The 139,130-nt window shown below is 53.6% G+C and overlaps 4 protein-coding genes across 7 annotated transcripts in view; 3 read left to right on the top strand and 1 right to left on the bottom strand.

Annotated features, from left to right (window-relative positions):
- Positions 1–49,286, top strand: part of Capn5 (calpain 5) — a 54,256-nt gene extending 4,970 nt beyond the window's left edge. For 2 of the 3 annotated variants that reach the window (XM_005379845.2, XM_005379844.2), the window contains exons 2-13: positions 12,831–13,031; positions 20,273–20,404; positions 35,579–35,787; positions 38,528–38,720; positions 39,475–39,668; positions 40,216–40,293; positions 41,794–41,989; positions 42,605–42,727; positions 44,413–44,609; positions 45,177–45,292; positions 45,785–45,921; positions 46,834–49,286. In XM_005379845.2, coding sequence (XP_005379902.1) covers positions 12,867–13,031; positions 20,273–20,404; positions 35,579–35,787; positions 38,528–38,720; positions 39,475–39,668; positions 40,216–40,293; positions 41,794–41,989; positions 42,605–42,727; positions 44,413–44,609; positions 45,177–45,292; positions 45,785–45,921; positions 46,834–47,016 — 1,923 coding nt within the window. In that variant the 5' untranslated portion in view covers positions 12,831–12,866 and the 3' untranslated portion in view covers positions 47,017–49,286. Of the gene's footprint in view, positions 1–12,564; positions 12,675–12,830; positions 13,032–20,272; positions 20,405–35,578; positions 35,788–38,527; positions 38,721–39,474; positions 39,669–40,215; positions 40,294–41,793; positions 41,990–42,604; positions 42,728–44,412; positions 44,610–45,176; positions 45,293–45,784; positions 45,922–46,833 lie in introns of those variants that run through there. The other variant, XM_005379843.2, reaches the window with a different exon arrangement.
- Omp (olfactory marker protein) lies at positions 24,723–28,415 on the top strand. Its single transcript, XM_005379842.2, has one exon. The coding sequence runs from the start codon at positions 26,088–26,090 to the stop codon at positions 26,571–26,573; it is 486 nt and encodes a 161-aa protein (XP_005379899.1). The 5' UTR covers positions 24,723–26,087; the 3' UTR covers positions 26,574–28,415.
- Positions 49,287–54,363: 5,077 nt separating the features above from the next.
- On the top strand, positions 54,364–125,508 carry Myo7a (myosin VIIA). The gene is made up of 48 exons (XM_013512088.1): positions 54,364–54,413; positions 65,616–65,729; positions 69,712–69,864; positions 77,259–77,443; positions 78,449–78,570; positions 78,648–78,790; positions 78,993–79,106; positions 80,123–80,276; positions 81,220–81,296; positions 81,888–82,007; positions 82,520–82,659; positions 83,586–83,796; positions 84,274–84,409; positions 86,315–86,421; positions 91,629–91,766; positions 93,338–93,496; positions 93,816–93,908; positions 95,827–95,921; positions 96,581–96,665; positions 97,187–97,405; positions 97,742–97,849; positions 98,731–98,940; positions 99,444–99,647; positions 99,822–99,998; positions 100,452–100,541; positions 101,767–101,894; positions 103,226–103,352; positions 103,923–104,042; positions 104,552–104,725; positions 105,548–105,775; positions 106,846–107,016; positions 109,557–109,674; positions 110,339–110,465; positions 111,056–111,339; positions 112,098–112,288; positions 112,845–112,969; positions 113,412–113,569; positions 114,351–114,504; positions 115,550–115,705; positions 116,043–116,148; positions 116,838–116,951; positions 118,316–118,403; positions 118,575–118,681; positions 119,454–119,639; positions 120,058–120,174; positions 121,118–121,201; positions 122,086–122,205; positions 122,756–125,508. The coding sequence occupies exons 1-48, from the start codon at positions 54,396–54,398 to the stop codon at positions 122,843–122,845; spliced, it is 6,645 nt and encodes a 2,214-aa protein (XP_013367542.1). The 5' UTR covers positions 54,364–54,395; the 3' UTR covers positions 122,846–125,508.
- Positions 125,509–137,774: 12,266 nt separating this feature from the next.
- Gdpd4 (glycerophosphodiester phosphodiesterase domain containing 4) overlaps positions 137,775–139,130 on the bottom strand; it is a 92,770-nt gene continuing 91,414 nt past the window's right edge. For both annotated transcript variants that reach the window (XM_005379839.2, XM_005379840.2), the window contains one exon: positions 137,775–138,507. In XM_005379839.2, coding sequence (XP_005379896.1) covers positions 138,284–138,507 — 224 coding nt within the window. In that variant the 3' untranslated portion in view covers positions 137,775–138,283. The remainder of the gene's footprint in view (positions 138,508–139,130) is intronic.

Here is a 139,130-nt window from a genome sequence, read left to right as displayed (position 1 = left end):
GAGACCTGCATGCGATGGGCCCACCCTGTGTGGGTCTCTGTTGGGCCCTGCTTCTCTCAGCTTTTTCTGCAGCCTGGTCTCACTTCCTGTATCAGCTTGGGCCCTGGGCCTCCCTTCCTTTCAGGCTTCTTATGAATTGTCGCACACAGTCACACCCCCAAGTTCTTAGCCTGGCTTACAGGGGCCACCACTCGCCTGTGGCAGTTCTGTGCACGTCCCTCCTTCCTCTTCTTTCTCCCCTGTACCCTGTCCTCCAGCCTGGCCTAAATGGCATCTTTCCCCAAAAGTCTTCCACATTGATCTCTCAAATTGCAGTCCACCCTGTGAAGGCCTGCTCAGATGCCGCCTCCTCCATGCAGTCTTCCTGTCTGTCTTCCTGTCTGAGTGACTCCCTCTTCCTCTGCCTTCCTGGGGTCTAGGGCAGAGCCTGCCTGGCTCCTCGCTCTCCCTTAGCCAGGGACAGAGCAGGACCAGGTGCGAGGCATGGGCGGAGGGACACTGGTAGGACTCATAGGGGCTGGTGAGAGTGTCTCTGTCTTGGCGTAAGGAAGGGGTGGTGAGCCAAGTGGAGGGGGAGCTTTGATGTGGCAGGCTTCTGCCTTTGCCCTAAATGTTCCTCTTGCCCCTCTGAGCCTCTGTCCACCATCTATGCAGTGAGAACAGCACAGCTCATTTCTAAGGTCTGGAGGAGCTCAAGCTGAGGGTAGAGATCTCAGTTTTCCTGTCTGAGGAATGGGCACCATGGCTCATCAGGTTTCACGCCTTGAGTCTTGGAGGCAGGTGTGCTAGGGGCATAGACTGCCCATGTAGAAAGAGGAGTGTCTCCTTCACCACTATTTCACAGTGAGAGCTTGCAGACCAGAGAGGGCAGGGGCTTCCCTGGGGTCACACAACACAGTGGGACAGAGAAGTGGCTTCTGTGACTATCAGAGCAAGTCTTTCTGTCAGGTTGTGTCCCCTGCAAGGGAGTGAGTGGCGCCTGTGCGGGGGGCTCCAGCCATCACACCCCCGCCCACCCTGGCAGAAGGAAGAACGCCCCCTCTGCGGTGCTCAACTGCATCTTCCCCCGACCCTGCGCCTTCTTTGCAGGACATGGCCTGGGCTGGGAGCCACTGTCCTGGGTTTTCAGTGACTGAGGGCTTCCCTGAGATGTGAATCTTCGAGTGCCAAGGCCATGCAAGCTGATCACCCAGGCTAAGCCTAGGCAGAAAGCTCCTGGCTTTTTCCTGTCCCTGCCCGAGTCCCACTGGAACCCGTGAGCCGGGATCCCCCTTTCAGAGGTTCCTCTCCCCTGTTTGTCCTGCTAACAGATGCTTTCCAGCTCCCTGCTCCGCATGACATCCCGGGCAGGACCCAGTTCCAAGCCCCAAACGAGGAACAGCTGTGGAGTCAGGCCTCATGACTCAGTCAGGGCCACACAGAGCCAGGCCCAGAGCCCAGCTCCTTGCTCCTGCTGTGGGGGCCATCAGTGCTCCAGGGCCGCCACCACCTCCACAGGACCAGCTGGAGACCTGTGGCCCACGTGTGTGCTCTGTCCCGGGCCCTCAGCGTGGGCTAGCAGGGAGCCACCTGGTTGGATTTGTGTGTTAGAAAAATCACTCCGCAGCTGAGTGGAGAACAGATTGGACACAGACAGAAATGATAAGGAGAGGGGAGGGAGGAGAAAGACAGGATTTCCCAGCGCTGGTGCCAGCCTGCCTGGCGTTGGCTGGAGTGATTCATGGAGCCTGGCTGCCTGGGCTCTGGAGCCGGAATTGGGGAGCTTGGAACCCTGAGTGGCCAAGGAGCCAAAGGACAGAGGTGGCCCTGGCCCAAGCCCAGCTCTCCTTCCCCTTCCTGCCTTCAGTTTCTCAGTACAGACACGTGGGGTATGGGGGCCTAGGAGGTCAGAATACACCCTCCACAGGACAAAGGGACACATTAAGAGCATTATTAAAATGGCCGCTCATGGGGCAGATGGAGAATGACAGTAGGGTACGGGGTGACAGGCAATACATACCTTCACAAAAACAAAAGCACAAATGACCTGTCAGCTACCACACTTGGAGCCCTGGCCTTCGTAGGTCCCCCTTCCCTGGCATCTGGCTTTCCCTGGCTTGGGTCACCTCATTAGCCTCTGACCCCCACTCATGCCCCTGACTCAGTATCCAGTAGGCACCTCCACCCCCAGCCTGGCTTCCTCAGCCCCACCCATCCTCCCACTGCTCGGGTGCTCCCCACCTCCCCTCCGCCTGCTGCCCCTCCTGGTCTGTCTGTGGCATTGGCATTCTCCCTATCCAGATCCCTCCTTCACAAGCTGCCTCACTCCTGGAAGCACTGACTGCAGTGTGTTCACCTGAGGTAGCCTTGAAACCACCCCGCTACTTCAGATGCTCAGTGTTAGCCCAGAACAGGTGTCAGCAAAGATGTGCAAGTGAGAATGACAGTGTCTGCTAGGTGCTGAAAGCAGCATAAAGGTGCAGCCCTTCCTTGTTTGTAGGGCAAAGGGTGATTGTGTGTGTGTGTGTGTGTGTGTGTGTGTGTGTTGCTGGGAGGGGGAGCAGTTGGAGTTTCAAATGGGGGCCTTGATCACCAGCTTGTGGGTGTGGGGCAGTGTTGGCTCCTTCAGCTAGCACTGGATGCTGCCCTCCTGCCAGGCTTGTGGCATGATGGACTGTAGGGAGTGGGCATTGCTGCACCCTCCCTTTTACGCCACCACCTGAGGGCTTGTAGCCCTGGGTTTGCCTCCCCCGTAGCCCTGTTGCCCTCCATCAGGGTGTGAGCTACTGGTTCAAGCTCTGTGGCCTTCCTTCTGGCCAAGTCTTGTCCTTCTCTCCCTCCCCTCCATGTGGCAGGATTCTGGTCTGGTTTATGCTGCTATAACAGAACATCTGAGACTGGGTGATTTGTAGAGGAGCGCAGGTTTATTTTGGCTCATGGTTCTGGAGACCAGAAAGTCCAAAATTGGGCGGCCACAATGGGTGTGATCCTCGTGCAGCTTCAACTGACAGCCAAGAACAGAAGAGGAGACAGACATGTATGAAAGCAAGAAAAGGGGCCATCCCCCAGCCCTGGTAGCTCATCTTCCCCATCAAGGCGCTCACTCATTCATTCACTTCCATCACACCTCCCACTAGATTCCAACCCCCCACTGTGCCCATGTGGCGAAAGAAGCCTCAACCTAAGAGTTTTTTTGGAGGGTGGTGGGGAGCAAAGCATATTCAGGTGGTAATAGAAAGCCAGATGAGTCTTCCGAAGACAGCTGTGGCCAAGCCCCTCTGCTCAGTGCCTTCCTCAGCATTCCACCACCTCAGGACAAAGCCTGATCCTTGTGCTGGCATACCAGGACCTCCAGCTCATCCAGGACCCTTTCCCTACCCCTCACCTCTCTCTGAGTCCTCTCAGCTCCTTCCTATGAGCACTGGGCCTGCTCTTCTCAGGGCCAAGAACCTGTGGAGGCAGCCTGAGCCTGGCTGGCACCCCCTCCCCAGCTGCAGAAGAAACTTCGAGATCTATGCTCTGTTGGGCCGGGCAGAAGAACACCATTCATGCTGGACTTTGTCTTGCTCTTGAGAGCTCTGAATGCCACAGGTGTCCAAGGGATGGAGGTGGAGATGGGTAGAGAGTCACACAGTCTGTGCATGATCAGGCTGGGCCAGGGACAGTGCTCTGACCAGTCTGGCACTCTCTTGCTCTGCCTCCCCAATTTGTTCCACCCAGGCAGGCAGTGTCCAACATGCCAAGGCCACAGCTGTGAAGAGCCCAGATCTGGGGATGCCTGGGTCAGGGGAGTCAGCCTCCCTTCTTCCCAGGATATCTGCTGGCTTTTTGTTGTCTTTGAAGTTTTTGTTGAAGCATGAGTGATCTACAGCAAAGTGCATACATCTTAAGTGCAGAGATCAGTGGATTTTCAAAGGGACCAAGCCCATAGAACCACCACCCAGATGGAGGAAGAGTTTTACTAGAGCTCTCAAGGCCCCCTCATGCCCCTTCTGGTCACTCCCCAGAAGCAGTGCTTCAGTTTGGGTCTGGAAGCTCCCAGAAAGGCCGATGCGTTAAATGCTTAGTTCCAGGGAGGTTCTCTGGGGAGGTGGTGGTACCTTTAGGAGTGGGGCCTGGTGGGAAGGCTTTGGGTCATTGATAAGTGGCTCTCAGAGGGGAGTTTGGGGCCCCATCTCTTCCTATTGGCCAGGACAAGGCTGGTGGTTTTGGTGTAGCATGTGCTTCCCACCGCTGTCATCCACCAGCCCCACTTGAGGCTTTGAAGCAAGTTATCAACCCTGTCAGGCACTGGAAACTTCAAACTGTGAGTGAAGTAAACCTTTTTAGAAGTTGATTATCTTGGGTATGGGGTACAGTAACAGAAAGCTGGTTAATACACTTCCCATCATCCTGTTTTCTATTCACTGTAGTGGGTTATGTCTGCTTTTCCTTTTGTAAACATTAATTCTTTAAAATGACAAATAGAAGTTGTATCTATGCATCGTGTGCAATGTGCTATTTTGAAATAAGTGTACAATACAAAACAGTCAAATCAAGCTAAAATATTCACATTTCTTCACATATTGACCTTTTTTTTTTAATTAAAAAATTCCTTTGGTGGTGCTAGGGATCTAAATTAGGGCCTTGCACATTTTAAGCAAGGGCTGTACCACTGAGCTTCATCCTAAGTCTTGATTTTTTTTTCCCCTTTTCTTAGCAATCTTCAAGAATACAATGCAAGCCAGGTATTGTGGTACATACCTTTAATCGTAGCTATGCAGAAGGCTGAGGCAGGGGGATTGTAAGTTAAAGGATAGCAAAAAAAAAATAAATAAATAAAGTGGTGCACCAAACTATAAAAAAAAAGGATAGCCTGGGCAACTAGTGAGATATGTCTCAACATGAAAAAAATAAAATAGGGATGAGATGAAGCTCAGTGGTAGAGTGCCTCTGCATTCAATTCCCTGTGCCACAAAAACAAAACAAACAAAAAAAGTTATTATTAATTGTGGTCACCATGTTCTATAACAGATCTCTTGAAATTATGCTTTGTACTGATGTACCAGCTCTGGCAACCATTATTCTACCCTTCCCCATGAGGTCGACTGTTTTACACTCCACGTACAAGTGAGATCATGCCTTATTTGTCTTTTTGTGTCTGGCTTACTTTACCTAAAATATAACGTCTTCCAGGATCATTCATGCTGTTGATCATGTTCTATTTTTAATTTTTTTGTGGAGCCTTCCTACTGCTTTCCATCCTTGCTGTACTGCTACTCTTTTCTTTCTTTCTTCCTTCCTTTCTTTCTTTCTTTCTTTCTTTCTTTTTTTTGGTGGTGGTGGTGGTGGTACTCTTACTTGAACCCAGGGTCTTTTCACTGAGCTTCATCCCCAGGCCTCTGCCCCCTTTGTATTTTTATTTACAGGATCTTGCTAAATCACTAAGTTGCTTCAGCCTGCCAGAGTGCTTTATTAGAAGCGTGCACCACCGCACTTGGCTCTGACTGTACTAGTTTGTATGCTCACCAACAGGGTACAAGCCCCCTTTTCTCCACATCCTTACCAGATTTGTTATTTTTCATCTTGATAACAGCCATTCTTTTTCTTTTTCTTTTTTTTTTTTTTTTTTTTTTTTTTTTTTTTTTTTTTTTTGAGCCAGAGTCTCACTATCCATTTTAGGCTGGCCTTAAACTTACTATGTCAGACAGGCTGGCTTTGAACTCATAACAGTCCTCCTGCTTCTGCCTCCCAAGTGCTGGGATTACAGGTGTGTACCACCATGCCTAGCATGGTGATAATAGCCATTCTAACAGGTGTGAGTTGGTTTTTGTGTATGTTGTGAAATAAGGGTCTAATTTCATTCTTCTTCATGTAACTATCTGGCTTTCTTACACACTTTATTGAACAGACTGTCCTTTCCCTATTGTGTGCTGTTGACACCTTTGTTAAAAATCAATTGGCCGTAAGTGTGTGGATTTATTACTAGTCTCTCTATTCTGTTCCATTGGTCTATGTTTTCCTTTCCTTTCTTTCTCTTTTCTTTTGTTTTCCTTTCTTCTCTTTTCATACTGGTGATGGAACCAAGGGGTGTTCTACCACTGAGCTACATTGTCAGCCATTTTTTAAATTGCTCAGCCTGGCTTCAAACTTAGGATCCTCCTTTCTCAGTCTCCCAAATAGCTAGGCTTACAGGCATTGCACCACTATACCCAGTTTATGTGTCTTTTTTTTTGCCATATCATGCTGTTTTGATTGCTGCAGCTTTCTAGTATATTTTGAAATCAGGTATTGTGATGTCTGCAGCTTTGTTATTTTTGCTCAGTATTGCTTTGTGTATTTGAGATTTTTTGTGGTTTCTTATAAATTTTGGAGTTCCTTTTTCTATCTCTGAGAAGTATGTGGAACTTTGATAGGGACTGCACTGAACCTGATCAATTTGAGCAACATGGACATTGTAATGATATTAATTCTTCTACTCCATAAACATAGTATACCTTTCCAGCTGCTTATGGCCTCAATTTCTTTCCTCAGTGTTTATAGTTTTCAATGTATAGGTCTTTCATGTCCTTGGTTAAATTTATTCCTAAGTATTTCATTTTATTTTTTGAGCTGTTATAAATGAGATTGTTTACTTGACTTCTTTTTCAGATGGTTTGTGGTTAACATAGAAACACTGCTGATTTCTTTTTGTACTGATATATTGAGGATTGACAGAGGGCCCCACACATGCTAGGCAAGTGCTTCATCACAGAGCTACATCTCCAGCACATTTTTTTTTGAGACAGGGTCTCACTAAATTGTCCAGGCTGGGCTTGCACTTTCCATCCTCCTACCTGAGCTTCTCAAATAGCTGGGATTACAGACATGTGCCGCTATGCCTGGCTCCATTCTCATTATTGTTTGGTATTACAGTATATGAATGTATAACATATTTATCTATTGGTTATCTATTTGTTGATGAACACTTGAGTTGTCCCCAATTTCAGACAAATACCACTGTGAAAACATTATCAAATATGTTTTTTGGTAAATGTGTGCATGCATTTATGTTGGACATATTCTTAGGAGTGGAATTACTGTGTAATAGGTTGCATTTGTTCAACTTTAGTAGATCTAATCAAATAGCTCTGTAAAGTTACTGTACCAATTTATATTCCAACCACCAGTATATAAGAGTTTCACTTGGGTCATTTTGGTTTGTTTGTGTATTTTTGCTGTGCTGGGGATGGAAACCAGAGCCTTTTCCATGCTAGGTAAGCGCTCCATCCTGAGCTACACTGGCACACTCCTGGTGAGATTTTTGTGTGTGACCGTGGTGTTTTTACTTTAGTCTCTCTAGTGGGGGTATACTGGTACCTCATTGTGGTTTTAATTTATGTTTCCTTAATGACTAATGTAATTGAGCACTTTTCCTTGACTTCTTTTTCAGATGGTTTGTGGTTAACATAGAAACACTGCTGATTTCTTTTTCTACTGATATATTGAGGATTGACAGAGGGCCATGTCCATGTCTATTTATTGGCTATTTGGATGTGCTCTTTTTATTATATCTTCTTATAGAAGCATTATTGTTTTACCTTTCAGTTAGATTTGCAATCCTTCTGAAACTTGTTTTTGTGTATGGTGTGAGGTAGGGGTCAAGATGAGTCTTTTCCCACCTGCACAGCCAATTGACTTAGCACCGTATATTAGAATGGTCCCTTCTCCGGTGCCCTGTGGTTTTAGATCAGACATCCCCATTCTTGTGGCCTCTCTCTGCTGTTCTGTTTGTCTAGCCTTATGTTGTCTCAGTGACTAGTGCTTTACGATAGGGCTGAGTTAACTGGTAGGTGATTCTTCTAGCTGTTGTTTGCAGCTAACCTTGGCTGTTTCTGGCCCTTTGTATGCTAATTTAAGGCCCTCTTGCTGCTGGACTTGAGCTCAGCAGTATTCTTTGGCTCTTATGATGCCTCTGACACTGGCTACCATCCTTCCAGAGGCTCAAGGAGGCTCATTATTTCCTCTTTTAGAAGCTTCTCCTTCTAGACAAGGTCCAGCAGACCAGAGAGGCCATGTCCAGAGCCTCACATCTTAGGCAGGCCCTAGGGAATAATGCCAAGGCCCAGTCAGGAACAGGAGAAGGGCTGGGTCACAGCTGAGAGCACCAGGGCGTCAGCCACCTCTGCATGGGCAGTGGGTGTGGGCACCACCTGGCACCCAGCCATCAGGAAGAGGAGGAAGGGAAAAGGAGGCCCTCGGGCACAGCTCTGGAATCCAGTCCCGGCAGCCACACTGCCCACCATCTCCGGGTGTAATGTTGAGGGTCCCACTTGCACCACTGGCAACTTAGTATTTTATTTTTCTTTAACTTAGCTCCCTTTTCCCTTAATCAGCCCCCCTCCCATCTGCCTGCCTTCCTTCCTTCCTTCCTTCCTTTCTACCTTCCTTCCTTCCTTCTTTCTTTTCTTCCTGTATGTGCACACACATGCTAGGGACTGACCCAGGTCCTTAAATATAATAGGCAAGTGCTCTACCACTAAGCACTGTATCCTCCATAATCTATCTATCTGTCTGTCTATCTATCTATCTATCTATCTATATCTGTCTACCTTTCTTTCTTCTTTTTTCTGCCTTTCCTTTTGAGGCTGGGGAAATCATGTGTTTACTATAGATACGAAGTTAATGTTACTGTCCAGAAAAAAAGGCAACTGGAAGAATTTTTAAAATACAGTACAAGTGGGGACTGGGGTACAAGTACAAGTGGGACTCAGTGGTAGAACATTCGCTTACTATGGCTGGGGTCCTGGGTTTAATCCACAGTACCACAAAAAATAAAAATAAATAAAATGAAAAAAAAATCATTCAATTCCAGCCAGATGCCATTACTTGTGGAAGGCCCTCACCCTGGGCCCACTTGTCCTTTATTGTAGTATGTAGGGGATGGGCACAGGCTATGAAGGGTAAAGACATCTAGACCACACTGAGTGATCCTTGAGAGAGAATTGGGGGGAGACCAGTGCTCCAAGTCTTTATTGCGGTCTTTATTGCTGTGTCAGGTTCCCCTAAAATATCACAACATCAGCCTAGGCCCTGCCTGGGAAGCCCTAACTGGATCCAGCCAGTGGGGCAAGGACTTAGAAGTTTCTCTGTACTTCTGTGTACAAAATGGCTTTGGTAGTTGTCACGCCCAGGGAAGGCTCCTCAGGGTGTCAGCCTCCCCCTGCAGCCAGGCACCATAGGTTGCCAGAAGATGAGTCCTGACTGAAGCCCAGGCACCGCTGGGCTCTCCCCACCACTTCTGGCAGGCCCAAGGAGAAGCAGACCAGGCCACATGCTGCTAGAACAGGGTACACACTGCTCCTCAGGCAGGACAGACTGAGTTGCCCTAGAGCCCAGATGCTACTCTCTTCCTGTCCTCTGTACAGTAGAGGCTGGAACCAGGTAAGGCCAGGGTGGCTTGCTGATTGACAGCAGCTCACAGGGCTCATGACTTGTCCCAGGCCAAGCAGCAGCTCATCGTGGGACCCAGTGACTTGTCTGCAGGCTTCCTGGCAGCGGGTCTAGCGCCCTTGTTCTGACCAAACTCAGCACCCCCTCCCCTATCTGCACGGCCTCACTAGGCCAGGCCAGGTCCTAATCACACTGAACCTCTGGGCCTCCCAGCCTCTGCTTGAGCAGACCTCTCACCTACAGAGCAGCCGAGCCCCGAGACTGACCTCCCTGTCGTGCCTCTGTACAACGCCTGTTCTACTCTGCCTGTGCCTGCTGGGGCACTAGGCCTCGAAGCTCTTTGGAGACAGAACCCTCTGTGTTGGAACCTCCTGTACGTGACAGGGTCTAGAAACCTCATCAGGGGTTGACTGCTGGTATTGACAGCCCTCGGGCACAGTGGATCAGAGTGTCTGGCACGCTGCTGTGTGGGCAGTACCGCTTTAGATTCTCACAGAGGCACAGGGGCCCAGGCACTTTACCTGTTACTTCCAGACAAGGACCATGCGGACCAGAGGCCATGCAGTCTGTCTGGAGCCTCACAACTTAGGTGGGCCCAGGTAAACTAAAGCGGAAGTTCGGTGAGGAGCAGGAAGAGGGCTGGGCTACAGCAGAGAGCACCAGGGCTGCAGCCACCTCAGCCTGGACAGGAGTGGGGGATGGGGTGCTCTCGCTCAGCCATCAGGAAGAGGAGGAAGGGAAAGGCAGTGGTGTGGCGGGAAGTGGGGCGTCTCCAGCAGACCTGAGGGCCTGAGCTGTGATGGGGCGCTGCCCCCTTGAGCCCTCAGAGAAGCTTCTGGTCAGGACTGTTCATTCCCAAATCCCCAGCCCCATCCTGAAGCTGGGGATACAGAGGTGGGCAGGAAGTGCACAGAGGAACACAGTGATGAGCACTGTCCTCTGAGAGACTCCCAGACGGCCGAGGCAGGGCGGCACTGGGGGAGCAATGGCACGTGAACAGGCCCTGTGTTAACAGTTTCGAGGGAACTGCATGGAGCTCGTAGCATCTGCACTCAGGAGGTGAGATGCAGGGGTGAGATTGGCAGAGGACAGGAAGTGGCAGCGGGGAGGCTCAGACTGGACACTTTGTAGGATGTCCCAGGGCCACGCTCGAATCTCCAGTCCTGAGAGGAGAGGCTGGAGTGGGGGGTTCCTGCCTCCGTGCCTGAAGCTACCAGGAGGGGCTGCACACCCTGCGGCCCTAGGGGACACTGGCCAGTAGATGCCATGGACGATCACCTTGAGGGTGCAGGAGGGCTGTCTGGGCAAAGGTCAGGGCCCAGAAGAGCCCAGCACAGGGAGGCCAGTGTCACCCTGGCTGGGAGCGTGAGGCAGAGCAATGACTGAATTCGCATCCTCCACCCGCTGCCCCAGTTCGGGGGCCCTCCTATCCGAGCTTTCCCGTCAGCCCACTCTCTCCTCCCCGGAGCAGAGCCTCGCAGTGGTGTGTGCTGGAGGGCAGCCGGAGCTGTCGTTCTCCACCAGCCTGGCTGTGTGACCTCAGCCAGCCACTTCCCCTCTCTGGGCCCTCTGGGCTCTGAAACACAGGAATAGCAAGAGTTGGCTTCTGGGCTCCTGTTTTCAGCTTCTCTAATCTAATTCTTGCACTTAAATTGCTTCCTGAGCTCCCAGCTGCTGGAAACCCATGTTGCAACGGCTCTGCGTGGTACCTGCGGGCCAGAAGGCTCTCCAGGCTTCCCCCTCTCCACCCCGCAGGCCTCCAAGGTCTGGCGAGGCGGAGGGAGGGTGGCAGAGGAGAGGCCAGAGAGGTTAAGTTGTTGACCTGAGGTCAGGCAGCGGCCCTGTATGGCTGAGAGAGCCAGAGATGAAGCAGCTGCGGCACAGTGCAGGGGACAAGCCAGCTGTCACCCCGTCAGCAGACAGGATGAAGGGCGGGCCCTGCTGTCTGTCTGTGTCCACACTCTGGCCCGTCTCACTTTCTTTCGCTGTTTCTGCTCTTCCTGGAGAATGTTCTCTTCTTCCCTCCTGCAAGGCCGCAGCGCAGTGGGCTGTTGGGGGCGCCCCACCGGCCAGCACTCAGTTCTTCATCCCGAGTGGCAGGCTGGAGAAGCCAGGGTAGGGGCATCAGGGTTGGAAGACCTGGGTTCCAGTCCCGACCTTGCCCTGGGAGCTTGGGCAGGCCACTTCCACTCTCTTTCTGGACAACGTGCCCAACTAGCAGGGTTTGCAAATGATAGACACAAACTTCTAGCCAAGTGGCTTACACACGGGAGGTGCCAGCGGAGTGGGAGGGGCTTGGTCAGGTCTTCCTTCCCTGCTGGCCTCTTAACCGTCTCCCAGCCTTTGGGTGATTATAATGGCTCTCCGGTTTTTCAGGCAGCATCGTTCCCATTGTAGACATAAGCAGAGTGGCAGTTCCATCGTGTAATGGTTAGCACTCTGGACTCTGAGATAAGCAGGGGCTCAGAGAGGTGGAATGGCTTGGCATCCTTAGCAGGCTTGCTCGCAAACCATATCAGGAGTGAACCTCCTGCGCCGCAGTTTCCCTCAGAGTGGGTCTGGGAAACTCAGTGGGATTGCAGCATTGCCCTGGACAAGCCCCAGGATGAACAGGTCCAGGAGGAGTTGAGTTCTTGCAGCCTGGATGGAGAGTGAGGGACAGCCTGGCATAAAAGGGACAGTCCTTCCGGTATCTGACCGCCCAAGCTCCTGTCAGCACCCGCAGTGTGCCTCGCCCTGCCCTTGCCTCCTCTCTCTTCCCTGAGTTCTTCTCTTTCTCTCCATGTTGGTCCTGTCTGTGTCCCTTGAGTTTGGTCAGCAGGTGGGTGTGAGGGGCAGGGTGCTAGCTGGACCCCTGTGGCCCCTGGAGAGTGAAGGGGGACTCAGGAGCCTGAACCTGCTTTCTAGAGGGTCAGAGACCTTGGTTCCAGGGTGGATGTGGAAACAGGTGGACAGGGTGTGAGTGATGGCTCGGGTGCCTCAAACAGGGCTTCTCACAGGGCAGAAGTGGGCCCTGCAGGATGAGGATTGTAGGACCTGGGCAGCTGCTTCCCTGTGGGTGTGACAGCGGCCACAGAGCTGCTGGGGTTGGCCCTGTCTGATTCAGTCTGGGGAAGTCTGGGGAAGGCTAATTAAACAAAGGGAGGGAAGGGAGTGGGTGTGGCCTAGGCCTAATGCCCGGAGCTCTCAGTGGCCTGCGGCCTGGAATCACCTTGAGGCATCAGAAAGGAGAGAATCCTAGTGGCCTGCCTCTGCTCTGCCTGGTACCAGCTGTGTGGCCTTGGGTGAGCCTCCAACCCTCTCTGAGCCTCCTCTCCGTGCCTGTATGATGGGGATGGGGGTGCCCACTTCCCTGGGCTGTCAGGGGTCACATGGGATAGGTGCACAGCAGGAATCCCGGTATCCCTGGGTGACGGACATCTTGCCTTCCTGTCCTCCAGGTGCTCCTGCCTCCCGTCTCTGGGGCAGCTGCCGCCATGTTCTCCTGTGTGAAAGCCTATGAGAACCAGAACTACTCTTCCCTGAAGCGGGCCTGTCTGCGCAGGAAGGTGCTCTTCGAGGACCCCCACTTCCCTGCCACGGATGACTCGCTCTACTACAAGGGTGCCCCAGGCCCCGCCGTTAGGTGGAAGCGACCCAAGGTCAGTGTGTGGTGTCCTCTGGGGGTGGAGCGACTCCCCGTGGGCTGAGTACAGGGATGTGGGGTGCCCTGCCAGGCCCCTTCCGTGGCAGCTGACCTGAAAAGGGAGCTATGAGAATGGGCCAAATCCCAGGGCTCCCTTATCCCTGCCACCCTCCGTCCTGAGGTCACTTTAGGGTTAAAAATAAGAAGATGTGGAGGTAACCTTTGTTTAGCAAAATGTGGAGTGATATTCGAGTATAAGGAATCTGCTTTCATGATTAGTATAAAGATTTTGAAGTCACTTCCTGCATTCATGAAACACAGGGAGATAATTAATCAGTAATCCTAACGGTGGTCAGAAGTAATAGTGTCCACGTCACAAGCTTGAAACACAGCCTGGCACCCAGCACGGGGAGCAGCTGCCAGGCCTATTGATCGCGATGGACTAGGGGTCCTCTCTTCACTGTTCCTGCTCCGGGATCCTGGCCCCTGGCTTCAGGCCCTGAGGTCAGTCATGCTAAACAGAGGGGTGTGGCCTCAGTGACTTCCTCCTGTTGAACTCAGTTCCTGGGTGGCAGGGAGGGTTGGGGGAGGGTCCTGCTGAGTGGGTGACCCTGTGGGCCTGGGTGAACGGGAGGCCACTGGACGTGGTGGGCTCAGGCCCCTCCTTAGGCTCCACAGCCTTGCTGGTGACCCTGTGAGAGCTGCACTGCAGGGACTTTAGTGAGGGAGACCGTTCTCTGCCAGGTTACCCAGGCTGGGAGGGAGCTGAGGCTGGCTGTGTGGTCCTCAGGTAGATGTCTCAGAGGCAAGGTCAGGAGGCGTATGTGGGAAGTGCTGGGGAGAGTTCCTTAGCAAATGGGGCCCACAGGCCTGGCTCATTCGACCACAGCAGGGAGCCGGGGCACAGGCCATGGAGAAGTGAGGGGGACAGACTAGGTGTGGGGGGCGGGGGATCTTGGCACTAGCCCTGAGGGTGTGGGAGCCTTTGAAGACAGCTTCACGGGCGATCACAAGGTGAGACGTGTGCTTTACAGAAACCCTCTGGCCCCCTTGACCTTTTGGGAAAATAAAATTCAGATTTCGAGTTCCTCTCCTAGAGTAGGTCTCTAGTCCCTTCTAACTCACAAATCCTGTGCTTTTCTTAGACTGGGACTCTGGAGAGGGAGGGAGGCTGAGGCCGGGAGGAGAAGGAACACACCAAGATTGCCTGGGGAGCCCCTGACAGGTAGGCCGCACTCAAGGCCCTGGGGCTTGGGCCAGTGAGCTCGATGGAACCTCTGACCTTGGCCTTGGTCCTCTCGAGCTCCTTGGGACCTCTTGGCCTGGATGCGAGATTTCCACTTCTTGAGTCCATGCTTTCCTCCCTCTCCTCAGTCCAGTGGGTGAGGAAGGAGGGCAGCCTCCAAGGGTCTTTGTGAGTCCCCCGAGCACCGAGGAGCCTGGACACTTGAGCTCTTTTCCCAGCTCGTGCTCTGCCCCTTGCTGCCCCAGTCCTGCCCTCTTTCATGCTCCTGGCTGTCTCCAGACCTAAAGGTAAAGGCATTTATAGTCCATGGCTCTGCAAGGAGCCCCGGGAGGCCTGGCTGGGGCAGGTTGGGCAGGCTGGTGGCTCTGGGTGCCCCTGGTGGAGACGCTGCCCTCTCCGAGTCCCTTGCTGCACAGGCTCAAGTCCTGCCGTGTCTCCTCCCTCCTGGCACCTGCCAGGTGCCACCTTACTAGTCTGGGCTGGGGAAGAACAGAGCTGTGCTGCCCTGCTGGGGCTCATGACAGCATGTAGTGGGTAGTGATGAGGGAGACACCTGAGTGAGGCCTAAGGGGAATCAGTTCTCAGCTGGGAGGCTGTTCAAGGTCTAAACCCGTGGGTGAACTATGTGAGACCAGGATGTGAGACCATGTGGGTGTATGGTCATGACTGTGTGGGTTTAAAATTTGTGTGTGTTTGCCAGATGTGGTGGTGCACTCCTCTAATCCCTGTGTTCTGGAAGGCTGAGGCAGGAGGATTGTAAATTCAAGCCCAGCCTAGACAGTTTAGTGACTTAGTAAGAATCTGGGCATAATGTCCCATGTCTGTAATCCCAGTACTCTGGAGGCGGAGGCAGGAAAATTACCACTAATTGGAAGCCAGTCTGGGCTACATAGTGAGACCTTATCTCAAAAGACTGAATATCAGAAAGAAAAGAAAGAGAGAAAAGAAAGAAAGAAAGAGAGAGAGAGAAAAAGAGAGAGAGAAAGAGGAAGAAAAAAGAAAAAGCAAGCTGGGAATATAGGACCATGGGAAGGCCCTGATTCAATCCCCAGCACCTCATGTATGTGCCTCAGAAAACAGACAGACAAACAGACAAGCTGCTGTGCAGGCGCTGCAGTACTGCCTTAGCTGGGACAGGGCCCAGGACATGCCCCCTCCCCACCATCCCCCCACTAGGAGGTTGTGGAGCAGGAAGTGGAAATCAAATCTTCAAGGGTGGGGCTGGTCCAGCTGCAACTATTAACTCCCAGCTGCTTGACCTTTGGCCAGTGAAACTGTCTCTATGAAGTCCTACTTCCTGGGTCTTGCGACCAACTGTTTACAAACAGAGCAGCAAGCCAGCTTTTCCTACAGCCCAGGGAAGCCCTTCTTCACTACCCTACTCCAGCTGCCCTGAGCTTGTGGGGTGTGGGATGTTTTGGAGGCTTCTCTGTTCTGGGAGGTGCTTCTTAGCGGGCCTCCCACTGTTCTGCTGGCCCTTCTCCCAAAACGGAAGGGGGAGCCTGGCCGGAGCCATACAGACTTGGGTCCAGCCTCGACCCTATCTTGCTGGAGGCCGGATGTGACCTTGAACAAGTCACTGTGCTCCGCTCCGATGCCTCAGGTTCCTCCTCCGCGAGTGGGGGGGAGTTTTTCTTGCTGATTAAGGTTTCTGAAGGTTGGAGTGGGTGGGTTCTCGAGGTGCCAGACACATGGGGGACAGTGAAAAGCCTCCCTTCCCCTCCTGCCCACCTCCTCTTTGGCAACACAGGACCCAGCGCCGCTCATTCTCATACTGATTCATACTGACTCATACTGACCCTCACTGACCCCCGCATAGGACCAGGCCTTGTCCTCTCTAGTCTCCACCCGGGGCACCCGCTGCAGGCCCAGCCGCTACAGGCCTATTGGTTTTTGTTGTTCCTTTTAGGACTTTTGACTGTCTCCTGCTTCCCGCACAGTCTGGTCAGGGAGATAAGAGGCAAATGGGGACTGTCAGCAAACCCTGGGGGGAGCCCCTTTTCTCCTCTTGGATCTGGGCTGTAGCACGGTGCAGAGTGCCCTTCCCCCAGCACTGCCTTGGGACATCGGTCCGGGGGGGCCTTTGGTGGACTGCGGAGAGGATGAGCAGGAGTCTCGGGAGCAGCTGTCAGTGTAGGACTGTCCTTGGATTTCCCAGCACAGTGGCCCCGCCTGCCCTCTGGGGCTCCCGCTCCTTTACCAGGAAAGCCTGTGCCCCTGGGCTGTACTGGACTGGAGGCCCCTAGCGGGAGCACAGCTGGTGGTTTGCACTGGCTGGGCAGCTCTCCTGCCTGGGAACCACCAGCTGCAGGCAAGGCTTGTGAGAGGAGGGGTCCTGGAAGGACGGGGACTCCTGGGAAGAGATGGGGCAGGGATGAGGGAAGGGTAGCCCACAGGCTGTGATTCTTGAAAGTGTTGTTCCTGTCCCAGGCAGAGGCCCAGTGTCCTCAGTTGTCGATTCCTCCTGTGACCTTAGATTGCAGGAGAGTTGACAGTGAGGGTGGGTGGCTGAGGAGGTGGGGGGATGGGATGGTCCCTGGTGCAGTGTGTGTGTGTGTGTGTGTGTGTGTGTGTGTGTGTGACATTCCTGTTGTTTGTGCCCTTGGACCTGAAACCTGAATTTCCTGCTGTGCCAGGAGGGAGATGGCTGGGGCTGCCTCCTGAACCTTGTCGAGCTGGCCTAGCAGGCTGGGTAAGAGTTTCCTGCAGGCGCAAGAGGCTGTGCCCTGGAGGCAAGCTGAGCAGAGGAGTGGTCACCCCAGCACTCGGATGGCTTTGCCCAGGCCTCATGGTGGCCCTACCCAGGCCTTTGTGTCATTTTGTCCTCCCTTCCTCTCAGGGACCTTCTTTGCAGCCCCCATGGAACCTTCAGGGCCCTGCTCATCCTAGAGATGGGCAGAGCCCGGCGAGTGGCTGGCTATAGGCCCCATGGTAAGCAGTGTCTGTTTCCGGTGGCAGGGGGGGTAGCTGGGCTCTGTCTCAGGGGGAATCCTCATCCCACCTGGGCCTCCCTGCCCACCACGCCTCTCCCCACCTGATGTGGAGGTGCCAGTGCCCCTCCCCCCGGCAGCCTCTCTGGTCTCCCTGGGCTCCTGCCATCCCAGCTCTGCTCACACAGAAGGGCGGAGACCAACCCTGACCCACTCAGTGGCTTATGTCCAGGAAGAAAAGGACAAGTGCTGGTCTTGAGAAGCCTGGCCCCCAAGGTGGAGGGTGAAGGCCTGGACTTCATCTCACTGCTGTGTAGTGAGGCACCCCCCTGCTAGGATAGATACAGGAGACAGTATAGAAAGGGTGACTTTGTCATCATACAAGCTAGCCTACTGAGAGGTTCTCGAGCCAGGCTGCCTGAGCTGGAGTCTCCGTTCATAGCTTCGCGTGCGGCCCTGGGCCAGTCTGTCTAGCAGAGTTGCTTTGCACAGCGTCCAGCTCACAGCAGGTGCCTGCTCCTCAGGAGCCGTTCCTGTGACTGTTCTTTTACAGGTGCCCCACGGTGGCCTCTGGATTCCGGGTGCCACTGACCTCACCCGGTTTCTCCGGGTCAGACTGGTAACCCCAAGCCTCTCCTGGCAGGGGTGACGTGGCCCAGGCCTCCTTTCTCTGCTGTTTCCCAGGCTGCTGATCACCCTAGGTCCTTGCTGTGCCCCAGCTGGAACCTGAGATCCCTGAAGCCCAAGCCCAGGCACTCTTGGTTTCGCTTTGTAGGGCTGGAGAGGTGTCTGGGCCAGAGCCCTGTTCTGGGCTGTGCCTGCCTCCAGGTCGACCTCAGCAGTGCCACACAGTGGGGAGGAGAGCCCTGGTCAGGAGCCCTGCAGACCAGTATTGCCCATTTGTCCAGTCCCTCGCCTCCAGACGTTGGACGTCACTGTCCCCTCTTGGGCCCAGGCTCCTCTGCTGTGGGATGGGGCAATGGTCCGTGTCACAGAGCACTGGCCGCGGGCTCTAAAGTAGAGGGTCACCTCAACACCAGCCCAGACACGGGCCTGGTGTCTCTCTGTGTTACACGTGGCCAGGTTCTCCAGATATGACCCCCACCCCACCTCCCAGCCTCAGAACAGCAGATGCGAGGTCATAGCTCCAGGGGCTCCGGAGCTGGGCTGGCTGTGGTGAGGCTGGGAGATAAAATGAGAGGCAGCAGGAGATAGGCCTGGGCTTTTTCCTCTGCTTCCCCAGAGATAGAGCACGGCCTTGGGTACAAGATGAGGGCCACCGTGTCCATGGCTTCCCCACGACCTGGGGTGACAGGACCCAGACCCTTGCTCTGGGCAGACTGCCCTAACATGCTGCCCTGAGCCATCCTGTAGTACCACCTGCACGGAGGGGTCAGGTCCCTCCCCATGTGCCCTCTGGGAAGTCACAGCCCTTTCCTTGGTCCTAAACACTTGTTTTTTGGGGGAAGGAGGTCCCAGTACTTTGTGGGACCTGAATAGCCTAAGCCCCATTTTCCCTGTTGAGCGCTCCACCACCGAGACTGGAAGCCTCCCACAGCCCTGCAGGGATAAGTTTGTCCCCTTTGCACAGAGGTGGAAGTGGAAGTGAGGGGAGCTTGGGCTCAAGTTGCACTGCAAGTAAGTGCCAAGCAGAAATGGAGTTCTGTGTTAGAAGCTCTGCTGCCCTCTGCCGGCTGCCTGCAGTAAGGCCTCAACCTGCTCAGAGCAAAGCTTGCAGAAGTGAAGCCTGGCACTGTGGCCCTGCCGCCCTGTTCAGCTCTCATCTGTAAGATGGGTGTCCTGCCCAACTCTCAGGGCTGTGATGAGAGTTGATTGTGGTGCCAGCAGGACACCTGGTGCCTGGAGATGACTTAGTGCCCCCCGCCCCATCTTCACTCCCCATCGGCTCCGTGGAGGGAGGTGCTAGTGAAGTAGAGGGGCCTCGGGTGGGGCTGCTGAACACAGGTGGCACTTGCAGCCACGGACGCATCCTGGCCTTCCCAGGGCAAGGGAAGCCCCACACCCAGCCCTGCCACTGGGGGCCTGTCAGGCCCACATGGGGCACAGGCGGGCCCTCCAGGAGCTGTGGTGCATCAGTTCACCTCTGCTCCGCAGGCTGGGGTCAGGGCTGTACGGGCCCCTTCTGCTGCCCTGCTCTGACCTAATCAGCGCCCAGCTCAGGCTGGATGGCATGATGGCCCCGAGGATGCCAGGAGCCAACCCTTCCACAATGTATCTCTTTGTGCTCAGGCCAAAGCCAGTGTTTTCCCTCCTGCCGAGCACTGCCCCAGGGGACCCTAGGGAAAACCCTGGTGATGTGGGAAGCCCAGGCCAGGGTAAGAACCTGTGCAGAGAGAAGCTGGTTCTGGAGCCGTCCTGCTGGCCCTTTCCAGCAGACAGCAGTAGGAAGGGCTGGGCCCCGGGGCCAGCAGGAGAGCATGAGTCATTTCCCTGCCCGATGGCTACACCGGCCTGGCTCCCCGCATGTCCTGTGGCGCAGCCCCTCTGGCTATGCCTGCCAGTCTCTGGAAAATCAGAATGGCTTTCTGCCCAGTTGGGTATTTGTGTGCTGTGTACCTTTGACAAATCTCTGCCTCTCGGGACTCCCATTATTCATCCGTAAAATGGACCAGCAGCCTAACTCCATACTCCTCAGGCAGAGGAGGATCAGACTAGTGCACAAGGGCATGCCACAGGGGCCCTGGCCCATACACTCTCCAGCTCCCCTCTCTGTGCTCTGTAAGCTCTTCGTTCTCACCCCCACTACCCGCTTTGTTGTGACCATGGGCCTCTCAGCATGGGCTGGGACAGGGAGGGCCACAGAGGGAAGAAGGAGGTGGCCCAGGGTCCAGCTCCTTCCACAGTCATTCATCGTCTCTCCTTTGGCAGAAGAGTACTTCAGCCAGGGAAGAATAGGGTGTCTCAGGCAGGACCTGGGGGGACCTGGGTTTGGGGAGCAGACAGGCCATGTGAACCCCGGTCTGCAGCAGACTGGGCAACCTCCCTGCATACTCTGAGGTCCTTTTCCTGCAGCAGGGGGCCCTCATGCTCCTCGGCTCACGTTCCCCTCCCTTCTTGCAGGACATCTGCGAGGACCCCCGCCTCTTTGTGGACGGCATCAGCTCCCACGACCTGCACCAGGGCCAGGTGGGCAACTGCTGGTTTGTGGCTGCCTGCTCATCACTGGCCTCCCGGGAGTCTCTGTGGCAAAAGGTAAGGCCTGGGGCAGCTGGGGTGGGCTGGGGTTACTGCAGTGTGTTTTCTCGCCTTCATGTGGCAGATGAGACTTCCTGAAAGCCAGCACCAGGGCAGGGATGGCGTGACACTGGGCCCATCAGGATGGCCGAGCATCAGATTTGCCTTCCTGACCCATCAGCTAGGGATCCCCAGGGGCAGCGGCTGGAATCTCTTCTGATGTGTCCCCTCCCCTCCTCTGAGGGCCTGCTGTTCCTGGAGTAAAACATATACCTGTGAAACGGGGAAGCCTCCTGCTTCACTTTTGGTGTGGAGACACCATTAACGGGGTCAGGGACCCCTGCCAGTAACCTGCTGTGTGCTTCGGCCAGCTGCTGTCCTTCTCTGGGCCTTGCTTTTCCCAGTTCAGTGGGGCTGGTCCAGATGATCCTCAGGGTCACGATTCCTGGTCTCATTACTGGTGTTCTGGACCATAGCCAAAGGTCTGCAGCTGGAAAGAATGAGCCCTGCTTCAGCCACCTGGTCTTTTGTGGCAGCATTTGGCACTGGGGCCTTAAACCCAGAGCTTGGAGTTTCTTTCCTGGGGAGGCAGGGAGGCTGGAAGGGTGGCCAGACCTGGGTTCTCCTCCTGGCAAATATAAGTCATTGTCCCATCCTCGCCTCTGCCTTTCCTGCTCTCCCTCCTGAAGGGATGCGAGGGGACATAAGAGCCCAGGGTGCCTGAGTCTCCCAGTCTTGGGTTTGATGCCCAGTCTTAGAAATTGGAAGCTTTGAACCTGGCCTCAGGTTACTCATCTGCAAAATCACAGGAGCTGTGTCTCAGCAGGTGCGTGGTTAGAATGAGATGCTGTGCTTGCAGTGTCTTGCACGGCACAGTCCTCAGGGAAGGGTGGCTGTGATGACTAGCTTTAGGCCAATTAGCACTGCTAGAACATAGGTGCGCTCTCATGGAGCACAGGGAGTCTCTCCTCTTCCTCCATGGTGTCCCTCAGCCATCAGAGGGAGCTGTGTCCTCAGCCAAGGCTGAGGCAGGTTCCCTGCCCTCTTGTCTTCTTAGCAGGGTGGGCATCCCTGGGGCCTGACCCCTGATGGTCCTGTAGGGGTCAGGCAGCTGCATGCTGTAGGTCTTTAGGGCCCTGGCAGAGGCCACTACTGCATCTTGTGGACATGGGTATTCATGGCACATCCAAGCTGGCGGGTCTCAGAGTGGGATCTTGTCACTTGTGGGCCTCAAGCGGACCTGCATCTGGAGTAGTTCTTTGTGTAAATACCTTGCAGCTTGTAGCCTCAGCCCCCTTCTCTGAGCTCAGAACCAGGCCCTTACCTCTGAGCCCTACTGGTACCTTGGTGCGGACTGGCCTAGGGATGGAGGTGGCACATGGGAGCCCTGGAGGGCTGGCTCCCCACCTCTGCCTGCCAGGTAATTGCCTGTTTATCTGCCATCTCCCCTCGAGGTGAGTTCCCAGAGGGCAGAGCAGGACCAGCTCGTCCCTTCCCACTGAGCCTAGTGGTGGCATGCACAAAGAGGGCTCCAGAGAGGTTTGGAAGGAGCGGTCTGTCTCAGATTGTTGGATCTAGTTACTGACCTGACCAGCTGCCTGCTTCTCCCCAGTGGTCAGTGGACTAGAGCTCCCTGGAGCTGTCTGCACATGCGCAGGGAGGAGTCTCAGAGCTGTGCCTCTGGCTGAGCCTGGCTTGCAGTCCCCTTTGGCAGCCTCCCACCCCTGGTGGAGGAAGGGCCGACAGCTCAGTCAGGGGGCCCATCCTTGATGCTGTGCCATCTTCAGCAGGCTCATTTTTATCCCAAGACAGAAGGTTCCTCCTGCAAAGGGTGGGACCCCAGCCCAGGGATCTCAAGGTTGCCAGGGCCAGGAGGCTGACCTGCAGTAGCTTGTGTGGTGCTTGGGAAGGCTGGGGTGGGCTGGGTGCTCTTGGCTAATTGCTCTCTACCTCTGGGTGCTGCTGTGGTGACAGTCTCTGTGGAGCTCATTATTGTGCTTACGTCCCCTCCTGTCCCCACTGACAGGGCTCTGTTTGTTGTTACCCCTCACTTTCAGGGCCTGTAACTCTGCAGGGCCTCCTCGCCCCACCCCTTGCTCTCCCTGAAAGAGCAGTGGAGGTGGGAGATGGTCAGCTTGAGCTGCACCTTTGCCTCCACCCTCCAGACTTTACCTGAGCCTCAGGTAAAGGCATGTCACATCTGGGATACCCGTGTCCCTCCTCCCAGAAGTCATCCCTAACTCCTCCTCATCCTTAAGGGCCTGGGACCCATAGGCACAGGATTCAAAGACAACCAGACCTGGGTGTGATTCTGGCTGGGTCCCTTGATAGTTACTGACCTACCTTGGGCCAGTCATACCCTTCTCTGGCCTCACTGCAACCAGCACCCTTGGGTAGTGAGAAGAGGTCAAGCCCTTGGCGTGTAGCAGTGGTTCTTGGCACACTTAGATCCCTTCCCAGCCAGGTGCTTCTGGGTAGTGGGTTCCCCCACCCAGGGATCCCTGGTCATTATGGCCTCCCCGTCTTGCCTATAGTTTCGTAAGGGCAGGGCAGTAGACTTCAGGGATCAAGCTCTATGAACCTAAAATCAGGATATGATAGTTTGGATGGGCATTTCCATCAGGCCGGGCTTAGGCCAGACCCAAGGTCTACAATGAGCTTGTCTTCCCAGTGCCTAGGGTAGCCCAGGCATGCTGCCTGCTGTCCAGCCTGGGCCCTGGGTCCATGGGGAGAGCCTAGATGTATGCAGGGCAAGAGGTGGGGGTGAGCAGTGCTTGAGCAGTGCCTGAACAGGATGGGGGGCAGGTTAGTTCTGTTTAAATGTTTCCCACTCTGTCCCTGCCCTGTTATGAAAACAATCCATGTTCACAGTTACAAAGCAGTTAATTCAGTGCTCATCAGTCTCCACTGTGCACAACTAGGTACCAGGGACAGAAGATGTAAAATGTATAAAGTCAAGGTCAAAAGTCATGTGACTGTTATTGCCTCAAAAAATCATAGTTGAGGATTTTCTATATTTCCTTCCAGTCTTTTTTCCATCTAAAGTTAAGCAGGATTTTGCTTGTTTGCTTGGCTTTTATGCACGTCTTTTGCAGTTGTGTATGCAAGTTTGGAGCTTGCTTTCTTGAACATGTTCCTATGCCCGGCCTTTGTTGGGTCTTCCCAAGATTCTGGCAGCTGAACAGAGGTCTGTGGACATCAGTGGTCTTGGACAGCACCTGCACCTTCTGACTTCTTCCTGCCCCTGGGCCATAAGACTCTGCACACACCTTCTTCCTGCCCCCTCTCCCCAAGGACCTTCCCTGGGCCCTTGCTGCCCTCTCCCTCCTGTGCTGTGAAGCCTGGTCATAACATCCTTCACCTTCAGCCTCCTGCAGGTCATACTCCTCTGTCCAGGCTGAGACAAGGCCTCCCCAGGAATCCTTACGCCCTTAGATCCTCATCAGCAGAAGCTGAACCTCCCTGTCCCCTAGGATCCAGAAATAAGAGATCCTCTTTCCTCTAGGACAACTTCCTCACATGAGTCCAGGCTGCCTACATGCTTTTAGCTCCCTACTCTCCACTCACTGTTTTACTCTCCTTTGCCCCCCAGCTACTCTGGCCTGTTGTTCTGGAACAAAAGGGCCGGCACCTATGATTTCTCAGACCTTCGTACCCCAAGAACTGCCATATTCTGGGGATTGCTGTGTCCGTGTGGCTAATGCCTACGCTCTGTCTCCACCCATTTCCCTGGACCTAGTTCTTGATTTCTTCTCTATCCACCTTCACCTTCTGCCACCTTGGTCACTTGCTCCGACAGCCACAGTCTGGCCTGGAACTTCTCTCTGTGGAGGGCTTTAGTCAGAGGCCCAGCCCCTACCCCCTGGCCTCTTACTCCCTCCCCAGCCCAGCGCACACCTGGTTCTGATCTCATTTCGCCAGTGTCCAGTGTCCCATGCTCTCTCCTCACCGGTGCTCCTTCCTCTGGCTGTCCTTGGTCTGGGGCCCCATGGTACATCATTTCAGCTGTTCTCTCATCAGTGTCATTCATTCATTCACTCACTCACTCACTCACCATTCAACAAGGATTTCTGTGAACCTCCTATGTCGCAGGTCTTATTCTGGGTGCTGACTTAAGGTGATGAGCAAGACAGGCAGTCCCTGCCCTCTTCAGGACTGTGGTCCAGTGTGGGGACATCATAGACAAAAACTACGCACACAGGGGCTGGGGTGTAGCTCATTGGGAGAGCGCTTGCCTGGCATAGGCAAAGGCCCTGAGTTTAAGTGCCAGCCCTGCAAACCAAAACAAGAAACACAAAACCAACCTAAGCAAACATACAAATAAAATGTGAAATTAGTGCTGGGAAGAATAGAATCTCTCCTTCCTCATGGAGAAAACAGAAGCCCCCAATAATAGCTTCTAATTGAATTGTTCTCCTCTTCCCTGCCCTTCTGGCTCCAAAGTAAAAGGTTTTGAGAACGGGCAGCTTGACCTCTTCCACAGTGTGGTCCTCTCCAGTTCCTGCTGAGGGCCTCTAGAATTGACCCCAGGGCTTCCGGATGTGTATGTATTCATGTGTTCATTTTTTGTGGTGCTGGTAATGGAGCCCCCACATGCTGAGTACTCTACCACTGAACTATACCCTCGCCTGAGGACCTGGTGCTCTTTCTTCCTCCGGGCCCCCATGCTGTTCACATAGCCCAGGATACTGCTGACTTACGTAGCCTCTGTCTAGCAGTGAATTATGCTTGTGGTCCACCGCACCCTTCAGATTATTTTCAGCTGTTACACCTTGGGCTGTGCCTCTGTCCTGTGTTCTGGGTGTGGCGCATCATGGCAGCGGCCCTTCCACCCTTCCCTCTACCCTCATATAGCTGAGCTCCTGCCTCCTTTTAGGCACTGGGAATGTAAATGTTTGCCAGATTCTTCCTTGGCCTCCAGTCTCCTGGGAGGAGGATCCTTGTGGGAGGAGATGGAATAGGTGGTAGGGTTTTGGTAAAAGTAAAACCTGCTCATGTGGCTGCCGTAGGACAAGGCTGAGTCTGAGACCATGAGGTTAGAAGGAGCTGGGTGAGTGAGTCTCAGGGTAGTCTCTGCACCAGCAGCCTGCGAAGAGGTAGTTAAAAATGCAAATTCTCAGCAATGTTTCTATGCCTCTCAGGGGTTCTGGTGCAACCTAAGGTCTGAGAAGCTTGGGTCTAGGTCAGAAATGATGGTGGCGGGACTGTCCTGGCAGTGGGACTAGAAGGGCATGTGGTAAATGAGTTTCTGGCATCCGCTCTGGTCCTGGCTGAGCCCCCGGGGTCTTCCTGTCTGTCCTCACTGCCTGTGGCAGGTGTGTGGTTCCCCTTCCCTCCCTGGCTGCTCCATGCAGTGCCTTCTTCACAAACAAGCAGCTCCCAGCCCAGCCATGGTCGTCAAGGTGGTTGCCACAGCTGCTGACATCAGCACTCTGGTCTCTGAGGAGCCTGTCACCTTCCTGCCTGCCCGAAGTGCTGCATTACTGCTGCCGTGAGGAGTAGAGAGGAGGCCTTTGGAGCCTCCCACCCTCACACACGCCCCGTGTGAAGAACTGGGTGGGGCTGAGAGTGGTGACAGGGGGACAGAGGGTGGGGACTGGGGAGGCGGAGCCCTCTGGGGTGGCCTCTTCTCTTGGCATCCGAGGCCCCAGCCCACTTGGCTTCTTGACCTTGGCGGGAGCAGCGGAACGGTGCTTGGGCCATGGCAGAGGATGGGCCGAAGCAGCTGGAGATGCCTCTGGTCCTGGACCAGGACCTGACCAAGCAGATGCGGCTGCGCGTGGAGAGCCTGAAGCAGCGTGGGGAGAAGCGCCAGGATGGCGAGAAGCTGCTGAGGCCAGCTGAGTCCGTGTACCGAATTGACTTTATCCAGCAGCAGAAACTGCAGTTTGAACGCTGGAATGTTGTGCTGGACAAGCCAGGCAAGGTCACCATCACGGGCACCTCTCAGAACTGGACACCTGACCTCACCAACCTCATGACACGCCAGCTGCTGGACCCCGCTGCCATCTTCTGGCGCAAGGAGGACTCGGACGCCATGGATTGGAATGAGGCTGATGCCCTGGAGTTTGGGGAGCGCCTGTCGGATTTGGCCAAGATCCGCAAGGTCATGTACTTCCTCATTACCTTTGGTGAGGGGGTTGAGCCTGCCAACCTCAAGGCCTCTGTGGTGTTTAACCAGCTCTGATGGTGGCCACTCCCTGCTGCCCTTCCTCTGGCCCACCAGCCTCCCCCTGCCCAGACCTCCTCCCGTGTATATTTCTGGGGACATTCTTCTAGCTGCTCAGCCTGTCCTGGGGTTGGCCAGAGGCCCCCTGAGTCCCATGTCCTTCCTCTCCGTGGTGCCAGTGCTCTGGCTCATCGGAAGATCCCACAGCTCTGTAGTCTAGAAGCTGGACCATTCATTGCCACCACTGCTGTAGATGCCTGGCTGGTGCTACCATGGGCTGATGGAAAGACCACAGGACTGCAGTCCCTGCTTCATTATGGTAGAAATAGACTGAAAGAGAGAGAAAGAGTGACCCAAACCGTCCGTCATTGGGCTTCCTCCAGAGACAGGGAGACTGAGAAGCAGGAGCAGCCTCCTCCTCGGGGAACTCAGCAGGCAGGCGTTTGCTGCCCGCTCACCCGTAGCACCTTTGCTGAATCCTGCCTCAAGATTTGAACACCCAGCCTGAAGACCACCCCCAGCATTGGGCTGATGTGATCCCGCGACAGCTCAAATCCCTCAGGATATGGGGCAGGGCTGCTGTGGGTTGGTTTGGGTGGTAGAGATTGGTGCTGCCTTTGCAAAACTAGCTCGGGTTCCTGTGGGAGTGACTGCAGGCATGGGGGAGTGAAGGGAAGTATGTCAAGTCATGCAGAGATCTAGCCACCAATACATAGAGGTATACTGAGAGACAGTGTGTGTGTACTATTGTTCTATATCTTCCCTGCACACAAGGCAACTTTAGATTATCTCTTGAAGAATAGTTGTTCAAGTGTGGTTCTCAGCAGGGACCTGGCTGACATGACAGTGGTTGACTCCCCCTTGGTGTGGGAATTCCCACAGGAGACCTTGTGGTTCACACAGGGAGGGGAAATGGTTTTGTAGAGAGGGGTCCAGGATCTGGAACTGGAGATGGTGATGTCCCCTGCTGTGAAGTCAGGCTCTGTCAGCTCACTGGGGGTGAGGGGTGGGGGCACACTCAGGTGTTTCATCCTCCTATTGCCTCTCTTGGCATTTCCCAGGCTGCTTCGGTGCAGCTTGGGTGGGTGGAGAAGGCCTGAGGGACTTGCCCTGCACATCCTTTTCGTGGGTGACATTCTGAAGTGGGCCGGAGACAGCAGCGGTGTGTCTTGCTGGCCTCTGAGGTCCTCGGGGGCAACCACTCACCAAACAAACAGAGAAACGGGCCCAGTTATCAGCAGACTCAGTTCCAGCCCCAAGCTTCATTCTCCTTCACCCCGCATAGGGCCAGAGCCCCTTTTGCGGAGGGACCTGGTCTGCCGCTGGCTTCTGCTACTGCCTCTCAACAAGTGCCCACAACACCCTGTGTTGCCCCTGGCCAGTTGTGTCCAAGACATTTTCCCTCCTGAAACAGCCATGGCTGCGCTTGGCCCTGGGAACAGGTATGCTGAGAACTGGGAGGTAACTGGTGGGGTGGAACTGGCCCTGGTGTGTGGGGCTGCTGGAGGGCGAGCCCCAGGGTGTTGGTGTAGGATGTTGTGGGGCAGGGGTTGGCTGGTGGGTGAATTCTGGTCCTTTGAAATTCACACCTCTGGGTCTGTTGAGGCCCTGCTTAGAGAGGGCCTTGCCTGCAGCCTTTGCTACCTTATTCTCCACCGAGGACTGGGAAAGACCAGACTCCTGGTAGGGACCCCGCCCTTCTGCCTCTTTGCTTGGCTTCCCCCTGCAGCTCTGGGGACACTCTCGGTCAGGATTGCCCGTCCCCTACCCTGATCCACCCCATCTGCCCTGTGGCGTCCGCAGTGCTCTTGCTGTTGCTGTGCCTGCTGCGTGTCCCCAATAAATGCTGTATGCCCGCGCCGTGGTGGCGTGTCTCTCACTGTGAGTGCTGTCCCCCCTCAGGAGCTGTGTCCTCTCTGGGCTCCCACATGCCCTGCCCCCTCCTGCTGCCAGGTTTCAGGGATGAGACCAGAGCAGTCAAGGGACTGCAGACCCTACATCAGGATTCAGGGTTGGGTTTCACAGGTCTCCTGGCTCTGACAATAGCCCCAGACTAGCCTCTAGGGGGCGGGTGGAGGGAGCCAAGGGCGGCCAGGGGTGCCTGAGCAGGGGCACGTGGAACCTAAGAGTGGCCAAGGGTGTAGTAGGTCAGGCCCGGGCCTGCGTTTAGCCTGGCCTCCCCCGGCCTGGTCACCGATTGGCTGTGTCCTCTGATAGCCCTTGACCCACCCCCAGCCCCAGCCCTTCCAGAGGGAGCAGCCTGGTCCTGTGAAGCCCCTTCCTGTCCTGCTGTCCTGGCCGTGTTAAACCCATAACCCAATGACACTGATACCAGCACCTTCGGTCACAAGCCAAGCCACGTTAGTGCCCCACCGGTCCTTCACCTCTCTCTCCCCTCAGCATCTCTCAAATGTGTTGCTTTGAGGGCAGAGACAGCCAGGGCCCAGAGGAGGCCTCCTGCCCCGGTCCCTGAGGAAATGGAGAAGGAGAGACCACACTCTGGGCTCATCGACCTCTGATCGCACAATGCTGGCCCCTAGGATGTGTCCCTTCCGCCGCCGGCTCAGGCTCAGCCAGGTGACTTCCTTTGCAGGGACATGTCAGAGTTCTGCCCAGGAATAACCCTGCTTCAGAACCCTGCGGCTGCGTCTCACTGCCCCTCTCCTCCTTTACCCCGGGGCCTCCCTCGCCTCCCACTTCATCGCACCCAAAGACCCCTCCCAGCCCAGCAGCCCCATTTCTCAGGAGTCTCTGCTTCCTTGACGCACCCCTCCCCAAGCCTGTCTCCCAGCCCTCCTAGAGGTGCCTCAGGAAGAGGGGAGGTCCCATTGGACAAGGAGTCCAGCACTTCTGGGACAGCAGAAGTGGCCTGGCTCTGTCTCCGGAGCGCACCATAGGGAAATCGCCCACTTTCCACAGAAACCACAAGAAACGATAGACCAAAGAGCCTTGCCGCTTCCTGAATCTCTGCCACCCAGAGGCAGGGTATCACAGCGGTGCGGGCCCCAGGCCTGTGCAGCCGCTGACCAGCCGTGTGATCACAGGCAGCCTCCCTGAGCCTCCTTCAGCGGGAAGTTGGAAAGGATGACTGAGTTAACGTGCGAAGCACTTGAGCTCCACCGAGCTGGGGCGACACCCTCTCTGTTGTGCCCGTTGTTGCTGCCCCAGTGCTTACTCTTCAAATTCTTCTTTTTTAAAATTTATTGTTTATTTTGTTAGTACACATTTGCAGTTCCTGCAGTGTAAGGAGAGGTTAAGAGAACCTATAAAGTGAGCAGGAACTGAAGGTTGTGAGATGTAAAGGGAACTGCCCCAGAGAACCCAGCCGGCCAGTGCCTATGGCAGCAGGCAGTGTCGGGTGGAGAGAGGGCAGGTACCAGGCCTGGCCTTGTTGTCCCAGAGAGCATTCAAGGGATGCATCCTCCTGCCACAGCCAGGGAAATGGACACTGACCTTGTGGGAAGGAGGGTGACCTGGCGTCTCCACCCCTTCCCTGCCCTGCGTTTTACTGCTTGCTGTGCAACTGCCCAGCTCAAATGGTCAGCTGAGAGGATGCTTAGCCCTCACATTGTAGCTGGGGAGCAGAGGCCCAGGGGAAGGGTCTGCCCAAGGCTGAGGATCTGCCCAGGTCTTGGCCTCAGCCGGCATAAGAATCCTTATAGCCTCTTGTAACATTAGCTGCCCAATCCCTAGGGAGCAGATGGCGATGGCACCAGCTCTTCCTGGACTCTTTCAGTCCCAGCATCTGAACCCTGGGAAATGTGAGACTCTTGGAATCAGAAGCTGAGACCCAAGGAACCTCAGAGGCTCCAACTAGGAGCCTACTGAGTCTGAGGACTCAGACAGGCCGTGGCCCACCTGCCCCAACCTGGGCGACATGGGGACACCCTTACCGCCCCGCATCTCACAGCCCTGCCCGTGTTGCTAGGATTGCTGTGAGCTGGCCCTTGAGGTCCCAGGCAGAAATTTGGAAAGCCCCGTCTGTGTGTCCCCATGTCTGCACACAGTTTCACAGGTGTGTGTTCTCACACAGGTCCTGAGCAGCTGTCCTCCCTGGGCTCCTGACCCCAGCCCTCTCCTCTCTGTCACATGGCCTGGGCAATGTCTGCGTCTGCTGCTGCTGCCCCAGGGTGCTGAAGTCCAGCCCCTGGGATGTGAGTAGGAGCTCCCAAGAAAACCCAGGACCAGAGAAACGGGACACTGTCCTCTTGGGAAGGAGGATGACCTGGCATCTCTACCCCTGCCTGCCTTGAGTTCTTCTGCTTATTGGGCAAGTGCCCACATGGGTACTCCATACACCAAAGGGACAACTTCCTATGGGAGAGCCCTCTACAGTGTAGCAAGTACCTCTGAGGCTATCTACTTTAGCGCTCATGGCAGCAGGGTAGGTAAATGAGGAAACTGAGGCTTGGAGAGGTGGCCCAGTTCAAACTTAAGTCCCTCTCATGCAGGAGGTTGATAATGTGGTATTAAGTAGTGTCAAGGTTACCAGCTGGTTGGGAGCTTCACCGTCATCAGCATTGGGGATTTTCCTCTCAGCAAGACTCCAGTCAGCTTCGGAGCTGAGCCAGGCCCTGGGCGGTGTGCTGGGGACTGGAGAGAACTCCAGCTTGGCCCCTGCCCCTATGGAGCTCCTCCCTGTCATGGAGGAAAGGGACCAGGCTGGTGAGCCAAGAGGGGGCTCCCCAGCTGTGCCTGAGACTAACCCTTATGGGACAGGTGAAGGGGACGTGAAGGCAGATGGACGCACACATAGAGGGGTGAGGTGGCACAAGGCATCCTGGAGTGCCTGGCAGGCATGGTCGATTTCTGCAGGGCCCACAGGAGGTGTGCTGAGGCATGAGGTGAGGACCAGCAGGGCCCGCACACAGAGCTTTCGCTGCCAGCCTGTGTGGTGTCTGTGGTGATGGAGAATTTCAATTATACACACCTCAAGAGTAGAGAGCACCGCCTACTCGGCTCCTTGTATCCATCCCTTCACAACAAGGGTTGTCAGCTACCCCCACCCCAGCAGCGTATCAGTTCATCTGTAAATGTTTCTGGATACAGCTGTGAGAGAGAGGGTCATGAGATAATAACCACAATCCAGCTGAGATGTTTTAGAATCATTCCTTGATACAGGTGGAGTATCTCTTCTCCACAATCCTTGGGTCCAGAAGTGTTTCAGACTTCAGAGATTTTCCAGATTTTAGAATATTTGCTGTACTTTAGTAGTTTGTCTTAGTTACTTTTCTCATTGCTGAGACAAAATACCCAATGCCCAAAGTTAAGGGAGGAAAGGTTTATTTAGCTCACAGTTCACAGAGGTTTCAGTCCATATCGGCTAACTCCAAGACAGGGTGGCACGTGGCAGAGGGGCAACAGTTCATGGTGGAGGAAAACAGCAAAAGCAGCAAGAGAGAGAAGGGGCAAGCCTCTTTGTCTCTTATACTGTATGCAGGCTGCCTGCCCTAGGTCAGGTGTAGCACTCACATCCTCAATCGCAACATTTTACCAGGAATCAATCACAAACTCTAGATTCAGCCACCTCTGAAAATCTTGCCCCTGCTGACTTCATGAGGCTTCGGGAGAACATCTAGACACAAATTGTAAAGGTGTTGAACATCCCCCCCTCTTCTGAAAGTCCAAAATCTGAAATGCTCCAAAATAAAAAATTTTTCTGAGTGTGATGTCCACAGTCAAAAAGTTTCGCATTTCCGATTTTTGGATTAGGGGTGATCAAATTGTATCATCAAATGCCCAACAAGTGTTCTAGTTTTCAGTTTGTGCCACAAGTATGCGCACACATTATAGTTTGTTTGAATGGGATGCCAGAGATCCTTAATTGCAGTTGGTTGATTGCCCTTTCTTTTTATTTTTCCTTAAGGTTTATTTATGAAGAAACTGGGCACTGGTCCAATTGGGATTTTCCACTGTCTGAGTCTTTTTGACTGCACCCTTGCAGTATTAACAGGTTCTCCGTTCTCTGCATTTCCTGTAAACTAGGACTTGGCCCTAGAGGCTTTATCAGGTCCAGGGACAGTTGCTTTTTGCATGGTGCTTCACAGATGTCACATTCTTCATTCTGAAGATGCAGAATATCTGCCTGTCTCTTTCTTCATGGTCAGACAACCCATCAGGGATCTTTGGCTAAATTTATTAATTCTTCAGTGGTTGCAAGATGGTCCAATATTATCATTTCTTCCTTGTTTCTTAGCTGGAATTCTTACCCAGGTAGAGACCTCACGTCACCCACTTTTTGGTTACCTTGTGGTACAGTGTGTGGAACAAAGGCAGGATCAGTGCTAAATTCTTTCATCTAATTTCCTAGTTTCAAAAAGATGCGTTGGGGCCAGGGATATAGCTTAGTGCCATAAGCGTCTGCTCAGCAAGCGTAAGGTCCTGAGTTCGATTCCTGGTACCAAAAAAAAAAAGTTGCTTCAAAAAGATGAGTTGATTTCTTGCATTCCTCCAACAATGACTGTTTGTCCCATGTCATCAAGACCTTGTAAACATGATCCTATATACTGTGTTTTAATCTATTTCATTTATCCTTACTGACTCTCAGAATGGCCTTGGAAGCTGATGAGAACCTCTTCGGGTACCTCCTGACTCCTTTGACATGACCCCAGGAGGCTTGGTGGCTCCCTGACTTCCAACACGGCCAGATGTGTGCTGGGAGGGTGTTGGTGTATGTACACATGGGAGCACGCTTGCTGGATAGTCTCCTCCCGCCAGCTCAGTACCCCGCCGGCGGCAGAGGGGCTGAGCAATGAGAAGGCTGTGGAACCCAGCCGTGTCAGGTCCACTGGCTGGGATGCAGGAGGGGAAATTGGGGCCCCTGGGATCCTTGACTCTGGGTCTCCAGGCTCTGGAGCCTCATTAGCTGCTTCTTGAGCTGCAGACAGCTCAGGGCCAAGCCCTGAGTTGGTCTAATGATCTTTCTGAGGTCCCAGAGTACCTCCTGCACCCTGCAACAGCTGCCCGCCTCCCTCCTCCCTATGCAATCCAGAACACTCAGAACGGACCACAGGAGAGGAGGGTGCAGGGGAGCCATGGGCCTAGCCCTTGCTCCCAGCTTAGCTGAGCCCTTGGGCAGCTTCCAGCTTCTCTCTGGAACTCAGCCTGCCCACCTGTGCAGTGGGGGTGATCATTCCCGGCCTGCAAGGGGCTCATTTTTGATACAGTTTTCTCTCTTGACAGCAAAGTGGGGAGAGAGCACACAAAGCTGGGGTAGGGGCCAGCCGGGGAGTTCCTTACTTAAACAGGACACAGAGTTGGCAGAAAGTAGGGGAGGAGGTGGAGGGCAGGAAGCAACGAGTCTTGAGCCTTGCTGGGTTCCAGACACAGGATCACAGGCTCTGAAGCCCAGGTTTGGATCCTGTCTCTTTCACCCGTCCCCAGGGCTGCCTCTGCTGGCCACTCTCCCAGCCTCATCCCCAAAGCTGCTTGTGAGCGGAGGGGTGATATTGTAAACAGCCCGGCCCCTTGTCTGGCACAGAGCAAGGCTACAGTAGTGGTGGTAATGCCTCTCCCTGGATTAGCATTTTTATTTTCTTGGTCTTGAACGTCCCACTAGGGAGCGTTCGCTTTGCCAAACGTCACTGTTGAGGGTTGGGCCTAGCCCTTGCCCTTTTTGTTTACGCAAAAAACAAAAGCGTAAACAAAAGCATCCTTGGTGAGCAAGGGGGTGGGGAGTGAGGCTCAGGCTGGCTTAGGCTCCGACTTGAAGAACTGGAAGCCTGAAGAACTGGAAGCTTGAAGAACTGGAAGCTCCTGTGCTATGCCTGGCTCGGCCTTTGTGCCTAGGGCCCGGCTCTGCTCTGTGCACCGGGGTGGTTTTCTTCTAGAAGGAGCTGCTCAGCTGCTCTTGGTGCTGTGCTCTGCAGTTACCCTGCCCTGGGGAGGGCGGTGTTGCTCTTCCCTGCCCACCTCCTTTGGCCCAGATTGCCTATGTGTCCTCTTATGCTTGGGTCACACCCCGTGCCAGCTGTCAGGACACCTGCTCAGAGCTGCTGCTGGCCTTTAGGGTAACCCCGCCCCCCCACCATTCTCTCCATGCCTCTGCATGCCCCCTGTGTTAGCCTGAGCTCTTTACCCTGTGCCTGCCTCTCCCACCAACCTGGGGTCCTCCTGAGGGCAGGGGCCAGGTCTTGTACATCTTGGGTGCTCAGTGTCCAGCATGGGTTTGAATCCTGGCTTCAGACTCAGATCTGTGTGCTCCATGAGGAATGTGTATATTTTCTGCAGAGTGACCTTAGACAAGTTACCTGGCCTCTCTGAGGCTCCGTTTCCTCGTCTGTCAGGTCGGGCTGGATAGTACTGATCCACCCTCATGGGGTTATTGTGAGAACTGATGTTCCAGGCATAGTTTCAGACACTGAACAGTGTCTCGTGGGTATTTAATGTAATTTCAAGTATCGGAATAAAAGTGCCAGGGGCTGAGTCTGGTGGATAGGGCCTGGCCTGCAGTCAGGGAGAGCATCGTGGAGGGGGACAATAGGCACTGAAGTGGGTGAGGAGATGGGTGGGGAGCTCATGGAGCAGGGAGCGGGGCGGGGCTGCCCCTGGGAGTACAGAAGCGAGGCTGTGGAGGGGCGACACGGTCGTGTCGGTCTGCTGCTATGTGGGGCAAGGGCAGCTGCGACTGCAGATGCTGTCACAGAGGTGACAGGAACTTCGGCCAGTGTGATGGCAGCAGGATGGAGAGGGAGACGGGTTTCAGGAAAATGCTGGGACTGGAGCAGCCTGCCAGAGGGCACAGGGAGCGCAAGGAGGCTTCAGGGGGAGCTCCAGGGAGGTCTTAGGGAAGCACAGCTGGAGAGGCACAGCTGGAGAGTAGCTCCTAATCCCAGCAGACTTGGGGAACCTGGTGCCAGGAGGTGAGATAGGCTGAGTCCCACCTCCTTCCTGCGTGGGCCAGACGGGGCACAAGCTAATACTCCTTTCCATTCTAGTTCCTCAAAGGCATGCCTCCCCATTTCCTCAGGAGCCAGACATACCACTCGGTATGTCCACATCCTGTCCCGGCTCTCCTCACCCAGGTCATCCCAGACTGGAAGGAGCAGGAGTGGGACCCCGAGAAGCCTGACGCCTATGCCGGCATCTTCCACTTCCACTTCTGGCGCTTTGGGGAGTGGGTGGATGTGGTCATTGATGACCGGCTGCCCACAGTGAACAACCAGCTCATCTACTGCCACTCCAACTCCCGCAACGAGTTCTGGTGCGCCCTGGTGGAGAAGGCCTACGCCAAGTAGGTGACACCACACGCAGGAGGTGACCAAGCTGGGTGGTGCTACCGAGAGCTCCAGGGGGTGTTTCTTCAGCTGCGCCCGCGTTGGGTGGGGTGGGAGCCTGGACCCCACGAGGGAGGAACAGTGAACTCTTACTAGAGAGCAACCTGAGGCCCGGGCATGGTTCCTGCAGGTAGTTGAGACCATAAGGCGCATGCGTATCCATGCGCCTTGCCTGGAGGTGCATGCTGCCTGCTGGGCCTTCTGTGCTGAAGGTGTGGGCACTGAGCTTGGCCTGGGTTTTGAGGGGCCAACCAGATATTTGGCTTGTGTCCCTCATTCATCTAGCTGTCTGTCTGACTCTCCGTCCTTACTGACCCTCCTCCTGTAGTGAGTATTCCCCACACTCAGTAGAGGGCCTGACACAGAGTAGGCAGAGCAAAGGTTTACTGAGCCATGGAGGATTTGGGGGCAGAGTGACCTGCCCAGGCCCTTGCACATCTGGGGTCACAGGAGTATCAGTGGGTGCTGGAGACCAACCCAGACAGAGCCTCTTCCGGGCTCCTCCTCCCAGGCCCACTTGTCAGTCTCCTTGGATGGGGGCACACAGAAAGGAGGAAAGAGAGAATCAAAAACTCCTAACAGCAAAAACAAACCCAAGAAAATACACTAGCTGTACCATTTTTAATCCTAAAAAAGCAAACCCTGCCCCCTGGTGGCCACTGAGAGTGTAGCCACTCTCTAGCAAGCTGACTGGCTGGGCCCGCTCTTGTTTGGTTGGTTTGCTTTGTTTTTGAGACTGGGTCTGTCTGTGTCCAGGCTGGGCTCAAACTCTTGTGCTCAAGCCGCCCTCCTGCTTCAGCCTGTGTGGTCTCTAGGACTGTGTATAGGCACGTGCCACTTGCTGTGCCCTCCTCATTTTTGCTTTTTAAAAAAAATTTTATTATGGTAAAACATAAGTAACACAGTATTTTTCATCTTAACCGTGCACAAACCTGTAACTTAGTGGCAGGTCATTAACACAATTCTGTGTACCGCCACCACCCTCTGCATCCAAAACTTTGTCATAATCCCCCGGGGAAACTTGCTCTTTACACGTAACTTCCTCACCCGTCCCTGCCAACCCCCCTAGTCCAGACACCCTCTCTTCTGCTTTCCGTGAATCTGCCTATTTCTGAGTCCTCCTGTAAGTGAAACCTACAGTATTTGTCCAGCTGTGTCCAGCTTCTTATACTTAGCATGATGCCTTCAAGGTCCGCCTATGTTTTGGGACCTATCAAGATTTCTCTTCTCTTCTATGATTGAGTACCCTTCCGCGGCATGTGTACATTACATTTTTTGTCTCTGCTCATCAGCAGATGGACACTTCGGCCATGTGAATAATGCTCCCGTGAACATGGGTGTGCAAATGTCTGTTTGAGCCTCTGCTTTCACTTTTAAAAATTTGTACCTGGGAGTGCGTTGCTTGCTCAAAGGTGGTTCTGTTTAGCTTCTTAAGGAACTGCCAAACTGTTTGCCATGATGGCTGCACCATTTTATACTTGTTTGTTTTTATGTTTATTTACTTCTTTTTTTTTTTTTTTTTTTTGGTTTTTGGTTTTTCTTCAGGACTGGGAACCGAACTCATGACCTTGTGCTTGCCAGGCAGGCGCTTTGCCCCTGAGCTAAATCCCCAGCCCCTACTTCTTAAATTATAGAAAGGAAAGCATGTCTGCAAGAGTCAATCCAGGAAGTACAGGAAAGCAAGAGGATCAGTGTCCCCCTCCCCCTGCCGCCTCCTCCCTCCCTGTTCTGGGGGGTCTTGAATTAACTAGCAGCATTGCTGTTTAAAGCACCCTGCCCTGTGCCTCCACTTACCCTCTTCCCTTTCTGTTCTCCTTCCCCTCTGCTCTCCTACCAATGAGAGCTCTTTCAACATCTTTGATGCTTTTTTTTTTTTTTTTGGTATGGAGAATCGAACTCAGGACCTTGCACTGAGCTATATCCCCGGCTCTGCATTTTTGTTTGTAGATCACTTTACCCAAATTTTGTTGCTGTTTTGTGAGCATATATTTTCAACTTGTGTGAGTAGTATTGTTATATTTTTTTCCACTTCTCAGATCTTTGATTCTCTACTATGTAATTACATAGTAATGCACAATAAATTTTTTTTAAAGTTCGTCCCTATCCCACCCCAGGAACACAGATCTCTCTGATTTCATATGATTGGTTCCTTTAGGCCAATAAATATTTTTAAAATAAATTACTGTATACCTTTGAAGCATAATAGGAATCCAGGTCTTTTGCTCTTTCAAACGTAACGAGCAAACACTAGTGTTTTCCCTACTACAGGAATTCTTTTCCAGGTACTTTTATGAAGGTCTAATATTCCAGGGTATATTTACAGCATTAGTTTTAAAAGTCATTCCCTGTTGTTAGGCATTTAGGTTATTTCTGGATTTACATCATTAGAAATCACCATCCAGACTTGGTGTGTCCAACGATGTCAGAGCTTTGAAAAGATTTGCTAGATTTTTTGGGGAAGATTGCTAGATTACTTTGTGAAGATAGAGCTGCTGAGGCCTAGAGAAATTTGAGCCATGAAATGGTATGCATCACTGGGGCAAATGTTGGCCTGGGAGTCAGCAGCCAGGCTCTAGTGTTGGCTATGTTGTGGCCTTCTGTGTGACCTTGGCAGTTCGCTTGACCTCTCTGAGTCTTGAAAGTCTCTCTTCTGGCTGGGGAGCATGAGCCCGGAATTCTTTCCACATTGTTTCCCAGGCTGGCGGGCTGCTATCAGGCCCTGGATGGAGGCAACACAGCAGATGCGCTGGTGGACTTCACAGGTGGCGTTTCTGAGCCCATCGACCTGACCGAGGGTGACTTTGCCAATGACGAGGCCAAGAGGAACCAGCTGTTTGAGCGAGTGTTAAAGGTGCACAGCCGGGGAGGCCTCATCAGCGCCTCCATCAAGGTGAGAACTCAGCAGGCCTGAGGCAGCCTCTGTGCTCTCCAACCCTGAGTGGGAGACTCAGGAGGTGGCTGTGAAGTCAGCTTGTAATCTGGACTACCAGTCGGGGGGACGGGAGCCATGCTGTGCCCCCAACACTGTGCATCCAACATCCTCTCTTCTGACCCTCTCAGGCCCCCGGCCACCTCATCTGAGGTCCCTCAGTCAAGCTGTGAGGCATCAAGCTAGGGGGCAGCTAGAGCCCCTGTGGCAGGCGGGCCCTGGGTCAGTGCCACAAGAGGTTCATCTGAATTCATTAACATTAATTGCTTGGGTTCTAATGAGAATCCAAGTAGTGTAGATAGGATTTGAACCCAGGTAGAGCCGGTCCTATGGTGCTTGATAAACTGGTTCTCCAGAAAAAGAAAAGGCCTGATTTCAGTGGTGTGAACATTCCTATCACAGTCACTTTCCAGGTACCAATGCCTTAATAGCCAGTTCTTAGAATTCCTGAATATTTAGCAGTCACCTGAGCCCGGGCAAGTTGGCCCTGACACACTGTGGAGCTGTCCCCAGGGTGGGCGCTTCCCTTCCCACACACTGCTGGTGGCAGGGGTTTGTAAAATCTGTGAATACAGCACTGTCCTCAATCACAGCCCGCAAGGTCTACCCTGGTGGGCGGATGCAGTTCCCTTTCCTCCCTGTAGGGGGCAATGCCTATAGGACTTTAGGGTTCCAGGCTGTCCCTGCTTCTCTGAGCACCTGGTTCCTCCCACAGGCAGTGACAGCAGCTGACATGGAGGCACGCCTGGCATGTGGCCTGGTGAAGGGCCATGCATATGCCGTCACCGACGTGCGCAAGGTGCGCCTGGGCCATGGCCTGCTGGCCTTCTTCAAGTCGGAGAAGTTGGACATGATCCGCCTGCGCAACCCCTGGGGCGAGCGGGAGTGGAATGGGCCCTGGAGTGACACGTGAGGCCCAGGGATAGGAAAGGATGGGCGGGCTTCCTGGAAGAGGTGGTACTGGGGCGGGTTCTGAAGGATGCGGGGAGGATGGCATCAGGAAGAGGAGGGAGACTGAGTTTGGAGTGGGGTGGGGAGTGGAGTTTCTGGCAAAGGCAGAGGCCTGGAGGCGATAGGGACCTCGCTGAAGGGAACAGGCACAGCGGGCAGGGATGTGCAGGCTGCCAGCCTCCGGCCGTGAGTGTGTGGGGCTGATGCTGTGAGCCCTGCAGGAGGAGGCCCGGAGTGGGGCAGTGCTCACCCCTAGCAAAGGTGTCCCGTCTGGGGGGTCAGGCTCTCCCCCTCCATTCCTGGTCTGCCGCTTCGCTTCCAGACCTCCTGGCCTGGACCAGGACAGCCCACAGTTCCCTGTGGGAGGGGCACAGCAGGCTGGGTGTGGCCCCCGTGTCCCTAACCCCCAGGGTGGCCTGGGTCTGGCTGTCCGCCAGCCTCCTTACCCTGCTGGAAAGTGCTGGTGGGGCCTGCGCCTCTTACGCTGCTTCCTCCCCTCTCCCAGCTCAGAGGAGTGGCAGAAGGTGAGCAAGAGTGAGCGGGAAAAGATGGGGGTGACTGTGCAGGACGACGGCGAGTTCTGGTGAGTGCTCTGGCAGTGCCTGCGGGGAGCACTGGCAGGGGCGCAGGGAGCTTGGGAGGCAGGGCTCCAGCACAGCCCCATCACCAGCCTGCTGTGTGGCCTTGGGTGAGTCACACCATCTCTGAGCCTCAGTTTCTGTAAAATGAGCTGGGCAGTAATGGGCCCTTTCCTGAGGGCACCCCCGGCTGCTCTGCACTTGATCTTAGCCAAAAGGCTGAGAAGCAATTGCCCCCCCCCCCCCGCCTGGCTGCTCTGGCCCCAGACCGAGCTCTTGGCAAGAAGCCCAGGATGCCAGCAAGTGGGGGCTGACCTGAGGGCAGGGGCAGCTGGCAGTGTGATGCCAGGAGGAGGCAGTGGCGAAGAGAGGCCCCATACAGGAACTCGTTCCAAAGCTGAGACGGGTTGCAGGGACCTGGCTGGGTGCGGGAGTGCCCCTCTCGCAGTCTGGGAAGAGGGAGTTCAGAAAAGCAGGGAACTGGGGGTGTGGGGAGGGAGAGGGGAGAGGGCAGCAGCTGAGATTAAGGAGCCCAGGGGCTGCTCTGGGACAGCCTGCCTGCGCTCGTTCACTGTGCTCTGTACCATCTCTGTGCCATGCTCGGTGTCACCTTCAGCAGAACACTTGGTTGGGAGACTGGTCACCCTGGCAGGTAAGGGGTACCCTGTGTGAGGCAGATGCTGTAGGCCCCAGAGAACAGGGCAGATGGCAGTGATCCTGGCACCCCATCGAGGACCCCTCCTGCAGGCACCAGGAAGCTGCTGCGGGCCACCCAGGTCCCCTGGCCTCTGCCCCTGTGGGCAAGATTCACCTTGTCCAATCTGGCTTAGGGGTCAGTTGAATTAAAACATAGCCAAACCCCTCCTCCATGGAAAGGGTTGCCTCCTGCGGCCCTTCACGCACGGGATCCTGGAGGCATGCATAGCGTCTGCTGACCCTGCGCCCAGGCCACGGCCACAGCCTTACCATGGGGTGCGCACCGTGTTTAAATCGAGGCCTCAGACCAGATGCGAAAGCCTGTGGGTAGAAACAGGCTTTATATGCTGTAGAGGGCTGTACGCATTCGTTCTTGATACTTTTAACACTGGCTGCGGCAGCCAGAGCCAACCCCCACCAGTGTCTGCCGAAAGGAAAGTCGCGCTGTGTTTATTGGCCCGCTTAACCCCTCAACGCCTAGTGTTCCCTCTTTGGAACACCCGTAACAAGGGAATATAATACAATTTTTTCTCTTCAAATTCTTGTTCCTTGAGTTTTTCTAGGTAACGTACATGAATTTCATGCAAACATTCAAAACACTGCCATCTTTGGCGTAGACGGGTTAATTCCTATGCTAGCGCTGTGAGACAGGCACTGTTGGCAGATTCATTGCCATTTTACACATGAGGAAGTTGAGGCCGAAAGGGGTTCAGGGTCTGTGTGGTGCCACGTGGCTGGGGTTCAGAGCGCGTGGCGTAGGCGGGCAGGCGGGCCTGGGAGCCGCCTCACGTGGCCTGCCCCGTGCCCAGGATGACCTTCGAGGACATGTGCCAGTACTTCACGGACATCATCAAGTGCCGCCTCCTCAACACGTCCTACCTGAGCATCCACAAGACATGGGAGGAGGCCCGGCTGCGAGGGGCCTGGACACAGCACGAGGACCCGTGGCGGAACCGCAGCGGGGGCTGCATCAACCACAAAGACACATTCTTCCAGAACCCACAGGTGGGCGTGCTCGGGGACCCCCACCCTTCCCCTGCACACGTGTGGGGGCCCCCACCGGTGTCCGACCGTAGGCTCCCGGCATGGCCTTGCATGCCTCCCTGTTTGTCCTTGGGCCTCCGCATACCCATCTGTACAGTGGGGCGGACACACTGGCCTCTCTGGGGGTGATGAAGCCCAGCTTTACAATTGGACCTGTAGATGGTGAAAAATAAGGAAACTGGCTCTCAGGAAACTTGAGCATCTTGCCCAGAGTCTCAGAGGCCAGGCTGGGAATCATACCCTTTGTTTCTACAACAGCGTGATTCTGCTGGTTCCTGAGGATCTTGGCCACAGTCCATGTCCCAACCCATGGCAACTGCTTGATGTGCCTTTATTGAGCACCAGCTGTGTGCCAGGCTGTGGGCTGAGCATCCATTATTTCCCGAGTTCTCCCAGTCTTCGTACAGCGTAGCTGTCGTAGGCATTAGCGGCCCCATGTCACAGAGGAGAGGTGAGGCTCAGAGAGCTGATGGGACTGGCCAAGCTCAGGCAGCGCATGGCGGCTGGGGCCAGGCTGCTGAGTTCATCTGTGACGTGGTCTCATGGCAGTGTCTGTCTCTTTGGCCAAACCTACAGTACATCTTTGAGGTCAAGAAGCCAGAAGATGAAGTGCTGATCTGCATCCAGCAGCGGCCCAAAAGATCTACCCGCAGGGAGGGCAAAGGCGAGAACCTGGCCATTGGCTTTGACATCTACAAGGTGAGGCCAGCGGGGACCCCTGCTGTGGGTGAGGAGTGTAGGGAGCTGGAGTTTGGGCTCCCGGCCTGGGGAGGGCACTCGAGAACACCTTGGTCACCATCCTTACTGCAGCTGTCCTGGCTGCGTTGGATAACATCGTGGAGATGCATCATGTGCCCACAGAGCACCCAGCCTGCTGGGCCTGACTGATTTCTTCCTGCCTGAGACCCACAGCATAGACTGTCGGGTGGGTTAGGAAGAGGGTTGCTATTGCTGGGGCTGAGCTCTGGGATCCCCTGAGTGCCGCGTGGCTCCCCCACGTCCCTCCCTCAGGGCTCAGGGCCTCTCTCATCTCCTGCAGCCCCTGTGTTGTGGCCTCCTGTGCACGGGTGAGCATCCTTGGGCAGAGCCAGGCAGCCACATTGTTGGCCCCGCCCTGTGACCTAAAAATGGGACTTCCATGTGTGACACCCAGCGTGTAGTGACATTTGGCCCAGCAGGACCCCACATATTTGTCATACCACCCCCCTGCAGAACTGGAGGGAAGCACATGGACATGTGAAATGCTCGGTCCATGCCGGGTCCTGGCATTTGATGTCCTGGGTCACGTCAAGGCAGTTTATGCTCATCACTGTGATGGTGCACGCTTGTGTGCTAATGTGACACTTCGTTTTGACTTTGGTATGTCATGGCCTTCACTATTGTGACTATGGCATTCTATGGCTCTTGTTTTGAGAACTTTGTAGCATATCTTGGCAGCTGGTGATGCCATTTCATGGATTTGTGCTGTGACGTAGCCAGGTCATGATGCGGTAGGTTCCCCCCTTATGGGGGGGGTGTTCCAAGACCCCCAGTGGATGCCTGAGCTAAGGAAAATACCAGACCCTATTCACTGTACTGATCACAGCACAGCTGCTTAGTGAGAATGGGCAGGTCGTGTATATGGGCGGCATGGATATGCTGGACAAAAAGGTGATTCACACCCTGAGTGGGGTGAAACAGGATGGTATAAGATTTCATCACAGTATTCAAGAACATTGTGAAATGTAAAATGTATGAATTGTTTACTGCTGGAATTTTTAAATTAATTTTTTCAGTGCAGAGTTGACTCCAGGTAACTGAAACCATCAAAAGCAGAACTGCAGAAAAAAGAGGAACTTACTAGGGTCCTTTGGACATTTCTTTTGTGGGGGGTGTTGGGGGTTGAACCTAAGGCCTTTGCCTTGAGCTGCATCCCTAGCTCTTTTAAACTGTTTTTTTTTGAGAAAGGGTTTTACCAAGTCCCTTTGTTGCCCAGGCTGGTCTTGAGCTTGCGATCTGCCTGCCTCAGCCCCCAGAGTACTGGGGTTACAGCTGTGTGCCACCACTGCCAGCTTTGCTGTCCTTCTTTAATAGCTTTCTTTGAGGTATAATTCGTAGATTGCCCAACTCACCCATTTAAAGTATATAACCTCGTGCCTTTAGTGTCGTCAGAGTTGCACAACCATTACCACATACAATTTTGGAAATTTTTTATCGCCCTCCTGCTGCCGTAGGCCATCATCGCCCAATTCCGTGACCCTCCTCCCCTTCAGCCCAGCCCGCAGCTAACGCTAATCTCTTTGCGTGTTCTGGATAGCTCACTTGCATGGATTCCGGCAAGGGGCAGATGGGTGGGCTGGATGCAGTGGGGGCTGCACGTGGCCCAGCCCCTGTGTTTCCTGCAGGTGGAAGAGAATCGCCAGTACCGCATGCACAGCCTGCAGCACAAGGCCGCCAGCTCCATCTACATCAATTCCCGCAGCGTCTTCCTACGCACGGACCAGCCTGAGGGCCGCTACGTCATCATCCCCACCACCTTCGAGCCAGGCCACACTGGCGAGTTCCTGCTCCGCGTCTTCACAGATGTGCCCTCCCACTGCCGGTGTGTGGGGCTGTGTGGGGCCAGGGTTGGTGGCGCACAGTTCACACTGGGCCCCAAAGGGCTCAGCCAAGTGGTGCTGAATGTCTACCTGAGGCATGGAGCCCAGCCCTCCCGGCCTGACCCTGTGTCCCTCTCCTTCCTCTCCCCTCCCCTGCGCTCCTATCCCAGCCCTTAGGAGTAGTGGGTCAGGTATACTGCACTTCCCCATTTACAAAAAAGCTTTACTCACCTCGTTTCATTGTTCCCTGCCCCTGAGCAGGAGGCCTGACTGCTCCCTTTTCATATGAAAATGAAGATCAAAGCTAGAAGGGTTGTCTGAGGCCAGTGGTCGTGGTGACCACCCACCATCTGCCTGGCCTCATTCCAGGGTTGGGGTCTTGCTGCCATTATGCCCTATCCCATGGGGTGGGAACTGGCTCTGGGGACCCAGGCGCTGCTGAAACCATCCCCATCCCTGCTGGGTGTCCCATACTGCCCTCCCCACCTTGGTGTGGGACCCATACTTGATGTCACTATTAGAACCCGTCTTCACCTGTCTTCTTGGCACCCGTCACCCCTCCCCATCAGAGAGCTGCGCCTGGATGAGCCCCCCCGCACCTGCTGGAGCTCCCTGTGTGGCTACCCCCAGCGAGTGACCCAAGTCCATGTCCTGGGAGCTGCAGGCCTGAAGGACTCCACGACAGGTGAGCTTACCAGGAAAGGCCCTGGTTCTGTGGGTAGCTGCCCCGGGCCCCTCATTCCAGAGCAGCCTCAGCCTCCAGAGCTCTCCTGCTCACCTAGTGGTCAGCAAAACTTTTCTGGCATCCAGTGGGGGGACATGGGCACAAAGACAGGAGTAGGTCTACTGCCTGCCCTGGTAGCGTCCTGCATGTGGGGAGGTCAGATCATGGAACAGACACGTGGCACGAGTGCTCAGGGAGGGCTTCTGCAGGCTGAAAAGATATCAGGGTATGAAGCCTGGTGAAGAGGTGCTCTGGACAGCGGTAAAGGCCTGGAAGCCAGAGATTACTAGCCCGCCTGTCTGTTTAAGTTCAGGGGCCATGTGGTAGGTGGGGCTCCAACCTTTGCTTTCCCTTGCATGACTGAGGCCAGGTAGGTGTCTCACCTCCCAGACATCCGTAGCCCCCAGGCCATCCTTCAGCCCACCCTCACCCTAGCTCTCACTGCGTCTCTAGGGGCCAACTCTTACGTGATCATCAAGTGTGAGGGGGAAAAAGTTCACTCGCTTGTGCAGAAAGGGACCTCAACGCCCGAGTACAATGTGAAAGGCATCTTCTACCGCAAGAAGCCGGGCCAGCCCATCACTGTCCAGGTGCGTCCACAGGAGCAGGGAAGAAGAGCCTTTGACAGGGACCCAGGGGTGCTAGGCTCTGGTTGTTGGTCTGTCCCTCACTCCCAGCATGGCTTTGGTATTCTCTTGCATACATTTCCTGCTGCACCAGCATCAGGGTTGTGCATGGGGCTGGAGTAGCCAGTGTGATTCAGAGACCCAGCAGGGTCAGTCTCCTGGCTGGGTACGTTGGTCACCTCCGATGGCCTTGCCCAAAGCCTTGGGAGCTGTTCCTTAGAGTCCTCTGTGGACGGATCATGTGGACAGGGCTGCTGAGATGGTATGGGCTGTGGTTGTTTCCTAAGAGCCTGGAGCAGGGGCTAGAAAGCCACTGTCCTTGGACACAGCCTTCCTTCTCCTCTCAGGCCAAGGTGGCTGGTGCACGATGACTCTGAGCTCATTAGCAGGAAGCTCTCTGTCCCCCAGGCCCAGAGCAGCATCTCTCTGGGTGAGAAACCATCTGTAAACAAACACTTGGGGACCCCAGGGGAGCCACTGTAGATTTTCCAAGTTTTCTTAACTCTGGGTCCCACTGGGTCAAATCACAGACCCATAGCTATTGGGGCTAGAAGGACCCAGGGGGCAAATCCAACCCTCATATTAGTGATGGGGAACCTAGGGCGGGTGGGGAAGGTCACTTGTCCAAGTTCACCCAAGGTCAACAGCAGAGCTAATAATCTTTATGAATGGAAGAGCACTTTGACAGATGGGGAGCCCAAGGCTCTGGAAGGGGCACATCCTTGGCCAAGGCTCATAGAGAGGAAGACAACCCAGGCTCTTGTCCCTGCCAGGCCCACACTCTGGGGGTGATTCTGGAACCACCACCAGCATCCACCAAAGTTGTATTCCTGGTCTCAGGGATGGTCGCTCCCACGGTCCTCTGTCTCCTCCCAGATCTGGAACCACCGTATCCTGAAGGATGAGTTCCTGGGCCAAGTACAGCTGAAGGCTGAACCTGATGACCTGCAGGCCCTGCATACCCTCCACCTGCGAGACCGCAGTCGTCGGCAGCCCAGCGACTTGCCGGGCACCGTTGCTGTGCACATCGTCAGCAGTGCCTCCCTCACCGCTATCTGACACTTGCCTGTCTACCTGGCCCCCAAAATTCTGACTACCACCTGCATGTCCACACCAGGAGACCTGGGACCAGCACGGGAGCCAAGACACTGGGGTCCTTTTCCCATTCTCCCTCTGACTTGCTGTGTGACCTTGGGAGATCTCTGCACCCCTCAGAGCCTCAGTATCCTGAGGACCCCAAAGCATTCCCTTCTTATGAGGGCGTCTTCCTGCCTGAGATTTAAAATAGCCCTCCCCACCCCAGCTGTCACCGCTCTTAAGGGACTCTATCCGTTGAAAATATTTCCCCAAGGCTCTGCTGTCTGCCGAGGAGTGCCAAGAAGATGTCACTTGTTTACACACAAACTGCCATGTCCCCAAGCCCCATTCCAGCCCTTCGTTTCCCCGGTCCACTCTAGTTTCCCAGACCGCCCTTCCTGTGGGACCTACACCTGGTTTTCAAGCCACCTTGAAAGGACTTGCCAGGCACCTGCTGGGTTCCTGCTCAGGCTAGAATTTGGGAAATGTGTGGGTGGTATTTGTTCATTCTCTAATCCTGTCCACTCACCCATCCATGTATTCATTCTGTAGAGATTTGGCAAATGAGTAAGCAACGTCCAAGAGGCTCCAGAGGAGTGGAGCTCGTCTCCGCCTTGGGCCCGGCCTCTGCCCTCGAGTCTTCTCAGAGAGAAGCTGCAGCTGCCAGCTTACTCCAAGCTCTGGTGTCACCCACAGTCCCTGGTCTGAGGTCTCTGGAAAGAGCGCAGCCATGGGTGAGGAGGGGGCACTGCCTGCCTCCACTACCTGATGTGGAAAGGAATGTGCCCAGCTAGGGTGTCAGGTGGGCAGAGGGGCGAGGGGGACCCATGGGGGAGCAGTGCTCCCCTCTGCCGCAAGGCTCCTAGGAGAAAGGACTCTGGAGTGGGTGGTGCCAGCCCTGGGATCATGTCACCTGGTGGGCATGGCAGGAGACAGGCAGCTTCATTGCCTGACCAGAGGCCCCTCTGCCAACATTCCCCCAAAGAGCTGAGGAGGCCAGTGCTCTTGCTGCCTGGACCAAAATGTTCTTTTTAGTCCTCACTGTTTTCTATTCTTTCTGCTTTAGAAATCAATTTTAAGCAGGGTTTTTTAAAGGAAACCCTGAACCCTCTTCTTCTTCCTTGAACTCTAGCGTTGCTGGTCTTCTGATTTTATTTTGACCTCACCTGGGGAGAGATGTGGACGAAACCAAACCTTCTCCCAGGTGGTCTGCAGGAAGGTGATGATAAACGTATGTGTATCTGGACATCTGTTGGCTAGTGCCAACTGTGTCCCTGGAGAACTGTTGCCTGCTGGTGCCCTGATCCACTTAGGGTCTTCTCAGTGCCCGCCTTGGTCTTCCAGACCCAACACAGCAAGCAAATGAGAAGTGCATTTGGTTCAAGAGCAGGAATTCCTTTTGGGAACCTGAACTTTGACTCCAGACCTTGAAGTGTGGGCCGGTGACCTGGCTGGAAGTGCTGGATCCTGATTTTGCCTCCTTGTTCCATGGCTGGTTGTGTTCCTGGATCCTGGCCCTGGGCCACAGCAGGGGCCAGGACCCGAAGGAAAGGAGCACAAGAGGATTCCTTTTCATGAGCCACAGCTTTCCTCGAGAACCTGGGACTGGAACTCTGCACATGACCAAGAACAAGTCACTTAAACCTCCTGTGCCTCTATTTCTCCCTCTGCAAAGTTGGTTCCTATTTGTCAGCACTCTCGCTAGCAAGTGCTGTGTAAGGGCAGGGGATACCCCATCTCCGTGTATATCTCTGAATGCTTACACACTATGTACACATTCACGTAATCACCACTTTTCAATATCTACTCGAAATCAGGACTCCTGAGTCAGGGCTGGAGAGGTGAGCACTAGGTAAGCCAGCCTGGGCCTCTGGGGCTGTTACGGTCTTTTGTTCAGCCATATCTCCCTGGGATACAGGGGCAAATCAGGACCAGGTGGCAAGCTAGTGTGGGCTTCAGCCTGGGGGCCAGGTGTGCCTCCCACCCCCAGCAGAACTGTACAACAGCCCTCTAGGTAGGCCAGGCTGGCTCCTGGCTGGGCTGGGATTTCTGTCCCCAGGAGTCCTTGGGGACTGGGTAGGTGAGGATGGAGGGTGGGTCAAGGAGAGCAATTATTTTGTTCACCTTATCACCCAGGGAACCTGCAGCCCGCACCACTCGGACCTAGGCACCACTCTCAGGGGCCCCCATGGGGTTAGGGGGAGAGGAAGCCAGCTTGCTTCTCAGAATAAATGTTACTACAATTCCAGTAAGACTTTCTTGTGTCTGTCTGTCCCGGGGCGGGGGCAGGATAGATGACTGTCTTTTGGTCTGAGGGACCAGCAAGTTCCTATAGGCTGAGATCAGTGGGCTCCTCAGTCACTCTTTCATGCAGCCAATTGGCACAGGACTCTGAGCTCTAGGGAGACAGGAAACAGTCCCTGCCCTGAACCAGTCCATGGGCTACTGGGAAAAACTAACACAGATGCTCTGACCCAGCCGAGCCCTGCACAGCGTTCCTGAGGGCAGTAGAGGACTTGCTGGGGGTCTTTTAGTCTGCGAGGTCAAGGGAGGCCTAAGCCCTGCCCCAGTGAAATAGGCAGCCACATAGAGAGCCACAGGAAGAGGAGATGGGCTTGAGGGGCACAGGGAGACCAGAGCAGAGCTGTGAGGAGGGATGAGGCCGGGACTTGGAAGGCAGAGTCGGCAGACCTCAGTGATAGGCTGGGGGTGGGGGGAGAGCATGCGTGAGGGAAGAGGGCAAAGTGAACCCAGACTGGTTCTTGGTTCGGATGTGGTGTCCTGCAAGGCGATTGTGCTGGAAGCCTGGTCCCCAATGGGACAGCAGTGAAGGATGCGAGAACCTTAAGTAGAGGCGCCTAGCGAGAGGTGATTGGGAAGGAATAAATGGCCTTTTGTGAGGCTGGATTGGTGCCCAGGAGAACAGGTTGCTGGGAAGCGAGGCAGCCACACCTGTCTGAGCTCACTCCATGCACAGTTCATGGCTCCACGCCATCTTTTGCCAAACCATGACACGGCGTGAGGCCACTGCCTGAAGTGGCCCCCAGGCTTGGACTTTTCAGCCTCCAAAACAGCCATGCTTAGCCTCTAAGGAATTACCCTGTCTCACGTGTTCTGTTATCACAAAACAGCATGGACAGATTTCTAGCTTTCTTCTTGGGAGTGTGAGAAGTGAACTATCTGGCCTGTTTAGCAGACTGCCTGGGTCATGGCGGGTGTCCAGGAAGTGCAGTAGTTATCATGGGATCTGAGACCAACTTCACAGCCTTCCCACCCCACCAACCTCTGGCCGAACAGCTCCCTCTGGTGGTCTACCCAGTTATTACCGTAGGCTGTGGGCACCTGTGCTCCAATCAGAGCCTCATTTTCCCCATCTGTGTGGGTCCAGGCCACTTGTGCTGCCCAGCCTGAAGCCTTTGAGAAAAGTGGTTTTGAGGAGCTCTACTGCTAAGTAATCAGCTGAAAGTGAGGTCCAGAGGTGGAGACTGTTTTGGAGTGACTCCTGCCAAGGTCCCTGGGCTAATGTGTATTGGGTTAAGTAACCCCTAGTTATTGCGGGCTGATGAGGCCCTCAATCTCCCAAGTGAGAGGATGGTGAAGGCTTAAATAAATGAGATGATTGAAATGATTTCAGGGCTCCAGGAGGGTCTCACTCTCTTACAGATGATATTCTCGGAGTTTAGACGAAGACTTGTCTGGGCAGCCTGTATTTATTTGATTTTCAAAGGAGGAAGATACTCAAGAAAACACTGGAATCTGGGCTGGGCTTTTCCAAGTAATACATTATGTTAATTTAGGAGAACTATGTTATCTCCAGGAAGGCCTTCACAGCAGGAGTGAGATGCCTGCAGCTGCAGTCTCCTTTAAGTTCATTGGGGTTGGAGCCAGACATCCTCAGCTGTGGCCTTGTCTTGTCCTTTGAGGTTCCACAGCTTCAGAGGCCAATACAGGCCTCAGGGGTGGCCAGTGACTCATAGAGGTTTACTTACTATGAGTCCACTGCCCATCGATAGACAAGGTGTCTAAGCTTCAGACAACTCAGAAGTAAACATGGAAAGCCAATTGGTTAATATTAAATCCAAAGTAGCTCAGAGCTACTTTGTAACAGTCTCCAACAAATGTGCACCGGGGCATTGCGAATCTGAGGGAGCCAGGCCCAGCAGAGAATGCCTCCCAAAATGATCCGTCACACTGAGCCTAGCTCCCTGTGGAGCCTCTGCCCAGCAGGGGGCGCTGCTGGCCCTCTCCACCCCTTGTCTGCCAGCGTAATAAAGATTTGTGCACCCCTTCCAATTACACATTTCACTTTGTCCCATTGTATGTGAGGCTGCCTCCGCAGTGGTACCTTGGTTCTGAGAAAACCGCAGTGGTACCATTAATTGGTTCTGAGAGGTGTGATGATTGCCAAACAGTGGCCGAAACGGTAGCGAGTCCGACAAATTCTAGCTTGTCCATCCAGCGCCAGATAAACAACAAGTACTGGGACACAATTTTCACATCAAAATGTGTCAAGTGCCAAACTCGACAAGTTTCAAAGCAGTGGAGCATGGCTATATGTGCTCAACTGCTCACTGTGCGAATGTAGTTAGCTGGTTGGGCAAGGTTTCTAGATGATAAAGGAACAAGTCACGGGGTCAACACTGAGTTGATGAGCTTCAGGGGGACACCTGGAGGGACGTGGTCTGGGGCACGGGAGGGGGTGTGCAGGAAGGGGAGAGGGTGCCAGGACACTGCTCACTCAGCATTGCCCTGCTGGCCTGGCCAGGCCTTGTCGGAGTTTGAAACAGTGTCATGGGGGACAGTGGCTGGGAGGAGACTCCAGCAAATCAGTGACCAAGTTAGGTTAGAATGAGGTTTCCTGCTAGGTGCTGAGGCAGCAGGTAGTGGTACAGCAAATGACAGGAGACACCTGAGGCCTCTGTGTGTGGCCCTGGGCCCCACACGTGTCTGCAGCACAGCCAGAGACTGCAATGTCCCTGCCTCCCTGTTGGCTGGTGGCGCTCTGTGCAGAGCCGGGAGCAGCCTCTGGACAGTAGTCCCAGCACAGCCCGCCCCCCAGGTTGATGTCACCACACCCAGACCTTGGAGGCCCCCTTGGACTCCGCCTCCTGGGAGAAGACGCTGGAGTGAAAGGGGAGGGTGGAAGTGCTGGCTGGACAGCCGCCTGGGCAGAAAAAAACAGGAGAAAAAGAGAGAGGGAGAGAGAGGGAGAGAGAGAGAGATCCAGGGCAAGCTGTCGGGTAAGACCCAGCAGGGGCAGCATATCTGCAGACTGTGCCAGACCCGTGACCCCAGCTTTCTGAGTTCTCCGTGCAGGAGCAGCTGCAGCCAGGCTGGTGGGACACTGAGAGTGTGCAGCTGGGACTCAGGTAAGGATGGGCTGCCCTTGTCCTGGCACTGGGATAGGGTCTTTTGGATTTGGGAGGAGGCCCTGCCCTACAGCCACTTGCTCGTGCATTTCCTGCCACTCCCGGGGGCTCCACCACAGCGGCCATTCAGTGAAATTGTCCTGAGCTCGGGAAGATGGAGATTTGTACCTTGGAGAAGGAAAGGACCAGGGAGAACTATATCCGTCGAACTGTCTCTGAGCTGGGGCTGGGGCTGGGGAGCATCCTAGGACCAGGCGTGCTAGGGTGGCAGAGAGAGTGCAGAAGTCCTGTTCCAGTCTCTCGGCCTCCTTTGGTCTCTCTCTGACACTCCTATCTCTCTCCTCAGAGAAGTCACTTCCCTTCTGTATGCCCAAGTTTCTCATCTGTGACCCGGGAGTACGACACCCCACCAGACAGGATTGTTGTGGGGACAGGATGGAATCAGGCATGGGCTTAGAAATACAAATACTGTCAATTGTCAATTTGAAAAGCAATGAACTTGAGCAGGGTCTAGCTCTTATTCTTAGAAATAAAATGCATACCTTGTAGTTTTCCTAATGGATGGGCCTTAAATTCTACCCCCTTGCCATCCTCTAAAGCCCTTGCACTTTCATAAAAACTCTAGCTTGCCCCCGCTCTCATGGCTCATCCTGATGTCCAGTGTCAGTACAGTGGCCCTGGAATCCTCTTCAGACAGCACCCAGGGAAAACTGTCTGCTGGCCCTTCTTGAATTCTCATCCCGGCCAGGCACCCAGCCTGCGCAGTTCTCAGGAAAGACCACATATCCTCTGGTATCCAGAGCTCCGGGCCTCCAGCCCTGAGGTCAGGGCTCAGGTGTCAGGCAGTGTCATGGGCAGAAGATCAAATACCCCAGTGCCTCTGAATGGGCCCTTGTGAAAAATTGATGCCCATCCTGTGGGCAGCTTAGGGGCCAGAGGGGCCTCATGCCAGGGCCTGTGGGCCAGAGCTGTCTTCAGTGGCCACACTCATCCCACAAGTCCTTCCTGAGTCCACCTCTGATTATGAATGAGGCTGGAGAAAAGGCAATGGCTGAGGCTCTGGCCTTGCCCTGCCCTGCCCTGGATCAACTCCCTGACGTTAGGAACAGAGGTAGGGACAGGCTCTGACCCAGACAGCATCACGCATATAGTCAGAACCGGGGCAAAGGTAAACACAGAGGTTCTTGGCAGCCTTGGGGTTGTCAGGGAGTGCTTCCTGGAGGAGGCGCCATCTGGACTGAGCCATAAGCCATACTAGTGAGAATTCCATGGGCAGTGTAAGCAAAGGCAAGGAGGTCTGAGGAGAGCTGCAATATTTCAGGAATAGTGAGTCACTAAGAATGGCCCCATTGTAGGGGTACGGAGAGAAAAGGCTGAGACATCAGCAGAGACCAGTCTGTGCTAGGCCTTAAAATCCAGATTGTGGGGACCTATGTCTTCCTTCCAAGGGCAAGGATGCTTGGGAAGGGTTTTACCCAAAGTGTGCCATGCACAGGTCATGTCTAGCCTATGACTTTCCCTCTGACCAGGCTTCCCTGTCTCCTGCACTTCCAGGGCATCCCTGAGCTAGGAGGCAAGAGGCCAAGTCCTAGCCCTGAATTTGCCCTGCCCTGCTGGGTGACCCTGAGACAGACCCAGGTCTCGGTCCATCTCTGGGCCCCTTTGCCCAAACAAGTAGGCTCGCTCTTTCTTCAGAGCCTGTTGGGAGCCTCCGGATGACAGTGGCCGAGAGAGCAACAGTGGCTCAGCTTCCCTGGGCAACAGAGCTGGGGACAGAGGATGAGGCTTGGGTCACTGGAGCTGGCCCGAGGCCAGAGGAGAGAAGCCAGGGAGCGTTCCCCCGAGGGAGGAGGGCTGTGGCTTTGGGAGGGGCCCAGGTGACCCCTGCTGGGCCCAAGGTTTCCAGGGCTGGTCTGCTCAGGCTGACATGGTCTCCCTCCTGCAGAACTAGGTCTGCCGGACAGCAGGTAGCAGGAGCTCGGACACAGAACCATGGTGATTCTTCAGCAGGTGAGTGCTCCCACACCCCTGATCCGTCCTCCGGCTTCTCACACCCGAGTCCGGCTGACCTTGTTGGGTCGCTCAGCCTGTCCCATCCTCTTGTCTGCTCGCTTCACTGTGGGATGCCTGCTCCAATCTTGTCTGTCGGGAAATCCCTACAAGCGCTTTAAATCCCAGCTGAGAAAATTTTCTTGCTTCTTGAAGGTCCGTCGGGTACTTGCTCCCTCTGATGCCCACTGGGGTCCTTTCATGAATCGCCTCACTGGGCAGAAATGATCAATTCGCCCACATCTCAGAATCACCAGCATTCCAGGCTGTGGACAGACTGGGCAGAGCATGTGGAAAGTCTGTGGGGCAGGGGTCGGCAAGGCTGCTTGTGAAGGACCCTGAGCCTGATTTGTCCTGAGAGCCTTGGGCAGCCGTGAGTGGGGATGGCACGACCAGAGTAGAGTCCCCTGGGGTTTGATGGGAGGAGGCAGGGGTGTTGTCACTCAGCCAAACCCTCCAGCCCCCCTTCCTCCTCAGGGCCACAATGGCCTCAGGGCCTCAGCCTTTCCCCGTGACCGGCCTGAGGCTCTAATGAGCTTCTGGTCTCCACAGCAGGATCCAGGAATGTGGGCTCCCAGCCAGGTGGGGCTGGCACAGGGCCCCGGGGCTCCCTGGGATGGGTGCTGTGGGGACTTGGCCAGCAGCTTCCTGTCGTGCTGGGCCACCAGAGGCAACACGGCAACCTCGTTCTGCCGCCTGAGGCCACCTGGACTCAGTGTGTTCATGTGTGAGAAGGCAGGATTGGGACAGGGCTCCATCCCAGGGCCCCTTGGCCTGAAGGCCAGGAATTATGAAAGAAAGCGGCCTTCACGGAGTGCGGTATGCCGGGGGCGGGGCCACAGGGGGCTGGGTGAGTGGGGACTCACGCGGCCTCTCAGGAAGGCCTGGGCCCCCATTACCTCCTAAGGGTATTTTAGCTCCGGTAGGCTCTGGCTGTCTCTGAACGCTGCCCCACCTACCCTGCGGAGGCCTCTGCTGGGTGCAGGTATCTGTAGCTAAATGTTGGCTCTGCCCACCCCTCAAACAGGGAGTGCCTTTGGTCCCATCGACGTTCCAGCTCCGCGGAGTTGGCCAGCTCTGCAGTTCTGCAAGGCAGAGCCCGCACACCCGGCTCCATCCTGAGCTTTGCTGTGGACAACAGGGAGGATCTCGGGGTGCATTACTTAGCCTTCCTGAGCTCAGAGTCCTCCCTGTAAAGTGAAGATGAAAGTCCTCTTCCCTCAGCACTGTGGTGAGGCCAGCATGCCACACTTCCTTCCACTGCCTGCCTGCTCTCATTCTTCCCCTTTCATCTGCCGCTCCTTCCCCATCCTGCAAGACCCACACAACACTCAGGCTCCCCTTCTTACCCGATGACCTCCCTCTAGGCCTCAGGAGCTGTCCCTGCTCTGCATCGCACTCCATTCCCTTCCCTGCCATCCTGAGCCTCCCAGGGGGCCCTGAAGTGAGGCACAGCCTCCTCCGCTTCCTCCTCTTCCTCCTCCCCATCTCCTCAGCCCTGCACTGGTCCACACTGGCAAATGAGTGCAGAAGAGCAAGTGACCATCATCAGTCCCAGAGGCTGGATTTGAGTCCTGGGTCCACCCCTTTCCGGCTCTGCAGCTGTGGGCAGATTGCTGCATCCATTTCCTGCTTATGTACCAAAAAACTGATGCTGGTACTGACCTGAGACCGAAACACCAGTGCACATGAAATGGTTAGCCCAGTGCTTGGTGCAGGACTCCATAGAGACCTCCACAACCACCACTGATACAGTCATATTAACCGGGTTCCTGGGTGTGACATCTCCCCATCCTTTGTTCTCTCTTACTTTATTTGGAATGAAAAATCTCAGGAGACCTCAGAGGATACGGTGGTTCTTTCTCCATGTACAGAATCGCCCCATGTGGGACATACCAGTGACCAAGATTCCTCTATCCTCCATCTCTTCATCCATCCACGCACCCATCCATCATCCCTACCTTTCTGAACTCCATAGGGTACCAGATGCAAGAGACACCTTCATAAAAACGGTTCAAGAACCCAAATGTTCTCATCCATGAAGAAAACTTAATCATTTGGTCAGGGCTCTATTCACCAAAACAGAGTCTGTGTTGGTTCTCCTATGTGCCAGGCATGCTGCACACAATCTCATTTTATCACAAGGCTATGAGGCAGGCACCTTTGTGACTGTGTCCCTGAGGCTCAGACTGCTTATTGAAACTTAAGCTGGGGCTGGGGATTTAGCTCAGCGGCAAAGCGCCTGCCTGGCAAGCGCAAGGTCGTGAGTTCGGTTCCCGGTACCGGAGAAAAACAACAACAACAAAAAAAAAACAAAAAAAAGAAACTTAAGCTGGGCACATCTGGACACAGGAGGGAACCACGTTGGGGTGGCGTGGAAACAAGCGGGAAGAGGAGGCCCGGAGAAGGCTGCAGTGCAGGGAAGAGGAGGTGGCACAAAGGTGTGGGGAGAACCGAGCAGACGGGCCATGCTGGGTGGCATGTGCGGGTCTCTCCAAGGACCGTGTGGAAGCCTGGGCAGACCCATTGCATTTATGGCCTTGGGAGCATGGAGGTGCCTGGGGATTCCTGGGGTGTCTGAGGCTGCCTCCTCCTGCCCCATCTCACCCACTCAAGCAAAGCAGCACTGAACCCTCTTTATTCATGCCAGGTGAAGCACCCAGAATGCAGACAGCGAGTAACTATTCCCTGCCCAGGCAGTTTCCACAGCAGCAAGGGGAGGGGGGACTGCTAGAAAGAAACTCTACACACAGGACTGTGACAGCCGGGAATCCAAGGGGGCAGAAGGGATGGGCGAAGGCCTGGGAATGGGGAGGCTTCTGCAGGGATGCAGGCAGGGGAAGCTGTGAGGCTGTTGTAGTTGCCCCTCACAAACACAAGGGGACTGAGGGATCAGGAGGACTTCTAGGTGCCAGGGTGGGAACAAGAACCTGGAGGTCTATGGCACATGGCCCATTTCTTTGAGGACCTCAAGGAAGGCTATTTGTTTGTTTCAGTCTGGCATGATTTCCTGTTCGTGGTGGTAGGGCTGGGATGGGGACTGTAAGTACTTGGCCCAGATTTGTGGGCAGGGAAGTTTGAAGATAATTGTATGGGCTGCTGACAGCTGGGTTGACCCTTTCAGTAAAATATAATGTCCTTTGTCTCTTGTGATGATTTTGACTTCAAGTCTGTTCGGTCTAAGAGTAGTGCAGGTATCCCAGCTTTCCTTTGGTTGCTGTTTGCATGGAATGCTATTTTCATGAAGCCCTTCCACTTCGAACCTATCTGTGTCTTGGGATCTACAGTGAATCTTTTGGAGGCAGCGAGCACATAGTTGGATCATAGGTTTTTACTCATTCTGTCATCTCTACCTTTTTGTGGGAGGAGGTGTACTGGGGATTCCCAAGCTTTAGAATTTTTTATTTTGAGACAAGCTCTCTCTAAACTGATCAGGTTGGGTTTAGACTTGCAATCCTCCTGGCTCAGTCTCCCAGAATACTGGAATTACAGATGTATACTACCATGTCCAGCTCAATACCCACCTTTTAACTGGAGAATTTAATCCATTTATATTTAAAGTAATTTCTGCTAAGGAAGGACTTCTGCTTTGCTATTTGTTTTCTGTTTTAAAACTTTCCCCTCTCAGTTCCTCCACTACTGCCTGCTGTTGTGTTTAATGACTTTGTCCTCATGTACTGATTTGATTCCCCTCTCATTTCTTCTATATAAGATTTTGTTTTCTTTATTTTTAAAAACTTTCTAAAAGTATTCTTCTTTAAAGGTTAGCCTTCAGTTTACAATGAAAATCTTAGATGTACAATGTAGTTTAAGACCAAATTAGCTTCAATAAGTACATAAAAATTGCATTCCCATATAGTTCTATCCCTTCCTCTTTCTGTTGTCATGTTACTCCTTTATATATCTATTAGTATAGATTTATATTATTTTATACATTCACATAGGAAAAAAAGAATTATAACCCCAAAGTTAATACTGGCTTTATCTTTACTTATACAGTTATCTTTACCAGGGTCCTCTTTTCTTCATGTGGCTTTGAGTTACTCTCTGCTCTGGTGTTCTTTAACTTTGTCCAATTTGTTGTGGCTATAAAATATATGCAACAAAATTTATCATCTTAACTACTTTTAAGTGCACAGCCTAGTGCTAGTAAATAGATTTCTAACATTGTGATAGCTGTTTCCACCATCTACCTCCATAGCTATTTTCATATTGTAAAAGTGAAGTTTTGCTCATCAAGCAGTAACTCTTCCTTCCCACCTTGGCCCTGGAAATCCCTATACCTTTTGTCTCTGTGAGTTTGACTACTCTGTGTGCTTCATCTAAGTGAATCACGTACAGTTGTCTTCTGCTGTGGCTTATTTTGCTTAGCTGAATGTCCTCAAAGCTGATCCATGTTGTAGCGGGTGGCAAAATTTCCTTCCTTTATAAGGCTGGACAATGGTCCGTGAATGAACGAAGCACATTTTGTTTATCCAGTCATCCACGGATGGACACTGTCCGTTTCTATGTTTTAGCTCTTGTGAATGGTGCTGCCAGAACATAGGTGTTTGATTATCTCTTTGCGACCTTGCTTTCAGTTCTTTTGAGTATATGCCAGAAGTGGGATTGATGGCTCATATAGTAATACAGTAATTCTGTATTAAGCTTTCTGAGAAACCTCAAAAAGTGACTATATTATCTCACAATGACTATATTATTCCCATCAGCAAGACACAGAAGTTCCAATTCCTCCACATCCTCACCAACACTGTCTGTTTTTTGACATTGGTCATCCCAGGGTAATTTTTATGTATATTTACCTTATGATTAGTGATGTTGAGCATCTTCTCACGTACTTCTTATCTATTTGTATATCTTCTGTGAAGAAATAACTAGTCAATTCCTTTGTCTGTATTTGATTGGGTTGTTCTGTTGTCTTCAGTGCACTTTAATTTGTAGAAATTTTACAGGACAAATCAAATGGCGACAAGCTCTCTCAGCATTTATTTATCTGGGAATGCCTTAATTTCAGCCGTGTGTGTGTGTGTGTGTGTGTGTATGTGTGTGTGTGTGTGCACACATATGTGCATGCGTGCGTTATTGGGAATTGAACCCAGGGGCGTTCTACAACTGAGTACATCCCCAGATTATTTTTTTGTTTTGAGACAGGGTCTTGCTAAGTTGTCTAGCCTGGCCTCAAACTTGTAATTCTCCTGACTCAGCCTCCTGGCTAGCTGGGATGACATGCATTGCCAGCACATCTGACACATTTTTGTTTGTTTGTTTGTTTGTTTGTTTTGGTACAGGGAATCAAACTCATGACCTCAGACTTGCCAGGCAAGCGCTTATGTCGCTGAGCTACATCCCCAGACCCTGACACACTTTTATTTTTGAAAGATAGCTATGCCAAACATAGAATTCTTGATTGATAGGCTTTTAATTTTTTTCTTTCAACATTTTAAGTATATCATTCTACTGCCTTCTGACCTCTACAGTTTCTGCTGAGAAATCAGCTGATAGTCATAATAAGATTCCAGTGTACATAATGAGTCACCTCTGTCTTGCTGCTTTTCATCTTCTCTTTGTCTTTGTCACTTGGGGATCTGGGTACAGGAGGTCTGGGTGCAGGAAGGGCCAGGACCTCAGCATCTTGGAGGGCCTCCCCTAGGGAACCGTCCCCAGCCACCATACCCTTCTGCCTCCACTCTTCCCTGTCATTCTCTGTGCTGTACTCTTCCCTTTTGCTGGAATGCCTTTTCCCTCATGAATGCCTAAAAGATCATGACCCCAAGCTCTTACCCCTACCGGGACTCCCTCAGTGAATGGCTGCTGTACTCACAGCATCTGTTCTGACAGGCACCAATCAAAGTGTATTACACATCCTAACCTGCTCAACCTCACAGTTACTGCATGGATGCTATGATGGCATCACCCGACAGCCAAGGAAACAAAGGCACCCCAAGGTGGGGCAGCTTGGGAGTGGCTGAACCGGGACTGGAGCTCTGCTGTCCATTCTGCTCCAGCATCTGAGCTCTTAGCAGTGCCACTATCCTGTCTCTCCGGGCCAGTCTGTCCCTTATCTGGTGGTACCGTCCTTATCTGTGTCTCTGGGTCTGTCCACCCCACTAGGCAGGGAGCTCCAGGACATGTCTCCTTGACGATGTCCTCTGTGCTTCGGTCTGAGCCCATGCTCAGTGAAGGCTGGTTGTAAGGGCAGGTGGAAAATGACCTCAAACCCACTACCATGCTCTCCTGCCTCTGAGCAGCCGGTCCCTGCAGTGAGCAGGCAGGCCCTGAGGGCTGCGCTTGGTCTGGGCTTTCGGGGAGGAGGGAGGTCCCCTGAAAGCAAAGTCCCAAAGGAGTGCAAGAAGCGGGTGGGGATCGCTGCCATCAGTCAGTTTTGCGCCGGCTGGCGGAGCCCTGGGTCCCAAGGCTGGGCTGCCTGCATCTGTGCGTCCGGGCAGCAGGCAGGTCTCCTTTCCTTCCTTTCTCCACTCTGCTCCCTGCTGTTGTTTCCAGGATTCCACACAATGCAGTGAGCTAAAAAGGGAGCCAGGAGGCCTTGAGGGAGAAGAGAGCCAAAGGAGGAAAGCAGGGAGGAGGACAGATATTGGAAGGGTGGGTGGGAGGTCACAAGGCCCTCTGCATGGCGCGGGGCCTCTGGCTCACAGCGCTGGAGTTAGGTGCCCAGTCCAGCGTGGATGCCAGGACACAGGAGACGGCTTGGCCCACTGCAGGGTGAGCTCTGAGCTGCGCCATTGGCGCAGTATCTGGGGGTGTCCAGGGGACCCCCTCAGGCCTCTGCGGCTCCTCTTGCCGCATATCACCCACAGCTGACCCTGGGGCTGGGTGAGGAGGGCTGGAGACAGCCTCCTCACTGCTCTCCCCGCAAAGCTGCCTCAGAGGAAGATATTATGTCTGCAGTCTTCAGAGTCGGCCGGCCCGGCACAGACATCCACTTCCTTTAGCCCCCAAACGCAGTTTATTGTCTTCTGTTCCCTGACATGCCTGTGCTTCTTTCCATTAAATATGCTGATTTTCTTCAAAACTGCTTTCTGGGTGGGGTTTCAGGTGCCGCTTGTCCCAGGGCCCCAAGGCTGAGCTCCACGGCCACGCGCTGTGGCCCCAGGGAAGCCCCCGCCGCAGGAAGCCCCCCGGAATCCTCAGCCCGCTCGCCCCCTCCCCACCCGCCCGCGGGCGTCACCTAAGTCGCCGTTGCCATGGGCCCGTGGCAGATGGCCGGGTTTAGGGTTCCCGGGCGCGGGCGGGCGGCGCGCGCGGGATTAGGTGAATTAGGGAGCCCGAGCTGCTAGCCGTCCTGCGCGCCATGGAGGCCGCGGGGCGCCCCGCTGACCCCGGCGAGGCGCGCGCCCCGCAGCCCGGCAAGTGGGCGCTCGTGCGCAGCCTGAACCAGGCGTTCAAGGCCTTCGCCGTCCTGCCGGTGAGAGGGGGCGGGAGGGCGCCGGCGGCGGGCCTCAGTCTCCCCGCCGGTCAGGAGTGGGGCCGGGGCCCCGAGCCCCGGTTATGCAAAGGTCGGCGTCCTGGGCTGCTGTACCGCCGGGGCCCCTGACCGCGGCGGGACCGTCCCCAGCCCAACAGGCAGGGAGGCTTTGCGTGTGGAAAACGAGGGAGACCCGGTGGTGCGCTGGGTACGTAGGAGGGGAGACTTCCAGCCTTTCCTGGGGTGAGAGCAGGGCGAGCCCCCGGGCGCAGCGGGGCCCCAGCCAAACTTTGCGAGCCAGCTGACCGCCACCCTGGGTCCCCGGCTCGCCTAAGGTGAGCAGTCGGACTGCTTTGTTCTTAGGCGCCTCTGCAAGACGCTTGCCTGCTTTTCCTACCTGTGAAATGGGGCTGATGAAGCCGTTCTCCCTGGGCATCAGGAAGACAAGCAAGGGTGGGGAGAGGGGTGCGGGAGGGACTCACTGTCATTCCACGGCGGCTGCGCAGATGCAGCCCTGGTCCCGGAGGAGGGAAGAGGCAGAAAGGGCTCAGGCCCTGTGGGGAACCGATGTTGATCTGAGGCTGGGAGGAGGCTTGGGAGGAGGTCTGCCTTTGCCAGTCCCTACTCTTCACCTGCGCTAACTCCTTCTGCTTTAAGGCTGGTGAAAAGTGAGGCCCAGAGAGGCTGAATGACTTACCCAAAGTCACACAGCAGGAGTGGCAGAGTTGGAACCAGAGCCCCAGTTACTTGACTACGTGCTCACTGTGGCTGTGTGCTGGCGCGTCTGTGTGTGTGTCTTCAGAGACTGTCTTGCCTCAGACTCTCCCTGAAACCCCTTAGTTGTTATTTGAAAATCTTTCCTCAAACCCTGACCTGGACTAGAAATAGTCATCGCTGCGCTGCTGGTGACAGATCGATAGATGGATTTGAAAATGAAAATCATTGATGCCATTTCTGGAGGTTAAAAGAATTCTAGTCACTTCTACTTGCTGTGCGGTTCTGAGCACCTCCCTGGCCTCCCTGAGCCTCTATTTCCTGCTCACATGAGGTCTTCATTTTTGTTTTGCTTTAGTGGTACTGGGGATTGAATTCAGGGCCTTTGCATTGAGTTACATCCCAGCCCTTTAAAACATTGTTTTGTTTGTTTTGAGGCAGTGTCTCTGCTAAGTTGCTAACTGCCCAGGCTGGGCTCAGTCTTGTGACCTTCCTACCTCAGGCTCCCAGAGTGTTAGGATCACAGGCCTGCACCACCATGCCTAGCCATGAGGTGTTTCATTTTGGCTATTCTATGTTTTCTCAGTGAGAAACAAATATTTTCTGTGTGTCAGGGCTTGTCCTGGGTCAGGGGATACAAGACTCCTCCTCATGCCGGGGACCTTCTCAGTGTTTCCTGTTTTGCTCAGAACCAGGCCCAGGAAATGTTGGGAAAGAGCACTGGGCTGGGAGTCTGTCAGTGCTGGACTTTGATCTTGGCTTTCCCACAAAGCCGTTGTGTGGCCCTGGACACGTTCTGTGAACTCTTTGAGGAGTTAAAGTGGAGACAGAATCCCCTGCACGAGGGTCATGGTGCAGGTCAAAGGCATTTCATTACAGGGGACATCTAGTTCCCTATGGAGCAGGTTGTGGGGTGCGGTAAGTTCCCATGGAGCAGGGTCTGCTCACCTGGCTCCTGAGCTGGCACTCTGGGTGCACACCCCCTCCGCTCATCTTCTCACACACAGTCACGCCGGGCACTTTTACACACACACTCACATCACTCTCACCGCCCCTCCTCCTCTCACTGAGACTGACCCGCTTGGCTGTGGGGAGTCAGAGCTCTAGTGTGGGGCCCCGCTGTGAGTTGGGAATGGGGCTGTGGAACCAGGGGGAATACCCCATTCTCCACACAGCAGCCGGATGTGAAGATGGACGATTGGATGGATAGGTGGGTCGATGCATGGATGGACTGGAAAATGCAAACCCATCATCCCATTTCTTTTAAGTATGACAAGACTTAAAAGAAAGCCTGGCTCCTGCCTGTGGCTCACAGGGCTGTGTGACCTGGTGCCTGCCCTTGTCCGGGCTCATCTGTCTGGTGCCTGGGCCTGCCCCACCCCGGCAGCCATCTTGGCCCTCCGTTCCTGCTGCGCCCCAGGGTGGGGCGGGCACCAGCCAGCCACGCAGCTCCGCGGAGGGCCGGGGCACCCGGTGGCAGGAGGGTCCGGCGGCAGACACTGCCGAGGATGGAAGGCCAGCACGTGGGGAGCAGCTCGGGGAGCTGCAGCGCGCCGTGGAGACTCATTGCGCATGCGTTCCCTCCTCCCCCGCAGCTCCTCCAGCTTCTCTTATCCTGAGAGCAAACTCAGGTTTGGGCCTGTTTCCGACGTACCCAGGCCCCGTTTCTATGAACTGAGGTTCTCACAGGAACAGCAGGCTGAAATAGCCACGATCTGGCGTTTGAATCCCTTGGAGTGGGATGAGGAAACAGGATCAGAGGCTTGAGAGCGGGGTGAAGGACGTCTCACCTGGGCCTCTTCTGACTCAGTGCCTGGAGCCATTTCCACTGGGCCACGCCCACAAGGTGGTTGTGAATGAGTTTTATCAGCTGTTACATTTCTGTTACTTGATATGAGGTGATATTTTTATCAGATTTCTAAATTGGGAACCATCCACAAAATCATGTTAAGATTAGAATAAAATCCAGTCTTCTGTCCCAAGGGCAAAGGATCTTTGTGTCTCCTGCATCCTGATTACTGTCCTGAATTCGGGTTCTCTGACCTCCCACACTCTTAGGACATCCTGCCTCCACTGCGTCCTTGCTGTTTCTTCCTGCCTCAGGGCCTTTGCACATGCCCCCCCCCTCCAGGTTACTAAGCCTTGCCCTTTCTTCCTTCAGCTTCGTACTCTTTGGGTCTCAGCTCAGAGAGGCTCCTGAGTCTGAGACTAGCTACCTCTGTCATCCTCCACCCTTGGCGTCCTTACTGCCTTCACAGCGCTCACCAGTACTCAAAGGGACCATGTTAATAATATACCTGCTCCAGTGGTTATTTTCTGTTTCCTTCAACTAGGATGTAGACGCCACAGTCTCTGGTCCGTCTCTAGCATTTAGACCAATTAGCATCTTGTATTCAGTGGGTGCTGAATACGTGTTTAGCATATCAGCACTGGATGTAGTTGTTCTAAGCCCATTCCTCTGACTGAGTTTTAGACCTGGTCTGTGGGGTGTGTACTGAGAACCAGGCTCCAGGCCACATGATACAGGGGACGTAAAAGTGGCACCTTCCCCCACAAGGTCAGGGCTGTCTTCACAAGGTGGTGTACAGCATGGCCCAGCACAGAGCCGTGTACGGACACAACTCATCTCTAGGATGCTGAGAATCTGCCCTGGGGTCCTGGAGTCACCTCCTGAAGACAGAGAGGAAGTGGTTGGAGTGGTTTGGTGTTTATGTCCAAACCCCAGTGACTCTGCCCGGTGTAGGTCCTAGGGAGCCGGGCTTTGGGCAGGCCCGGGTTGAGAGCTGCCCTGCTGTGTGGTTGGCTTTTCTCTCTGAGCCTCTTGTTACCTCTCTGTGAAACGGGGAGCTTAATGGCTGCTCCACAAGAGGGCTTGGTAACATCAAGGAAGCGCCAGCCCAGGGCCCGGCACAGCTCCCTGCTTCTCCTTCCCCCGGTCGGAGCGGAGCCTCCAGCTGTACGGGGGTTGGGCAGAGGGCTGCGGGGATGGGTGCCGCCCCTGCTTATGCCTGGGCCCTCACCCACAGGGCGACTACGTGTGGATGGACCTGCGGTCCGGGCAGGAGTTCGACGTGCCCATCGGGGCTGTGGTGAAGCTCTGCGACTCTGGGCAGATCCAGGTGGTGGACGACGAAGGCAATGTGAGTAGCCGACCCCTCTGCCAGCCCTCACGTCTGGGGAGGGCAGGGCTGCCAGGGCCCCAGGGCAGGGGCCAGGACGTGACCTGCAGTGGGAGGATGGAGCCACTCAGGGCCTGTGCTCCCCCTTCTGCCTCTCAGACACCTACTCTGCCGTGCAGTTTTCCTGTGCCTCCAGCAGGAAGGATCCCTCCCTTCTCTGCCCAGGCGGCCTATTCCACTTCCCCAAGCACCTGATCCACTCAGCGCAGTATTTGAAGAAAACATGTCAGGCCGGGGAGCGTTCGAGGGCAGACAGACAGGATTCAAATCCCGTCGTGCTGACTTACTAGCTGTGCAACCTTAGCCAAGTTTCCTTCCCTTCCAAACCTCAGTTTCTCTTTGCTAAGATGCAGATAATCCCTTCTCTTGGGGCTGTTGGCCCCTGAGACCACACATACAGAGCACCTCGGTGAAGTTACTGCCAGCCCGAGGGCTCATGGGTCTGTGAATTCCTGCAGTCTTGCTCTCTCCGGTTGTGGCATCAGATGGATTCATTGTGCAACAGGACCCTGCCCGGGGAGTCAGGCTCACAGGTTAGCCCTGGCCTCTTGGGGGGCAGAAGGAAGGGGACATAGGCAGTGTAGACCTGACAGGTGGTGATAATGGGGCCTTATGCAGGGAAGGCGAGGTCTGAAGCCAGGGCCCCGCCCTGGGGAAGATGAGTGCTCTGTACAAGGGGAGCTGGGGCCTCTGAGCATGTGTACAGCATGCGTGTGCATGTGTGTGACACTGGGGCGGAGCTATGCCTCAGTCCCTGTGTCAGCGCCTAGTCTGAGGCAGGAGAGGAAAAATAGGGTGCAGGGACTTGGAACAGAGGCTCTGCTTGGGAGGAGGAGAGCTCCGGGGCCTCTGGGCCGGGTGGTGGATGTGGAGTGAGCTGGGGTCCCCTCAGGGTTTGCAAAGTCCCTTGACCCAAATTCTGTCCTTGGAACTTCACTGCATTTGGAAGGCAGGATAGGCTAAAACGCTTCTCCCACGGACAGACGGGGACACTGAGAAGTCGTTACGCAGCTAGGAACCCAAGACTTCTGGTTTCTACGCATGAGTATCTCAGTAACAACTGTGAGACTCAGGTTCTGTTAAGCACACCTTTGTCCCCAGGGCTTTGGAACCAGGGGCCTACAGCATCCTTGTTGAGGCTGCAGCTCCAGGACCGCCTAAGAAGCCACTGTGAGGCTTCAGTCACAGAGGAGGGGACACAGGTGCGGCTGGCAGCGCAGTCAGACCTGTGCACCTGCCGGGAGTCCCAGGGTGGGGACCAGGGACTTTGGCTGCAGGCTTAGGTTTCACCTGGGTTGTGTTGCATGTCAGCTGGTGTCCCGTAACTCTGTGTCACCGGATCCTCTCCCACCTGCATCCCCCAGGCCCCGAGAGTGCGGGCTGCAGAAGGGGCCTGAAGAGCTGGCAGGGGACACATTAGGAAGGCTGGGGTTTGCCTCCGAGGCATTGGCCCTTGGGTTGCTGGCCCCTTTTTCGTCGCTGTCCCTCCGCCCAGTCTGGACCAGTGTTCTCCGGGGACTCCCAGCAACTTGAAGGGGACACTGGGCGAGACACATCTGATTCCCCAGAGCTCAGCAGGGCGTCTACCAGGGAAGGCTGCCTGGCAAGCCTGTGCGCAAGGTTATGGCTCCAGCCCTCGCTGGAACCTCGGAGGCCATTCTCCAGGCAGAAGGGCCCTCCTTCTTCCCCTCCCTCCGCGCAGCACCTCGCCTCTCCGCTGCAGCCCCAGCCGGCTCTTTCTCAAACGTGTCCTCAGCTCTGGGATGATCCATGTTTATTGTTTCTCTATTTGTATTTCTGTCTCTGTCTTAATCAATTTCTCTCTCTCTGGCTGTCGCTTGCTCTTCTGTCTCCTTCTCCTCCTGTCCTCTTCCCTGTTTCTCCCTCTCCCCCCAGTGTCTCTGGCATTCCTTCTGGGCCTGGCCTGAGTCCTGCCCTGGTTACACTTTGCCCTGAGCTGAGCCGCAGTGCCGTGGACCTTGGCCCCAGGCTGCTGCTCTCGGCTAGGAGGGGGCCGTGGCCGGCTCTGCTTCTTGGCTGGCTGTTATTTCACCTTGTGAGTCTGACTTGTCACCATTAAACGGGGTCTGTAATTCCGTCACTGAACATTATGAGGGATGAATTGGAGCATACGTTGTCTTCATAGAACCAAACATGTTAGAGGACTCATCCCCACACTGGTTGAGCGTTTCCTGGCTCCAGTGCAGCACAGACTGGGCAGGAGAAGGCTGTCCAGAGAGGCTGGCTGTTGCTGTGTCCACGGTCCTCCCAGCAGCCCCTGAAGAAGGCATCATCGTCAGCCCACTTTACAGTGGAGCCGTACAGGCTCAAGAAGGTCAAGTGGCCTGCACAGGGCTCCTGGCACGTGACAGCTGTGCTGCCTCCTAGCCTGGGTGCTGAGCCATCCTGGGAGGAGCCAAGCCCCGGAGGGTGGGGCTGCAGGAGCCCTTCCCCTCCTCCCATACCTGGGCCTAGGACGAGGTGGGAGTGAGGACAGGTAGAGGGAATTTTCCAAATGGATCAGCTTTTATCAAGAAATAGGGTACCTGGGAGCAAGGAATATTCCACGTGGGACTGGAAAGTCCAGCAGGGTTGTTGACCTCACCACCTGGCCCCTCAGGACTTGAGGAGGGCTGGGTGAAGGCCTGACCTGGACTGAATCTCCTGGCCACAGAACGTCGTGGAGCTGGGGTGGGGGCCCTGGCTGACTTACCTGATCCGTTCCCTCTGTGTGCCCTGGCCTGGACACCACCGTACTCCAAGAGGCCAGGGATGACCCGGGGGGAGATGGGCTCTGGATTGGGCTGTAGCTATCAATGTTTGGTGCTGCATGGGCAGGACTGGGTGCCAGTTGGATGGGGCAGGGGGACTAATGCCCAGATTTCTGTTGGAGTCCAGCTGGGGGGCTGTTGTGCTGGAAAAGCTGGAGAAGGCAGAGTGTGGGGGGACGTGAAGCATGCAGAGCCTCCACTCGGAAGGGCTGAGGGCTTGGGCTGGGTGGTGGCAGAGGCCCCCCCCTCCCCGACCCCCCCCCACCACCACTCAGCTGTCTGTTTCTATCTGGTTCCAGGCTCCTGGGTCCTGGCATTTGGGACTAGGAGGGCTGTGGAACGCCAGTCCCGCTGTAGCCTCGCCCTAGAGCACAGGTCAAACTCTCTTCAGAAGAGTCTGGAATTGAGATAGTGCTGGAGACCCTCAGGGGAGGGCGGCTCCCAGGGCTGGAGGAACCGAGGGTTTTTCCGAGCTGGAGGATGTGCCCGCCTGCCACCTGGTGGCCGCAAGGAATATTGCAGGGGAGAGTAGGGGGAGCGAAAGGTCACCTGCCTCGGGTCCTCCTCAGCTTGCAGACAGTTCTTCCCTTGCTCCATATGTCATCAGAAAGCCCTGTGAAGTATGTCCCTGGAGGTTGATGTCCCCTTGTGGCGTGGGCTTCCCTCTGACATGCCATGCCACGGTACACGAAGTTGCTGTTCTTGCTGTTTCCCAGGGCTGGCATTCTGTCCCCGCCTCTTCTTATGGGGTTTCTTTCTCCTCATTTGGGGCTCAGATCAAATGCCACTTTCTTAGAGAGGTAGTCCCGAGCACCCTATCTAAACAGCTCCCTCTGTGGTTCTCCATCGTACATGCCTGTGTGTTTGCTCTTGGCCTTCTCTGAAATTACTTTCTATGTTATGTGTTTACTGGACACTGGATTTGAAGTCACGTCTGACTCCAGTTATTGCACTTTATACTCTACCTTGAAAAGCGACTGGGGGAGTGGAGTGTGAGCACCTTAATGACCACTGTCAGGTGGGCCGAGTCCCTGCCCTGTCCACCTGCCGTCCCGGAAGTTCACCTGCTGGAAGTGACGGCGTTTGGCCTCAGTGAGCTGCTCCCGGCCCCTTTCCACGTGCATCACAGCCTGGGCCCGGAGCAAGCTGACGGTAGGGCTGTGCCCCCGCAGGAACACTGGATCTCCCCGCAGAACGCCACGCACATCAAGCCCATGCACCCTACCTCCATCCAAGGCGTGCAGGACATGATCCGCCTGGGGGACCTCAATGAGGCAGGCATCCTGCGCAACCTGCTCATCCGCTACCGGGACCACCTCATCTACGTGAGTATCGGCCAGGAGCCCGGCCTCCTGCGGCCACAGCTCTGCCGCTGAATCCTGCCCAGAACTCGGTGCCCACAGCCACTAGGCCTGAAGCTCATCCTGGGCGGGGCCGACGCGGCATGTGACTAGGGAAGGGGCTGTTAGCAGTAGACGTTCCTGTGCCTGCGTAGACCTGGAAACCGCTGGGAGGTCAGGCCTCAGGGAGTGGCAAGCTTAGCACCTCGGCCAGGAGCAGGGTGGTGGTGGGGGAAGGGGACATTTGCAGACATGGGGCGTTTGCTGTGGGGTTGGGGCTGCCGCTGGGCCCTCAAGCCAGAAGAGTCCAGATAAGGAGCGTCCATCCCCAGGAAGGGGATGGAGCAGGACCTCAAAACCTTGAATTCTGGCCAGTCACCTCTTTCTTCTCCACATCAAAACCTCAGAGACAAACAAAGCTCATCTAAAGCAGCAAGGACAGCAGTGGTCCAAGAGGGTGGGTCAGAGGATGGCAGAACATAGGCCCTGGAGGCCAGTGTAGAGGTTCTCATGCCTTTCGGCCACAAGAACCCAGAATGAAAATGGGGAAAGGGGAATTAGAAGGGGTGGGTAGAGAAGAGAAAGGGGAAAGAATTATCAAGGACCCCAAAGAGCTACTCTCTAAGTGGACTATATCTGTTGAATTTACTGTATTTAAATTAAAACAGAAATTTAAGGGGCTGGGGATTTAGCTCAGTGGCACAGCGCCTGGCTGGCAAGTGCAGGTCATGAGTTCGATTCCTGGTACTGGAAAAAAAAAAACAAAAAACAAATAAAAAACAGAAATTTAAGTACTATTTATTAATTCATTTAAAAATAACCATAATAGGATCCAAGCATGGTGGCACAAGCCTATGTTCCCAGCACTCTGGGAGGCTGAGGCAGGAGGATCACAAGTTCAAATCTAGCCTGAGCAACTTAGTAACATAGTGAGGCCCTGTCTCAAAATTAAAAAATGAAAAGGGCTGGAGATATAGCTCAGTGTGAAAGTCTGGGTTCAATCTTCAGTAATGAAAAAAGAAGGCATAATGAATTCTTTACAGCATAGCATATTTTAATGGGGGAGAAACTATATTTGTCAACATAAAAAATTAGCAAACGCAGTGGTATTGCTTACAAGTTTCTATTTAATTCTGGCTCGGTTTTATGTCTGCTTCCATGCAGTTTGATGTGCTGTTTGGCTGGACCATATGGAGACAATCTGTTCTCACAGATTGTGTGTGTGTGTGAGAGAGGGAGAGAAAGACACTGGGGATTGAACTCAAAGCCTCACACATGCTAGGCAAACACTACTATTTAGCTATACCCACAGTCCTTTTTAGAATTTTGTTTTAAAACAGGGTCTCACTAAGTTTTCTAGGTTGCTTAGGCTGGCCTTGAGCTTGCAGCCCCGCTGCCTCTGTCTCTCAGGTAGCTGGGGTGGCAGGTGTGCACCGCCACTCCTGGAAGGCCTCACAGACTTGCAGATGGAAAAAGAAGACCTTCCATGCTTCCTGATGGGGCAGGTGGGAGCCTCAGGGGTCTCCTTGCATACTCTGAAAACCACTGTCGTGCAGTAGCCCTATTTCACAGACAGGGAAATGGAGGCTTTCCAGGTTTAGCCGGCCTAGGCCCAGAGCTGTTTGTGCTCTGAGGTCACCACGTGCTTCTGACCCAGCTCCACCCACAGCAGTTTGGGGTGAAGGAGACCAAGTGCGTGACAGGAAGCGTGCAAGAAGGAGTCCCATGAGCGGGGTGGAGCTGCTTTTCCCAACCTCCGGCGCAGACAGAGGGTGCGAATGGCCTGCTCGGGTGGGCAGGAAGGAGGTACAGGTGATGAGTGACTGAGAGGTCAGGGCAGGCTCTGAGGGTGGGCAGGGTGCAGAGTCTCCCCTGCTGTGGGAGTGACAGCAGACTCCTGGGGGTGGATGAGGTCAGCTGGCAGAGACACCTCCAGCAAGGGGCACTGCGTGAATGGAAGCTGGAGGCCGGGCAGTGGTTCAGCTTGTCAGACCCAGGAGCCGGGGCTGGCGGAGGCTGAGGGACACCTGGAAGTTGCTCTTGAGGAATCACAGCAAGGCACCCCAGGGACCTGGGCTCCAGTCCTGCTAGCAGTGCTGGAATTAGGACCCCTCCCTCAGCTGCCTCAGAGGCCACTGGCCACCATCCTGAGGTCTCTGCGGCTTCTGGCTCCCCAGAGGAGACTGTGCCCTGGCAGCAACACCCACCATGTGGGCCCAGCAAGCGCCTTTGTGGGGAGCTCTTCGGTACTGGCAGCGCCCCCTCCCTGCGCCCCTTGCTCAGCCCTCATCTGCGCTCAGAGGCGGCGCAGCTGGCACCTCCCGACATGCTCAGTGTCACTGGGGCGGAGCGAGGACTGAAGCCCAGGGCCGGGGCTCCTCACACATCCCGGAGGTCCTCCTTGTGTCTGCATGGCACTCTTGGCACTTCGATCCTTTCTCTTCTCCCTGGAGGGCAGGGGCCCCAGATGGCCCCAGGACTCTAGTGGTGAGCGGAGAGCCCGCCTGTCCACCTGCCTGCCTGGGGGGCCGCTGCCAAAGCTGACGGACGTGCCGTCATTGTCCCTGTGTGGAGGCCCGACTCCAGCGCCCACTCTCCTGTCCGAAGGGGAAGAGGGCCCTCTAACCTTTCTGACTTCTTCCAGGGGGAAGAGGGGTAGCAGCCCTCGTGGGGGTGGAGAGGTCCCAGGTAAGGTGAGGTGAGCAGGCTGCCTTCTGTCAGGGGCTCTGGCCAGAATCCAGCTGTGGTACCTGAAAGGCCCAGCTCAGCTCCTTCCTGGGCCCGAAACTTGGTGGCTGTGGGCCTGGGGATGTGTGGGGATTCAGAGAGGCTTCCTCACCCTGCTGTGTCCATGGGTCTGTGACTTGGGGGACGAGGACCAGAGAGGGCTTTAAAGAACCATCTAGGTCATTGTCCCACCTAGAAACTGTACCTGTCCCTAGCCATGGCAACCCCCGTCACTTCATGGATTGAGTTACGCTGAGCACAGCCCCATGCACCCAGGATTTGCTCAGGTTACCGTGACCGGCTCACGGCCTGGAGCTGACTGGACGCCCTGTCTTTGTCTGCCCAGGGCTTCCTGCTTCCAGCAGATCCATCCCCAGGACGCACCTGCAGGGAGAGCACCCCGCAGTTGCTGATCAGCCCTGGGCACCCCAGGGTGGGGGAGGGTCTTCAGAGGACACCTAGCAGCCCCTCCCTGGGTAGCCCCAGGGGCCAATGGTCATGCCTGGGACCTGGGGGGAACAGGTGGCAGAGCAGTGGGGACTCCGGGCTCCCTGATGTGGGCAGAGGCTGGAGCCTGTCTGGGAGGCGGGAAACCATGGTCAGGTCTTGGCTGGAGGAGCTGGGGCCCGTCTGATCTCAGCCTTCCGGTGGACACAGCGGGAGCCTGCATGGGGAGAGCACCCCTGCACCTGTGGGCAGCTGCATGCGTCCCAGGGTGGCTCTTGGTCTCTACGGCCTGCCAAGTGCTGACGGAGGAGTCCCCAGGGCAACAGGCTGGGGCACCTTGGAGGAGAGGAGCTGCAGGTGGATCTGGTTCCTGCCACCGCTCTCTCACCTCCTAGAGGTCACTGAGCTCTGCCTGGGGACTTGGGGCCCCTGTGGACCACAGGACTCTGTCCTCGTCTTGTGAATAGCTCTTATCTCCTCCCTGGGCATGGTTTACTATGAAAATCGAGCAAGAGGCCTCTGCCGCGCTGGGGACATGGATTCTGTGATGTCCTGGACCCTCAGAGGGAGGCCTGGGGGGCAGTGCCAAGACCTCACAGGACCGATGGGCATTGCCAGCAGAGGCCAGCCCCTCCCTCTGCCCCGCTGCCACCTCAGCTCCACAGGCCCCCTGGTGCGTCCCTGGGTGCCTCCTTCATCCCACTCCCTGGTACCTGCTGGGTGACCTTGGCTGGGCCCTCCACTCTGGGAGGTTATTTGTCCGTATGAGGGGGAGAACATGCGGCCAACAGCCTTCTAGCAAAGAGGCGAGGGAAGAGGGAGCCGCAGAGTCCCGGGCCCCCAAGTCTCACTGCAGTTGGTTTGTACTTGCTCTTCTGCTAGGGAGGGCCTTGTCCTTTCCTGAGAAAAGAGGCTCAGTTAGCTCTTGCTATATTTTCAGTGTGAGGGATTAGACCCTGGTCTAGTGCACGCTAGGTAAACTCCCTACCCCTGAGCTACATCCCGGCTCTTTTTATTTTATTTTGAGCCAGAGTCTCACTAAGTTGCCCAAGCTGGAAAAGCCTTGGTTTTGGTGATTTTGTCTATTTGTTTTTTGTGTTGAGACAAGGCTTTGCCAACCTAGCCCAGGCTGACCTGGAACTCTCACCTCTCCTGCCTCAGCCTCCTGAATGCTGGGGTTACAGGCAGCTGCACCTCCATGCCGGGCCTTCGTACATATTTTTAGATGACTCTGTGTGCTACAGAGTGAGAAGTTTCCCTTCTGACCAGGACAGGACCACTGCCATTGACCTCTTACTGATCTTCCAAGAGAGCAGCTACGCATGTAGTTTTTCTCTTTCTTCTCCAAAGATGGAGTGCCTCTTGTCACACTGTTTGGTACCTTTTCTGCCAGCCATGTCCCAGGCCATATTTCCTGCAGTGTGGCTGGGGCTGCCTCGGGCTGTTGAAAGGTTTCCACAACCCCCCTTCCCTGCTAGTTCCTAGGGACAGCAGTCAAAATGCTGTCAACTCAGCCCGTTAATATAATCACTCTTTCAGTCATTCAACCAACACTGCAGAGCGTGTCTTACGCACTGTGCATACAGCCAGGCTCTAGGGGGAGCAAAGGCTTTGACCCAGAACCATAGATGAGCCCAGGAAGCCAAGGAGAGGACCATACAGAGTATGGTGGGCCCCAGAGGGGGCTCGTGCTTTCTGGAGGAGGGGTCATCTCAGCTTGGCCGTAAGGATGAGGAGGAATTAGCTGGCTGAAGGGGTTGGGGAAGCACAGAGACTGCAGGAGCGGGTGTGTGTGGGTTTTGTGCTACAGAGGGGGCCTCAGGGCTGTAATGAAGGCAGCAGGTGGCAGGCTTGGGGGCAAGGAAATGTCCTGAGGCTGTGGGGAGCTGCTCCAGGGTTCCCAGCAGAGGGCCGCCCAGTCAGATCTTCTTAAAGTGCCCGACTCTGAGTGGAGGACAGTGTGGGGCAAGGGCGGAGGCGGGGCCCACGAGGGAGGTCTGGCTGGGGAGCCCGCTGTGGTCTGCTGAGGGGTGGTGGTGGCAGGGGTGGGGCACAGGGCGAGCAGGTGGGAGGAGGGGAGGGAGGTGCTGCGGGGCCGCCCAGTCTGCCCTGGCCAAGGGCGGAGGCGGGGCCCTTGCTGTGCGGGCAGGCTCGGAAGCAGCACTCTGGGGTGGACAGCTTGGTGGACACAGGCAGGGACCTCCAGGAGGCGGGGGAGTGGACAGTCTCAAGGCCCGAGGGCCCTGCAGGCAGTGGGCAGGCTGGCGTGGGCCACGGGAGCCATGAGTGGAGGACGAGGGCCAGCCCCAGGAAGTCTTCCCGTGGCCTCTCAGGGTCCCCCTGCCCTGAGCCTATCTGGCCCCCTCCTCTGTCTGCCTCCAGCCTCCGTGACAGCTGCTCATCCTCCGTGACCTTTCCCCAGCAGACCTCCCAAATGTCATGCCCTTTCATGCCTCCCTGCCCTTACCCACTGCTCAGCCTATGGGCTCTCACCCTCCCACGGCCGCTTGGAGGAATCCAGGGGCTCCCCCAGCCCAGCTGCTCCGAGATCTCCATAAACAGCTGCCGCACGGCGGCGTGGAGTCAGCCTCCTGTCCTGGAGAGCTGAGCATCACACTCCTGAGCAAGATTAGGAGAGAAAGGGGCACCAGACACCGGGCAAAGGTTACAGCTTTGCCCTTTGGTCTTTACCACGACCCTGGGAGGTGGATGTTAACCAGCCCCTTTTACAGAGGAGCAAACTGAGGCTTGCCAAAGGGACAGTGCTGGCAGCTGACTCCCAGTCTGGTGCTGGTTCTCCTGCACCCCTAGCAGTCTTCCTGGTTCCCGCAGCTGACAGGCCCGACCCAGTTGTTCAGCCCAGCAGCGCTGTTTGTGGCGCACAATGTCACTGCCCCCATGTCCACTGACCAGCTCCCTTTTCACCTGCTCTCTCTGGCCCTGTACAACCGCAGACCAACTGTGGCGGGCGGGTGAGTGTGGTGCGGGGAGCCCCCTCAAAAGCTCTCTGGCTTGTTGGCTTGGCCCGCCACCCCCATCCCCTGCCCTGCCCTGCCCTGCCCTCTTCTCCTCCTGGCTGGGCTCCTGGCACAGTGAGGCTCAGCTGGGTCTGGCTGTGGGCACCGGGAAGAGGCTTAGTAGGGAAGGAAGCGCATGACTGGGGCCTGGGTCTCTCCACTCAGCCCAGGGCCGCTTTGCATGGCCCCCAGCCTGTGTGGGCATTTCCCCTGGCATGCGGTGCTGCGGCCATGCTTTCCCTGCATGGCCGTGCCAGGCGGAGGCTGCTGGGTATGGTGTGGCTCCGCTGTCGTGCTCGGAGCCCTGGGTGGATGGGTGGGGCGGGTGGGGCTGTCACTTCCCCTGTCTGGACACGTCTTTCTTCAGCTTCACTGGCCTCCACTGTCATTACATCTATCACCAATTACAGGCTGACCTTTTCAAGCTTGGGATGCGGGCAGAGCATGGAGGAGCGACTCCTGAGTGCCTCTCCTGTCGTGATGGCGGGGCACCAGGGTGTGCCGTCCTTGTATGGCAGGGCTCTGGGCTCACGACAGCAAGTCTTGCCAACGGGTGGACTCTGTGTCCTTGGAGAGGAGCCCTGTACAGAAAGCACTGTGGGGCCTTTAAGTCACCCAGACAGCTGGAGGTGCTCTGTCCCTCAGAGCCAGAGGCCCCCTCCACCCTGGGGCCGTGCTGCAGGACCTGGCTCCTCAGCCACATACCCCAGCCCCTGCAACTCTTTATGGCTCGGTTTCAGTGTCCTGCTTCCTCCCCAACCCGATATCTCCTCTGGACATGGTCCAGTTTATGAATTTCATTCTAAAATATGGGATGCAGGGCTTGGGAGCAAAGATGGGAGGTAATATTGGAGATGTACTCGCTGTGTTCTGTAAATTAAAAATACGCATTTCCTTTCCTCTCCATAAAATTATAGTATGCCCATTTTACAGATGGAGGTAAGGAAACTGAGGCTCTGAGATTCTCCTTTCCACCCTCCCCTCCTTTCTTCATTCACTGTCACTGAGCAGCTATTCAGAGTCAGATTCTAAACTAAGCTCGTCTGAAAGCCCCGCCCCAGCTCCTAAGAAGCCTGGAGTCCACCCCAGGTCACAAGACTGCAAAGCCAACGCTCTTCCTGCAGAGAAGAGCAGGGCGGAGCCTCCCACGTGGGAGAGGATGACTTCACCCTCCTTTGCTGCCCGCAGACGTACACAGGCTCCATCCTGGTGGCCGTGAACCCGTACCAGCTGCTCTCCATCTACTCACCAGAGCATATCCGCCAGTACACCAACAAGAAGATTGGGGAGATGCCGCCCCACATCTTTGCCATCGCCGACAACTGCTACTTCAACATGAAACGCAACAGCAGAGACCAGTGCTGTATCATTAGGTGGGCGGCCCGCGCCAGCATGGAGCTCCAAGCTTAACCTCTTGAGCTGAAGCTCTGGGCTCCTGCTGTGCTGCTAGGAATTACTCCACTGCTGGAAACGCCAGGAAGCTCCTCAGGACCACATATGCACTTTGTGCTGTGGCACAGTGTAGAACCACCTCCCCTCCCGGAGGCCTTAGATCCTGTTAGTGCTACCAGAGCTCGTGTTACCTTTGAAGGCCAATCTTGTTCACTTATGGCTCCTGTGAAGTCATGGCCGTGCTCAAATGAAGTCTTAACTTTCTGTTTTCTCTTGGCCAGAGGGTAAAAAACCAAAGCACTAATTTGAGCATCTAATATGCACCATTTTTCCGTGGCAGGAATGGAGGGAGGGGTGTCTTAGTTAATTTTCTCATTGCTGAGACAAAATCCCTGACGCCCAAAATTAAAGGCGGAAAGGTTTACTTTGGCCCACAGTCTGCAGAGGCTTCAGGCCGTAGTTGATTGGCTCTAAGGCAGCGGAGCACATGGCGGAGGGCCACTGCAGAAGAAAAACAGTTCATGGCAGGCAGGAGACAGCAAAGCAGCAAAGCAGCAGCAGAAATAGTAAAGCAGTGAGCCTTGTTCTGTCCAGGTTACATGCCCTTGAGGCGGTAGCTCTCAAACCCAGGATGCACCTTCCCACTATCCACACTCAGAACTGTGCCAAATCAATCAGTGGACTAACTTAAAAATCACATACTCTTAATCCCAGCATCACACACCCATGATCCAGCCACCTCCAGAAACCCCCACCTATGGCCACATGATGCTTTGGTGGGACATCCAGACACAGCCGTAACAAGGGGTGTCTAAAGGAAGTGATAGAGTCAGCCCTGAGCTCTTTAGCTCTCCCGCAGCCCTGCAGGGTCCAGGTGCCAGCCAGTACTGCAGATAGGAGCAGGGAGGGGTGGGAGCGCTGGGAGTGGCAGCCTCAGGCTATGGCAGCCTGGGCCGAGGCCGGTCTTGGCTCTCCTGTCTCCACAGTGGGGAGTCCGGAGCAGGGAAGACAGAGAGCACGAAGCTGATCCTGCAGTTCCTGGCTGCCATCAGTGGGCAGCACTCATGGATCGAGCAGCAGGTCCTGGAGGCTACCCCCATCCTGGAAGGTAGTGCTGGGGCTCTGAGGGCAGGGCCGGGAGGCCGGGATGGGCTGGCCTCGCCATGTCCCCTCCCCACCCCACAGCCTTTGGCAATGCCAAGACCATCCGCAACGACAACTCAAGCCGCTTCGGGAAGTACATCGACATCCACTTCAACAAGCGGGGTGCCATCGAGGGAGCCAAGATTGAGCAGTACCTGCTGGAGAAGTCACGCGTCTGTCGCCAAGTAGGTCCAAGACCCAGGGTGCGGAATCAGACTTGGTTCCTTCCCTGGACAGACCCGGCCTGGGGTGTGGGTTGGGTGGGTGCCCCGATCTGCATTGCCCTGTATGCCCGCCCTCTCTCTGCTGCCCCTGCTCGCCTGACTGCCTGATGGCCCCTGTGGACTCACCCTTGTCCTCTCCCCCAACTCCCGTGCGCACACTCAGGCTCCGGATGAGCGCAATTACCACGTTTTCTACTGCATGCTGGAGGGCATGAGCGAGGAGCAGAAGAAGAAGCTGGGCCTGGGCCAGGCCACCGACTACAACTACTTGGCCATGGTGAGACTCGGGGAAGAGGAGGGGCCGATGCAGGCCACCCACGCGACCCCGCCCTGCTGCGGCCTGCTGGGTGGGAAGCGCCCTGGGGGTCCTCTTTCCCTGGCCTGCCCCAGCGCCCCCAGGCTTGTTGGTGTCACACTGCTGATCCTGAACGTGGGCACAGGCATCTAAACCAATTCTTAGAATGGGCGCACTTCTAAACGTAGACGTCTGACACAGGGCCACACAGACGTGCCCACCCACGTGTCCGTGTGCACACATATAAGCCATGTGTTTGTCTTTGAGGCCACAAAGACTGGGCTCTCTGCCTGGCCGCCCAGGATCCTAGGAAGCAGGCTCCTGAGGTCTCAGCCCTGAGGGCTGGCTCAGGGCAGGCTGCTGCAGCTGTCTGGACACCAAGGAGAAGTGGCCCCAGGGCCATCTGTGCCACCAGTCCTGGGTAAGGGGCTCTGGGGCCGCGTACACTGCAGACTGACTCAGGGAGCACCGCGTCTGTATCCCTGGGGAGAGCTCAGCAGGGGACGCAAGTGTGGGCTAAGACACCCGAGGAGGTGTGCTGTGGATGTGATGGACCTTCCTGGACACTCCCGCAGTGGGCTGTCACAGCTGGACACGCGTGCACAGCATGGAGCTCACTCACCTGCCAGCTTCACCTGTGTGCACACCAGGCTGCACCTGTGAGGGCTAAGCCCCCGAGGGTGGGCGTCTCCAGCGCTTGCAGAAGGCAGTGTGGGGCCTTGGGGCTGTGATTGCCAGGTGGGTGGTGGGCAGGCCTGGGATCAGTGCTCATCTCAGTCTCGGGGAGAAGGGGCATCCAGGACTCCCAGACGGGCTGAGTTCTCAAGGAACCCAAGCAGAAGCTCTCTGGACTTTCTGGAAGAGGCTGCTCACGCCAAGGGCCAGGGCCAGGAGCCCCACACCGGCCTGGCAGAAAGGGCCCTTCAGCTCAGCCTCTGCCTCTCTGGGGTGCCCATGGCCTCGCTGACACCCACTTCTCACTGCCTTACCCGTCGCAGGGCAATTGCACGACCTGCGAGGGCCGGGTGGACAGCCAGGAGTATGCCAACATCCGCTCCGCCATGAAGGTGCTCATGTTCACCGACACGGAGAACTGGGAGATCTCGAAGCTCCTGGCCGCCATCCTGCACCTGGGCAACCTGCAGTATGAGGGTGAGGCTGCGCGGTGTGCTGCCTGCACCAAGGGCAGTGACACACCTGTGCCCCTGGGGAACTGGCGGTGCGCCTTCTGCCTAGCGCGTACCCTCAGCAGGGAGAATCCCCTGCAGGTAGACTCGAAGATGTCTCAGCCTCGGGTGGTGCTGCTGTGTAGAAATTCCACCCTAGAGGTCGACTGGTGAGGGGCCCTGGGAGTTGAGTATGGCCCCTAAGGCCCCTTCCCCATTGGTTTCTTCTTTAGAAAGGTCAGACACCTTAGAGAAAGGATAAATCTTTGAAATAATTCATACTAAAGTGTGAGTGACCAAACAGCATCTTCTGAAAGGGGGAAGGCCAGGGAAGGGACACACTCACTTCTCTGACACTCCCTGGCATCATGACACACAAGGATGGGAGGTGGTCCTGGGCTTAGTACCACTCCTTTCTTTGCCTGTTTCCCAGTATCAGTCTTGGGCAAAGTGGGAGCTCTGGGAACTTCACTCAGTGATCTCAGCAGTAAGGCAGCCAGGCTAGGGAGCCTTGAAGGACTAAGAAGAAGGTGCATCAAGCAGTGGGAAAAGCTTCTGCAAAGGTCCTGAGGCCTGAGAGAGCAGAGCACGTTTGGGAAGGGCAAGTTCCCAAAGCTTGTCTCAGAGGAGCCAAGGCTGCCACCCAGAGCTCCGAGGGTCTGGGGTGGAGGCTGCAGGAGCTGTGCACTGGTGCGGGTTGGGGTCGCTTGGAGGCCAGGAATGGTGCTGGCATACACACGGGTCCTTCCCCACGTGGTGCCCATGTGAACATTAACCCGCTATATACTGACCCAGAGATGCATTTAACCGTGGTACCAAGGCCCTCTATGATAGGACAGGGTCATAAGAGTGGCTGTGAAAACCTAGTCCTTTTAGGCCTGCCCCTGTGCCCCCTTCTCCACCCTGACGCAGCCCCTTGCTACTGGCAGCCCGCACATTTGAAAACTTGGATGCCTGCGAGGTCCTCTTCTCTCCGTCACTGGCCACCGCTGCATCCCTGCTCGAGGTCAGTGCCTGCTTTCTCTTCCCACCCCTGCTCTGTCCCGGTGAGGATGGTATTGACTTCCAGCCCAGTGGGGTAGTGAGAACCATGTCTCTGGCGGCCTCTGGCTGTGAGAGTCACTTTCAACATCAAGGACCAGCTGTGTGCAGGAGGCCTGGGCTGGGCCCTGTGACACCCTGGGCTGTGTCCCTGGCTGAGTTATTCCTGCCCTCTGGGCCCTAGTCCACACATCTGGGTAAAGAACAATGGGGTCTGTGGGTCGAGCACCTGGAATCTGTTACCCAGTCACTTAACAAACACTAGGCTCTTGCTGGGTTGGAAAACGGGTGAATAAGGTCAGTCGGGTTGGCCTGGAAGAGCAGGTAACAGCTGGAGGCGGTGAGGAGGGCGGTCCGGGAGAGGAGTCCTTCCAGGCATTTGGATGGCTTCTGATGGTTGGGAGGTTGGCTGATGCCATGGGGAAGGGGATTCTGAGTGTGGGGGAGTCTGGTAGTCTGAGCCAGGCCAGGTTGGAAAGGGAGGGAGCTCAGGTGTGGGCAAAGGGAGGGACAGGCCCACAGGTGCCAGGGTGAGCACTGCATGTGTCTGCACCAGGTGAACCCCCCGGACCTGATGAGCTGCCTGACCAGCCGCACCCTCATCACCCGTGGGGAGACCGTGTCCACCCCGCTCAGCAGGGAGCAGGCGCTGGATGTGCGAGATGCCTTCGTCAAGGTGGGCTGCTGTGGAGTGGCGGCCTGCTCTCTGCCCCCTCCGGAGGCTGGGTTGCTGATGCACAGCTGAGAAGGATCCTTCGAGTTGGGCCTGCCCTCAGGCCCCTGCCCCTTGGTCTGGTCTGATCCACTTCTCTGCAGGAGACACGGAGAGGGCTGCATCGGGTGGCAGGGCCTCTAATCCTCCCCATTCTGCAGTCACACATTTGCCACTCCCTGAGTGCCCAGCCTATGCCAGGCCTGTGCTGGGCTCTGGGACCTTTGAGTTGTTCAGAGTAGACGGACAGACTGAGGCGGGAGCCCAAAGGTGGCTCCTTCCCAGCCTGCAGAGCTGGAGCAGGGGCTCAGAGGAGCTGATACCGGGACAGAGCTTTGACAGGGAGCAGGAGAGGGCTCTCAGGAGACCAGTGTTCCACGGTTGGTCTAGAGTGAGGCCGCAGTGAGTCCAAAGGCCTCCATGGGTCCACAGAGGACAGTGTGCTGCGATCGGTGGCTGACGTGCCTGCCTTTCAGGGTATCTACGGGCGTCTGTTCGTGTGGATTGTGGACAAGATCAACGCAGCAATTTACAAGCCACCCTCCCAGGAAATGAACTCCCGCCGGTCCATCGGCCTCCTTGACATCTTTGGGTTTGAGAACTTTGCTGTGAACAGGTACCACGTGGGCCTGTGCTCGGTGGGAAAAGTCTCATCTCTTCCCTTTAAGCCATACTGAGCTGGTTCCTTGCACTCCCTGCCAGGCTGCTGGGAATTCTGACTTTAGTTACCTTGGGGACCTCTCTGCCTTCCTCTCCCTTCCCTCTCTCCCTCCCCTCCCCAGGGTCAGCTGAGGCCACCAGGCACCAGGTTGGTGGAAGGCCCTTACCTGTCTCAGACAGTTGGGAGGCAGCCTGTGGTGTGCAGGCCCCATGGGTGCTGCTGACCTGCCCAGTGTCTCAGCTGCAGGCTGCCTTGAGGCACACGAGACCTGGGTGAAGCTGAGCAGCAGGGTCTCAGTCACCCTGAGCACTGCACCCTTGGGGACCATGTGAGGGACTGAAGGATGGAGCCAGCACAGGTGCATCCTGGCATGGGAGGCAGCCAGCCCTGCTCCACTTCCCAGCTGTGTGACCCCAGGGAGTCACGTCAATTCCTGTAATGCTCAGGTGTCACAGAGCACCCTGTCCCTGACCACACAGCCCACACCTCACTCCCCCAAAACACACCCAACTTAGCTGAGGCATCAGTCAGGCTCTGCTGGCCCAGTCTTGCCGCCTGCTTCCTTCCCACTTTTCTGCAACACCTTTGCTATCTCTACACCTCCCTCATGCGCTCATGGGTTTCCCACGAAGCCAAGTGATGCAGGGAAAGAGGCCTGCACCCCAGCTTCCAGCCTTGCCTCTCCTCAGACACTCTGAGTGACCTCGGGCAAGTCTTTGGCCTTTGCTGGACACCAGCACCCTCTTTTGTAGGTGGAGGGTGGGCTTGACAGCCTCACCCCAACCTGCAGGCTGGAGGGTCCCTTGCAGGAGAGACAGAGCTGGGCAGTGAGTGCAGGGCAGGGCCTGAGCGGCACCCCACGCATCCCTGCACCCCTGCAGCTTCGAGCAGCTCTGCATCAACTTCGCCAATGAGCACCTGCAGCAGTTCTTCGTGCGACACGTGTTCAAGCTGGAGCAGGAGGAGTACGACCTGGAGAGCATCGACTGGCTGCATATCGAGTTCACAGACAACCAGGACGCCCTGGACATGATCGCCAACAAACCCATGAACATCATCTCCCTCATCGATGAGGAGAGCAAGTTCCCCAAGGTGAGTCCCAGCAGCGCCGCTGCCGCCCACTGGCTGGGGAGCAGGAAGGTCCCTTCTCCACTCTGAGCCTGGGCTTTCCTCATCTGCAAGATGAGACCAATGACATCCGCCTGTCAGGGTGCCTCTGGACCAGTGTTAGGGCAGCAGCCATCTGACAAGTGGGAATCAGCGACCATCTGCTTGGTCCGGGACCAAACAGTGAAGATCTAAGCACACAGTTGGTGTAGAATAGGCGCTCAAGTCCAAGCGTGTGTCTTGGAGGGGGAGGGGGAGCTGCTGCCAGGATTTTAATCACAGGGAATCAATGTTGCAGGCTGGAATGTGTTTTCAAGGTTGTGAGGTTCCATTTTGCCTGCTGAACAGGTAGGGAGCTCCTGTGTGGGTGTAAGCTCATAAGAGGGGCACAAGGCATGGGTTGAAGAGGCAGCAGGCTCTGGGGAGGGGGGCAGCTCAGCAGTGGCCCCTCTGCTCCCACAGGGCACTGACACCACCATGTTGCATAAGCTCAACTCCCAGCACAAACTCAATGCCAACTATGTGCCCCCCAAGAACAACCATGAGACCCAGTTTGGCATCAACCACTTTGCAGGGGTCGTCTACTATGAGACCCAAGGTATGAGAGGGCCGTCTGTCTGTCTGTCTGTCTCTGCCTGTGCCTGACCTTCTCCATTCCTGTCCCAAGAAAAAGACCTCCAGGTCCTGAGTACAGTGGGGAAGAGAAGGGGCCTGGGAAACATGGTGCTCAGTGTTCGTCTTTTGTTTTTCCAAAGGTCTTAAAAATATACTTTTAAAACTTGTAGGAAAGTGTATATAATATAAAATTTACCATTTTAACCATTTTTTTGTTGTTTGTTGAGACGGGGTCTCACTATGAAGTTCAGACTGGCCTTGAACTCACTGTGTAGCACAGGCTGGCTTCAAACTCACAGCAATCCTCCTGCCTCAGCCTCCCAAGTGCTGGGATTACAGGCATGCGCCACCGCGCCTGGCTCATTTTAACCATTTTAAGTGTATAATTCAGTGGCATTAAGTATATTTCCAAGGTGTGCAGCTGTCAACACCATCATTTCCAGAGCCTTTTTGTCACCCTGCATGGAAGCTCTGCACCCACCAACGACCCCTCTCCTTCTCCCACGCTCTAGACCCTCATCACCTCCATTCAACTTCCTGTCTCTGTGAATGTGACCATGCATGATCACATGTGACCATGCCATGCTCCCAGCATCATACAGCATTTGTGTTTTGTGTCTGGCTTATTCCACTTATATAGTGACTTCCTCCGTGTTGTAGCCTGGATCAATTCCTTTGTTTTTACGGCTGAGTAATATTCCATCATATGGCAATACCACGTTTTCTTTCCATGTTCGTCTTCTAACTGGCCTTCGGCTTGTGTTCACCTTTTGGCTGGTGTGAGTCATGCTACTGTGTGCACTGGTGCACAGAGTCCATTTGGGTCCCTGCCTTCAATCCTTTCGGGGGCAGTGCTCTAAGAAGATGACAGGCTCGGAGGGGGCTTGACTGTCCTTACGTGCCCTGGCGCATCTGACTGGTTGCACAACCAGTAGGAAGCAGCCCTGTTACCCACTTGACTCTCCCAGCCGCAAGGCCAAGTGTGAGTGCCAAAGGGGATGCACCTGCATCTTCCTTGCTCTTGGGGATGTGCAGCGAGATAATAGGAAAGAGCCACATCTCTGTCACCTACCATCCAAGCAGCCCAAGTCCTCTGCTCTGTGGGGCCACCCCTCCAGGCATCCTCAGAAGGGAGCACCCCGTCTTCTGTGCCACCCTAGCAGAAGTCCTGCTGACCAGTCCCTACTCCTCAGTCCCTGTGAATGGCAGCCATGTCCTCAAGCCAGTCCTCAAGCCATTCACTTGAGGACTCTTTGGCACAGGGTACTTCTCTGGGTTGGCCCCAGCTATCCTAGGTTCAAATCTTAGCTCTGGCATGGATTGCTGTATGGTATTGGACAACTCTCAACTCCCTCCCACTACCTGTAGGATAGGAAAGATAATCCCTGCCCCGCTTCCCCACATATGCAAGAGACCGTGAGGGACTTTGTCAAACATAACGTACTCTCCAACTACCAGGTGCTTGTAATGGGTCCCCTTACTGTTATCTGGTACTGGATCAATAATGGATCCTGTCCCAGGAGACACGCTTACTTGACAAGGGCTTTGATTTTAGTTCAAAAGGTCCCTCTTTGCTTTGGGGTGGTTCACGCAGGAAGGTGGCCTCTCTCTCTCCTGGAGACCAAGACTTCTTGCCCTTCTGGGACCAGCCTGGAAGGATGACTGTGTGGTTGGGGAGATGGCTCCTTACTTTCTCTGGGATCCTGGGCAAGATGCTGTCCTGTCCAGGACCCAGTGGGCCCTATTGTGAAATGGATGTGGTTAAACTAGGTGAATTCTGAGGATCCTCCTGGCTCAGACATTGTGGATCTGGGGGAGGCCTCAGTCTGGCGGTCGTGGTGGGGCTACCAGAGCTAGCGAGGTGTGACTGCTCTGTGTCACTGCCCAGGCTTCCTGGAGAAGAACCGGGACACCCTGCATGGGGACATCATCCAGCTGGTCCACTCCTCCCGGAACAAGTTCATCAAGCAGATCTTCCAGGCTGATGTTGCCATGGTAAGGCCCCATGGGATTCTGCTGGGCGGGAGGGGCCCCAAAGCCAGGCCTGTGTCAGGTCCTGCCCCGTCTAACAGTTTCACCTGGGCCTCTGGGCTGCAGAACAGGGATGATAGGGCTTTGCTGTAATTCCAGGAGGGGCCTGGAGAGGCCTCTAAGATGCTCTCCTTTGGTCCCCTTATGCTAATTTTGGTGTGGCTGGGCATAAGCCCCAGAGAAGAGCCATGTGAGAGGTCACAGAGCCAAGCCTGGTCAGGTCTCAGTTTACCCCTGGGCCTCCAGCCGTTAACAGGAATGAAAATCCCAGCCTCAAGGATACAGGGTGGGTGTGGCACGCAGTCATTGGTACAAGGGGTGTGTGGTGCCACCTTGGACCCACATAGATGGTGGAAGACTGACTGCCCCTGCTCCCTAGGCCCCAGCTGGTGTCTGGTGGACTTTCCTTCTGCCGGATTGTTTATACTTTTTAGTTTTATTTTTACATTTTTGCAGTGCTGGAGAGCCAACTAGGGCCTCACACATGCTAAGCAGGTGCATACCCCAAGCTACATACCTAGCCTGCCTTTTTATCTCATAGTTTTCCTCCTGCCCCGTGGCTCCCTGGAGGTACCAAGGAAAGGCTTCTGGGGAGGGCAGAGCCTCCAGCCCTCAGGCACTGTTCAGGTGCCTGAGTGATCTCAGGGCTGCCAGCTGTCACAGGGTGGGACCTCAGATCTCACCCAAGGCCTGCCTCTCTCCAGGGCAGATTTCACGCTGTTTTCTGATGCCCTTCGTCCTCAGCCTCTCCCCACCATCTCACCTTCCTGTGGTTCCCCTTTAGTTTCTCTGTGGTTATTCATCCGGCAGTCTCCGCCAGGCAGCGGCTTCTGCAAAGGTAAAAGCCCCAGCCTGGGGCCTAGTGGAAGAGGCCCAGCCCCCATGGGTAAAGGGCTGGGCTTTTGCTACTTTTTTGGAGTGTTTTTCTTTTTTTTGTGAAGTGGTTTTTGTTGTGGATTTTGGTTTTGGTTTTCTGTTGTTGATGTTGTGTGTGCTACAGGCATCTCTGTTGCTGAAAGGTAGCAGCTGAGTCCTGAGAGGGGCAAGACTTGCTCAGGCGTCCTGTGAACCAGGGGCGGAGCTGGGACTCGAACCCAGGTCTCCTAACCCCTCTGCGCCACTTCCCTGAGTCTCCTGCTCCTCCCACCAGCCTGGCGACTTGGTCAGGTCCTCTGATAACTTTGCGAAGAGGAAGCGCATGTGGTCTTTTTTGCATTTTGCAGGTGAGGGATTGAGGTCAGGGAGGGAGTGTGATTCACTCCAACACAGCGTGCTGGGACCGGGAGCCACCATCACCTGGGTGTGCTGACCACCGCTTTCAGGTCATGGCTTCCAAGTGCTTCAGGTCCCAAAGCTGCCAGGTGCCCTTAGCAAGAGCATGCCTCCTTTTCTCAACCTCAGCGTCCTCTCTGCCCAGTGATGACGTCTCCTACAAGTGGCCTGATGCTGAGCCCTCCTTTCCCCTGCTGCTAGCTCCTCGTGGAGCTCCGGAGCAGCTCACAGCACCCAGCAGCAGACCAGGGCAGCCAGCATGCCAGGAGTAGGGAGCTTGTCTAGACAGCAGCTATTCTCCTTGGCCCAAGGATCACCCTGGTCCTCTGCAATCCCAATGCCCCCACAGCCAGATAATGGGGTGCACACGGCGCCAACCTCAGAGAGAGGGCTCCAGGCATCTGAAGCTCCAGCACCCCAGGGGGTTCTAGTCCAAAAGCCCACATGTTTAGGGACACAGTAGAGAGATGGGTGCCACCCGAGCTCTCACCCACTGTTCACTTGTTCTGCCCGACCGCTCTGCCACTGTCCACTCCTCTAGTTTGGTTTCAGTTTTGTGTTCCGTGTGAACCTGCCTATTCTCCCGCCCCAGCTCTCTCTCCTCTGTCTCTCCAAAGCTCCTGCAAGCACCTGGCGCCTCTCCCTGTGCTTCTGTTTGGAGGCTCTCTCCTCCCTGAGATGAGCACCCATCTTCCAAGGACCCACGTGGAGGTCTAGGCACAGGAGCCCAGGCTGTCCTGAATGGCCGCAGTCCTGAGGGCAGAGAGTTAGGATAGCAGTGACAGGTTTGGTACCAGACACTTCTCCTGGGCACTTACATTACCGTCTCAGTCACCCCACTCAACCTGGTGGGTAATTATACCAGAACCCTAACTTCACAGCTAAAGAGGCAAAAGGGCTGCTCATGGTCACACAGCTTGCGATACAACACGAGTTAGAACCCAGCTCTGTCTGTCTTAGCACAGTGCCAGGCCTTGTGACATACAAGTGAGCACTGAAGTAAGGCTTTCCATGTCTTTGCGTCATACTCTGCCAAATCTGGGAATGTCACATCCAGGAAATAAAAATGCTCTGTAAGTGCTGGAAACATGACTACTGTTCTACAGGGGGAAGGACATTGGCCGGGTTAACTGTGAAGCATTGAGTCACAGTTTATTCGATGACGGTGCCATTGTCGCCATGCTTTTGTCGGGATGAAAGCCCATGGCACTTCCTGTCATCTCCGTGCCCATCTGTACAGGTCCCCAACCCCAGAGTTTTCATGCTTGGGCTTTACATGCGCTCCCCAGGTGCCCAGGGCCACCACCTATCCACCCCACCCATCCCTGCTGAAGGAACCAGGGAAGCCCAGAGGAAGGCAGCTCTCCCATGGTGGTGGGTGTTCCCTGACTCATGGCTGACCCTAGTCACGTGCCCTGGGGCCCTCTCTCCACAGGACACCTGTCTAAGCCTTATACAGGTGGCTTGCTACCTGTCACTTGTCTGCCCCTTGCCAGACACCAACATCATGCTCAGGTGTCTTCTCTTAGTTCCCCTCCACAGAGCCATTTAACATGGGCTCATTCTTCACCCCATTCCCAAACGTCTGCAGATTCTTCCAGAAAACAATACCAGGAAGAATGGCCTTTCCCTCAAAGAAATAATACTAAATCAGAAACCCAAATGACAAAAGATGTGAGGGCAGATCCCATAGCCTCAAAGATCCTATTCATTCATTCACTTGCTCATTCATTCAATCTACAGATACTTATTGAGTGACCGTTATATGTCTGACCCTGGTCCAGGCCCTGGTGACTCAGTGGTGGACAAATTAGGGAAAAAATATGTCATGAACCATAGTCTAGCAGAAGGAGGGAACAGTTTATAAGCCTATAAACAAGTAAAACATTGTGGATGGTGTAAGAGTATGGAGGAAGACGGGGGAGGCAGGAAGGAGCGAGCAGCCCCTGTGGCTTTGTATAGGGCTCAGGGAAGGCCTCCCGGGAAGACGGCAGGAGCCAGGGACACCAGCCCCGTGCTGCTGGAGGAGGAGCTTTGCAGGGAGAGGGGGTGGCATGTGCAGAAACCCTGAGGTGCTCTTTGCACTGAGCCTACCTGTTGTGTCCTAGCAGGGCCAGGAGCTGGAGTAGCTGGAAGGAGATGAGCAGGTGCTGGAGAGCAGAGGTCCCTGAAAGCAGATTCTTGGGGGTCGAGGGGAGAGGGGACTATGGGTCCTTACTTGGGCCTTGTTTTCCTGAGAGTGAACTGAGAGTCACTGGAGGGCTTTGAGTAGGGGTCAGGTTCTGGAGACAGTTCAAAGGTGGAGCCGGGTAAGATTTGCTGATATATTGGATGTAAGAGGCATGGAGGGTGGGTCCTCGGTTTAGGGCCTGAACAGTTGGGAGGTGAAAAGCTCTGCGAGCCCAGGGACAGCGCTCGGGACCAGGTCCACAGCACATCAGCTGAATGAAGTGATGATTGTTATACGTACCAGGCCCTGGTGCCACAGGAGTGAGGCTGACCAGCCTACCCTCAAGAGGCTCACGACAGGGCAGAGAAGATAGAACGAAAGCATGCTGAAACCAAAGAAAGGGGTGTGTGTGTGTGCGCGTGCGTGTGCGCTCGTGTAGTGTGCATGCTCCATGTGCCTGTGGCCTCCCAGCAGTGCAGTGACAGAGGCTGGGTACAGCCCAACCCAGCAGCTCTTCCTGCAGGAGGGAGGTCACCCGGTGCTGCTGCTGGATCAGGTTCACTGACAACCCAGGGACCTCTTCCAAATAAAACTAAACTAGAAAACACTATATTTTAGAATTGTGCGTACTTGCTCTTTCTTGGTGGGTTTCATTAGTCTGGGGCACACTGTCTAAATTCAGCATGGTCTAAATGCCTTCTTCCCCAGATACCTCACACTTCTACAGCTGCACCTCTGACCAAGTGCTACAGGACACACAGTGAACTTACAGCTCTAAGACTGTAAAATCTTACAGCAATGATCAGATACACTAATAAGAAATTGTCACTCTAATGAAAGTCGCTAGGAAATCAGTGGCATGAACCTGGGTTCTAGACCTGGTTTCTGTCAGCTGAGAAGGTTCCCATCCTATTTGTTTGTTGTTAGGCCCTCTCCTTGCTTATTTCATAATTTTCTGGAAGAGAATGTTAAAAGTGCAGGGGGTGCAGAGGGCTGGCTAACTGGTCACCCAGGAAGAGCTGGAGGAGCACAGAGCCCTTGGGCACCTTAGGGCCACAGGCCCTGGAGGAGCCATTTCTTAGGAGGAGTATCTAGGGCCGCCCTGCCCCCTCCCCAACCTGCTACCACCCAGCTAATCCCACCAGCAGGAAGGTCACAGGCCATCTGCCCACCCTCTCTTTCTCCTTCCTCCTCCCCTGCGATTCCTAGAGGCCAGGAACCATCCCAAGTTGCTGTTATTTGAAACACACCCTGACCTCTGACCCTCTTCTCTGCCCTGTTGGAGACACGACTTTATTTTCTACTTGGATGGCTGAAGCTCTTCACCATTTGGTGATCTGCCCAAGGCCACACAGCCTGGAAGCAGTGGGCCAGGGTCTGAATTTAGCTTTGCATAGCTCCTGCCTCTAAGATGACCCCAGGGTCCTGAGGTGACCTGTGAGACTTAGAGAGGGGCTTGCCAGGAGTGCTCCAGCATACCAGAGGAGGAAGGAGCGAGAGGGTACCGGGGAGGCCCTGGGAGACTCCCTGGGAAGGGGGCACCTGGGGCCCAAGCTCTAGCTCAGAGCAGGGAAGCAGGGTCACAGGAAACCCTGATTCCCCAGCCGTCTTCCTCAGGCCTGACCCAGCCGACCTCCCTTCCAGCTTCCCTCCCTTCTATCAGGGCAGCTGTTGGAGGGCGGGAGGGCCAGGCGCAGCCCCTCCCATCGCAGTCTGTCCGTCCCCCCAGGGCGCCGAGACCAGGAAGCGCTCGCCCACACTCAGCAGCCAGTTCAAGCGGTCGCTAGAGCTGCTGATGCGCACGTTGGGCGCCTGCCAGCCCTTCTTCGTGCGCTGCATCAAGCCCAATGAGTTCAAGAAGCCCATGGTGAGTGCTCCTGGCCGGGCAGCAGTGAGGGGACATGTGGGATGGGTCAGGGTGGGATGAAGGCAGGTGGGTGATGCAAGACTCTGTCCTGTTTGGGGGAATGGTGGGCACCCGGGGGCTTATGAAGACCCCCGTACACTGCAAGAGCAGGTGCACCGATTTAAGTCCTGGCTCTGCTACTTCCAAGCTGGGCAGCTGCAGACAGGTCACTTACTCCCCCGAGGCCTCAGTACACTGTGGGTGGAAACGGGACCCCTCTTACACCCACCCATCTCCTGAGCTGTATCACTGGAGCGTGCACACGGCCTGGCCCCTAGTAGGTGCTCCGTGAACAGCCAAGTGGCTCATGCTGCTGCCCCTCCTTTGAAGGCCTCCTTCTTCCACCCTCCTCCTCCTGGAAGCCCCTCGCCCCCGGCTCCTCAACTGGGACCCTCCTCTTTTTTGACTGTTAAAAATAACATTTGTTGGGCCCTTTTTGTGTGCCTGGGACAGCCTCATTCAGCTTTTGCAAATGGCCTATGAGCAGGAAATTGTGTCTCAGTTTGGAGTGCAGGATGGGGACTCAGGGGTGTTAAGAGTTCAAGCCCAGACCCCAGCAGCCCTCTCTTTCCGCAGCCAGGCGGTGAGAGGTGTTGTTTACCCAGAGGCCTGGGGGAGGCCCAGGGAAAGCTGGGCCAGGAGGTCTGGGCAGGGAGGGAGGGAAGGAAGGCGGGGAAAGTGGCCTGAGGGAGAGGAAGCTGCTGCGGAGGCTGACTATCTGCACACACTGTCCCTGACAGGAAATCACTTTCCAGTGTGGGCGAGGCCTGCCCCCTTTAGGACTCAGGTCTGAGGGGCAGAGGGCTCTCTTGAGCTCAGTGTAGGGAGCCCAGAAGAATAGAGGCCAGGGCAGTTGGGTACCAGTTCTCTGGCCCTGAGATGCCCTGGGAACTCTTCTCAGCTCAGAACTTGGCATCTGTCGGCTGGACCTTGGCAACAGTCTCATCACCAGTCTCCTGCCTTCTCTGCCTCCTGTCCTGCCCCCTGCCACCTACCACCCCTTCTGCTGGAGTGACAATGTTCTCAAGAGCAAATTCAAGCGTCTCTCCCTGCCCCAGACTTTCCCGGGCTCCCGTCATCCAGCCTCCCTCCTTGCCTTTGAGTCTAGCTGCAGCCCAGGGCCTGCATTTTGCTTTCTCTCGGAATCCTCCCTCTGAGCCCCAGGCTGGTTCTGCCCTGTGACCATCACAACAAACAACAACTTTGTAATCCCAGCACTCCAGGAAGCTGAGGCAAGAGGACTGAAAAATTTGAGCCCAGCCCGTGCAACTAAGTAACCTAGTGAGATCCTGCCTAGTGGAAAAAAATTAAAAAATAAAAAGAGCTGGGGATGTAGCTCAGTACCAAGGCCCTTTGAAATCAGAGGGGCCACAGACCTGACCATCACACTTTACTCAGCTTTTCTGAGCAAAATCCTAGAATGTTGTCTGAATAACCACCAATCCATCATGGCCGCCACATGGATGGCGCTCCCCAAGGTTATGCAAAGTACCCACCACCCGCCCTGATGCCCTTGGCTCTGTACCTGGCAGCTATTTGACCGGCACCTGTGCGTGCGCCAGCTGCGCTACTCAGGCATGATGGAGACCATCCGGATCCGCCGCGCAGGCTACCCCATCCGCTACAGCTTCGTGGAGTTTGTGGAGCGGTATCGTGTGCTGCTGCCCGGTGTGAAGCCGGCCTACAAACAGGTGCGGGGCCCAGTGCACAGATCACGGAAGGGACGGGCCCAGCTCTGGCAGAGCAAGGGCCCGGGTCTCACACTGGGATGGTGAGCTGAGCATGACCTGTCAAGTACTGCTGGGAAAAGTGGGACCCGGGCAGTGGGACACATCACAGGGCTTCTAATTCCATGGTGATCATCATCAGACTGAGATAGGGAGGAAGTGGAGGTGCAGACAGGCTGGGACCTGGCTGGGGTTATGAAGCCAGTCAGGGAAGAACTGGGCCAAGAATGCTGGGAGGCCATCCAGCTGGCAGAGCTGCCCATTCTCTTGTGCCCCTCTCCAGGGCGACCTCCGGGGGACATGCCAGCGCATTGCTGAGGCGGTGCTGGGCACCCATGATGACTGGCAGATTGGCAAAACCAAGATCTTTCTGAAGGTGAGTACAGGCTCTGTCCGGGTCTGCCCTGGGACCGGCCTCCCGTCATGGGCGGGGCCTGAAAGGCTGCTGCACGGCGGGTTAGGCCTCGGGTCACAGCCCTGACCCCAGGTTAGAAGCTGAAGGCAGAGCCCCTCTATCTGTTAGATGCACAGCAGGAGGCCTGAATTGAAATCCTAATCCTGTGTTTATCAGCACAGGGACTTTGGCCAAGTCACTGGCCATTGTTACCTTCTTTTCCTGTCAGTAAAATGGGATGGTCTTGGGGTGTGTGGTCTTGGGATGGTCTGGAGTGTATCTTAGGTCCCTTCCTGTGGCTGCCTGCTGGGCAGGCTTCTGTGGGCTGTGGTCAGCGCTATGCTGCCTGTCTGTGACTCTGTCCCAGGCACCCTGAGCTCAGCAGCTCGAGCTCCTGGTGCCCACAGCTGCCCGGGTCATGGAGGAGGGGCAGGAAGCCGGGCCTGGGGAGTCATGGTCTTGAAGAACTTGCTGGGAGTGGGCCCTGCCAGGGCAGCTGCAGTGGGGAAGCACCGCCTTCCCCATTTCCATTTCTGCTGTGCTAGATTTCAGCCTGTCCAGGGTGGCAGGGCAGGGCTTCTGGCTAGTACGGGGGTGGGGTCGAGGGCTAGGATGGCTGGCAGAGGAATGAGAGGACCCAACCCACAGCTGGGGCATTTGGGGACTAACTGGTCTTGTTCCTCATAGCCCAGGAGCTTTGAGTCAGTCCTTTCCCTCCCCAAGCCCTCATCTCCTCGCTGAATAAATGTGCCAGCGCCCCCAACCGTGTAACCCATAACCGTGGGCTGGAAAGCACATTCTCTACGCCATGTCTGCGTGGGGCATTCCTTCTGTCATCTCACTTATCCCAGCAACTCTGGAGCAGGGAGGATTCTGGCCATTTATAGGCCCAGAGAGGAGGATGCATGGCCCACGGTCAGGGAGCTGGGAAGCAGAGAGCAGGGCTTCCGGCCTGCGACGGGCTCATGCCCAGCCCCAGTGTCCGCAGAGGGAGCAGGATGGACGTGTGATGGGATCTAATGCCAGAGAACTCAGAGAGGGGTGCCCAGCCTTACTTCTCTGGGCTTTTCAGGCGTGGCGGTGTTTTGAGAATAAAGATCCGAGACTCATTCACACGTTCATTCATTGCTCATGATGAAATCCCACGCTGAGCAGCTCCTCTCCGCCATGCCCTGTGTATCTGTGAGGGTTTGATAGACAAGGCTCCCCTGTGAGACTCTCACCTGCCCAGAGGCAGGGCCCTGTCTGCCTGGGCCACTGAGACACCACCCGGGCATCTAGCTCAGCGCTGGCTCAGAGGGCCAGGTGTGCACATCTACTGAATGGACCAAGGAAGTCATCCAGCAGGAGTGAGGGTTGGGAGGGGTGAGGAGAAAGGGCTGGAAGTATTAGCAGGGCCTGGATCTTGGGGGGATCTTGGATGAAGGGTGAAAAGCCCATGTGTCACTGGGTCACCATCAGGGCTGTGTTTAGGAGGGGTCATTGGCTGAATGTAAGGGAGGACCACAGGGGAAGTAATAGGGGTCAGGAGATTCCTGGGAAGGAGGCTACTGTCAAGATTCTAGACAGAGAGGGCAGCGGCCAGGCCCAAGTCCTGGGATAGCTAGCGGTGGAGGGCCCTGGGCGGAGAAGGCAGTGGGATAAAGCCAGGATATGTGCATATTGGGTCCTCTCATCCCACCCAGTGAAATGAAGCTCCTCTTGCTCCTTTGGTTCCACCTGGGGCCCTGGGCAGCAGCCACAACCCTTAGTGTTGTCAGAGTGACTCTGTGGGGCCTGAGCAGGCCTAGGAGTCTGTGGGGCCCCACTGGGATCTGGGCTCTGAGTGAAGGAACTGAGTGCCCACTGGGACCAAGCCGGTGCCCTTGGAGGAGACGTCACTGGGGACGCTGCCTTCCAGGACCACCACGACATGCTGCTAGAGGTGGAGCGGGACAAGGCCATCACTGACCGGGTGATCCTCCTGCAGAAGGTCATCCGAGGGTTCAAAGACAGGTATGTGCCCTGACCAGCCCTGCCACCTTGGCCCGTGTGCACGCGCATGTGTGTCACCACTGCTGTCTGACCTGAGCACCAGGAACAAACATGCGTTCCCAGAAACAAGCACAAGCATGCGTGGCCTGCACTCATGGTGTCCGTCACTCATTCCTCCTCTGTTTTTCCCAGCTCTTAGCAGGCCCCGGCTGTGCAGTGAGGGACTCCATCATCCATCAGACTGGAGATTACTGTTCCATGAAGAAGCAGCCTACTGTGTATAAGCAGAATAACAGGGCTCCTCAGAGTCAGAGACATGGGCTGTAATTCCAACCTCGAGTCTTAACTTTCTCCTCTATAAAATGATCAAGTGTGATGGTTCCAAGTGCTCAGTTTTATATGATATTTACTCACTTACCAAGCACCTTTTGAATATCTACTTTAATGGGTTTATGCAACGCACCTGTGAGACAGGAATGGCAGGCATTCAGCTACCCTCTTCTCCAGATAAAGATGCTAAGGCACAGAGAGTTTCTGTGTCTTGCCCAAGGTCACACAGCTGAGGTGTCGCAGAGCTGAGGCCCAGTATGCGGTCCTGACTCCGAGCTGCCTGAACACTGGCTGCCTCCAGACCCCAGCTCTCTGCTCTGGGATTCACCCCATCATTGCTGCCATTTCAGGTCCAACTACCTGAAGCTGAAGAACGCTGCCACATTGATCCAGAGGCACTGGCGGGGCCACCACTGCAGAAGGAACTATGAGCTGGTGAGCCTCGCTGCTGCTCCTCCTTGCAGCCGGGCAACAGGACTTAGCGGCACACCCGGCCAGCCCCTAGCTTCCCTCCAGCTGAAGTCCAGGTCTAATTCTGTGGCTCTTTTCAACCAGCCAGCAGTGTTCATTGCTTTTCTTCTGGAGTGTTTTGGAGGGTCGTGAATACACCAGGGTTGTTGAAGAACCAGAATCCGCTAGGTCATGAGGGCCCTCCTTGGGGAGCCTGGACATGGGGTGGGAGGTGGACAGGAAGCAAGCTGGTTGGTTACAGCCCCTGGTCCCAGGCTGATCTCATCCCTTAGGGGCCCATCTCAGGGAGAGTCAGGGCCACCCTCTAGGAAACTTCCCCCCAATGGAAGCAGCCTAAAGTATAAGGGCCATCATCCCCTTTGACAGAGACTAAGCCTGGCCTTGCGGGGGATGCCAGCCTGCCTGTAGAGACCACTGCAGTGGAGGCTCTTGTGTCAGGGGCCACAGGCTGGGACATAGTTCTAATCATGAGCATGTCCTTGCAGATGCGCCTGGGCTTCCTGAGGCTGCAGGCCCTGCATCGCTCCCAGAAGCTGCACCAGCAGTACCACCTGGCCCGCCGGCGCATCATTCAGTTCCAGGCCCGATGCCGGGCCTACCTGGTGCGCAAGGCCTTCCGCCACCGCCTCTGGGCCGTGCTCACCGTGCAGGCCTATGCCCGTGGCATGATCGCCCGCAGGCTACACCGGCGCCTCAGGGCTGAGGTGAGGGCTCCTGTCCTCAGAATTGTGTGTAGCCAAGGCCCGGGGGGCACCTGTGGCTATCCTGCTCTGAGAAGTACACAAGCTGGGACCAGATCCCCCCTCCCACCTTCCCTGCCAAAGACAGGACTGGGGCCCCAGTCCCCCCTGTGTGTCTTCAGGAGACCCTGTGTCTCCACCTACGTGTGGCCTGGAGAACACCTCAGCTATCTGTTTCCATATCTGTCAAAGTACTTGACAAAGCCACTCACAGGGCCAGAGCCCAGGGAGCGGGTAGAGGTGGCGGGGAGTGCTGTGACAAATGCTACGCCCGGTGCCCACCTGGCTTTCTCGCCTCAGTACCTGCGGCGCCTTGAGGCGGAGAAGATGCGGCTGGCAGAGGAGGAGAAGCTCCGGAAGGAGATGAGCGCCAAGAGGGCCAAGGAGGAGGCGGAGCGCAAGCATCAGGTAAGCTGAGGACACAGGGGCACCTCCAGCGTCTGCTCGCTGACTCTACCTGTCTCCATGGCCAGCCACTTGTCATCTGTGCCTGCAGCCCTCCTCCCTTCCCAGGCCCGCTCAGCACTCATTTGCTGAACAGTTTCTGGGGGCTGGGGCTGAGCCAGGCGAAAGGGCAGAAGGATGGGGCTCCAGAGAAGAGGGGCCGCACCCCACAGTGCCTGCCATGCTGGGGATAAAAGACCTGACCCAGGGATCGCAGCAGAGGTCCAGAAAGGGGGCCACTGGCCACCAGTGTTACCGACATGAAGTATGACTCATCCCAATGGCAGTGCTGTGAGAGCTTCTGAAGATTCAGGGAGCAGGAAGGATACACAACGCCTCAGTGTTATTTTCATACAATGATTACATGTTAAGATGGTATTTGGGGAATAGGTGTTAAATAACATTAGTAAGGTAATTTCACCTGTATCCTTTTACTTCTTAAAATGTGACTATCACTTGCATAGCTCACGGTATATTTCTCATGGGCAGTGCTTGTCCAGGGCCCCAGACCCATGGTCATGGATTGCGGGACTGGTGTGGCACGAAGCGGGTGCGCTCGGGGAGCTGTTCTGGGCTGAGCCCCGAGGACAGGCAGTTTTACCGCCTGGGCTTGTCCAGGGCCCTCCAGTGGCTCAGAGGTGCTGCGGACCTGCCCGCTTGCCTTGGACAGTGAGGGCCGTGCTCAGCAAGGCCAGCAGGGGGCGCTGAGGCACAGCCCCCTCCGTGTGCGTGGTGGAGGTGGGGGCCAAGGCTGCTGCTGGGCTGTCAGGCGCCCCAAGGAGAGTTTGTTTCTTGGAGCTGTAGCACTGGTGCCCATGCCATCTCCTCTGTCACCCCAACTTCAGGAGCGCCTGGCCCAGCTGGCTCGTGAGGATGCGGAGCGGGAGCTGAAGGAGAAGGAGGAGGCCCGGCGGAAGAAGGAGCTGCTGGAGCGCATGGAGCGGGCCCGCCACGAGCCCATCAACCACTCGGACATGGTGGACAAGATGTTTGGCTTCCTGGGGACTTCGGGTGGCCTGCCGGGCCGGGAGGGCCAGGCACCTAGCGGCTTTGAGGTACCAGACTAGGGTCAGGCTCCAGAGGCTCCTCTGGCCTGGGAGGGCCACCTGCCGGGGGCACCCTGGCCTCACCTCACCCTCACCCTGCAGGGCCTACAGCTCCCTCTTGTATGTCTTCTTGCCCAGGGCCTCATAAATCTTGGTCATCACTGGGATCTTCCTCCTCTTGTGTCCCTTTGCATGAAAACCTACCTGGGCCCTCTGAGCTGAGGGCAGTAAGGTTGACCTGGACTGGGACTGCGGGTGCCTGCCAGGTGACCTTGGGCCAGTCACTGTCCCCTCCATGGCTACCCTCAAATATCAGTCCACTCACCGTTGAGGGCTTATGATGTGCCAGGCTCGGTTTGGGCAGTGGACAACAAACAGCTCCCACCCTCGTGGAGGAAGAGCTGGCTCTGCGGGGACAGGCTGGGGAGCGGCAGCCCAGCTCTGAGTCTGCCCTCAGCCCTCCCACCGGGGAGCCAGGCCCACACGGCAGGCAGCGCGTCTGTGTCCATCAGGACCTGGAGCGAGGGCGGAGGGAGATGGTGGAGGAGGACCTGGATGCAGCCCTGCCACTGCCCGATGAGGACGAGGAGGACCTCTCCGAGTACAAATTCGCCAAGTTCGCTGCCACCTACTTCCAGGGCACGACAACACACTCCTACACACGGCGGCCACTCAAACAGCCCCTGCTGTACCATGACGACGAGGGTGACCAGCTGGTGAGGCCTGCCTGAGCTGGGGCACCAAGCGGGGCCGGGGCTGGGAGTGTGGGTGCTTCCCGGGCAGCGGGCCCTAGGCCCTAGGGCAGGACCCTGGCGCTGGTGGTTCTCCTGCTGTCTCCCCACACCCCAGGTTATGTCCAGAGCTTTCCAACATACGTGCTGTGCTTCCAGGCGGCGCTGGCTGTCTGGATCACCATCCTCCGGTTTATGGGAGACCTCCCGGAGCCCAAGTACCACACGGCCATGAGTGACGGCAGCGAGAAGATCCCCGTGATGACCAAGATTTATGAGACCCTGGGCAAGAAGACGTACAAGAGGGAGCTGCAGGCCCTGCAGGGAGAGGGTGAGGTGAGGCCAGGGTGCCCCCGGCAGGTGGCCCTCCCAGGCCAGTGAGGGCCCTCCCTGGGCCCCCAGCCTGGGGTCCTTGGCAGAAGCAGCATCCTGTGATTTGCCCCTGGCTCAGGGCTCACCCTCAGCCTGCCCTTCTCTGACTGCTTGTGGGAACAAAAGTATAAAAGTTTTACAAACTGTAAAGTGCTGAGCATGACTGAGGGGCCAAGCGGCAGAGCAGACAGGCTTTGTCATCAGAGCCAGCTCCTGCATTGACTCACCGGGAGACCCGGGCAGGTCACTGTACTTCTAGTTTTCCCATCTGCTCGTTGTTGGGTTGGGTGGTCATGTGCGGTGTCTTGTAAACATTCGTGTGGCGGTGAGAGGACCCCAGGCACAGTCCCACTGCCCAGTGATTTTGTCCTTGCCTTCTGCACAGTCACTTGCCCCTGATCTCTGTTGGTCCCGCAGGCCCAGCTCCCTGAAGGGCAGAAGAAGAGCAGCGTGAGGCACAAGCTGGTGCACTTGACCTTGAAGAAGAAGTCTAAGCTCACGGAGGAGGTGGGAGCAGACCTGGGGCCTGGCAGCTTAGGGGTGGTGGCTCATGGGACCTGCAGGAGTGGGCAACCCTGCCTGTTAGTCAGTGGTGGATGCTTGGGTGGTAGAAGTGTATGCAGAAGGTGGCGAATGAGGCTGGAGTCTGCAGCAGGGGAGCTTCCCGGAGCAGGAAGCCAGAACTGGTGAGGGTCTGGTGGCATATGGTGGGAAGGAGGACACTTCCTCTCCGGCTGGCACATGTGGCATTTGGTGCTAGGACCTTTCAGACCTGGGCACCTTTCTGTGGTAACAGTGCTCATGGAGCATCAGGACCACTGGTGGCTTTGAACCCCTCACTCAGCCCCCTCACCTTCTGAGCACTGTTCTGGCCTTGGTGCTCCAGGGCCCACTGGACTGCTGGGGTCCAAGTGGGACAGACAGAGGCTGTGGCCTTCATAGCCAGCCCCTCCCCACCACACACACACACCTGAAATTCCTCCTCCTTCTCTGCCTAGGGGTTCACTTCTCCAGGAAGCTGCTTTTTGACCCCTTACTTCAAGGTCAGGGCCTCCCGCATTGCTTCTACCCTGATCCTGTCCTTCCTAGGGTGAAAATCCAGTCTTGCAGCTATGTGGGGTCAGATTTGAAGCCCAGCTCTGTACTGGGTACCGAGGGGCCTAGGCAAGAAAACACCTAGTCCGTGGGGTCTTGGGAGAAAGTTGCAGGGTGGCGACTGAGCCGTGGGGCCCTTCCCTGGCCCGTCCTATCTGCATCACACACTCCTTCCCCTCACCTCTCACCGTGTCTGGGCAGAGTCCGGGCATGCTGCTGTGGCTGTGTGGGACTCGAGAGGGGACACTCATCCCCAAAGAACCAGGTCTGGGGCCTTAACGAGTGGGTGGCTGGAGCCCAGGGTGCACCATGGTGCCAGAGATGTCTGAGGGGGCTCATCCCAGAGAAATGGGGTCTTGCTCAGAATCAGGGGCAGGGCCCATCCTGGCTGGAAGGGCCCCCCGGGGGTGGGGCTGGGGTGCTGGAATCAGGCAGGCTACAGATGAGCTGTGTCTCAGAAGCTGGTGGCACCCAGCCCCTGCTTCCCAGCCATATGGGCTTGTCCCTGCTCTGTGGGGCGGGGCAGAGGCCAGATGGGGTCCTGAATTCTGGGAAACGATAGACTCAGGGGCCCTGGCTGGCAGGGGCAGCACCCTGACCTGCACCAGCCCTGGGCACGCCTGTCGCCTTGGCCTAGGTGACCAAGAGGCTGCACGACGGGGAGTCCACCATGCAGGGCAACAGCATGCTGGAGGACCGCCCCACCTCCAACCTGGAGAAGCTGCACTTCATCATCGGCAACGGCATCTTGCGGCCAACGCTGCGGTCAGTGCTCGAGGGGTGCAGCAATGCCGTACACGGGGTACCCAACGCTCCCTGACAGGGCCTGGAGGCCTTTTGGTGGCTGGGCGTGGCCCCATCACCTTAGCAACAGATGAGGTCTCTGTTTGCCTCTGCTGCTGGTTCATCCTTTGACCTTAGTCGAACTCCTTCATCCTCCAAGCCTGTGGTTCCCAGTCTGTGAAGGGAAATAACAACAGTGCCCACCTCAAAGGCTAACCCCTCCCTTTTCCTAGCCTCAGTCTCCCAGTCTGTAAAGTGGGTGGGTCAGGTTGGAGACTCCAGTGGAAGGGGATAAGTTTGCACTGGTCTCTGACAAGTTGAGAACTAGAGCCACACTTGCTTACTTAAAGGATTGTTCTTTCTGCTGTAATTTTCCCCTTCCTGCTCCTTGGCTATTTAAAATGGCCATTGTTTTATGAAATGATTAGGGTAGTGTGTGGGGTGTGTGTGTCTGTGTTTGCACAATGTGTTACCATAAAAAGTTGATAACTTCTAGAATTTATTTAAAAGCCTGTTGACCCATGAACTCTCAGAATATGTGAGCCACTGAATCAGATAATCCCTCCTCCTGCCCGGCACTGCCCTTGGAAAAGGAAGAGGAGCAGGAGCGACCCCTGGTGGTGATTGCATCAGTATGCGTCTGCCCTTGTCCCTTGGCAGGCAAAGCTCCCAGTTTTGGAGATGGAAGAAATGTCACCATGTCAGTGACCAGGGGCGGCTGCCCTTTACTGGAGGCTGTCTGTGCTAGACCCTATACTAGGTACCTTCTAAGCCTCAGCTCATTTTTCTACACAGAAATCGTGTAAGGATCATTTTCAAATGAAAGCAAAAAAATTACTTTCCTTGTTTTAATCTCACTACTGAAATATTCAAGCATTACAGAAATAGGTGCACATCCCTGTTCACCCCGCCCCCAAGACATGCCCTGGCTTTTTCCTGCTCTACCCGTTGGCACTGGTAGGAGCTGCCCCTGCTGGCCTGACTACGGGCTGGGATTGGAGAAGCAAAACCACCTGTCCAGGACACCCAGTGGGTCGGGGATGAGGCAGGGCTGGGTGTGCTTCTCCCCAGGGTTGCCACTGTGCCCAGAGTGGGTCTCCAGATGGGGGCCCTGGCTGTGGCCTCTGGGCTGGCATCAGGAGTGTGCTTCATGCTTGATCCTGTCCCTTTGGTGGCTGCCAGAGCCCTGGTTGAGCCTCCCCACCTGGCCCTACTCTGATTCCTCCGGAATGGTCTTGGGCAAGCTGGCCAGGCTGACTGACCTGCTGCTGGGAGGGGCCACCTGCTCCTCTGAGGCCACCCCTCCCGCACAGGGATGAGATCTACTGCCAGATCAGCAAGCAGCTCACCCACAACCCTTCTAAGAGCAGCTATGCCCGCGGCTGGATCCTCGTGTCACTCTGTGTGGGCTGCTTTGCCCCCTCCGAGAAGTTTGTCAAGGTAAGAGAGGTGCCTGGAGCAGAGGGGGCTGGCCCTGTCCTGACCCTGCGGGAGAGAGCAGAGAAAGAGCTCAGTAGGGGCTCCCGCCAGACTCTCTGGCCCTGGAGTCCCTCTGCCCAGGTAGCCACCACTTGGCTCTGTCCTCCCTCAGCCCTGCTGTAGTTAGGTTGAGTCTGACAGACGTGCATCCTGGGCCCTCTGCCTTGTCCTGGGGCAGTCACCTCAGTCCAGCCCTGTGTCAGGCCTGGATACTGGTTGGTGCTGTGAGGGCAAAAGAGGTGGGGGAGTCTAGACTGGGTCCCGGAGGAGACTCATGCCGGGCAGAGGGGGTGAGGGCATGTGTGGGGTGAGGCAGGAGACCTGGCGGAGAGCAGGTGGGGCTGGACTATGTGATTTTGTGGCCAAGCACAGTCCATGGACTTGGTCCAAGTGCAGTGGGAGCCATGGCTGGAGCGAGAGGTGTGGGCAGTCCTGCCGCAGTGAGCAGGTCCTGGTGTGCCGCAGTGGTCCAGGTGGGGGAGGCCCAGGCCTGCTGGGGTGGGGCGGCTTCATCTGGTCTGCCTTGTGTAGTACCTGCGGAACTTCATCCACGGGGGACCCCCTGGCTACGCCCCATACTGTGAGGAGCGTCTGAGGAGGACCTTTGTCAATGGGACACGGACACAGCCACCCAGCTGGCTGGAGTTGCAGGTGACCCTTGTGCACACTCCCTGTACTCTGGTGCCCCCAAACGCTCCCTGCTTCAGTGGTTCCTCCAGTGCTCACCCTCAAATTCTATAATCTGGGCCCCTGGGAGCAGGACAGCGCCCAGAGGATCACTGAGTCCCATTTGCTGGCCTTATGCCAAAGAGACTTGGGTTGGGGACACCCTCTGCATCACAGCGGTTCAGCAGCACCATGGGGATGACGATACCAACCTGCAGAGTCTTACGACGGTTGTGTGAGCAGAGTGCAGAAGCCTCTGCTTGTGGCAGTGCCCGACATCCCAGCCCGGTGCACTGGTGCAGGGGCCTTAACAGTCCATTGGGGAGGGCTGCGCAGCGGGGCCCCAGCCACCTGTGACTGAGATAGGCGGTGTCCTAGGGGGATGCGCAGAGCCTGGGGCTCACGGGCAGCTTTAGACCCACAGAGAGCATGGAGCCACAGTACAGAGCGTAGGCTGGTCCGAAGTGACCCATAAACCCGTTGGTCACCTCAAGGCCACCAAGTCCAAGAAGCCCATCATGTTGCCCGTGACGTTCATGGATGGGACCACGAAGACCCTGCTGACAGACTCAGCGACCACAGCCAAGGAGCTGTGCAACGCTCTGGCGGACAAGATCTCTCTCAAGGACCGGTTTGGGTTCTCGCTCTACATCGCCCTATTTGATAAGGTAAGGTGACCTGCAGTGCCACTTCCTGGTGCCGCTCGGCAAGGCCACTGACCCCATCCCAGCGTGCTGCTCACTATCTCTGGTGACGTCCAGTGCGTTATTTAGGCTGGGGTAGCCTGACTCTGTCTGGCTCCTTAGGGTGGTGGCGGGCTCTCAGGCACCGAGGAGAAGCTCTGCAGGGCCTTTCAGACTGAGACCCAAACCCCATAGGGTGGTGTGTGCTCAGGCTGAAGGAATGCTCCCGTGGTGCCCAGCCCTGCCCCTGGGCATCCCCTGGGGAGGTAGTTCCATATCGGCTTGCTGTGACTAGTGACAGGGAGCTCCCAGCAAGTGGTCATTCCTTTCCACTGGTCCTCCACCAGTTGGCGTGTGAGCTAACTCTCAAGGACCATTGTCCAGCTTAGGCCAGCAGCCTCCTCCACTGAGCTGGCCCTGGGCCTTTCACCTCTACTCAGTCAGTCCGGGGACAGAACCTGTGACCGGGCACGGTTCACTTGGATTTTCCTCACACACACGTTTTCAGTGGCAGTTTCTGCACAAGTTTCACAGAGGATGTGCACTGGGAGGTGGGGATTTCCCCGTGACTATGCCCATTATTAGGTCTAGAAAGATAGTAACTGAGTGTGCCGGCTGCAAGCCTATGGCTGGGCCCACAGTTTCCTTTTGTGTCTGCTTCTTGGGGACCTCGGGCACATTTCTGCCTCTCGGAGCCTCATTTCCACCTGGACTAAGACAGTTGGCACAGCTGATGGCTCCTTGGAGTCTTTCCCTGACCCTGTGTCTGCCCACTCTTCCTCTGAGCATGCCCTCCTGTGCCCACAGGTGTCCTCCCTGGGCAGCGGCAGCGACCATGTCATGGACGCCATCTCCCAGTGTGAGCAGTATGCCAAGGAGCAGGGCGCCCAGGAGCGCAATGCGCCGTGGAGGCTCTTCTTCCGCAAAGAGGTCTTCACACCCTGGCACAACCCCTCGGAAGACAACGTGGCCACCCACCTCATCTACCAGCAGGTGGTGCGAGGGGTCAAGTTTGGGGAGTACAGGTGTGAGAAGGTGAGTGAGAGGGAATCTCCTGCTCTTGCTTGAGCCTCAGCCACCTGTGTCTCCAAATGTGCTTCGTGCCCCCATCGTGACTCCCTAGCAGCTAGTGCTGAGGCAGGACTGATCGCAGTTGGGTGTTCTCCAGGCTTCTGTGGGATTTAACCCACATTCCTCATGGGGGCTGTGAGGATGTGGTAACATGGCAGGAACAGGATCTCTCATGAACATCCCGGATTCTGCCACTGGAAGGTGTGCCACACTGCTGCAGTGTCCGCGCATGGTACAGTGTATGCACTTCAGTCCGTACCCGTGGTACTGTTCTGAGTTGGTCTAGTAAACTCTGAATGAGAAAGAGATGCAGTCATTTAGACTGGACTTGGCATGTGTGTGTTGTTTTATCTCCTGAGGACTGAAACAGTGTGGTTGCCTTGCTTTTGATAATGGTAACTGTAGTTCTGATGCTACTTGTAGTTGTGTGAGAGATGAGGAAATGGAAAGGATGATGGTTGTGGGTGGTGGCAGTGATGGTGTTGGGTATGGTGGTGTTACTGGTGGTGGTGATGGTGGTGTTAATGGCTACAGTGATGGTGTTAGTGGCAGTGATGATGTTGATGGTAGCGGTGATGGTACTGATGGTATTTACTATGGGTATCAGTGGCAGTGGTGGTATTGGTAATGTGGTAGTGATGCTTTGGTGGTGTAAGTGATGATAAGCTAATATTCAGTCATAAAGTGTTACACCAGCTGTATTATTTGCTAAAATTCTGAAATACTTGAAACTCATCGGAAACTATCTCTTGCCATTGAGACTGCCAGATCCTTTTTGTATTGCCCCTGCTGATGGAGCCCTGGCGAGTCCAGTGCAGCAAACAGGTGGACCCAGGAGAAGGCAGGAGAGTGGCCTTGCCCTTAGGATGCTCACAGGCCTCCTGAGCAGACCAGAAGCAATAACACAGGGTCCCAAAGAGTAGGGTCCCAGACCCATAAGAAGCAGGGCCAGGAGAAGGCCTGGGCTCTTCGTGTCTGGAAGGACTTCCCGAAGAGGACTGGGCCTCAGGTGTGACTAAGGTCTCCTCCCCTAGGAAGATGATCTGGCCGAGCTAGCCTCCCAGCAGTACTTTGTGGACTACGGCTCCGAAATGATCCTGGAGCGCCTCCTGAACCTTGTGCCCACCTACATCCCTGACCGCGAGATCACACCACTGAAGACACTTGAGAAATGGGCCCAGCTGGCCATTGCTGCCCACAAGAAGGTAGGAAGACCAGCAGAGGGCTTGGAGGAGGGGCCAAGACCCAAGCAATCGAGGTCACAGTTCCCCCCAACAGATGTCTGTCTGTGGAGCTGCTGGGGCCAGGGCCTCCTGCCTCCTGCAGTTATTTCTCTGCCACGAGCATCAGCCACACCTGTCTTCTATCTGTTTCTCTGAGTTGGATGCCAGGGACACAGAGTAGAATCAAACCAAGTCCTGAATTCCTGAGGAAACCCCAAAGCCGTGGGTATTGAGGTGACGTCCCCTGGTCTTGTACCAGCTGCTTACAATGCTGTATTTCCCAAGAACGGCTGATCAGGTGTGGAGGAGGCACTGGAGGGAGGAGGTGTCTAGAAAATGTCCACTTTTTTTCCTAAAAGAACCCCAACCACCTTTCTGCTCAGCCACTCTAGACCCGGGCTCTTTCTGCAGCCCTTACTTGGAACCCAAGGCCTGTGGCCAGCGTGAGTAGCTCCGTCCTGGGCTAAGGAGCCTGCCCAGGGAGAGCAGGGGCATCCAGTGGGGAAGGGGCTGGGACACTGGCTCTGGCAGCGAGCGCATCTCCAAGGCCCCCATCAGTCCATGATCAGAAGCAGAATGGGGGCACAGCACCAGAGAGGAAGCGGGGAGGGCACAGACAGACGTGGGTGCCCGAGACCACACCTTCACAGCCCACCCAGGCACACCCAGGAGTGTGACCACCAATCCCCCAGGTAGAGTCCAAAGCCAGGCTGGCAGACCCTCTACCCTAACTGCCATGGAGTTCATTACGATCATGCCGTGTGGCATGTGGAACACGCATGTGGCATATACTAGGTTGGGTACCATTGTTCAGGCGTTCACCTTATTTTGGTGCCAGGCACCAGATCAAGTCCTGGAGACACAGTTATGAATGGACCGGAAATGATTTCTGTCATTTTGGAACCCACAGCTGAGCTGTGTCTCTCCTCTGGACTGCAGCTTTGTGTGTGTGTGTGTGTGTGTGTGTGTGTGTGTGTGTGTGTGTGTGTCCCTGGGCTCTTCTAGAGAGGACAGATTTGTGGGCTGCCTTAGTAAGGCACCACAGAATGGACAGCTGAAGCAGCACAAGTGCACATCTCAGTTCTGGGGCTGGGGATTCAGGATCAGGCTGGCTTCTTCTTAGGGCCTCTCCTTGCTTGCTGATAACTGTCTTCTCCCTGTGGTCTCTCGTCTGTGCTCATGAATATCTGTCCAGGTTTCCTCCTCCTCCTCCTCCTTCTCTTCATTCTTCTTTTTTGCTAGGTATTGAACCCAGGGTCTTGCACATGCTAGGCTAGCATTTTACCACTAAGCTACATCCCCAGCCCTTTGTATTTTTTTTGAGACAGTCTGAGTTGCCCAGCCTAGCCTCAAACTTGCAAGCTTCCTGTCTCAGCCTCCTGAATAGCTGGAATTACAGTGTACCCCCAAATTCCTTCTTCTAAGTCCACTAGACCTATTGGATGAGGCCCCACCTTAAAGAGGTTTAACTTTACCTCTTATAGTCTTTATGGTCAAACATGGTTCCTGAGGGATTAGGACTTCAACAGATGAATCTGAGATGGGGGCATAGTGCAGTCTAAAACATTTTACTCTGAAATCATTTCAAACCTACAGAGAAGTTGCACATTCAAAAACTGAGGACTGATGCACACATCTCACCTGGATTCTCACTGTTAGCACCACTTGCTTTGTGATTTTCTCTCCACATACGTAGATATTTTTCCCCCAAACATCTCAGTTTAGGTTGGCAAGCTGGCAAGCTCATGTTCAAGCCACTTGCCCTGAACACTGGCTGTTTCTGGCGTGGCTCTGTGTCTCAGCTCTCTCCATGATGGAAATAGGGCGCTGTGTGTGGCACACATAGCTCTCCTTATCTGCCTATGTCCACATACTGCCAAAATCACGAGCATCTTCTGATCCCACCAATTCCACTCCAACACCATGGAGTCCTTACTAGAGCTTGGGAGAAGAGTTTAGGGAAACGAAACTCTAGCGCTTGTGTTTCTTGCCAGGAGCATTGTGGTATCCCTCACTACTCCCCTTCGCCCCAGGATCCAATCCCTCCTCTGATCTGATCCTTCTAACTCCTAGATTCGCCTGGGTGTTTCCACAGAAGCCCCCTCCTGCAGTTGTAGTCACCTGCAGTCCTAGGGCCGGGCTTCTCCATGCCGTGGTCCTTCCCCTCTCCCCACAGCCGTTCCCACACCCCATGCCACACCCCCATCTCTTCTGCAGCAATGCAAAACTCCTCTGGATCCTGGGCCCTGACTAGGTTTCTCAGCTTTCCTGCTGCTGCTGAATTGGGAGCCCCTGGGCTGGGGTGGGGGGCGGCCCCTTTGTTTTCTCCAGCTTGTGCCTTGGGACCTACACGGACGCGGAGCCTCACACAGGCTCAGTGGTGTCGATTGGGATGAGGTGGGGGAGGCGGCAAGGCCATGGTGTACAGTGGGGTGCAGCAGCCCTGACCACCCCTGGCTGGAGGCGGGGCCGTCTGATTTCTAGAGCTTGTACGTCATCCTTTGTCTCTCTGTCCTCCCCAGGGGATTTATGCACAAAGGAGAACTGACGCCCAGAAGGTCAAAGAAGATGTGGTCAATTACGCCCGCTTCAAGTGGCCCTTGCTCTTCTCCAGGTTTTATGAAGCCTACAAATTCTCAGGTACTCCTAGCCTCGAATTCTCTCAGCCCCTCACCCCACGGCCCCGTGGCTGAAGGAGGGAGTTCAGCCAGGCTCCCAATCTGGGGCCATGGTCTTCCAGGTCGCATTGCCGAAGGTCCCAGTCCGGTAGTGACTCCAGGGCATACACTGAATTGAACTGGATAAAACTGCAAAAGCACCTGCTGTACAGAGGGTGACTCAGAGTTCGGCGGGCAGCTCTGTGCGTGCTGTGCTGAAGCTGCGATGAGTGTGGCTAACAGCGACCTGCATGGGCCATCGGCCTTGGGCCATTGCTACTGGGCATCTGCTCTGTGGCAGGCCAGTGCTCAGTTACCAGACTTTGGGGCCAGAGGGAACCCGGGGTTCCCCTGTCCAACCCCTCCCATATCCCATGCTGGTTGAAGGTGGAGACTTGTCCAGAGCTGCACAGAGGGCGGGGATGGGACTGACACCGAGTTTCCTGATCCAGCGCTCTCTTCCCACTGCCCTGGGGATTTGGATAATAGGACGGCCTCGCTTTCTGAGTGTCAGTTTCTTTATTTGTAAACTGGAAGCCAGGGTGCTCTCATCCTCCCTGATGGTTATGAGGATTGGGAGAGGCCTGGGAGAGGGTGGGCCCGGGAGAAAGGGGGTGTCCCTCTCAGGGTTTCTGTCACTGTCCCAGGCCCCAGCCTCCCCAAGAATGATGTCATTGTGGCTGTCAACTGGACGGGCGTCTACTTTGTGGATGAGCAGGAACAAGTGCTCCTGGAGTTGTCCTTCCCGGAGATCATGGCCGTGTCCAGCAGCAGGTAGGAGGGGGCACAGATAGATGAATGGGGAAGAGAGGGTGCCGGGTGCTGCCGTGGGTCACAGAGTGCGCAGGCGCAGCGGGCTAAGTGTAGGAGAGCTCTTTGTAAACTGTAAAGTGCAGTGCACACAGGAGGGGGCAGAGTGCAGTGACCCTGTGGAAGAGTGAGGCGACCTGTGTCCCACCTGGGGTTAGTAGGAGTGTCTCTGGGCTGTGTCTGCTGGGCTCTGGGTTGTCCGGCTCTTGCAGGTACAGAGGATGCAGTGGTAACAGACCGTGCCTCTTAGAGATCAGTCAGGTGAGGCGACAGACATTGAACAGGCCGTTTTAGAACGGGGCAGTGTCATGAGGGCTGCTGAAGGCTGAGGAGAGCTTTCTGGAGGAAGTGGAATCTAGGCTGAGGATTGAAGGGTGAGCAGGACTCAGAGAAGAGTGGGGATGTGGCCAAAGTGGGCTGTGCAAGGGCTGTGTCTATCTGACACTGAGACGCATGTGACCTGGCCATGTGTCCCTGGTCAGACCGGCCGTGCTGGACTGGGCCTCCTGTCCTGTGGCCGGGATGCTCACTTGGCTGGCCTTGGTCTCCTTCAGGGAGTGCCGTGTCTTACTCTCGCTGGGCTGCTCTGACCTGGGCTGTGCTGAGACTCACTCGGGCCGGGCAGGACTGACCCCGGCCGGGCCCTGTTCTCCGTGTTGGTCCTGCAGGGGAGCGAAACTGACAGCCCCCAGCTTCACACTGGCCACCATTAAGGGGGATGAGTACACCTTCACATCCAGCAATGCCGAGGACATCCGTGACCTGGTGGTCACCTTCCTGGAGGGACTCCGGAAGAGGTCTAAGTATGTGGTGGCCCTGCAGGACAACCCCAACCCTGGTGAGTGGTGGCCAGCATGGGTGGCCAGGGGCGTTAGGCAGACCATACGCTTTGGCCTCGGCCAGTGCTCAGGGCTGTTAGTGCCTTGTCACCCGCCCTTCCCAGACACTGGGCAAGATGGCATGACTCTGCCTTCAGGTGCTCTGTGGGGAACCTTCGTCTCCCTCTCTCAGGTCCTCATTACCTAGCTCCTGTAACCTTCTCAAATCAGATCAGGGGTCTTCCCTAGGATTTTCCTAAACCCTCTGCCTTCAAAAGACAGTAGCATAACGACTACCCTGACGGAGCATCTCCTGGGCCACTGAGGCCCTGCCAGAGTCCTTCAGTGAGGAGGGCGGGGGGACAGTGACTAGGGAAGCGCAGAGGCTGTGGGAGGAGGTGTGAGTGAGCAGAGCCTACGAGGTGGGGACAGAGCACGAACCGCGCAGAAAGCGCGGATGTCCAGGGATGGCCTGTATTTGGTTTGAAAAGGATAGTCCAAGGGAGGGGAGGATGAGCATGAACTGAGGGGAAGGAGTCAGGGAGGCCAGCTCACCACAGTCAGAAGCTTAGGCATTCTCCTGAGGGCCCTGGGGAGCCACAGAAGGTGGCTTTGTCTGTGTGAAGGTGGAGGCAGGACGGCAGATAAGCAGACACAAGGTAAACAGGGCTGCGGCTCTTCGATGGAGAGCAGTGGCTTGTAGATCAACCCAGATCAAGATGTTGCAACTCAGCCTCTCTCTCTGCCTCCATGCGGCCCTGCTCCCTCTGCTCTGCAGCGGGCGAGGAGTCGGGTTTCCTCAGCTTCGCCAAGGGAGACCTCATCATCCTGGACCATGACACCGGCGAGCAGGTCATGAACTCAGGCTGGGCCAACGGCATCAGTGAGAGGACCAAGCAGCGTGGGGACTTCCCCACGGACTGTGTGTACGTCATGCCTACTGTCACCATGCCCCCGCGGGAGATTGTGGTACGTGGCCTGGCAGTGGTGGGTGGATGGGAGGCTGCTGTAGACTCTTCTGCCATCTTCTCATAGCTGTAAAATGGAGTGAGGTGTTGTGATAGAGGAATGATTTATCTTTACAGCTTCTGTAAAGATATTCCAGGGGCCTTAAGGGGCCGGTCTTATAGCAGGGGCCTAGAGATGACAGCAAAGGAGGAACCGCTAAGAGGAAGGGAGGGCAGGAGAGTGGCTGGCAGGAGGGTATCGTCTGTCTGGCTGAGAGGGAGTGAGGGCACAGCAGGCAGGTGTACCTGGCCCTTCTGGGCAGCCCCAGAGCCCAGCTCCTCAGGTGCCTCCTGAGCCAGGCTCAGGTGACCAGCAGTTAGGAGCCCAGCATGATGAGGCAGCAGAGGCTGCAGACTCCTAGGGAGGAAAAGGGCTCCCAGGATCAGAAGAGGCATGGCGTCCACACCCGGGGAGGTGGTCTTCCCCACTCCAGATCTGGAAGGCATCAAGCTTTGCTGTGTTGATCCCAGTGGTCCCAGGGGGAGAGCTGCCCTGAGCCCCATCTCTTGGCTTCTAGGCTCTGGTCACCATGACCCCCGACCAGAGGCAGGACGTTATCCGGCTCCTGCAGCTGCGCACAGCGGAGCCCGAGGTGCGCAGCAAGCCCTACACGCTGGAGGAATTCTCATATGACTACTTCAGGTGACGGCTCCTAGGAGTGGTGACAGGGTGGCAGCGGCAGCCCCCACCTGTGAGCAGGGCCTGGGCAGTGGCAGCAGGGGGCAGTTCCTGTCCAACAAGCTGGCCCTTCTGTGGGTCTCACCCCTCCTTGGGACGCTGACTGGCCTGCCCACGCAGGTCCTGGGGGCACCTCACGGATACCTGTGTGGCTGCGCCCTCAGTCCTGCTGGGGAGATGGGAGGGAGGATGGACAGCTGTGGCTCTGTGTGCCTGGGGTGGGATGGGCAGTGGCTTTCTGGAGGAAGTGGCATCTGCATCCCTGGTGGCAAGGCAGGGTAGGGAAGAGCATAGCCTGTTCCTGCCCTCAGCAGCTTCAGCCAAGGGGCAGGCTGGGTGTCTCACCACCTGCAGGTCTCCTTACCCCACCCCCTGCTCCTGTGCTGACCGTCCTTGTCCCCAGCAGACCCCCGCCCAAGCACACGCTGAGCCGTGTCATGGTGTCCAAGGCCCGCGGCAAGGACCGGCTGTGGAGCCACACTCGGGAGCCGCTCAAGCAAGCACTGCTCAAGAAGATTCTGGGCAGTGAGGAGCTCTCACAGGAGGCCTGCATGGCCTTCATTGATATCCACACCAGCAGTGGGCGGGAGGGGCAGGGTGGGAGGACAGCAGGTGCTTGTCTCCTCGGGAGACCTTCCTTTCCTCCTGAGGCGCAGGCTGGGTCCTGGACATGCGTGCAAGGGGCTGCCTTCCCCACTGCCTCCTGTGACACTGCCATTTGGCTGACAAATAAGAAATGTACAGAACTGTGACCAGAGCCAGCCCCTGGCCTCCGGGGGCCAGCACACTGACCAGAAACTGTACTGTGAGGGGACTGCGCAGCACAGTGAACTGACCCAGCCTGAAGGAGGCAGGGAGGACTTCCTGGTGGGAGCAGTGTCTGGGCTGAGCCCCAAAAGTTGGCCAGGACTTAGCCAGGCAAAGGCAGATGGGTGGGGAGCCTTCAGGCAGAGGGAGAGGCAGTGCGAAGGCCTTGAGGCAAAACAGCAGGGCTGCCTCAAGGGCACAAAGTCATTCAGCACCTCCGCAGGGCGGATACAGGTCTGGGAAAGGTTCCTGAGCCCTGTGAAGCAGCTTGGGTTGTGTCCCCAGGCCGGGAGGAGCCTCTGGGCAGGAAGGGGCGCAGTTACATGGGTGCTTTGGAAAGTCTGCCCTGCCTGTTGTGAGGACCTGGGATGTGGGGTTGGGGCCTGTGAGGAGGGGGCCAGGGGAGGGGAGAAGGTGAGTAGATCACACTTTTCTGTAACTAAGTAGCCTGAGCCCAGAGTTGGGGGAGGGGGGACTTCTACCTCCCAGGTCAGCATTTCCCCCACCAGACCACACATCCTTCCTTGACACCTCTCACCCGTGCTCAAGTACATGGGCGACTACCCCTCCAAGAGGGCGCGCTCGGTCAACGAGCTCACGGATCAGATCTTTGAGGGAGCCCTGAAGGCTGAGCCCCTCAAGGACGAGGCCTACGTGCAGATCCTGAAGCAGCTGACGGACAACCACATCAGGTAAGAGGCGCAGGGTCACAGCCTCCGGGGGTCAGCAGGTGCTCTGCCTGGCAGTGGGAGCTGCTTTAACTCCCTTGGGCTGAGACTTGAGGGCAACCTGTCAGCACCAGCAATGGGGACTCCCGCCCTTCGAGTGTCTCCCTCCTAAGTAACAGCCCCGGCTGCTCCTAGTGTCTGCTTGAGCTGCCTCTGCACAGCCCTGCAGCCCTGGGGTTTCCAGGGGAGGCCAGGCAGTCCTGGCTCAGGCCAAGCTGGCTGCCCGTGGGAAGTGCCTGCTGAAAATCCTCATGGGCTTTTGGGCCCTAGAAGGTGTCACCTCTTCCCCCTTACTGGGCCTTCTTGAGGCAGGAGTGGGAAGTCCTAGAAGACAAAGGAAAGCTCCACCCGTTCCTCTTACCCCAGACTCCCCCAAAGCTTGTCACTCTTCCTGTCTCTACCTTGTGCACACATCATCCTGGAACCACACATCAGCTCTGTCACACCATCAAGCCTTTGTGCATGCTGCGCTCTTGGACAGAACCTTTTATCCCTGTCTGTGCACATCTGAGTTTGCTTCATCTTTCAAAGCCTAGATCAAACCTACCTCTTCCTAGATGCTCTCCATGCCCAAGGAGCCCAGGTGGTGCCTGAGGGAGCGCTGGGGGCAGGGTGTGTGTGTGTGTGTGTGTGTGTGTGTGTGTGTGTGTGTATGACCTAATGCAGGGCCACTCCCAGTATAGGTGAGCTCATGAGCTCTGCCAGGATATAAGTCACACGTGGTGGTGGTGTTCCTGGGGAAGGTCTTGCTGTGACAAAAAATCTCAGCTGACCCAGATGGAGTGCGTAGGAACTGAATTCCATCCTGACATGAACACCTGTCTGTCTCCACATGGACTTACGGGAATAGTGTGTGGCCTGGCATGGGTGGGGGACCACACTGCGGGTAGCACTTATTGGATCTGCCTGTCAGGATGTGGGTCGGTGCCGGTGCTCAGATCAGGTGAGGAGCTGGGATGGCACCAGGGTGCACAGGTCCCCTGATTGCCAGCGCTGCTGCCTCCTGCAGGTACAGCGAGGAGCGGGGCTGGGAGCTGCTGTGGCTGTGCACTGGCCTCTTCCCTCCCAGCAACATCCTGCTGCCTCACGTGCAGCGCTTCCTGCAGTCCCGCAAGCACTGCCCGCTGGCCATCGACTGCCTGCAGCGGCTCCAGAAAGCCCTGAGGTACAGTGGCCACCCCAAGCTAGTGGGACAAGCCCTTTGGGGATGAGAGATGACACAGCCAGGGAGACCTGTTCCTGAGTCGCTCACGTGCTGGGGAGGCGCACACACTGCACGCTGGGCCACGCCCCAGGCTTGCTCCACAGCCCTCTGCGCTGGTGGTGCTGAATCCCCTCTCCCAGATCAGGGACTGGGGGCTGGAAGGGGTGAAGTGCCCGGCCCCACTGTAGGAAGTGAGCATGGCCAGCAGACTGAGGTTTGTGTTTCCGGTTCCCTCTTTCCCTGCATGGTTCCATGAACCCATATCCTCCCACCCCACCCTCCCCTGCCCAATTTTCAGAAACGGATCCCGGAAGTACCCTCCGCACTTGGTGGAGGTGGAGGCTATCCAGCACAAAACCACTCAGATTTTCCACAAAGTCTACTTCCCCGACGACACAGACGAGGTGAGGGGCCCTGGTTCCCGGGTCTCACACCTCTGACGGGATGGGGTTCCCTTGGCAGACACAGAGGGTGGCTCTGACTCCTCACCTGCTACCTTCATTGCTGCCTCATCTTCCTGCCCCTTGGTCCAGTCAGGGTTATGTGAAAAGAACACAGATGCCCCGGTTGCCTGAGGCCACTGTCCTGCACACAGGACACTGACTCCCTTCCTCCCTCTGACCTGATGTGGTCAGGGTCCTTTCCACCTTGGTCCTATCTTCCAAATGTCTCTCCCCTGTCTCTATTTGCTAGACTCTCAGGTCTTCTCATCCATCTGAACTGCTTTCCCCTCCCCCTGTGGAATTTGCTTTTCCTCTTCCTCAAGTCTCTCTCCTTATCGCTGCGTTTCTGAGGGCCTTGGCCTTTGCCACCACTTGTATTTGTACGGTCAGGTGCAAAACTGAGAGGTCCAGGCCAAGTCGGAGTTCTGCTTGGAAGGTCAAGGATGATGAGACCTGAGGGGACTGAGGCCGGAGTTGCTTTTTCCTTTTTAAAAATGCTGTGCTCATCTCTGGGCCTAGGGAGAAGCCCCTTCCAAAGGAGGGTGTCTTGAACGGGAGGGGCCTGTGTCCGGGAGGTATAGCCAGAGAAGCATGGGAGGACCAGGCCCCTGGGGAAGGCCTGCAGGAGCCAAGTGAGCCCCGTCCTCCAGGCCTTTGAGGTGGAGTCCAGCACCAAGGCCAAGGACTTCTGCCAGAACATCGCTACTCGGTTGCTCCTCAAGTCCTCTGAGGGATTCAGCCTCTTTGTCAAAATTGCAGACAAGGTGAGTCATTGGTTGGCTTCCTGTCAGCTGTCTGCCAGCTGTTGGGAGATTTTCTGGGACTTTTGGGGTGGGGAGAAGCCTTGGTATTCATATCCAACTGTGCGCACCCGCTTCAGCTCCCCTTAAAGGGAGCACCTGCCCCTAAATCTCCCTTCTGAGGCACTGCACAGGGGCTCACACCTTTTATGAGTCTTGTGCCCAGGAACTGCATATTCTGAATATACCAGGATCCTCACATATACAAGATAAGATTGAAAAATATGGCAAATGCTTAAATTAAAAATGTTTATGACCATAAAAGACACATCGCCATTGGTCCCTTCAAAATACTTCCCTTCACTTCCAACATACTTGTTCCATCCTTTGCTGTCTCTTTCTGAAGCCGTTGTGGAAGTTCTCTTTCTTAAGCGTTTATTTGTGCTGTCGTGGCTGCCTTGATGTCTTGAATCAATTCAAAGTGTTTACTTTTCATGGCCATTCTCACTTTGAGGAAGATCCAGAAGTCACATGGTGCCAGGTCAGGTGACTGTGATGGATGAGGACATGCTGTGATGTTTTTATGAGCCTGCCTTTCTGGTGGATGACGCTCATCAGCAGCATTCACTGTATTTTTGGTCATACCTTATAAAGACACTCACGCAAGAGGACTTCCAGAAATGCTTCAGAAAGTGGCAAGAACAATGAGATGTGTGTTTGAAGCAGAGGAAGAGTAATTTTAGGGTGATTAATGGTGATGTGCTTTTACTGTAATAAATTTAAAAAATTTAAATGCATACCATATTTTTTGATCAGCCCTTGTACTCTGTAAATTTGCTTTCACTGGTTCCTCAGCTGCCATCCTGGGGCCAGTTAACCTTTGAAATGAGCCTTGAGGGGCAGTGTGAGTATTCTCACTTCACAGATCACAGACCTAGGGCCCTGAGAGTTAAGTAACTAATCCAAGGTCACACGGCACAGACTCAGACCCAGGTGCCTCTGACTCCGAGGGTAATGCTCCACCCGCTCTGGCTCTGGGAGTCTTACACACTGAGCCGTAAAGGTGCTTCCCAAGGGAAGTCTTCCCTGACCATCTCCAGCAGAATTAGATGCTCCCTCCTATTGTTCACAGGTGATTCTGTGTACATCCACATTTATTTCCCCACTTCACTACTGTCCCTGCACCGGGCACTGGGGACCCAAAGGTGACCCCAGTGAGGTCCTACACCCGGGAAAGGTCAAAGTCTGACATTTGGAAAGGTCTGATATATGGAAACCCCTTCAAGTTGGGAGTGTTCTTTTTGGAGAAGGGACCACTTGGCTGGGAAAGTGAGAAAAGCCAGTATTGCTTGAACTAAAATGAATGGACTGCAATAACATGCCCATAGGTTATCAGCGTCCCTGAGAATGACTTCTTCTTTGACTTTGTTCGACACCTGACAGACTGGATAAAGAAAGCACGGCCCATCAAGGATGGTAATGGGGCTGGGTCCTGGGGTCCTCTGAGGCCCAGAGAGGGCGGGTACTGGCCCAGGGCCATGCTGCCAGGTCCACCTATGTGGGGCCCAAGCAGAGACTTCCTTTAGGGCTAGCACTGGTGCCCTCTGTGCTGGGACTTTCTGGGTGACCAGCTGCCCTGTGCCATAGGAATCGTGCCCTCGCTCACCTACCAGGTGTTCTTCATGAAGAAACTGTGGACCACGACAGTGCCAGGCAAGGACCCCATGGCTGATTCCATCTTCCACTATTACCAGGTGAGCTTCCCAGGACTTCTCTGCTCCCGTTACCTCCACATGCTACGGGTTTTGCTCTACTTTGTGAAAGCAGAGACCAGCTGTGACCCATAAGTGGGGAGCAGGTAGGGGAATGAGTAGATGGGTGGGTGGGAGGGTAGATGGAAAGGTGGATGGACAGTGGCTGGCACAGATCTCTGATCAGCAGTGTGTCCTCAGGCCAGTCTCACCTTCTTTACATTTATAGTGGTGTGTAAGATGGTCCTATGACTTCAGGGGCCATGTGGGCCATGATGGTGCTTTGCTTTTGGTCCACTCTTCACTCCTCAGATGCTCTGTTTCTGGGTCTAGAAGTTCAAGGAGGTAGGAGGGCTGGTACTCCTAAAGAAACCAGCCAGTCCCAAGGGGACATTATGGGAGGAGGCCAGACTGACAGGCTTTTTCCAAGGGAGGACGGATTCCAGAGAGGAGAGGTACGGAACAGTCCCAGGTCCACTAGCTGCTCACACTGAGTTTCCTCATCTGTGGAATGGGGCTGCTCACCTTACTGGACTGTTAAGATGGGAAAGGGACAGTGTTCTGACATGGCCATTCTTTGAAATGAGAAAGTCTGGAAACTGTGCAGGCATACTGCTGTTGTCCTTACCCTGGGAGGTGCAGGATCCTCTGAGGCTGGAGAAGGGATGGGCCCAAATGTGGGGGTAAGGCAAGAGTCCCCAGCCTTGAGGTGGCAAGGAAAGAGCCCACTCCCTCCAGGTCCCTCCATGCCTGTGACCTGCTCTGTCTCTGGCAGGAGTTGCCTAAGTATCTCCGAGGGTATCACAAGTGCACACGAGAGGAGGTCCTGCAGCTGGGGGCGCTGATCTACAGGGTCAAATTTGAGGAAGACAAATCCTACTTCCCCAGCATCCCTAAACTGCTAAGGGAACTGGTTCCCCAGGACCTCATCCGACAGATTTCGCCTGACGACTGGAAGCGGGTGAGCATGGGGTGGTACGGAAAAGGGTCTGCAGGTGCACTGTGAGTCCAGGCGGCAGTGCTGGCCACAGCCCAAGGCTTGCCTATTGTGGCTCCTATGTGTGATTAAGCCCCCCCCCAACACTGCTCTGCTTTCATCTGCTTCATTTTCTAGTCCTCCATGCAAAGGATTTGATGACCCCACGATAGTAATTTGTCCTGGTTACCAGGGTGATTTAAGTTTACTTGATACCTCTGGCCTGCCTTCCTAGGGGAGGGAAAGGAGATCGGAAGTCCATTAGCCGGGGTAAAGTAGGAACCCCCCTGGCTCTCCAGGACTGCCTGTCCTATGTCTGGCCCGGACAGTGCAGACAGGAAGCGGGCAGGAATGGTGGGAGGAGGGCTATGAGTGGTCTGTGCTGACCCACCTCCTTCTGCAGTCTATCGTTGCCTACTTCAACAAGCACGCGGGAAAGTCCAAGGAGGAGGCCAAGCTGGCCTTCCTGAAGCTCATCTTCAAGTGGCCCACCTTCGGCTCTGCCTTTTTTGAGGTGAAGGTATGCCATGGGGTGTTCCTCAATGAGGAGGAAGAGGGCAGAGGGGGATGATAAGGCACAGAGACTCTTCCCTAGGACTGAGGCAAACAGTGATGGCCTCAGACAACTGCCCTGTTGAGGAAAGTACCCTTAGCCTTGATCTAGCTGAGTGTCTTAACTAAGAGCTCAGCCCTGGAGAGACAGGGACCACACGCTCAGCCTGGCAGGAGACACAGACATGCAGACAAGCCAGAATAGTGGAGGGCAGCTGTGCTGTGACAGTGGAAGCCTTCATAAAGGTGATACAGTTGAGGAGGCCCTGGCCAGACTGAGGAGGTGGCCTGGGCAGACGTTCCTGGAGCAGGTGACACTTGAGCTTTTCAGGGAGACCCTGGGGCGTGCTCCTGGCAGGAGTCTGCATAGGCAAAGGCCTGGAGGGCCCTGCAGGGGTTCAGTGTGTCTGAATATAGGAGTGAGGTGGGTAGATCATGGCGAGGGGCGGGTTGGCAAGTAGATGTTCCTGCAGGTGGTAGCGAGCCTTGGAGGTGTCTGAACAGGCGCAGGGGGCTGAGTGGCTGTTCTGGCTGCAAGGTGGAGGACAGAGCTGATGGCCTGACCAGAGGCAGAATGGTGAAGAGGCTGGTATGGGAGGATGTGGGCTCTTGAGAAACTTGGCTGTGCGAGGAGCAGAGGCACAGAGGTAGCTGGAGGCAGGTGTAAAGTTCCAGAAGGGCTTGTTGCAGATGAGAAATCTTGGGCTGAGAGAAAGAACATAACAAAGATTTCTAGAGAAGTCAGACAGAAGGGAAGGAACTGTTGCTGGGGACCTAGAAAGGCATGTGGGGCAGCACTTAGGACGTGGCAGGGGTGGAAACCATGAGGTCATGGCAGAGTCTACCCCAGCACCAAAGATGCTTCCCTACTCCGGCCTCCATCTGCTGATTTTTCCATCTTTCCCTGCTAGCAAACTACGGAGCCAAACTTCCCTGAGATCCTCTTAATTGCCATCAACAAGTATGGGGTCAGCCTCATTGATCCCAGAACCAAGGTGAGCAGGGAAAGAGTGAGCAGCTGGGGTGGGCTTCTCTGTTGGCCGAGACACGACCCCGGCTAACCACCATGCGCATTCATCAGCGTCCTTGCCTCGCATCCTGAAAGGCTGTCCATGATCGCCTTCTCTGCTCCCTTGCCCCTCGCTTGCTGCACCAGCATTGCTCTCCGAGAGCTACCAACAGATTTCTTGGTGCTGAATCCTGCGCGCTCCTTTCAGCGTTCGGCCTTTGAGCATCACTGGCTGCTGCAAGCTGCTTCCTCCTTCCAAAATGCTCTGTACCCTTACTGGCCAGGATGGCAGTCTATGCTGGGGGATCTGCGTGTTCAAGGGCCATAGCAGTTCTGCCAAGGGGACCAAAAAGCACAATCCTACCATGTCCCCAGAAGGTGAAAAGCACCAATGACCATCATATTCTCCTTGGCTTCATGTGCCACACGTTTTGTTTTTTGGGTTGTTTTGTTTTGTTTTCTATCTCTCTGAATCATTTCTTTTCAGACATTTTTGCGGGCTGATCTACCAGCCTATGTATGCTTTGTTCCTTGAGGTTCTGTCCTGTTTTCTTCTTGGTTCCTTCCTCAAACTCTCCCTGGCCATCTCCTGCAGGCCCACAGAGTCAGTTCCCTAAGGCCACTCAAATCTCCAATTTTCACTCAAAGTACCGAACCACCTCCTGGACTTCCTTGGTTGTCCATCCGGCTGGTCCAAAGGAAGGCATAGAGACAACCACTTCCTGCAGCAGCCTTCATGCAGAGCCAGCCTCTCGCCGTTGTGGTCTTTTCCATCTGAGGGCTGGAGGTCTTCATGAAGTGGTGCCTGTCTGCTGGAGCTGGGGAGAGTGAGGCTTGCTCTGCAGCTTCATGCCCTTTCTGCTCCCTCAGGACATCCTGACTACTCACCCCTTCACCAAGATCTCTAACTGGAGCAGTGGCAACACCTACTTCCACATCACCATTGGGAACTTGGTGCGCGGGAGCAAATTGCTCTGTGAAACATCGCTGGTGAGAGCTCTTCCCTGCTGGCCTGGCAGGGGTCCCTGCCAGCTCCCCCAGCCTATGAAACAAATAGGAGTGTGTGGTGTGGCCCAGGGTGTCAGGGCCAAGGGTTAGGTTGGGGCCAAAGTCAGGTCAGTCTGAGGCGAGGTCTGGGGAAGGGACTTATTCTGAGGCTGAGGAGCAGACTCCTCATTCAACAGCTACTGTTTCAGTAGCCTGTAGTTGTAACTCTTTAGCTCCTGAATTCAACTGCTGAACCATCAGCAGAGACCTCCTGAACTGAGCTCAAACTTCCAAGGTAGAGCTCCTCTGGAAGCCTTTAGTCACATCCTGGGTTTGAGGGACCACAAGCTGGGGGCTTCTGTGGGATCAAATAGCTTAGAACCTAAGCCAACTCGCTGGATGAGTCTAACTCCTCACCTGTGTGCATAGGGAGACTGAGTCGTGAGCAGTGTAGGATTTGCCTTGACCCTGGGCAGGCAAGGTCTGAGGCTCAGATCTGAGTGGCTGGCCATGGCTCACTTTGTGCTCTGCTCCTTCTCACCCCTGCATCCAGGGTTACAAGATGGATGACCTCCTGACCTCCTACATCAGCCAGATGCTCACAGCCATGAGCAAACAGCGGGGCTCTAGGAGCGGCAAGTGAACTGGGGAGGAGATACTCACTCTGTGCCTGCTCTCTAGGCAGCATCTGGCTCCGGTCCATCAGCTACACCTGGAGCTAGGGAAGACCTCCACCATCCAGGCAAGGAGCCTGGGCTGGCCATCTACTACTGACCATGCCTGCTCGGCCTGACCTGTCTTTCATTGAAGTCAGAACTTCCCTCTGTCCATCTTTGGCACTTGGGTTGGTTCTCACCCTAGCAGGCTGTGGCCTTCCCAGTGTAACAACCTGTGCTCCTTGGATGTGCAGACCGGCTCCACCTCTGCTATGACCTTCCATGTACCATGGGGGCAGAGGAATTCAGAGGACAACCTATCTCTCAATACTTGGAACAACCAAACCAAATGTGCATTGAATAGGACACCCTGAAACCCGAGGGACTGGGTCACTTCTTCCAAGTCAAGCATCCTCAGCTGGGGTGAGGAGGACAGACCACTTTTGTATATTGCATTGTGAGTGCTGGACCTTTGCTCAAGTTTCCCTGATCATCGCAGGGCATAAAGCATGTGTTTCATCCTCTGGCCCTACAGTGTCTTTGCTGAGGGAGGGAGTGTGGGGTCAAGACAGTGCAGGGGAGTGGTCTGTGTAACTACTTCCTTGCTCTGTGCCAGCCTGGCCATGTTGGTCTGTGTATGGGGGTTGTAGTGCGTGAACCCAAGGTGTTCTTCATAGTGGCTTAAAGGGACCCGCAGGGACCAAGATGGGTTTGGGAGAACTAGATGCCAGTCTGAGAGGTGGCGCTGGAGGTCTGGAGGGAGAATCAGCTCTGGGTCTTAACTAGGGTCAGTGGAGCCAGAATGGCCCTTGCGCCCTGCCAGAAACATCTTGGTTCTTTAAGACACGTCCAAGAACACCAAGAACAACACTGCCTTGGGCTAAATCCTGCATCCACTGGACGCCTGTGGAATGTTGCTTTGTGAATAGATGGGACAACCAAGTTTGGGCATAACTGGGGTAGGTCTGGAGGTGTGGGCTTCAGATAGGGCAGCGGTGATTGAGGTGGGGCATCTTCTGGGCAATGGCTAGGATGACTGCCTAGAGCCATGACAATGGGGAATCCCTTTGAGGTGGGAGTGTTTTGATCTGCCTGAAGGTCTCCTGCTATTTTAGTAGAGCCAGGTCTTGCATGCCCTTACGTATTCAAGTGTCTGGGCCACCCAGACCTGTATGTCTATCCACACCCCAGGGAGTGCTACTGATGTCCCCAGCTGCTGGTAAAGGAGAGGGAACGGCTGGAGGCCCCAAACTAGACAGCATCACTTTCTGGGAATGACAATGTGCTGTCAAGGGAGACATCCTGCTCCAACAACCTGGGCCAGAAGGAAGGTCCTGCGGTGACCTGCCTCCATGCCATTATGCAGATGTGGAGGCTGAGGCCCACGAAAGGAGTGTAAATGGGTAAAGATCACACAGTGGAACTCAACTCATTGCTGATAACTTTGGGCTCACAGATGTTTGTTCTCAGCTCTAGTTTCCCCTCAAGGACAAAAGCTATTTATTGAGAGAGACCACGCCATCCCCTCACTGAGGAGTCAGTCAACCATAAGGTCTCAGGAAGCATTCCACTGAACATTAGTCCAGAAAATATGTGTGTGATATAAGATCTTTGCTCCTTTTTCATTTCCCGCCTTAAGATGGTGTCACTAATGTACCCAACACCTTCTTAGGTGACTAGAAGAGGGCAGAAGTACTCCATTTACCTTCTGGCTTCCTGAGAGGTTGCCTTTATTACATGTTGGTGTTCATCTGTCACTCTTTTTTAAAGCAGGGAATACTATGAAAGTGTTAAGATGAGACAACCCTGTAAAACCCACAGAACAGCCAAGACTACACACTACTGTTTTCCCCTCCCCAGCCCCTTGATAGACATTCTCTGTCAACCAGAATGGTCCTGCTGAAGGCCTCACTGGTCCTTCCATATGCTTTCTTGACCACTGCCCACCATTCCCACTCTTAGGCACAGAGAAGAAGAAGATGGGTACAAGGTATAGCTAAATTTTCTCCAAAGATGGATAGGAGGGACATAGGAGGAATGTACCCTGTTGAAAGATTCCTGGGAGGATTTGGCCATGGAGGGGTCTCACTGTTGTGAGGGGTCTCTCTGGTGATCCCGTGGATGGGATCTATGATGGTTTGACACGCCCTCTGGGGGACACCAGTGGTATAAAATCCCCATTATAGAGCAATAGTAACTTCACAGCCCTCTTGGGGGACACTGGTGGTTTGGGACTCTTTTTGGCAAACCTTCGTTGAATAATAAACTCCTTGGTGGATACTTGTGGCTTGGTGCACTTTGACACTGACATCTTCCTTTGGGGCACAGATGATTTGATTTTCTTCTTGAGACACCTCTGTATGGAAATGTCCCCTTTGGAGGGAGCAGGTGGGTTAAGGGCCTTCACTTTGAGGACTGCTGTGACACGGAGGGAGTTGGGGTATGTAAGTGTCCTAATCTAGGCTGACTGGAAGGTGGCAAGAGTTCAAGAGCTTTCCATGACTATTTCTCCTCAGGTGCTGTTTCCTGAATGTCTGTGGGGGACAGAAAAGACAAGCACAGATTCTTCAAGTGTCAAGTTGCCCAATTTTTGTTTGCACTATGGTGAACTCATGGTTATTTCTTCAGTGTTAAAACTGCTTCCACCTGACCCCTGTCTCATTCTTCTAGGCTTCCAGCCCCAAGATTTTGTGCAAAGATATGGATGGGATGGTTTTCCAGTTCTGCCAAGCATACAAAGAGATCATTATGTGAAGCCAAGGCTTACCAAGGAAGCTCTCAGAAGGGAGGGACTAATACTGACTTCAAGATTATAGATTTTATACAAACTGCTTCCAAGCAAATAGAAAAATGAACACTTTCCTCTACTAGTATGTGAGTTTCTTAGGAGGAACTTTGACTTGCTTCCTACTATAATACCAATACCAAAAATATGTCTATTGCATCCTAGGTGCTCAGTAAATACTTTTTTACTAATTTACTGATGAAAAAGCTAGTAATGGAGAGCAAAGGAATCGAGACCTAACCTCCTGCTTAAGACAAACTTTAAAAGTTAAAATACAACAAGAAACTTACTAAAATCATTTAAGGGTTAATGACATAGTAAGGAATGGGTCCAAATAAAAATCTGAGAATCTAAGGAGGTAAGTCCAAGTTTAACTAGATACTGCCTATCAGAAGCTATTTTAGCTGTAAAGACACAAACAGATTAAAAATAAAAGGATGTGACACACACTTGTTTTTCCATTTATTCAGGAGCCAGGGCGACCACAAGTTCAAGGTCAGCCTGGGCAGCTCAGCAAGACCCTGTTCCCAAATAAAAAACAAGCTGGAATATAGCTTAGTGATAAAGCACTCATCTAGCAATCTTGGTGTCAGTCCCTAGCACTGCCAAAAAAGAAGATAAAAGAAAAACATATATTATATTGACACCAGTAAAAGAAAGTCAGAGTTGTTATTGATATCATACCAAGTAGATTTCAGAGCAATATTATGAGAAATAACAAAGACCATTTCATTAGTGACCTGGTATTTACAGAACACTCTATCCAATAACAGAATATATTGTTTTCAAGTATATATGGACTAAGAGACTGAGGTAGGAGAATCACAAGTTCAAGTCCACCTTGGGCAACTTAGTGCAGCCCTGTCTTAAAACTTTAAAAAAGGCTAATTAGTTAATTGAAATGGTTGTGGATGTAGGTCAGTGTGAAGGCCCCGAATTCAATATCCAGTATTGCTTTAAAAAAAAAAAAGAAAATATACCAAAAGAGATCATATCCTGGGCATAAAAATAGTCACAATAACATAGAGATTTGGGTCATGCAAAGGATGTTCTTTGGTAATATGAAATTAGATTAGAAACCAATAATAAAGATACCTGGGAAATTGGGGCTGAGGTATAGCTCAGTGGTAGAGTGTGGGCAAGGCTGTGAGTCTCCACCCAATTCCAAGAAGATATATCTGGAAAGGTCCCTAATATCTGAAAACTAACATTTTTTAAAAAATAATTTTTATTTTTAATTGACACAGTAATTATACATAGTGTGACATTTCCACACATCTGCAGTGTGTAATGAGCAGATCAGAGTAACTGGACTTTCTATCACTTCAGACGTGTATAATTTCTTCTAGCTGAAAAAGTTCAAAATTCTAATAGTTATCATCCATGGTTATTCTACTGTGCTATATAGGACATTAGAAGTTTCCTGCTAACTAACTGCACCAATTAAGCATTCTTTTTCCATCCCTCTCTTCTGCAATCCCTTCCTAGGCACTAGTAACCACTATTCTGCTCTATTTTTTTGAGATCAATTTAACTTACAGATATAAGTGAGAATATATAGTATTTGTCTATTCATGCCTGACTTATTTAGCATAATGTCCTTTCATTCCATCCACATTGCTGCAAATTACAGAATTTCATTCTTTTCTATGGCTGAATAATATCCTATTGTATATGTATACCACATTGTCTTTATCCATTTTTCTATTGATGGCCCGCAGGTTGATTCTGTATCTTACCTATTATGAGTAGAGTGCTGCAATAAATATGTAAGTGCAAATATTTCTTTGGCATACTAATTTCAGCTCCTTCAGATATACATGAAGTAGTGAAGCTGCTGGATAATATACTTCTACTCCTAGTGTTTAAAGTGATCATTATACTGTACTAATTTACATTTCTACCAGCTGTGTATGAGAATTCCCTTACTTGGTTTGCATCCTAACCAGCGTTCTTACTTTTGTCTTTCTGAAAACAGCCATTTAACTGTGGTGAAATGACATTTCCTCATGATTTTGGTTTGTTTTTTCTTGATGATCTGTGATGAACATTTTTTCAAATACTGTTGCCCATTTGTATACCCTCTTTTAAGAAATGTCTATTCAAGCTATTCACTCACTTTTAATTGGGTTATCTGTCATTTACTGACTTCAGTTCCTTATATGTTCTGGAAATTAATAACTTCTCAGATGAATGATATTCAAATTTCTCTCTCATTCTGGAGGTTATCTCTTTGCTCAGTTGTTTCCTTTGCTATACAAAAACTTTTTAGTTTGATATAACCCCACTTGTCACTTTGTTTTTTTGTAGTCAGATTCAAAAAAATTTTTTTTCTGAAACCAATGTCCTGAAACATTTCTCTGTGTTTTCTTCTAGTTGTCTTAGATCTTTACCCTTTCATCAATTTTAAGTTGATTTTTGTACATGATGAGAGATAGAGATCTAATTTCTTTCCTCAGCCTATGAATCCCCAGTTTCCCTAGTGTCATTTATTGAAGAGACTTTCCTTTGTCCAATGTAAGTCCTTTCTTCCTGTGTAAAAAATCAGTTGCCTATAAACATATGGATTTATTTCTAGGTTCTGTATTGTGTTCTATTGGTCTACATGACTGTTCTTACACCATACTGTTTGGCTTACTGTCACTTTGTAGTATGCTTTCAAGTCAGATCTCATAATGCCTCTGGCCTTTTTTTTTTTTTTTTTTTTTTTTCTGAAAAATGATTTGGATATTTGGGGTAATTTGTGGTTACATACAAAGTTTAGAGGTGTTCTTTCTTTTTCTGTGAAGAGTATCATTGGTATTTTGGTAGGAACTACACTGAATTTGTAAGTCAGTTAGGGTAGTATGGACATTTTGTTAATATTCTTTCAATCAGTGAACATGGCATATCTTTCTATTTCCATGTGTTCTCTTCAATTTCTTAAATCAGCGTTTTGTAATTTTCATAGTAGAGATAAGTCACTTCCTTGGTTAAAATTTTTTCTAGATACTGATTCTTTCCTTAGTGGTTTTGTTACGGTTTTGTGTATTTTAAAAAAGCTACTGATCTTGATTTTGTGTCCTGCAATTCATTTATCAGTTGTAACAGTTTTTTGGAGGAGTCTTCAGGTTTTTCTATATAAAGAATCATGCCATCTGCAAACAGGGATAATCTAACCTCCTCCTTTCCATTTGGATTCCTTTTATTTCTTTCTCTTGACTTGTAATTGGCTAAGACTTCCAATGCTACTTGGATAAGACTGGTGAAAGTGGACATCCTTATCTTATTCCTGATCTTAGAGGAAATGATTCTTTTCCCCATTCACTACCATACAAGCTGTGAGCTTCTCATATGTAGCCCTTAAGGTGTACACCTAATTTTTGAGGGTTTTTAAAATGAAAGATATTGAATTTTATTAAACAACTTTTCTGTGTTGGTTGTCATCATCATTTTAATCCTTCATTCTGTTGATGTGATATTTTAACATTTAGTGATTTGCATAGGTTGATATTTTAACATTTAGTGATTTCCATCCTTGCATCCCTGTGATTAGTTCCCTGTGATTAGTTGCATCTTTTTAGATTCAGTTTGCTACTTTTATGGTATGTGTTCAGGGTGGGGAATAGTGGAGATTGAACTGAAAGCCTTCACACTGAGCTACACGCCCAGCTACTTTTTAATTTTTATTTTGAGACAGGGTCTCACTAAGTCACTAAGTTGCCCAGGCAGGGCTCAAGTGTGTGTTTTTTTCTTGGCTTCTTAGAGTGCTGGGATTACAGATGTGTGCCACCATGCCTGATCCTGTTGTGAATTTTTGAATTTATTTTCATCAAGAATATTGAGCTATAGTGTTTTCTTTTTTGTTGTGTCCTTGTCTGGTTTTGGTATCAAGGAAATGTGGGCTTCTGAGAATGAGTTTGGAAGGGTTAGTTTCTTTCAATAATTTGGAATAGTTTGAGAACTATTCTTCTCAAACTAGTTCTTCAAAAGTTTGATAAAATTTAGGAGTGAAATTATCCAGGTCTGGGACTTCTTTTTGGGGGAGACTTTTTAGTACTGATTCAATCTCATTACTTGTATTGGTCTGTTTGATTTTCTTAGTGCATGTATAGATTTACAGTTGTTATTTCATCTTGTTGAATTGATCCCTCTATCATTATATAGTGACCTTCTTTATCTTTTTTATTTAAAGTCTCTTTAATATCAGTAAAAATATTTAAATATTAAAAGCTAGATTTTTCTGGGCATGGCGGTACATGTGTATAATCCCAGCTACTTGGGAGACTGAGGGCAGAAGGATAACAAGTTCAAGGCCAGCCTTGGCAACTTAGAAAAACACTGTTTCAAAGTTTTAAATGGGCCAGGGACAAGCTCAGTGGTCAAGTGAGTGCTTAGCATGCACAAGTCCCTGGCTTCAATCCTTAGTACTGCAAAACAAACAAAAACCCAAAACACTAGTTTATATTAATTATTCCTCAGCAAAGTGTTCTTTTTATGTTTTCTGGTAATTCTTTGAAAATTTTTATTCAGGTTCATCCATATACTAGGAATTGTTTTAGGTGTCAACAATATATCAGTGAAATGGTTTCCGTTGTGTAGTGGTTATCACGTTCGCCTAGCAATACATCAGTGAACAACAACAAAACTCTCTTTCATTGTGGAGCTTACATTCTCACTGGAGGAAAAACAGACTAGTAACTTAGGATGGCAGTGAAGCAAAAACCTTGGCCCGACTGCAGCCGTTTTGTTCAATAAAGTTGCAGTCATTCTGTTCATGCCACTGAACTCAGCTAAATCATATGAACAAAAGCAACTCTGCTGCATACAGATGTGCTCACCACAAAATACCCATTGTACCATGGCCTTCAGATAAAAGCTTATGTCATTCTTGTAGCTTCTGTTTGCCAACTTATAAAGAGACAAACTTTCTGTAAACCTCACCTCAGACTGTTGATAAAATTTCCTTTCTTCTCCTGAGCTCCTGGCTACTACTGATTCAATTTTTCCTGCAATAGTAGGAGGTGATAAGTGCTATAAAAAAATGATCAGGATAATGGTAAGATTGAGTTTGCAATTTTAAACTAGATGGACAGAGCAGCTCTTTCTCAGATGCTATCTCAGCCAAGACTTGAATTAGCTGAGGAGTGAATCCTTTGGGTAAAGGCCAGTTGTTCCAGGTAGTAGAGAACAAACACAAGGGACTTGCATCCAAGGGTATCTTAGATGCCTGAGGAAAAGTGAGATAGATGTGACTTGGGCAGAAAAGTGAGGAAAGTAAGATTATGTAGGACCTTCCAGGGTACTGTTGTGATACTGATTTTATGCCAAATGAAATGGGGAGGTATTGGAAATTATAAGTAAGGAAAGGAGTGACATGATCTGGCTTGGATTTTGAATGGATCACTTTGGCTGCTGTGCTGACAACAGGCTTAGTGGGAGGAAGGAAGGGAAGGGTTGGGCAAGGGTGGAGGCAGAGAGACAAGTTGAGAGACTGAAGACTCCAGGGAGACTACAAGCCCCAGGGCGATAGCATTGGGGGTGAGAAGAGGCTGCATGTGGATACACTGCAAAGGCACCACCAACAGAATCTGCCAATGGATTGGATGTGGGATATGCAGGACAGAGGATTCAGGACTGACTCCCAAAGTGTTTGGCCCAAGATACAAATATAATTGCCATTGACTGAAAAGGTATATATTTTTAAAAGTTTCAGGAATGCAAGATCAGGAGTTCCGGGGCTTGGGCATGATATCAAAATTTCTCTTAGACATCTAACTAGAAATTGATGAAGATACAAATTTACAGACTGTACACTGAAACCAAGATAAAATGATCCAGAATAATCAACACTGAGTCATTTTTAATTAAGACACAGAGCTCTTTTATCCTTTTTAGCCACACAGATTTATAGGGTAAAATCAGGTTGATGTCAGATTTCTCCATAGGCTACTGCATGGTTAAAGAATTTCAACAAAATCTTCAAGGAAAAAACATGTTACCAAGTCCAACTTCAATGTTAGTTTAAAGGCAATAGTGAAATCTCTGAACATTAAGAACTAGGGTCGACTGTTCCCATGAGCCCTTTATGAGGAGACAGTTGAAGGATATGCTTCAACCAAGAAGAATTAAATGGGAAAAAACTAAAGGAAAGTGATTGTTTTGAGCACTTAATTTATTAAAAAAAACTAAGCACCAAGACTAAAACAAGGACATAATATAAAAATTGCAAACGCTGCCAATGTGGAGATGAAATACTGGGAGGGGACAACGGAGACAAGGTTTAATTTGGCCGATTCCTTATCAGTCAGTTTATATTCCAAGGAGCAGGTGGATCAAAAGATATTAACTAGTGGTGAGAAGTCAAATGATAAAGGACATTTAATTATCAAGGTAAGGATTTCTATAGGGTAATGCTGGCTAGTTTTATATTTCCCCACACATTACCTAAATGATTATGGAGAGCAACAAACAGAGGGGAAAAAACCCAGAAACACTCCAATGGACAAAAACATAAGGAAGAGTATTAACCTCAAGTGAAGCAAAAGGATAAACCTAAATTCCAGAAAGCAGCAGGGTTGATGCTGGAGTTTCCAGTGGTGAGGAGAGACCAGGCATGGTTGGGAAGAAAAGTGGGAAATGCAGAGAGGGTTTTTCTTTTTCTTCCCTCCCCCTCCTCTCCTCTCCCCTCCCTTCCGTCTCCGCTGGCCCCTTTTGTTTTTCTCCTTCTCTTTCTCCTTCTCCTTCTTCTTTTTCTTCTTCTTCTTCATTCTCCTCCTCCTCCTTCTTTTACATGTGTGTTACTGGGAATAGGACCCAGGACCTTTGCCCTGAACCATGTCCACAGCCCTGTATTTAAAAAAATTTTTTTTTCAGACAAGGTCTTGCTAAGTCACGAAGTTGCCCAGGCTGGGCTCAAACTTGTTATTCTGCACCCTCAGCCCCTCAGAGTACAGAGATTACAGGTGTGTGCTACCACACCCGGCCACAGATGTCTTCACAGGGCAGCATCTGGGTAATGCCAGTAAAAAATGAGAGACCCCGTACTGAACAGAAACCATGCGCGCAGGTCTGAATCCTGGCAGTGAGTGAACTGTCATTGAAAGAAAAGAGATGTCAAAGTTCAGGGGCATCGAAGGAAGCCTTAGAAGACGCTGCCTCTGATGGCAAAGGAGGCACAATAGACAGTGGTGGCATCCTGTGGAAGCAGCAGCCAGTTTCTGAAGAAAAAGTAAAGATGCATCAGGCATTAAGGAAGCTATTACAACAAGGGCAGAAAGAGCAAGTAAAACCTTTCTCTAAAATGTGCCTATATGCTAAAGAAGCTGTCTTTAATTTGAGGAACAAGAGAAGGAACCCTTTACTAAGAAAAGTGAAAAGTGCCTGACAATGTCTTCTCCATCACATTACAGAATTGCTCTGCTAACTGTTGGTCCATGGAGTTCTAATATGAAGGAGAAAAACTGCAAAGTATTTTTACAAGGACACTGTGAAAATCAATAGTATGTAAAAATACAAAAACTTGGACAGGAAAATGTGTACCAAAAATTATGCCATGAAGCACAGAAAAATTGTAACATATTCTGATGTATGGTAGTTAAATTTTTTTAAAAACAATTATATATGTGAAAGAGTGCCATGAATCAAATATTTCACAAACTCAGGGAAGAGGGCTGGGAGGTCTAGCTATGTGGTAGAGCACAATGCTCTGGGTTCTATATTTGCCACTGCCAAAACACGGAAAATAAAAATAAAACACCAAAAACAAAACAAAACAAAAACCTCAGAGAAGAGATAGAATAATACAGAAAAATGCAAAATGGAAACTAATAGAACTGAATGAAAATAAAGAAAAAGACAAAGACTAACTTGTGTACAAAAGAAAAAAAGTTGACTGACGTAGGGGACAGCAACATTCAGATTCAGGAAAATAAAACAAATGGAACAAATAGGATAGAATCAGAATTTGCAGTGACTAATCAAAAAAAGAAATTTTAAAAATTCAATTTACAGAGCCAGGGATATAGCTTCAGCGGCACAAGTGCCTGCCTGGCAAGCACATCGTTCTGAATTCAATTCCCAGTACCAAAAAAAAAAAAAAAAAAATCAATTTACAATAGCATCAAAAGGAACAAAATAGGAATAAATTTACCCATGTTAGTCCTCTGTCAGGTTCACCTCAGCTCACCACTTCACAAGTATCACAGTTGACTGGACCTCTTGCTGTGGGCCTCTGGCTGCATAGTACATTATGGTAGGAGTGCGTGGCAAAGGAGGCCTCACACTGCAGCAGAGAGAGGAAGGAAGAGGCCACGGTCCCAGTGCTATATCTCACTCAAGGGCATGTTCCCAGCGACCTACTTTCCTTTCTTACCTCCAAGGTTCCACCACCTACCCAGGGTGCCATGGCTAGGGTCCAAGCCTTCAACACATGAGCCTTTGGGGGACACTCTGGATCCAAACTGGAACACTAAAACTACAAAATACTTTTGAAAGAGATTAAAGACAACATATAAATGGAAAGACATTCCATGCTCAAAGATTAGAAGATTTATATTAAGATGTCAGTACTGCTGGGTGCGGTGGTGCACACCTGTAATCCCAGCACTCGGGAGGCTGAGGCAGGAGGATTGTTACAAGTTTGAGACCAGCCTGGTCTACAAAGTGAGCTCAGGTCCAGCCTGAACTGCATAGTGAGACCCTGTCTCAAAAAGAAAAATAACAAAAAAGACGTCACTACTACCCAAAGCCTATAGATATAGGTTTACTGCAATCACTATCAGTATATCAGTGACCTTTTTTCCATCTTAAATTTATATGGAATCTTAAGAGACCCCATGCAGCTAAAATGATCTTGGAAGAAAGGGACAAGTTGGCAGAGTCACATACCTGCTAATTTCAAAGCTTATTACAAACTAGCAATTAAAACAGTGTGATATTAACATAAAAATAGACATCTAGGCCAGTGGGACAGATGGGACTCTCAGAAATAAACCCTCACATATAGATGGTCAATTGCATTTAGACAGGGTGCAAAGAACATTCAAAGGAGAAGGGAGTCTTCTTAACAAACGCTACTGGGAAAACTGGGTAGCCACATTTAAAAGAATGACATTTGATCCTTATAGCATATGCAAAAATAAACTCTTACTAGGTCAAAGACGTAGACTTATGAGCTAAAATGAAAACTTAAAAAAGAAAACATAGGCCAAAATGATCATGACCTTGTGTTTGGCCATGATTTCTTGAAGTAGGACACTAAAAGGAAAGGGAATAAAAGAAAAAATTGTTAAGTTGGACTTTATCAAATTTAAAAGCTTTTTTTTTTCAAGAGACTTTACCAACAAACTAACAATGCAAGCCACAGAATGGGGGGAAATGTCTGATAAAGGATTGACATCCAGAATACTATATGTAAAGAACTCCTAAAACTGAACAACAAACAAGTAGATTTAAAAATAATCAAAGGACTTGAGCATTTCTCCAAAATTATACAAATAGCAAAACAACCCACATAAAAATGCTCATCACTAATCATTAAGGAACTGAAAATTAAAACCATAATGAAATAATACTGTACACTCATTAGACTAACTATTATAAAAACAGTGAAGATAACAAATGTCAGCCAAGATGTGGAGAACCTGGAATGCTTTTGCCTGGAGGTGGGAATGTAGAAAACTATATATGGGATTCCTCAAAAAATTAAAGATAGAGTTACTATATTATATTGCAGTTTCAGTTCTGGGTTTATACCCAAAATAAGTGAAAACAAGGGTGTGAAAGATATCTGTACACCCATGTTTATCACAACATTAATAATGATAATATGCCAGAAGGCAGAGACAACCAAAGTGTCCATTTATGGATAAATGGTAAAATGCGGTATATAAGTGTGATGGAAGGAAATTGTAACACACCCTATAACATGGATGAAACTTGACCATATGCTAAGTGAAACAAGCCAGTCACAAATAGACTGTATACTGTACGAAGCACCTAGTCAAATTTGTAGAAAGCAGAATGGTGGGTGGCGGGGGCTGAGGGAAGATAATGACATATAAAACTTAAATGTACCGCATTGAAGGTGTCCACCTTTTTATATAACTTCACATTGTGAAATAATCACCAGAATCAGGCTAATTAACATAGCCCTCACACCACAGATACTTTTTTAATGGTGAGAACCCTTAAGATCTACCCTCGTATCAAATGTTAATATACTTTCTATATACTGTTGTTATTAACTATAGTCACATTGTATGTATGTTAGATCTTCAGAACTTATCATCTGCATAACTGAAGCTTCATACCCTTAAACCAACATCTCCCCATTTTTCCCTCTCCCTAACCCCTAATAATCACCATTCTACTCTGCTTCTGAGTTTGAGTGTTTTAGATTTCACATATGAGCTCAGGCAGTGTTTTTCTGTGTCTAGGTTGTTTCACTTAGTATAATGCATTCCAAGTTTACCCATGTTATCATAAATGTTGGGATATATCTTAAGGCTAAATAGTATCCCATTATGCAAATATACTGCATTTTTATCTATTCATCTTATTGATGGACATTTAGGTTATTTCCATATCATGGCTATTATAAAAAATGCTGTAACAAATAAATGCATAGCAATACCTATTCAACATACTGATTTCATTTTCTTTGGCATATATCCAGTACAGGATTGCTGGGTCATATAGCAGTTGTATTTTCACTTTTCTAAGGAGTTTCCATATAATCTTTTGTAAGACTGTACTAATTTATATTTCTACCAGCAGTGTATAGGGTTCTCTTTTCTCCACATCAACGTCAACACTGGTTATCTTTCTTCTTTTTATGACAGTCATTCAGTCAGGTACGAGCTAATGTGTCATTGTGGTTTTAATTTGAATCTCCCTAATTGCTAGTGATGTTGAGCACTTTTTCTCATACGTGTTGGCTATTGTATGTCTTCTTTTGAGAGATGCCTATTCAGATACTTGACTCACTTTTTAGTAAGGTAGTTTTCTTTCTATTAAGTTGGCTGAGTTCCTTATTTGGGGATATTAATCTCAGAAGTACTTTTTGCCAATGTTTTCTCTCGCCCGATAGGTTATTTCTCCATTCTGTTTGCTGTGCTGAAGCTTTATATTCTGCTGTAGTCCCACTTATTTATTTTTGCCCCTGTTGCCTATATTGGTGTCATATCCAAAAATATCATTTCCCAGGCTAATGTCAAAAACTTTGCCCCTATATTTTCTTCTAATCATTTTGTGATTTCAGTCTTTAACCCATTTAAAGTTTGTTTTACAAGTTGAAAATGTTCTGGATTTACAGTGTGGTATTGATTGCACAACAGTGTGAATATACTTACTGCCCTTGAACTATACTTAAAAATTGTTAAAATGGAAGCCGTTGTATATACATTTTATCACAATTTTTAAAAAGAACAAGTACAAGAGTTTAAGACTGATATTAAAGTTGTGTTTATGTTGTTCTGCCTATTTAATATGTACTCTGCGTTTATCTCATTTTCCAAATCCTATACCATTCAGTTCTCACTTTTCCCAGATTTCTCCTAATTCTAACATAATGTCACTTTCTCTCCAGATCCCAAGAACTATTACTGTCTGATTTGAGTTTTTTGACAATCATGTTCTGCCTGTTGTCTTGAAGATTTAAATATTTGTACTTATTAATATTTGAATCTTATTTGCAGAAAATGGCATATCTAATTCTTAGTGTCAATGGGAAGGACAGACTCTAGAGCTTCCACATGGGTTTCATTAATAAGATATTCTTAAATATCCCATTTTTATCTCATTTTACTGCTTCTCTCACATGATTGGTCCCGGACCTGCCTTCTTTGGGCTCCTTCAGTTTGATAGAGATTCAGAAACATGATGTGGCTCTGGATTTCTTCAAAAGCCAAGGGCCACTGGGTGGGCATGGAACTAAGACTGCTGGGGAATCAGTGAACCATGAAGTATTAGAGAGCATTCCAATTCACACTAAGAGAGAAGATGGGTGTGTTTTAGATGAAACCTTGGCCTGACTCGTACCCACCCCATCTTTCATTCCCTGGCTTGGGATGACATCACCACTGCGTCCATCCCCCAGTCTTCATCAGCTTGAGTGATAACAGAGTGGGCCAAAGAATAGACCGTTTATCTTCTGGCTTTCTGAAATGTTGTCTTTATTGGATTCTGATGTTCACCCCAGTCACTCTTTTAGCAGAAAATACTATGAAAGCATTAACCCAGAGAACAACCAGCTCGAGTTCCAACACTAAATACATTGTTTTCTCCTTGCCCTTTAAAATGCATTATTTATAGAAAGGCTGGATGAGAACGGTGCTCCTGGCAGCCTCAGTACCCTTTTTATGTGCCTGTGGACCACTCTCCACCATCACTACTCTTAGGCGCAGAGAGGAAGAAGGGAGTGGTGGGTTGTGGCTAATTTTTGAATGACATCCTATAATGGGATGTTGGATGTAGCAGAATACACTGTTACACTGGATTCTTTGGGGTGTCTAATATGGGTGTCTTTTGGTGTATTTTAGGGTCAGGGGGTCTCTGTGAAGGGTACTGTTGATTTATTAGTCTTCACAATGGGGAATGCAGTTTGAGGGGCAGCTTCACCAGCAGCCTCCCAGTTGCACACTTGTCTATCTTTAAAGTCCTAGGTGCGCACTACTGGTGTAACAGCGCTCTTAGCGATCTTCACAGACCCTGGTTTCTTCTCAAGGAGTCCTTCAACATGAGAAGTGCCTGGGTGTGTCTTGTTGGTAATAGGTAAACCTGGGGTCCAAGGTTTATCTCCAACTCTGTTAGGAGGCTTATTAGCTAAGTGTGAAGCTTCTTGATCCTCATTTTGTTCCACTGAGACACTTAAACTTTGAGAACCTATGGGATAGAAAAGACACAAATACAGATTCCTCAGATAGCCCTTCTCCAATCCTGCCAGTCATGTGTGAAATCTAAGTCATCTCTCAAATGTTAGCACCTCACTTACCGTCTCAGGTTCTTTCCAAAATGCTCTCCTTACCTCCCTCAGACTTCATTATGGCCCTACAGTTCAGGCTGGGGCTGGGGGACTTAAGAGTCTAGAACAAGGCTCTAGCTTACCATGGAAGCCCCAGCAGCCAAAAAATGACATTTGCCTAAAGTTCATGTGTTTCACAGCCATCGGTTACAAATCAGTTAAATGTGAAATATGAACACATCCAATAGATACTGTGAAAGGGGAAGAAACTGCTCAAAGGGAAAGAACAATTTGGATGAGGGAAAAGACAAAAGAAAGGAAAAAATTTTATATATATATATATATATATATATATATATATATATATACGCTCAGATGGTTGTACTACTAATTTCTCCTAGTTCATTGAAAAGGTAGGTTTGTACTAATATTATTTGGATAATTACATGCTGATATCTTGTACTTTGAGTAACTAAAGATAATAATATGCAGTGTATTAATCATTGGTATCTCCTATCATATTGTTTTGGATTTTTTTTTTTTT

This window comes from Chinchilla lanigera, unplaced genomic scaffold, assembly GCF_000276665.1.
Source record: "Chinchilla lanigera isolate Chin_1 unplaced genomic scaffold, ChiLan1.0 scaffold00013, whole genome shotgun sequence".
Taxonomy (NCBI): Eukaryota; Metazoa; Chordata; class Mammalia; order Rodentia; family Chinchillidae; genus Chinchilla; species Chinchilla lanigera.
The sequence above is the reverse complement of the archived record's forward strand: the minus strand, read 5'-3'. Positions and strand labels throughout refer to the sequence as shown.

Bases quoted from the DNA above. Each gene is read 5' to 3' on its own strand.
- Omp (XM_005379842.2), top strand. From the start codon at position 26,088: ATGGCAGAGGATGGGCCGAAGCAGCTGGAGATGCCTCTGGTCCTGGAC.
- Myo7a (XM_013512088.1), top strand. The intron at 95,922-96,580 runs GTATGTGCCCTG...CTGCCATTTCAG, and splicing joins ATCCGAGGGTTCAAAGACAG to GTCCAACTACCTGAAGCTGA. The intron at 109,675-110,338 runs GTACTCCTAGCC...TCACTGTCCCAG, and splicing joins TGAAGCCTACAAATTCTCAG to GCCCCAGCCTCCCCAAGAAT.